At 43.2% G+C, this 141,517-nt stretch overlaps 2 protein-coding genes and 1 long non-coding RNA gene across 3 annotated transcripts; all 3 read right to left on the reverse strand.

Annotated features, from left to right (window-relative positions):
- Window positions 1–15,268: 15,268 nt before the first annotated feature.
- Window positions 15,269–44,132, reverse strand: vax2 (ventral anterior homeobox 2). Its single transcript, XM_041884744.2, has 3 exons — window positions 43,156–44,132; window positions 39,170–39,357; window positions 15,269–16,657 (listed from the first exon to the last, which is right to left on the reverse strand). The coding sequence occupies exons 1-3, from the start codon at window positions 43,403–43,405 to the stop codon at window positions 16,163–16,165; spliced, it is 933 nt and encodes a 310-aa protein (XP_041740678.2). The 5' UTR covers window positions 43,406–44,132; the 3' UTR covers window positions 15,269–16,162.
- Window positions 44,133–52,833: 8,701 nt separating this feature from the next.
- LOC121571973 (UPF0687 protein C20orf27 homolog) lies at window positions 52,834–97,637 on the reverse strand. Its single transcript, XM_045221858.1, has 6 exons — window positions 97,435–97,637; window positions 69,470–69,548; window positions 59,248–59,396; window positions 57,659–57,797; window positions 56,821–56,946; window positions 52,834–54,781 (listed from the first exon to the last, which is right to left on the reverse strand). Exons 2-6 carry the CDS (start codon window positions 69,486–69,488, stop codon window positions 54,681–54,683), a joined length of 534 nt encoding a protein of 177 aa, XP_045077793.1. The 5' UTR covers window positions 69,489–69,548; window positions 97,435–97,637; the 3' UTR covers window positions 52,834–54,680.
- Window positions 97,638–106,759: 9,122 nt separating this feature from the next.
- LOC121572722 lies at window positions 106,760–108,015 on the reverse strand. Its single transcript, XR_006001898.1, has 5 exons — window positions 107,621–108,015; window positions 107,353–107,446; window positions 107,192–107,259; window positions 107,022–107,094; window positions 106,760–106,913 (listed from the first exon to the last, which is right to left on the reverse strand). It is a non-coding gene; the product is annotated as an uncharacterized LOC121572722 (long non-coding RNA).
- Between the last annotated feature and the right edge of the window lie 33,502 nt (window positions 108,016–141,517).

The following is a 141,517-nucleotide window of genomic DNA, read 5'->3' on the forward strand; positions in this document are numbered from 1 at the left end:
TTCCTAGCCGTCCGGCCCGCCCTGCTCCTGTCTCAGTGCCTGTCCTGTCTCCCCGACCGTGACCCTCCAGCTCCTTCTGAGGATGAGGAGATTCACTCGGACCGCTCGGAGGAGTTCTGACCCGCCGCCTGCTCCCCTCCACCCCCGGCATGATGTTGTTCTTGGGACTTCTGGGGCCGTCCCTTGGAGGGGGGTCCTGTCATGAGCACTCTCTCTCCCTGGTAGCAACATTAATTGCATTCAATTATCTTCCACTCTGCTCACCTCCCTCTCTCTACTCAGCCTAACTAGCTCCACCTGCCCTGCTCTGCTCTTGTTACCTGGCCAGCTGCACTGCATTTCCCACTCACCATCCTCACCTTGCCTCACTCTGTTCTAATTACTCTGCCAGCTGAACTGCATTTCCCCACTACCTCTCCCAGTATATCAAGCCCTGGTTTTCAGCCAAGCCCTGTCAGATCGTCTTCAAACCCGGACCAGTAACCTGCCTGTCTGCGCTCTGACTCCTGTTTGTGATACCGATCCTTTCTTGACTGCCTCCTTGTTCTACTGCCCCGTCTATCCCAACCTGCCTTCTGGACCTCGACTACTCTCCGATCTTCAGCCCCTCCGGTCTCCGACCACCAGATGAGCGTGCCCAGACGTTTCACCACCCTCAGCCCGATACGCCGCTCCATCACTGGGGAACACACACACTAAGCACTTGGACTGGACACCCCCGGACATTTGGTGACCCCCGGAGCACAGGTACCCACAGGAGGACCCTGAAAGACCCCTGACACCCCTGGGACTCCTCTTCCCGCCTGTAACCTTGAATAAAGAACTCTGAATTTGAACTTGCGCTCTTGGGTCCTCTTCTGTTCGTGACACTACCATATATACACGTAACAAAAATATAAACACAACATGAAAAGTGATGGTACCATGTTTCATGAGCTGAAATAGAATTATCCCCGAAATGTTCCATACACACAAAAAGCTTATTTCTCTAAAATGTTGTGCACAAATTTCTTTACATCTGTGTTAGTGAGCATTTCTCCTTTGCCAAGATAATCCATCCACCTGACAGGTGTGGCATATCAAGAGGCTGATTAAACAGCATGATCATTACACAGGTGTACCTTGTTCTGGGGACAATAAAAGCCCACTCTAAAATGTGCAGTTTTGTCACACAACACAATGCCACAGATTTCTACATTTTGAGGGAGCATGCAATTGGCATGCTGACTGCAGGAATGTCCACCAGAGCTGTTGCCAGAGAACGTTGTTTTAGAGAATTTGGCAGTACGTTCAACCGGCCTCAAAACCGCAGACCACGTGTAACCACACCAGCCAAGGACCTCCACATCTGGCTTCTTCACCTGTGGGATCGTCTGAGACTAGCCACCCGGACAGCTGATGAATCTGTGGGTTTGCACAACCGAATCATTTCTGCACAAACTGTCAGAAACCTTCTCAGGGTAGCTCATCTGTGTGCTCGTCATCCTCACCATGATGCCTCTCTATATATTACTATCTGGATGTGTTGCCACTTCACAGTTCTAAATAAGATATCTAACAGATATCTGTGCGTTTGATTAGGGTTAGATGAAACACACATTAAATAAACATCTCTGAGCAAGAGGCACAGGCCTGCACGACATGGGGGTCAAACTAAATGGATTGGTTAACCAATGAGCAGACGTTCTGTAAATGCCCTACATTTGATGCATGCTTATTGTCAGTGACCTGTATATGACCCTGTAACATAACTAATTTATAATGGAGCGATGCATAGCCTGGGTAAAGCCTGCCTCTCTGTGTTTCCTGCCTCTCTGCTAGGCATATTTCTCAAGCCTGGTCCCAGATCTGTTTGTGCTCTCTTGCCAACTCCTTATGGAAACGTCATACCAAACAATGTTTGTAGGCAAAAGCACAAAGAGATCTGGGACAAGGCTAGAGATATACCTAGCAGAGAGGAAGAGCACTATAGTGAACACAGAGCGAGCCTGAGGCCGGGATTCAATCTGTAGAACGCTGTCGACAATGCGCCTTTTAAAGGCACTGTTACCACGTTCGCAGAGATCGCATTTAAGGTAAACGCTGCAGATTAGAAAATACCTTAAAATGACCTTGAAATGTATATAATGCAGTTTTGAAAGGCCTTAGGCTTCATGGAGAACCGTGAACACACCCTTTTTGACGTCAACCAAGGACAGAATGGAGGGGTGGGTAAGGGAGAGTGGGGTAAGTTGAGCCATTTTTACATTCAGCATCTCTCCGTCAAGGGAAATTTAGTATTCTTTCTAACAAAGATATCTACATATACACCACATGACCAAAAGTATGTGGACACCTGCTTGTCGAACATCTCATTCCTAAATCATGGGCATTAATATGGAGTTGGTCCCCCCTTTGCTGCTATAACAGCCTCCACTCTTCTGGGAAGGCTTTCCACTAGATGTTGGAACATTGCTGCGGGAACTTACTTCCATTCAGCCACAAGAGCATTAGTGAGGTTGGGCGCTGATGTTGGGGCGAATAGGCTTGGCTTGCAGCCAGCGTTCCAATTCATCTCAAAGGAGTTCGATGGTATTGAGGTCAGGACTCTGTGCAGGCCAGTCAAGTTCTTCCGCACCGATCTCAACAAACCATTTCTGTATGGAGCTCGCTTTGTGCACTGGGGCATTGTCATGATGAAACAGGAAAGGGCCATCCCCAAACTGTTACCACAAAGTTGGAAGCACAGAATCGTCTAGAGTGTCATTGTATGCTGTAGCATTAAGATTTCCCTTCACTGGAACTAAGGGGCCTAGCCCGAACCATGAAAACCAGCCCCAGACCATTATTCCTCCTCCACCAAACCTTACAGTTGGCACAATGCAATGGGGTAGGTAGCATTCTCCTGCCATCCGCCAAACCCAGATTCTTCCGTTGTACTGCCAGATGGTGAGGCGTGATTCACCACTCCAGAGAACGCGTTTCCACTGCTCCAGAGTCCAATGGCGGCGAGCTTTACTCCAACCGACGCTTGGCATTGTGCATGGTGATCTTAGGCTTACAGTTGAAGTCCGAAGTTTACATACACCTTAGCCAAATACATTCAAACTCAGTTTTTCACAATTCCTGACATTTAATCCTAGTACAAATTCCCTGTCTTAGGTCAGTTAGGATCACCACTTTATTTTAAGAATGTGAAATGTCAGAATAATATTAGAGAGAATGATTTATTTCAGCTTTTATTTCATTCATCACATTCCCAGTGGGTCAGAAGTTTACATACACTCAATTAGTATTTGGTAGCATTGCCTTTAAATTAACTTGGGTCAAACGTTTCGGGTAGCCTTCCACAAGCTTCCCACAATAAGTTGGGTGAATTGAATTTTGGCCCATTCCTCCTGACAGAGCTGGTGTAACTGAGTCAGGTTTGTAGGCCTCCTTGCTCGCACACGCTTTTTCAGTTCTGCCCACACATTTTCTATAGGATTGAGGTCAGGGCTTTGTGATGGCCACTCCAATACCTTGACTTTGTTGTCCTTAAGCCAGTATGCTTGGGGTCATTGTCCATTTGGAATACCCATTTGCGACCAAGCTTTAACTTCCTGACTGATGTCTTGAGATGTTGCTTCAATATATCCACATACTTTTCCTTCCTCGTGATGCCATCTATTTTGTGAAGTGCATCAGTCCCTCCTGCAGCAAAGCACCCCCACAGCATGATGCTGCCACCCCCGTGCTTCACGGTTGGGATGGTGTTCTTCGGCTTGCATGCTACCCCCTTTTTCCTCCAAACATAACGATGGTCATTATGGCCAAACAGATCTATTTTTGTTTCATCAGACCAGAGGACATTTCTCCAGAAAGTACGATCTTTGTCCCCATGTGCAGTTGCAAACCGTAGTCTGGCTTTTTTATGGCGGTTTTGGAGCAGTGGCTTCGTCCTTGCCGAGCGGCCTTTCAGGTTGTGTCGATATAGGACCATTTTACTGTGGATATAGATACTTTTGTACCTGTTTCCTCCAGCATCTTCACAAGGTCCTTTGCTGTTGTTCTGGGATTGATTTGCACTTTTCGCACCAAAGTACGTTCATCACTAGGAGACAGAATGCGTCTCCTTCCTGAGTGGTATGACGGCTGCGTGTTCCCATGGTGTTTATACTTGCGTACTACTGTTTGTACAGATGAACGTGGTACCTTCAGGCGTTTGGAAATTTCTCCCAAGGATGAACCAGACTTGTGGAGGTCTACAATTTCTTTTCTGAGGTCTTGGCTGATTTCTTTTAATTTTCCCATAATGTCAAGCAAAGAGGCACTGAGTTTGAAGGTAGGCCTTGAAATACAACCACAGGTACACCTCCAATTGACTCAAATGATGTCAATTAGCCTATCAGAAGCTTCTATAGCCATGACATCATTTTCTGGAATTTTCCAAGCTGTTTAAAGGCACAGTCAACTTAGTGTATGTAAACTTCTGACCCACTGGAATTGTGATATAGTGAATTATAAGTGAAATAATCTGTCTGTAAACAATTGTTGGAAAAATTAGATGTCCTAACCGACTTGTCAAAACTATAGTTTGTTAACAAGAAATGTGTGGAATGGTTGAAAAACGAGTTTTAATGACTCCAACCTAAGTGTATGTAAACTTCCGACTTCAACTGCTCGGCCATGGAAATCCATTTCATGAAGCTCCCGACTAACAGTTATTGTGCTGACGTTGCTTACAGAGGCAGTTTGGAACTCGGTAATGAGGACAGATTATTTTTACCCACTACGCGCTTCAGCACTCGGCGGTCCCGTTCTGTGAGCTTGTGTGGCCTACCACTTCGTGGCTGAGTCGCTGTTGCTCCTAGACATTTCCACTTCACAATAACAGCACATACAGTAGACCGGGGCAGCTCTAGCGGGGCAGAAATTTGACGAACTGACTTGTTGGAAAGGTGGCATCCTATGACAGTGCCACGTTGAAACTCACTGAGCTCTTCAATAAGGCCATTCTACTGCCAATGTTTGTCTATGGAGATTGCCTGGTGATGTGCTTGATTTTATACACCTGTCAGCAATGGTGTGGCTGAAATAGCCAAATCCACTAATTTGGGGTGTCCACATACTTTTGTATATATTGTGTAGTGTATTTCAGGATGTTGTGTATCCCTGGAAATAATCAGAATTCATGTAAACATTACAGTTTTGAAAACATAGCTTGTCCCATAAAAGTGGTCTCTTGGTACAATTACCTCGGGTACGGGGCAAGTTAAGCCGCAGGACAGGGTAAGTTAAGCCACCTACACATTTCTGTACTGAATGAAATATTACCACTACCTTTTTAAAACCATGCCTATCTTTATTTTCCAAATACAATTCAATCGAGTACATGCTTAAGTGAATGACACTTATTAAATAGTTTGGGGTAGGCTTCGTCTCAGAGGAATGCTCCTCGGAGCCAGATGCTGATGACAGGCTGGGAGAGCGGTGACCCGATGACGTGCCTTTAGTTGTTGGTAGTGGGGAGGTGGAAGGTCGTTGGAAAACTGTTGCTGCAAAACAGCAAGTGAGAGACACAAGGGGTGAGTTGACATATAAATACTCCCCTAGATTTATGCCCATTGGTTGAAAGAACGGAAAATGATTATTGCACAAGTGAGCCCTTAGGTTATTCAGAAAGTGTGGTGGATTTGCCTTAGTGTGCCATGAAGTTAATAGGTGAATGACATTCCTCACGCTTGCTAATAGTGAAGGAGGAAGAGCGACGTGACGCTATGCTGACGAGGTCACATTAATAACACTACCATATAAATACCTGCTATTCTTATGAGGTAATGTTTGACACTACCATACAAATACCTGCTACACCTGTGAGATAGGAAGCAATGTGAATTATTTAAATCTTTACATTTTAGTCATTTAGCAGACGCTCTTATCCAGAGCGACTTAGAGTTAGTGAGTACATACATTTTTCATCCATTATATTGTGCTTACTAGATTATTGTAAAAGTGATGAGCCATTCAGACCAGCCTTACTAATTTAACTTTCGTAAACTACATTTAAACACAAACACAATCGTTTTCTGGTCTTTTAATAATTTTAAGCATCTTTTAACACAGGCTTACCACCTAACAAACACTTTGAACTTTTTAAAACACTTTTAACATAGGCCAGGCACTGTTGTTACCTCATATCCCAGTGATAATGCCTTGCATTACACCAGTGAAGAAAACACTTCAATTTGTTTAACTTGCCATTGGCTCAGCCATTGGCTCAACTTAACCCAAGACAAACAGTTTGACTATATTAGCCCACACTGCTACAATGATGCACATTCATGCTAGGTTTAGGACCTCATATTAAAGCTTATAGAGACCATAACTGATGTATAGAACAATCTTTAAATGATCTACTTTGGTTTAGATACAAGTATCATGAAACCTCTAACACAATAAATTCATTTGATTTGGTGAAATCTCTTTTTTGGACCTAACTTGCTTACCACTTTTCCCATGTGGTTTCTTCCTTCACAGACTCCATGAAATGATGACCTCTTCCTAAATATTTGGTCAAATTAGAAATTGTGTGCATGCTTTCCTAGAAATAAGGGTGGCTCAACTTACCCCTTTGGCTCAACTTACCCCACTCTCCCCTATGGAAAGTATGGAAGGCAGACATCCAACAATCTTTTCCAAATCTATTGTGATGATCACAGCCTCTGTCAATGAGGACGATAGTAATGATCTGATGTATAGTATGAAACACATTGACATAAATAAATGCTAAGCAACCATGGAATATGGTTGTTGTTGTATCTCAACAACAACAAAAAGTGTTTTTCCCGCCTTACCACAACAACAAGTGAATGCAACTCTTCTGAATGACGTATTAAAATACCTTGACCACTTCCCCAAACAAACACTATGTTGTCATCTTTTCTCGCCCATTGACATGCGTCCCCCTCTTACTTCGCTGTGCACTTCCTTGTTTACGCATCATCAAAAGGTGCCAAAGAAGGAGGGGGAAAGACTGTGCACTGCACACCAATGGGGACTAAAAACATGCCCTCTTCAGCTCTGGGACTTTCTATTTGAAACCAAAGAAAACCTACACGCCTTTCACACTGTTCCTCCCAATCCTTTCGTAGCAGTGCTAGTGTGTGTGTGTGTGTGTGTATGAGTGCGTGCGTGAGAGATTCCTTAATGGTCCCCTCTCCCCTCCTGCCCCTCCCCGCCTGTCTGTTGAGGGCCCTGGTCGGTCGGACTGGTCTCAGGAATGCAGCTCTTTCTTTTGGAGGGCTAAGTCAGTCAGCCTCTTGTGTGAAGCATGTCAAAACAAGCAGCCATAATTTCACCCTGGGCTGAGAAAAGCAAGCAGGCTAAGGGAGGAGTGTGGGAGGGGTGAGGAGGAGTGAGGGCCGTCCAGCCCACTAAGGTCACCCAGCAATTAACCCCAAGAGGTGCTGCCTCACCCCCTGTCTCTCTCTCTCCTTACACACACGCACACACACACACACACACACACACACACACACACACACACACACACACACACACATGCCCTTCCTCAAGTCTCTCTAATCCAGAGGACCTCCACAGCTGATCTCCCCCTCCCCTCTTGTCCCGCGCCTCTGACCCCTGACCCTGCGCACCTCTTTGAATGTCACATGACCGTGCAGGTGTGGAGAGGTCCCTGGCCCTGGACGGCCCCCAATTAGTGACTGTAATTAGTGCAGGGCCCTGATGGGTCTCAGAGCTGCTTTTAGGGAGGGGGGGTGGATAGGACAGTGATGCGTGGCTAAAGATCTGGGTTCTACAAACACATTAATTCTACACACACATACATAGCACTAAGATTAAGATCACTTTATTTGTCAATTGTACATAATTTTTTGTCAGTTGTATACAATTATTGACACTTTATACCAACCCCTCCGAAAGACACACATAAAGGTTGGAAAATTGGAGTGAAGGGCTGTCATACCGGGCACCCTTGGAGCAATTGTTGTTGTTGGGGGTTAAGTGCCTTGCTCAAGGGCACAAGGGCAGGCAATGGCATCTAGGATTTGATAGCAGCAAAACTCTGATTAAGAGCTCACTTCCCGCAAGACCTGGGACTCGAACTGGCAACCCTCCATTTGCTGGCTCGCCCCAGACAGACAGACAGACAGACAGACACTCATTGAGAGTGGGCTCCTGAGTCCTCCTGTGGTTGGCGGTTGCAGTAAAAAACAAAAAATATATATACCACATGTACATACAGTATTTCCTTTATTTATTTATTTTGTAAAACGGGCCTGGGCCCTGGGGCTTCAGCCCCGGTAAACCCCTGCATTAATACAGCCCTGCCTACATAAACCCATCCTCACTCCAAATTAACTTTCACATGCAGCTTGCTTAAGAAAAGTTATAGGAGTTACTTTCAACTATTCAATGTTATTTATGTAGTCTACGCAAATGAGTTTCAAAGCTGATCAATGCCTAAATGTGTTAACACAGCTTGTTCCCAACGCTAAGCAGGGTACATAGAGGTAGGCATCTGGATGATAGACTTGTTCTCACTGAGTGCATTGCCCCTCATATACCAGTAGGAGTCAGTGTTCAGGCAGGAATTGTTGGACTGTGGCTTCACATTTAATTTCAATATACCTCTTTATTTAGGTTGATGGCATTACGTTGAAACGACGATGTTTTCAAACACACCATTTTACTATCAACATTGAAACAAGATCAAATAAAATATTTCCAATCAAATATGAAATTCTACATAATTTCAACCATATTGAATATAGGATTAAAAAGATTTGTAACATTTCTATGTGGAATTTTCAACGCAATTTCACCGTATACATAATTGCGATGATTATGTTGAAATCAGATTGATGTAAAACCTGTTAGTCAGGTTAAGTCAATGTACTTAAGTTAAAGTTTTACCCTAATTAAATGTTTACATGCTGGTTGAAATTAGAAGAAAACAGTACTGGTTGATGACTTTTTTCAAATCCAATGTATTTTCCACATTGATTCCACATCGCAATACGTTGACAAATTACATTGAAACAATGTTGATTCAACTGTGTGTTCCCAGTGGGATAGCACTAAACTGATTACACACACACACAGCACCACTGATGGACTACACCATAGAACGAAGAAAAGGACATACAAGCCAAGATGACGTTTTCTGGTACTAATATTTTTCGAATCATTCCGATTGCACCTTACAATAATATCCATTTGCAGGATTTAGCATCACTGTGAAGCTCAGTTGCAATGACAACTTTAGCCCCATGCAAGCCTGTTGCACTGTCCCTACAACCCATTAGTGTTTAACTCCTCTGATTCAGTCCACTGCTACAGGGAGGGCTACACAGCTCCCCACCTCCCTCCCTCCATCCATCCATCCTTCCTTCCTTCCCTCCTTGCGAAACGGGCCACCCATCTGGCCTCCTTTCTCCTGGACCTCTCGCCTTTTCCCCTCTCAAATAAAGGCGCCAATCATTTTAATTGGCAACCTGGAGTCAATTGTCCCTGTGTCACTGGAAAGGAGGAAGCGAGGAGAGGAGAGGACATCAATGATATATGAATGAAGTTTGTGATTCAGAGAGGGTATAGTTAGTGGCAAACTTGTCAACCAGCATAAGATGAAATATATTTTTCCCCAGAGCAAATGCTATAGCTTACATACAGGCCTTGATATTTAACAGTATGTTTTCCATAAGAATGAAGTCAAGTGAGTGAAGTCAAGTGTTGCGATGAATACAAGAAAGAGACAGACAAAAAGACAATTACATAGACATATATTTATACGCATATGAATAAAAATACATATACATATTATACAATATATTGGCCTTTCAAGCCAGAGAGCGTGAAAACAGCTCTTTCAAACCAGAACACAAAAAATCTTTTTTTTTAAATAAGTGCAATTTGTTAGAGACAAAGAATTGTAAAGCATATATCAAGTTTTTTCTTTTTTCCGTCTTTCTTTTTTGGGTTTTGAGTAAAGATCACATGGCACTGACATGGAGATACTTGTGCAAAGACCTATATATTTACATGGAGTTTGTTCTTCACTGTGAGTAATAGAATGGTGCCGGTTAACTCGACATGGTCAATTACAACTTTTACTTAGCCTGATCCCAGATCAGTTTGTGCTTTTATCCAACAGCATGACAAATGATAGTTGGCTTAAGCACATACAGATCTGGAATCAGGTTACAACTTTACTGCCCAAAGGAATTACTGTACTGTATGGCCTATATACCCTTGGATGGCCTATAAAACCTTAGCTGTGCATAAGAACAAACACTGCCTCTGTATAATATTTATTTTTATTTTCAAATAAAGAAACATTGCCACACAATCTCATAGGACTTAAACCATCAAACTCATGATACAGTAGCACCGTGTAGATGGAGAGAGTGAGAGAGAGAGTGAGAGAGAGAGAGAGAGAGAGAGAGAGAGAGAGAGAGAGAGAGAGAGAGAGAGAGAGAGAGAGAGAGAACAGGGCCCTAGGATCAGCATTCCTACACTGAGATACTTTGGGCCCTGGAGAGAGCTTGAAGGAGGAGCGGGAACTACAATATTCTCCAGGGTTGGGGTCAGTTTCATTTCAATGCTATTCAATTCAGAACGTAAAGCAAATTCCAATTCCAAATTGAAAAAGCTTTGAAGAGAATCTGAATTATAGTGTATGGAATTGAACTCTGGTATTCTTTACCCCCAGTCACTTCTCTCTGACATTTGTATTTAATGCTGTATTTTCAGTGCTGCACGGTGTCAGGAGATTGCACATCACAAAATAAAAGATTCCATTCAGTCAGTGAGCCCAGAGAAAGAGAGGAACTGTTTGATTCTGAGCTATTTGCTATGAAAGCACTATCATCTTTGACCCAGTAAGGCCAAGGGCTAGATTTTCTTATGTGGAGCCTTTGAATGTTTGTTTTTTATGAAGCATTATGTGTTTTTGAACATGAGAATGGCCTCTTATTCAGTGTATCATTCACTGTAATAGCTTTTTAGTGTTGTGCTGCGTTGTTATTGAAAGAGATGGGGGTCACATGACCGTTACTTCTCTACTAGGTTAGTTGTTATCTGAGGATGAATTGAGGGGATTTGCTGGGTGAATATCGGAGTTGGATCCAGATACTGAGACCTGAAGAAAAAAATACCACTTTGACATTACAAGAGGAAATGCAGTAATTATTTCAAGGAATACCCAAAACGAAACATAGGCTACTGTCTCTCTCTCTCTCTCTGTATGAAGAGATAATGCCTTGGGTAAAGCGGCAGGGGAGCAACTGAAAGAGTTCTGGGGGGAAAAGAAAGAAAGATAGAAAGAAACAAAAAAGAAGTAACGTAGAAGTGTGAAGCTAGCCAAGTCAGCCAGGTCACCCGTGATACAAGTCAGTATTCGACGTCCATCCATGTCTGAGGACGTCGGGGGATGACATGGAAATCAGTCACTAGGGCAACAGGGAGCGCTGTCATCTTCAAGTAGGCATCTGCCTCTGATTTCAAAGGGTGCAAGTTCGAGTCCAGCGATAGGAAGTTGTTTTTGTTTTAAGCCTATCCCAAACCTTAACCCTTACCTTAACCATTTGGAGTTAATGCCTAACCTTACGATTTCGGAGTTAACACCTAAACTTAACCCTAACCTTAAAAATGCAGAGTTAATGCCTAAACTTAACCTTAAACACTTAGAAAATTGACAAACGTGGATGAAAGTCTAATTCTGACATGAGAGCTAGTTGAGCCAAATAGTAGGTGTGAAGCTAGCCAAGTAGTAGAAGTGTGAAGCAGCCAAGTAGTAAGTTAGAGGTGCGAAGCTAGCTAAGTTGCTTGCTTCCTCCCTCCCTCCCTGCCTCCCTGCCTGCCTCCCTATCTGCCTCTCAGGTCTATCTCTCCCTTCAATATTTGATGGAGGATGGTGTGAATTATGGATGTTGCTTATTGAAATAAACATAGTGTTCAACAACAGCCGCGGTAGAACCACGGCAACAAGACACAAACAGAGAGGTTTCCACAAATAAAAGACCCACATCAGTGCTACACTACGGCAACGTAATTGGACACTGGCATAGTGGAAACCCCCGCAGTACTCACTCTCCAGGTCATACTCGGATGGCGAGTGAGTGCATTGTTCAAGATGGATAAACAAAAGTCAAGAACAAGTGGTGCACAAAAACGCTGCAAAAAAGATGTATCTGATCAAACTCGTGCCAAATTACCGAAGATTATCGGTGCTTGACTTGGACTGAAATAGGTGCCTGTACTCAATTTGGGTGCCAGTACTGTTTATATTTAGGTGCAGGAGCTCCACAATACTTTTGAGCTCATGTTCTATAAGAAGAACAGGAGCTCTAGCAGTAGAAGATTTGAGGTGCCGGTACTCAGCTCCGGTGAGCTCCTGCCCAAGTCAAGCACAGAAGATAACCACATCAGCAAAGCTACCACTTCGTCCTCGACTGATGAAACACCATCGCAGGTGGAAGCTAGTAGACCTACTTATGCAGCAGCTAGCTAGCACGAGCAGCCTCCCAGTCCTGACAGAGACCTCATCGCCTGGGCCCGGCATTGACAGTAGCCTTGCTCCTCCTCTTCTACCTCCTCCCCTCGAGAATAGTGACAGTTCCTCTAATGAGAGTGCCGGCCCTCTTTCTCCTCCTCCTCTCCCAGAAAACCAAGCTGACGACTGCCAGAGACCCAGCGGTGCTCATGAGAGCGACCCACCTTCTGTGAAAACTGGTAAGCCTACGAGTGATGAGACGGATGGCCCCGTCAGCGTGGAGACCGAGTTCCAATGTGTAATATAAATAGGCTACCAGCTAAATACTGTATATAGCTATACAGACTGGTCTCATAGACTATAATTAACATAGTAAATGTAAATCCAGAACACTCAAATTAGTATGATATGTTACGTTTAATATGGGCGGTTAAATAAGATAGAAGGTTACTTAAGCCATGATCTAAAGGAGTGTGGTTGGGTTAGTGTATAACGTGTCCGTCTACCAGCGTGAAGGTTGCGTGTTCAAATCTCATCATGGACAACTGTAGAATTTTTGCAACTACTTACTACTTTTTGTTACTTCGCAACTACTTAGCATGTTAGCTAACAATTCCCCTAACCCTAACCCTTTTAGCTAACCCTTCACCTAACCTTAACCCTTTTAGCTAACCCTTCCCCTAACCCCTAACACTAGCTAATGTTAGCCACCTAGCTAACGTTAGCTACAACAAATTGGAATTCGTAACAAATCATACATTTGCATATTCTTGATATATTTAACAAATTGCAATTCGTAACATATTGTACAAATTGCAATTAGTAACATATCATATTCATTGTAATTTGTAACACATCATATGAAATGGATGATGGACATCCGGAAATTAATACATACGAAACGTAACATATAATACTAAAAGAGTTTGTCGGTTTTACCTTCAAAACAATACGAAATGCTCTGAGACCACGTTGAGCTATTGATAGGCTAGTAGGCTAAACTGCATTGTCTGCGTAATGAAACAATCCCTATTTTGTTTTGACGGTGGACTGATTGTATTATTTGGCATTAATAGACTGGTTTTAAGCAGCACAAACTTTTTACCCAAGCTGCGAGAGAGTGCAAGGAAGGCTATTCAAACAATCATTTATTTGTTACTGATCAGTATGCTGTTGCATCGAAAATTCATTTTACAATCTGCAATGTTTGAATTTCCCACTTTAATTACTGAACAAGTAAATACATTATTACCGCCAGCCAGCATTCTAAATAGCAGTACTGCGACACAGTAGGCCTATAGCTTCGTGAAACATAAACGTTAGACTTAACATGAGAAAATGACGACCAAATAAAAATAAACATGTATCCATTAAAGCAAACCTATAGGCTACTACAAGCAGTATAACCACATAATCGGATAGCCTATCGATAGGCAGCCGCATAGACGTCGCAATTTCAGAACCATGGACAGCGATCGGTAGTCTATACTTTGTGAGTGGCAGACGCATTAGACTTTGCCGGGGTCCAGAGAAACTGCACTACGCCAGTGAAACGTGAGAGCCAACGAGAGTAGCAGAAAAAGGTCAGAGACACAGCAGTAGGACGAATCTGCCGCTTTAGTATGAGACTATTTTTACACCACTAACAAACTTGTCTAAAGAAGGTGATTTTTTTCAGGCTTTGGATACACTGTAGGCTAACTCAGCGTTTATTTGTGAAGATGAGGTCGGCCATTCTTTATTGATGTGATCATGTAGCAACCAGGGACCTCACAAGAAGAAGAGATACGGGGCTCAAGATGGCTCTGTCTATGTGGCCTATTGTGACTCCATGAAGAGAGTCAACTGACAATAAAAGCAAGCAGATATTACTTAGGGAACTAAAATATGAATGGCCAAAGCATAGGAAAACCAAGTGAGAGGTGTGGGGGAAAAAAGTTGTCTAGTTAACATCGACAAATTGAGATCGAGTCACAGTCAATAAGGCTCAGAGCTTCGGGTCTCTTTGGGCAAAATAAAAACAGTGTCCTCCTGCTTGTGTATGTTCAACAACTGAATCCAAAATCTCTAATTAACTCTTAAGCTGTCTTCTTAATGGGTAGTCCGAATACATTGCATTTAGAACTGTACCTATGGGAGAGTGACTGTAGGGAGGATTAGTAGTGCACTATATGGGGAATAGGGTGCCATTTGTGATACAACCTGTGAATATCTGATATCTCAAGATCTCAAATAACTTTAATGAGAACAAACTTTCAACCAAAAAAAGGGGAGTTAAAAATTGAGAAAATATTCTAGGAACATAAAGTGCTTTATATCAAAGGTAAATTAATGGAAATCAAACAATGGACGAGTCTAGTGCACAGGAGAGTGTCTGGGAGGGAATAGCCAAATATCATAGTTAAATAATAACAACAAGATAAGGGAAAAAGAAGCAACTGGCATTGAAAGTACAAATCTGAGAAAACATTTACATTAAAAAAGCTTATTATTACTTGAGAGAAGAAAACAGTTAAAAAGCAATGATGCGTACTGCATCCTATGTGTGTTGACTTATCAGAACATCACACACAGAGTTCCATGAGATAAGGAGAAGTATTGATATGAACCGGTTAGGAATTCTGTGTGTGTGTGTGTGTGTGCATGCATGCGCACCAAACCTACGTGATCAACATTCAACCACAAGAGAAGGAGTGGTGAATACTAGGTGATGTGGTAGTATACGCACCGGATAGATGGGTAGCTTTTTATGTACACTAAAACAAATACAACCCCCCATGATGATAAGCCCTTTGTGTTTCAAAACATTTTGAGATTATCTGAATGGGGGTCGTCAGGGTAAACGGCAGGTGGGTGGCTTTAAACCAGAGAGTAGTCTCTGTAGCCAATGGTAACGTGTACTGCGGGCAGAGTGATACTGCGTCACTGGTGAATTACACATCAAGAGTTCATCTCAAGCTCAACAGGTTGACCTCGATTTACTCCAGTTGATTGGACGACAAAACGACGTGAGGGTATAGCGCAGAGCAGAGATGAAGCTAACAATGCTATCGCTAACCCGTTACCTTGGCGAGGACATATCCCTAGTACCTTTTCTCTTTTTATTTTTATTAGCACCGACTTGACCTAGGACTAGCTTTATTTACATACCATTTGTCCACATTTTAAAACACACACACACACACACAACCAAATAAAGAATTTACAGGAATCAGTGTTGGACACTATACAATACAAACTAATATTAGAAACTGCTAAAGTGTATCATTATTTTACGTGGAACGTTCTGGCAGAAAGCTGCCACACATGATGAGAAACCTGGTAATTTTGCTGGGAAATATGTAATATATTGAAGGGGTAACTGGTTGCACTCCTTGTGATGTAATCTATAGACGATATCCCGGAGCCATTAGCTGGAGAACAGGTGGGAACAGGGTGCAACCAATGACACAACACGGTGGTGCAAGGATAGCCCTGCTCTTTCTGAGGTGCACCTCCTCCCAGCTGTCTGTCTGTCCATCCTTGTCAGCCAATTTTGGACAATGATGTTGGTGATCCAACCAATGACGGACAACGATGTTGGTGTGTGGATAGGTGGTGGTAGACCAGAGGCAGTGAGGGAGGGAGGGAGGGTGGAGCCATCGGGAGTCATCCCAACCCCATCACCAAACCCCAAATGGCCGCCCCTTAGGAAACTGTCTTCTTCCCAGTCAGATCGCCATCCTTGGAGATCCTGTCCAGCCGCATGTAGGGTTCGAACGCAGAGGACCCGCACCCATACCCGGATGCAAGTTCATGATGAGCGCCCCCTAGCAGCGGCATGGAGAAGCACAGTGAGTGTGACGGCGGCACGCTCAGACGCGACGAGGGTGGAGTCCCACCCAGGGAGGGCAGCGACAGCCCAAAAGTCCCACCCACCCCATGAACGCCATTTCCTGGTGGCGTGCTGCTACCCGGAGAGGAGGAGGAGCCTCCGGGGCTGCCCAATAGAGAGCCGTTTCCTGGGTGGTGGGTGCCCAATAGGGGGTTGGGGGGCGGGACGGAGAGGAGGCGCCCCTGCTCAAGGAGGCGCAGGATGTTACAGGTGGCCAGCGACTCGGAGGTAGAGGAGGAGCGCTTGTCAGAGTCCTTGGTTGTGTCTTTCTTCTGCTTGGTACGACGGTTCTGAAACCAAACTTTGACCTGGAAGGACAGAAGAAGGGAGAAAAAGACTAAAAGGTTAAAACATGGTTTTATTAATGAAATGGTTTGGTTCATTAAAACAGCTGACAACAGGATAAATAATAACTCTTACTTATGTACAGTTAAAACCATACAAACACAGACATATTATATTTTAGTCATTTAGCAGATGCTCCCATCCAGAGCAATTGGGGTTAAAGGCCTTGCTGAAGGGCACATTGACAGATTTACCGGCCCAAAGCTCTTAACCGCTAGTCCGCCACAGATTCTTTCTCTCTGATCATCTTAGCCATCACTGGATTTCAGTGAATTCTGTTGCATGAAACGTTCACGTCAAATAAACCTTTATTTAATCCAGAAAGTTCCATTGAGATTTAAAATATCTCATTTTCAAGGGAGTCCTTGTAAAGAAGGCAGCTCCAAATTGAGAGAGTTACCCAATACATTACTAGATGCTTTCAGTGGAGGCTATAGTAAAGCACATGATATGCCCACAATATGCACACGTTGGTGACACATAATACACAAGTGCCTCACCATCCATACACCCACAGACACAAGCTCCATACATACAGAGGCAATCCCCAGTACACCTCATTGGATCAACACTGTTGTTTTTCTGACTGGGTTTGACCATGATTGGATGGTTTTACCCTCATCTCTCTCCCCACGGTGCCTGATGGAGACAGGAGGGAGGAGTCTGTGTGCGATTGGAATGGAACGGGGACCTTGTCAGCCAGTGAAAGTAAGAGTTAGTGAATCCGTTTTTTTTCCCATGAGTACAAAGTATACAACACATTACCCAAGTACGACAAAACTATAAGCACAGGAATAGCTTTGAAGGGTATATGGGGTGCTGGTATTTCCTAAACCTGTTTCGACTGAGAGTCAAAGCAAGGGCAAAGTGAAGTGTTGTGTTGTGCTGTAGTAGGTAGGGCTACACAGTGAACTTCTCTACACAGCACACAGCGTGCCATTCGTGAGGGTAGCAGCCTGAAAAGCTCACTGAACATTGGCTGTCCTTGTTTCTGGATGTTTCATTGATGCATGCTTTAATGTACAGTGCATTTGGAAAGTATTCAGACACCTTGACATTTACCACATTTTGTTACGTTACAGCCGTATTCTAAAATTAATTAAATTGTTGTTTTTTTCCTCATCAATCTACACACAATACCCCATGACAAAGAAATGTTTGCAAAAAATAAATACAAATAACATACCTTATTTACATAAGTATTCAGACCCTTTGCTATGAGACTCGAAATTTAGCTCAGGTGCATCCTGTTTCCATTGATCATCCTTGAGATGTTTCTACAACTTGATTGGAGTCCACCTGTGGTTAATACAATTGATTGGACATGATTTGTAAAGGCACACACCTGTCTGTATAAGGTCCCACAGTTGACAATGCATGTCAGAGCAAAAACCAAGCCATGAGGTCGAAGGAATTGTCCATAGAGTGCCGAGACAGGATTGTGTCGAGGTACAGATCTGGGGAAGGGTACCAAACATTTCTGCAGCATTGAAGGTCCCCAAGAACACAGTGGCCTCCATCATTCTTAAATGCAAGAAGTTTGAAACCACCAAGACTCTTCTTAGAGCTGGCCGGCTGGCCAAACCGAGCAATCGGGGGAGAAGGGCCTTGGTCAGGGAGGTGACCAAGAACCCGATGGTCACTCTGAAAGAGCTCCAGAGTTCCTCTGTGGAGATGGGAGAACCTTCAAGAAGGATAATCATCTCTGCAGCAGTCTACTAATCAGGCCTTTGTGGTAGTGGCCAGACGGAAGCCACTCCTCAGTAAAAGGCACATGACAGCCCGCTTGGAGTTTGCCAAAAGGCACCTAAAGGACTCTCAGACAATGAGAAACAAGATTCTCTGGTCTGATGAAACCAAGATTGAACTCTTTGGCCTGAATGCTAAGCGTCACGTCTGGAGGAAACCTGGCACCATCCCTATGGTGAAGCATGGTGGTGGCAGCATCATGCTGTGGGGATGTTTTTCAGTGGCAGGTACTGGGAGACTAGTCAGGATCAAGGGAAAGATGAACGGAGCAAAGTACAGAGAGATCCTTGATGAAAACCTGCTCCAGAGCGCTCAGGACCTCAGACTGGAGCGAAGGTTCACCTTCCAACAGGACAACGACCCTAAACACACAGCCAAGACCACGTGGGAGTGGCTTCGGGACAAGTCCCTAAATGTCCTTGAGTGGCCCAGCCAGAGCCCGGACTTGAACCCGATCTAACACCTCTGGGGAGACCTGAAAATAGCTGTGCAGCGACGCTCCCCAGCCAACCTGACAGAGCTTGAGAGGATCTGCAGAAAAAAATGGGAGAAACTCCCCAAATACAGGTGTGCCAAGCTTGTAGCGTCATACCGAAGAAGACTCAAGGCTGTAATCGCTGCCAAAGGTGCTTCAACAAAGTACTGAGTAAAGGGTCTGAATACTTATATAAATGTGATAGTTCTGTTTTTTATTTTTAATACATTTGCCAAAAAATGTGCTTTGTCGTTATGGGGTATTGTGTGTAGATTGATTAGGGACATTTAAATATATATATATATATTTTAGAATAAGGCTGTAACCTAACAAAATGTGGAAAAAGTCAAGGGGTCTGAATACTTTCCGAATGCACTGTATAGTGTTTGTGTGTGTGTGTGTGTGTGTCTGTGTGTGTGGTACTGTAGAGTTGGAGGGGGGCAAGGCATGTACCACACACACACACACAATACACAGGGAAAGGGGGGTCAGGGGAGATCAGATACTTTTTCTCACACAAATGTCATAGGGTGGACTTTAGCTCTTCTATTAATTGAATTCTCACAGATCTTTGCATGCTCTCACAAATGATTGACCTTAATTGATTTATGATTGCCATTAATTGATGGCATGTGTGTGCTGTGACTTGGAGATTTCCTATGCTTAATTGTATGAACTTTTTTAACCACCCTTCTCCTGTGATTGGAGCATCCCCTAACTACGCTCTCTCTTTCATTGCAGTTTTTGCCCTCTGCCTCCTTTATAACCTGGAGCTGGAGTACAAGATGCAAGTTATCAGTCCAAACTACAAAGGTCTGAGCTGCAGAGCTCTGGTTGGAGCTAACTCGAAGAGCCAATTTATGAAATCTTTATGATTTATGATTTTTTGATCCGAAAATGTGGTCAGAGGCACCGTATGGATAGTGTGACGCAATTGCGGAAGCCTTCGGAGGCACACAAAGGCCAAATTGAGCTCCGTAACCGCATCGCCATGCACCTTTCAAATGTTGTAACAATGCAGAGGGCTCCGTATAGCTCCACATTTACATGATTGGTTGAGGGTAGGTGAGGGTGGGAGATCCTGTATAAACACAAACTCACTTCCTTCACAAAAGCTCTGCGCTGCTCGGCGAAGCACAATAAATATGAATACCCTGACTTCTGCAGAGGCCATATCACCGTAAATGCTGCACGTCCAATGCAGACGTCGGATTGAGCATGGAGCGCCTTTAAGTGGCGTCTGTCCTAAACATAGTTTGCCCTGCAGTTAGAGTTGTCGTCTATAACAGTTTTTTTGTAGGTCTTGCTCCAAGCGTCGCTCTTCATGCTGCCCCATGCTTGCGGTGATGGTGGTTCCGCTAGGTAGCTGTTGTTATTTATACTGGCAAAGTTGAAACAGAATATTTGAAATATTTTAAATGTTGTAACTTAATATTTTTTATAAAGTTTTGCCTGGTGCATTGCATTGCTCATGACACCATCCAATAGGTGAGCTGTCGTGAACCTGTGTGTTTTATACTGGTTGACGTGTTCCACTTCATTAAACAGGAACTGCCGTAGCCTGGTAGTTGAGCCATTTTACATAGGTAACCCTAGTCGGCAGGTGTTACACACACAGAGAAATCATGCACATAAATGTATAATATGATCCTGTTCGACTTACTGCTCTTTTCCTCAGCCCTCGGGTGCTGTGTGAGTGTGTGCGTTTGTACATTTTTGTGAGTGTGTGTGTCATGGCATTCAGCTGTGGCAAGGCGATAACCACACATGACCAAAGCATGAATTGCTAGCCAGTATGGCCTTCTGATCTGCCCCATTCTCTCCAGAATCAAGGGCCGACTGACTCGATCATTGATTTAAGCTGATTGGAAGAATGCAGTAGCTGTGTTTTCATATCGGGAATAAACCCCGTCACATAGGTAGCACTTTAGACTTTTTTCTTCTCTCTCTCGCCACAATCTATTTTGATTTGTGACACGTATGATTCACGATGAGATGCATCTCTTAGCACACACCATGTAGTCACGTATGATTCACGATGAGATACATCTCTTAGCACACACCATGTAGTCACGTATGATTCACGATGAGATGCATCTCTTAGCACACACCATGTAGTCACGTATGATTCACAATGAGATGCATCTCTTAGCACACACCATGTAGTCACGTATGATTCACGATGAGATGCATCTCTTAGCACACACCATGTACGGGTTGATGAATGCTCCATCAGTCTTCCAATCCTTCGTAGACGAGATTTTCAGGGACCTGCACGGACAGGGTGTAGTGGTGTATATAGATGACATTCTAATATACTCCGCTACAAGCGCTGAGCATGTGTCCCTGGTGCGCAAGGTGCTTGGTCGACTGTTGGAGCATGACCTGTACGTCAAGGCTGAGAAATGTCTGTTCTTCCAACAGTCTGTCTCTTTCCTAGGGTACCGCCTGTCCGCGTCAGGGGTGGAGATGGAGAATTGGTACTGTCACAACTTCCGCTGAAGTTGGTGCCTCTCCTTGTTCGGGCGGCGTTCAGTGGTCATCGTCACCGGCTTTCTAGCTGCCACCGATCTACGTTTCTTTTTCCATTTGTTTTGTCTTGATTGTACACACCTGGTTCCCATTACATTATATTATTTCCCTATTTAACCCTCTGGTTCCCACATGGTTTTGTGCATGTTTGTTCTTTGTTTTGTGTCTAAGACTTATATGAGCTGGTGGGTTTTCTCTGCGTGGAAATTAGTGCTGTTTATTTTTCGAGTAAAGTACATTGTTTACTCAGTTCTGTGTCCTGCGCCTGACTCCGTCCTACCGCTGTACATTGACACTTGACACATGTACTTTGTGCCCCCTCAGATTTTTGGGATACACGACGTCCCTGCATAGTATTCACATGCTCTGCGACCATCAACTAGTCCAGCTAAAGAGGGGATTGGGCTGTTGTTACAGCAGCGGCTTCCAGTTTGCAGCTAGACACCATAAACTGTTCAAGTAATATTATTAATGTTTCACAACAATTTGGTGATTTGACAACCAGGCAGTATAATGTAAGGATGTGGCTTTTAACATGCCATCTCTCAAGTCAGTGCACACGCCGTATAGCCTAGCCTACACACAGAGGGAGGGATATCATGGGATGCGTTCCAATGGCAACCTATTCCTTATATAGTGCTCTAGAGAATAGGGTGCCATTTGGAAAGCATCGATGATGATTAGGACCTAGCTAACCTATATGATTACCAGCAGCATGGCAAGTACAGGACACACACAACACGATCTGACCATGAGCTGAGCTGTTGCATTCACATCACACACAGCAGTCACAGAGAGGTCATATGTATATAAAACACGCAACCAACGTCAACCACAGAACAGAAACCTCCTCAGTCCCCACCACAACTCTCTCTTTAGTGTTTACTCACACACATCATCTCTGCTAACCTTGAAGAGAGAGGGGAAGATATTCAGACAATCTAGAATGGGGACAACGGTGGTAGACTCAAGAAAAATATTAACTCAGTTAAAGAGCCTTGATCTGACTGGACAGGTGAAAGCTATGTGATAGAACTGTTGTTTACAGGGTTGGGGTTAATTCCATTTAAATTCCAGTCAATTCAGGAAGTACACTGAAATTCCAATTCTCTTCCATGCTTTTCAATCAGGAAAATGTGGAATTGGAATTTAGTTTAATTTCTAAATTGACTTGAATTGAATTGAAATGGAATTGACCACAACCCTGAATAAAACTGTTGTTTACACCTGCGGTCCTGGCGGTTAGTTTAGTCTCTTGGACATTTCAGGTCACCATCGTCTCAGCGGTTCCATTAGTATGTGTATAATGAGATTGGGAAGGGATCCTCCCCTGCTGAGAAGGACACTGAAGAAAGCTAATTTCTCCCCTCTCGTACATAAACACTATTGGAAATAAATCCATCCTAATGAGATCCAGGGTTCAGAGCTAGGGCAGAGATTACCGAGAGAGAGGGGAAGAGCTGGCTTGGCATGACCTGGATTTGCCCTGCAGCTCTCACGCTCCCCTCTGCTCTCTGCTCTGCTAGGGCACAGCTGGGGCAGAGCAGGGCTGGGTAGAACAGAGGTGGGATAGGATAGGAGAGGATAGAGCAAGTGTAGAACATTCTGGATAGCTGGACTGCTACAGGGTAAGCCTGTGTCCACTACTACACACTCCATCTCACAACACAAGGGTTAGAGTAGAGCAGGTAGGGGAAGACAGAGTGTGCGGGACAGAGCTGGATAGTCCTGAGTCCACTAGTACTAAACACTCCCAACCCACAACAACACAAGCAGAAAACAAGCAGGGATGGAGTGGTGTTAGTTTGAGCCACCTGCTAGGGCTAACTAACCCAGGGCAAAGGTCAACTGGGAGTCCATATGTGAGTCTACTGAACTGAAGCAGCTCAGGAAATGGATGTCGCACTATTTACAGTCACATCAGCAACGCAACACCGGCGATGCATGCAGACAGATAGCCGGTGTCATGAGTATTTCTGATTGTGTCTAATGATGACATCAGACCTACAAATCAGAATGATTCATTAGAAAATGGAATGCTATAAAATAAATATAGGATTAGGCTGGCCAAAATGTGGTAACATTTTGATCACCCTTTGTGTAGGATGACTTTGTTCCTAAGCCTCCATATAGTTCTTATGAAGGCTTTATGAATGCCCTATAAAGCTTCTAAAGGCTGTAGTTGTGACCAAATAATGGGGAGTGCTAGTGAGAAGCTAGTTCATCGCTCAAAGAGAGTCTGTGGGGGAGAAAAGCATGGCTCCATTAAGCAGGACGGACACCTGCTGACAATCTTTCTAACACTTTCTGTGACCCTGGAAAAGGATCAACGGTCCCCCCGCAATCCCGCCCGACCCCGCTGATCCTACACATGTGATGAACATCAGACCGCCTGGCCTCGGTCTAGGAGTACAATGACTTCATTTTCTATAGCAAAACTGAATGACTGTATGGTCCTTTTCTATAGGGAAACTGTATGGTAACGATGACTTTGTTTTCTATTAGGATACTGTATGGTAACAATTACTAAATGTTCTGCATGGAAACTGTATGGTAACATTGTACATGGATGAACATGACTAATTTTTATTTTCCTTCACAGCCCTTCTCTCTCTCTCCAATCCCACATTCTATTCTAACACTTGGGACCTCATCCAAACGCAGCCCCAGTTTCAATTTCTAACTCCTACCCCCTTATCTCTTACCTCCTACCTCTCTCCTATCTCATCACCTTTTCTCACCTGCTCATCCACTCTCCCTCGTGCCCTGCTCCTTTGCCCTCATCCCTCCCTCCCTCAATCCCTCCCTTGCATTACTGAAACACATGTCCAGGCAGGTTCAGCTAAGGGTCGACCCCATCTTATCAACTCGCTTGTAGATGTGGCTCCCTAATCCTCCTTAGTGCAAAAGCACTTGGGACTATTATTAGGCCCTCTTATTAGGCCCGTCCCGCCCCCCCGTCCCGCCCACCTCCCCGCCCCGGGTGGACCAAGCCCTTCATCCTAAGGTCCTATGATGTCGAGGTTTAGATAAAGCAATTTGGCTTGTGTGTGTGTGTGTGTGTGTGTGTGTGTGTGCAGAGACTGGAGAATGAGATGATGTCCCCTAGCTTCTCCACCCCTCCCTTGTTACCCCCCACTCCCCACTGCGCCGCAGCACTCCATATGACAGAGCCCCAACGGTGCAGCCTGACAGACAACGCCCACACACACATTCACTGTTTATCTACAGAGCTGCTGTAGCTATAGGCGGAGGAATGTGTCACTGTTCTCATTCCAACACATCTCAATGGATTGCAGACAACTCCTCAATAAAATGGACTTTTGAACAGGACTTAACATTATGGTCATGCAGTTCATGGAACCTAAACATATCCTTGATAATTACCACTTGGCTACAAAATAGTGTGTGTGTGTGTGTGTGTATACAGTATGTGTGTATATGTGTGTGTATACGTGTACTGGTATATGTGTGTGTCACAAGCATGCATGTGTGTGTGTCCATTTGGATGTTGTGCTTGCTAATCCAATGGGATAATTGCGTTACGCTATTTCCCGGCGAATGACACGAAGGCCTTGCACGCATGCACACACACATCCTTCACCGTGTCGTCACTGGGTCCAATAGGTCATCATTTCTAGTATATACCGATAGCGATGGATTGTCATATACCTGCATGTATTGACAAGTGTCCTAAACTACTTAATTGCCTTATCAATTCCCCTACCACATCCCTAATAAATCAATGACTCAATATTATTCTTATTGATGAATATGGGCAGACGGATGAAGATAATTTAATTGGAGGGTGATGAGCTACCTTCTGACCCAGTGTCTAGATACTTTATTTCTGTGGTTTTTCCACACAGGCTTTAGATCCATACCAAATAATATCTCTGTTGTATCACAAAAAATATCAGTTGTATCACAACGTTGTGTCAAATGTGTTGAACATCAGTTTTACAACCTGAGACTGTATGAGGCCAGAGTAGGACATCAATCACTGTACATAAAATTCCTTTACCTCTTGGATCACGCTTTTCAAATAATGGATTGCGAAAAATGTACCAATAGCCCTGCAATGAATAGACAATGCTACAACATTTGTAACTGGTTTAGGCCCACATCTGTCTGTCTCCTTTACTTCCTAATTGTTTTCCCTACTCTTTCAGCTTTTATACAATCCCTGCCTCTGTCTCGTCCTTTCTTTCTCCTCCATCTGTAGAACTACGTAATGCCCTGTGCCCTCCGTACTCCAGACGACTAGCCAGACAATGTCTGGGAGTTACTGAGAACAATGCACAGCGAAGGACATTCAGATACATACACACATAAACTAGTATGTGGACACCCCTTCAAAATAGTGGATTGTCTATTTCAGCCACCGCCGTTGCTGACAGGTGTATAAAATCGAGCACACAGTCATGCAATCTCCATAGACAAACATTGGCAGTAGAATGGCACGTACTGAAGAGCTCAGTGACTTTCAACGTGGCACCGTCATAGAATGCCACCTTTCCAACAAGTCAGTTCGTCAAATTTCTGTCCTGCTAGAGCTGCCAGGTCAACTGTAAGTGCTGTTATTGTGAAGAAGAAACGTCTAGGAGCAACAATGGCTCAGGCGCGAAGTGGTAGGCCACACAAGCTCACAAAACGGGCCCGCTGAGTGCTGAAGCGCGCACCTCATAAAAATCGTCTGACCTCGGTTGCAACACTTAATACAGAGTTCCAAACAGCCTCTGGAAGCAACGTCAGCACAATAACTGTTTGTCAGGAGCTTCATGAAATGGGTTTCCATGACCGAGCAACCTAAGATCATCATGCCTAAGATCATCATGCCAAGCGTTGGCTGGAGTGGTGTAAAGCTTGCCGCCATTGGACTCTGGAGCAGTGGAAACGCGTTCTCTGGAGCGATGAATCACGCTTCACCATCTGGCAGTCAGACTGACGAATCTGGGTTTGGCGGATGCCAGGAGAACGCTACATGCCACAATGCATAGTGCCAATTGTAACGTTTGGTGGAGGAAGAATAATAGTCTGGGGCTGTTTTTCATGGTTCGGGCTAGGCCCCTTAGTTCCAGTGAAGGGAAATCTTTAACGTAGGGCTATTGGTACATACAATAACATTTTAGACGATTCTGTGCTTCCAACTTTGTGGCAACAGTTGGGGGAAGGCCCTTTCCTGTTTCAGCATGACAATGCCCACGTGCACAAAGCGAATTCAATACAAAAATGGTTTGTCGAGATCGGTGTGGAAGACCTTGACCGGCCTGCACAGAGCCCTGACCTCAACCCCATCGAACACCTTTGGGATGAATTGGAACTCCGACTGCGAGCCAGGCCTAATCACCCATCATCAGTGCCCGACCTCACTAATGATCTTGTGGCTGATTGGAAGCAAGTCCCTGCAGCAATGTTCCAACATCTAGTGGAAAGCCTTCCCAGAAGAGGGGAGGCTGTTATAGCAAAGGGGGGACCAATTCCATATTAATGCCCATGATTTTGGAACTTTTGTGGACACCTGTACTGTACATACATACAGTTGAAGTCGGAGGTTTACATACACCTTAGACAAATACATTTAAACTCAGTTTTTCACAATTCCTGACATTTAATCCTAGTAAAAATTCCCTGTTTTAGGTCAGTTAGGATCACCACTTTATTTTAATAATGTGAAATGTCAGAATAATAGTAGAGAGAATGATTTATTTCAGATTTTATTTATTTCATCACATTCGCAGTGGGTCAGAAGTTTACATACACTCAATTAGTATTTGGTAGCATTGCCTTTGAATTGTTTAACTTGGGTCAAACGTTTCGGGTAGCCTTCCACAAGCTTCCCAACAAGTTGGGTGAATTTTGGCCCATTCCTCCTGACAGAGCTGATGTTACTGAGACAGGTTTGTAGGCCTCCTTGCTCGCACACGCTTTTTCAGTTCTGCCCACACATTTTCTATAGGATTTAGGTCAGGGCTTTCCGATGGCCACTCCAATACCTTGACTTTGTTATCCTTAAGCCATCTTGCCACAACTTTGGAAGTATGCTTGGGGTCATTGTCCATTTGGAAGACCCATTTGTGACCAAGCTTTAACTTCCTGCCTGATGTCTTGAGATGTTGCTACAATATATCCACATAATTTTCCTTCCTCATGATGCCATCTATTTTGTGAAGTGCACCAGTCCCTCCTGCAGCAAAACACCCCCACAGCATGATGCTGCCACCCCCGTGCTTCACGGTTGGGATGGTGTTCTTCGGCTTGCAAGCTCCCCCTTTTTCCTCCAAACATAACGATGGTCATTATGGCCAAACAGTTCTATTTTTGTTTCATCAGACCAGAGAACATTTCTTCAAAAAGTACGAGCTTTGTCCCCATGTGCAGTTGCAAACCATAGTCTGGCTTTTTTATGACGGTTTTGGAGCAGTGGCTTCTTCCTTGAAGCGGCCTTTCGGGTTATGTGGATATAGGACTCGTTTTACTGTGGATATAGATACTTTTGTACCGGTTTCCTCCAGCATCTTCACAAGGTCCTTTGCTGTTGTTCTGGGATTGATTTGCACTTTTCGCACCAAAATACGTTCATCTCTAGGAGACAGAACGCGGCTCCTTCCTGAGCGGTACGACGGCTGCGTGGTCCCATGGTGTTTATACTTGCGTACTATTGTTTGTACAGATGAACATGGTACCTTCAGGCGTTTGGAAATTGCCCCCAAGGATGAACCAAACTTGTGGAGGTCAACAATTTTTTTTCTGTGGTCTTGGCAGATTTCTTTTGATTTTCCCATGATGTCAAGCAAAGAGGCACTGAGTTTGAAGGTAGGCCTTGAAATACATCCACAGGTACCCCTCCAATTGACTCAAATGGTGTCAATTAGCCTATCAGAAGGTTCTGAAGCCATGACATCATTTTCTGGAATTTTCCAAGCTGTTTAAAGGCACAGTCAACTTAGTGTTTGTAAACTTCTGACCCACTGGAAATGTGATACAGTGAATTATAAATGAAATAATCTGTCTGTCTGTAAACAAATGTCCTAACCGACTTGCCAAAACTATAGTTTGTTAACAAGAAATTTGTGGAGTGGTTGAAAAACGAGTTTTAATGACTCCAACCTAAGTGTATGTAAACTTCCGACTTCAACTGTACACACAGAGTGACAGAGAGAGAGAGAGAGAGAGAGAGAGAGAGAGAGAGAGAGAGAGAGAGAGAGAGAGAGAGAGAGAGAGAGACACACACACACACACACACACACATAGAGACAGACACACACACACACTTAGACCCTTGCTTTTTGCAGCCTTGGTGATAGCCCAAGACAACAAATCAATGTGCAAGTCCCAACAGCAAAGCAATTACTGAGTGACAACAGCACATACTAGTATATGTGAAGAATCTCAGGTGTTAAATTAGGAACACAAAATAACAGCATCCGAACACATTCAGATATGTGGCAAACTTAATATAAAGTATGGCAGGCCTAGTGACTCTCACCACGAGCCATCCTTTAAGAAATCAGCTGGTTAGTTGTACGATACCACCTCTAGAACAGGGTTGTGGTCAATTAAAATTGAAGTCAGTCAATTTAGGAAGTGATTTGAATTTAAAATCCCCAAAAGAAGTCATTAAAACCATATATCCTTATTTTAATTATTGAATTGGAATTTCCATTTACTTCCTGATTTGACTGCTTTCAACTTGAACTGACCCCAACCCTGCTCTAGAAGCCCAACTGCTGCTGTCAAAAAAATTCCCTGTACTACAGTAAATATGAAAACTCTACATAGGCCCTGGAGTTATCCCTGGTCTGGTTATTCAATGTGGCTATGAAAAACTCCTGTTCCCTACATACATATGGCCACTCATGTACCTGTGGTGCACTAAGACAGTTACTGTGGGTCGGGTCTAGAGAGCTGAGCTCCCCAGAAGGAGAAGGACAGAGGGATGTTTGTCAGCAGAGAAGGTATTAGTAGGGCTGTGTATGTATAGGATTCGGACAAGCTGATGTTTCAAAACAGAGGTGTTATGCATCTTTTTAATACGTCCCCGATCCTCCCTCCTCGCAGGGCTTTAGTAAGATTAGGATCAGATCCACTCTCTGAGTCTCTGCTCTCTCTCTATCTCTGTCTGTCAGTCGCTCTGTCTCTGTCTGTCTGTATCTCTCTCTCTCGAGCGCAAAAATCTAGGGTCAGTACAGCATAGAATAAAATACCCCTTGTTTCTACAGTATGTTTCCAGCATTTCATAACTCTGTATTTATCTTTCATTCAGTTCTGCAGAATACAGGGTTGGAGGATGGCTCGTGGTGAGAGTCACTAGGCCTGCTATACTTTACATTAAGTTTGCCACATATCTGAATGTGTTCGGATGCTGTTATTTTGTGTTCCTAATTTAACACATGAGATTCTTCACATATACTAGTCTGTGCTGTTGTCACTCAGTAATTGCTTTGCTGTTGGGACTTGCACATTGATTTGCTGTCTTGGGTTATCACCAAGGCTGCAAAAAGCAAGGGTCTGAGTCTCTCTCTCTCTCTCTCTCTCTCTCTCTCTCTCTCTCTCTCTCTCTCTCTCTCTCTCTCTCTCTCTCTCTCTCTCTCTCTCTCTCTCTCTCTCTCTCTCTCTCTCTCTCTCTCTCTCTCTCTCTCTCTCTCTCTCTCTCTCTGTGTGTACAGTTGAAGTCAGAAGTTTACATACACTTAGGTTGGAGTCATTAACCACTCCACAAATTTCTTGTTAACAAACTGTAGTTTTGGCAAGTCGGTTAGGACATCTACTTTGTGCATGACACAATACATTTTTCCAACAATTGTTTACAGACAGATTATTTCACTTATAATTCACTGTATCACAATTCCAGTGGGTCAGAAGTTTACATACACTAAGTTGACTGTGCCTTTAAACAGCTTGGAAGATTCCAGAAAATGATGTCATGGCTTTAGAAGCTTCTGATAGGCTAATTGACATAATTTGAGTCAATTGGAGGTGTACCTGTGGATGTATTTCAAGGCCTACCTTCAAACTCAGTGCCTCTTTGCTTGACATCATGGGAAAATCAAAAGGAATCAGCCAAGACCTCAGAAAATAAATTGTAGACCCCCACAAGTCTGGTTCATCCTTGGGAGCAAGTTCCAAACACCTGAAGGTACAACGTTCATCTGCACAAACAATAGTACGCAAGTATGAACACCATGGGACCACGCAGCCATCATACCGCTCAGGAAGGAGACGCGTTCTGTCTCCTAGAGATAAACGTACTTTGGTGCGAAAAGTGCAAATCAATCCCAGAACAACAGCAAAGGACCTTGTGAAGATGCTGGAGGAAACAGGTACAAAAGTATCTATATCCACAGTAAAAAAAAGTCCTATATCGACATAACCTGAAAGGCCTCTCAGCAAGGAAGAAGCCACTGCTCCAAAACCGCCATAAAAAAGCCAGACTACGGTTTGCAACTGCACATGGGGACAAAGATCGTACTTTTTGGAGAAATCTCCTCTGGTCTGATGAAACAAAAATAGAACTGTTTGGCCATAATGACCATCGTTATGACCAACCGTGAAGCACGGGGGTGGCAGCATCATGCTGTGGGGGTGCTTTGCTGCAGGAGGGACTGGTGCACTTCACAAAATAGATGGCATCATGAGGAAGGAAAATGATGTGGATATATTGAAGCAACATCTCAAGACATCAGTCAGGAAGTTAAAGCTTGGTCGCAAATGGGTCTTCCAAATGCACAATGACCCCAAGCATACTTCCAAAGTTGTGGCAAAATGGCTTAAGGACAACAAAGTCAAGGTATTGGAGTGGCCATCACAGAGCCCTGACCTCAATCCTATAGAAAATGTGTGGGCAGAACTGAAAAAGTGTGTGCGAGCAAGGAGGCCTACAAACCTGACTCAGTTACACCAGCTCTGTCAGGAGGAATGGGCCAAAATTCACCCAACTTATTGTGGGAAGCTTGTGGATGGAAACGTTTGACCCAAGTTAAACAATTCAAAGGCAATGCTACCTAATACTAATTGAGTGTATGTAAACTTCTGACCCACTGGGAATGTGATGAAAGAAATAAAAGCTGAAAGAAATAATTCTCTCTACTATTATTCTCTGACATTTCACATTTTTAAAATAAAGTGGTGATCCTAACTGACCTAAAACAGGGAATATTTACTAGGATTAAATGTGAGGAATTGTGAAAACTGAGTTTAAATGTATTTGGCTAAGGTGTATGTAAACTTCCAACTTCAACTGTACATCCAAATGTTTGGTCACAGCAGCTCACTACAACCAGCTTTTGTCCAAAGCTCCACAGAAACTACTGTGATTCCATAAATTTAGCCCTCTGCCATTTGTCCCAGCCCAGGATTAACCCAGTTTTAAATAGCCCCGCCCACCATTAAATCCATGGCTTTTCCATGGATGGGCAGTAGAGAACAATCGATTGATACAATGCAATGTAAGTAAAATTATCCCTGGTGATGGTAAACTCTGATAATGGCCACACATCATGGTTGGTCCCAGTTGGGATGGGAAGAGTGTTGGGATGGTAAAGAGAGGTTGCTGGGCTGCTATATGCATAACTGTCTCATTTGCCAAAATCCAACCAGTTTTGAACTTTGATTTAACGTAATAGTCACGTTGAAATAACATGGAAACTATGTAGACGCAACTTCTTTATGTCCAAAGGGGTTGAGAGCCTGTCAGGTGACAGATTAAGATATCTTGTCATCATTTAGACAAGAGTAAAAAGATAAACCCTCATTCGCTTAAGTATTTTGTAAAACGTTTTTGTTTCAGTCTAGACCATCATTTCAGTCAGAGGGAAAAGTCATTTCAGTAAATGGTGCTAAAAATGTTGTCCTACCAGGCCACCACTCACCAATAACACATCTTCATTCCTCACATTGTGGAATGTATAGCTTATGTACAGCCAAGTTCAAATGAAAAGGTAACAGAATGAAAGGCGTTAACATTTCTCTATGTGAAAGAAAGTCATTAGACCCTGTCTGCTGTGTGTCTGAAATGGCACCCTATTTACAATATAGTGCATTCCTTTTAAACCAGAGCCCTATGGAGTAGGGTCCCTTTATATAAATCAAATCAAATCAATATTTAGGGAGTAAGGCGCTGTTTCTGGCAAATTTTTTGACTATGGTGTTTTTCAAGCAAGCTGAAAAAGCCTACTCTGTGGATTGATAGGCGGAATTGAATCATGTTTTAATATTAGAAGAGAATGCAAGTGGATGGGATGAAAGTGCTCCAAATTGTTTGGAGGTATTAACCGAGGGTCAACCCAAAATATACTTGTAAGCTTTTATGTAAAACAAGGATCTGAGAAAACAAGTGTCGAAAACACAAGCAAGCACAATTTGGGCATTCAGAATCAGAACCACCCAGAAATGTAATTTGAGTATTTTGTCAGCTGAGTAAGTCAGTGCTGCTAAACCGAAAAAGAGGAGTCACAGTCATAGCAGCTATAGTAAAACCATGACCGTGCCTTTATCAATGTATCCCCTGATATAATATGAATTATCATAATGGAGAGGTATTTGAAACACAACAGGTGCACGTTGTATACGGTATAGTCAGTGGATGCTTCATGCTTCACTGGTCTCAATCCATGTGTTTCAAAAAAATTGTTAGAATACTGATTTGCAAATGATGAGAAACTTTCACCAGAGCTCAAGTAACCCATCTAACTGCTAAAGTAACAGGTCTCCCCCCCACAGTGCCTGTGAATCGGCAGTGTTTAGCCTGCTAGGAAGGTGCACCTGGCGTAGGCACTACTCAGTAGCCGCACATGCGTCCCCAAGACAACCTCCATAGCGTGCCAAGTGTGCGGGGCTCCCCGCCGCGTTACGCGGGAAGGGGGAGCCACCTGCTGGGCTCTGGGGAGAGGCGAGGCGAGGTGTTTCCTGAGTGAGGGAGATTTTTACTTTATTCACCCCCTCTCAAATAGTTTGCTTTCATGTAGCTCGTGTCTCTTCGTGAACTCAAAGCTTTTACGCAAAACTGGTCTGGAAATTAACTTTGTTTTTACTGCGAAACTGTTTAGGTAGCCCAAAGCATATTCAGACACCTCATTGAATAAGTTGTCTTACATGAGGCTATATTATAAGGATGGCTTACACATTTCATACCAGTACCTAAACAAACCGTTCGTTGTTTAGCCTATCACGCGAACGAACAGCAAAATAACCACACTATCTTATATCTTTCATGATATTTTGGCTCAAATTAAACTTTTAAAATCTATTTCCCCTGTGTCTTTTGTTGAGCAAATGTAGCCTATGGCTCGTTGCCTGTGCAATTTTGACAGTGACCAAACATATTCGAGTTACACCTGGGTCAACGCCTATATCCCGAAACACTAGCGCTTAGGAACCTGCGCAATTGGCTTAACGAACTTTGGAACAATAAACTATTTACGTGACTGACATCACATTCCCCACTGGGCAAAACTGGTTGAATCAACGTTTTTTTCAAGTCATTTCAACAACAACAACAACAAAAATGATCAAATGTGATGACGTTGTGGAAAACTGATTGGACTTGCAAAAAGTCATCAATTTCAGGGAATGTCGTATTTTTTTCACTCAACTTTTAACCTAAATCCAATTAAGTTACATTTTGTTGTTGATTTCACGTTGAATTCACGTTAGTTGACAACTCAACCAAATGTAAATCAAAACTAGATGTAGAACTGACGTCCGTGCCCAGTGGGTCTATGAGCGCAATATCACAAGTCAACCTCCATTGAGGTCTGCCTTTGATAACTTAATAAACACAATAAAAACGACATGTTTTAAGCCCAATTAAGCCTATCATGACTGAGATTTCGTGCTGGTAACACGGAATATAAAATATGTCTACCAATGTCTAAATGTTACAGCACAAAACATGTTTGGCTAAATTAGGCTAGATGTTATTACGTTGCTGGCTGCACTAAGTTTAGGCTAAGAGCCTATTACATTTATTCGATTTCATTTGGATATTAGGCTATTATTTCTTGACAAATTAAGTAGGAACTTGTATTGCATTTGATGAATTCAATCATTTGTGATATCTACTTTATCAGATCTTTTTGAATGGAAAGAACTCGACGAGAGATGTCATAGCATGGAATGGGCATTTAAATGTCTCAGTAGGCTATAAGTGAAAAACCTTTTGATGTAAACACTCTTTACAGTGACCAAACCATGCAGAGGCCCACATCTACATAGCTAACTGCAAAAAGAGGATTTGTGATACCCTTGGGTTGAAGTTTACTGGAATATTGTGCTAAACTAGATATAATAGATATAACATTACCATTCTTGTCTAATTGGATAACTTGATGTGACTTTACTTAGAAAGATATTGTTTGTGTGGATGCCAAAGTGGACATGCTGACAATAATAATAGGTGAACATCCTCCCCTCCAACAGGTCTATGAGGCTACATGGACACTACAGAATCCGAATGTTGTGGATACAATGTATTGCATGGTGCTGTAAAATGAACTTGACTTTGACTGGAAATATTTGGAGAGGAGGGCATCATTGGATGAATACGAATGAGGTTGCCAAAACACACTCAGAAATCAGAGTAGATTTTTTCCCAAATGTGCATTTCAGTTATCACCCCCTCTTGAAATTGAAGGTGCAAATTAAATCGTGTTTCTGACCATCAAAGTATAATGTTGCCTTTAGTTAAGATTAGTTAGTATTATAAATTATTCATAAAAGCTATTATTACTACGCTAAATCGTACATTTCACGATCACTCTCTCTCAAAACTGATAAGCAATGACTTCTCAAATGGCAATGCTTTCAAACACACATATAGGCCACTATAAGTGGACTTGAAAATAAAATCACTGCTATGGCTCTTTTGAAAGTCTTGAATACCAGCAACTCATAAAGATACAGCTAAGAGCCTCTAGGCCTACTCGAACAAGTTAAAATATAAACTCTGAAATTGAACTTCACTGAAACATAAAAATCGAAAGATTTTAGAAATGACAGAATGAGTAATCGCCTAATGTGGTTGTTCTTAGTTTTTTGGGGGTATTTTTTATTTTACATTCGTTGATTAGGCCCTATATGCAACTTTGCTCCTGGGACTGTTCAATGTTGTAAATTATCAAAACAATCAAAGCAATTTCAATGGAAACAGCTTCAGGAAATTGCTCTAATATGCCCCAACACCTTCTGGGTATTGTTTTTAATAGCATCTTATTGAAATATACTGAGCTAAATTATGTCTGGTAATGTTGACTATAGACATATATGATTATTGCAGTTTTAAACAATCTGAAAGGCTGGCTGGGTAGACTACAGGTCTATAGTGTCACACCCTGGCTCTGGGACTCTATATGTTGAGCCAGGGTGTGTTCTTTCTGTTGTGTTTATTTCTATGTTGGCCAGAGTGACTCCCAATCAGAGGCAACGAGTGTCAGCTGTCGTTGGTTGTCTCTGATTGGGAGCCATATTTAAACTATCTGTTTTCCCTTTGTGTTTGTGGGTTATTGTTCCGTGTTGGTCATTGTTACCGTGGACTTCACGAGTCGTTTGTTGTTTTGTTGATTGTTGTTTCTATTATCACTAAAGATAATAAAGTTAACCATGTTCGTTCATCACGCTGCGCCTTGGTCTATTCAATACGACGATCGTGACATATAGCATACGTATTGCTGCCATCCAGTAGCCTATATACCCCATACATTTTCATTCCCCTAAAAAGTGGTAGAGATAGTCCCCTCCCACCAACAGCCACTACTATGCCCTGAAGAACACTGCATGACTGTGGCTGCGTCCCTAAAGTAATAGCTTGCTTTCCTCGTCTCGTCTCCCTCATTGCCATTGATCTGTAGGTGTGTAATCAATTCGTTGGAGAATTGTAACTTTGATCAGCTAGTTGGCCACAGCTAGCCTATGTGTAATTGTTCTTTTTTTCTTCTTTTTTTTATCTATAGTGTATGTGGATTATGTGTAAATTCTTTGTTTATACAGCTCTGGAAAAAATTAAGAGACCACTGCAAAAATATACGTTTCTCTGGTTTTACTATTTATAAGTATGTGTTTGGGTGAAATTAACATTTTAGTTTTTTTCTATAAACTACTGACAACATTTCTCCCAAATTCCAAATAAAAATATTGTCATTTAGAGCATTTATTTGCAGAAAATGAAAACTGGTCAAAAGAACAAAAAAGATGCAGTGTTGTTAGACCTCGTATAATGCATAGAAAATAAGTTAATGTTCATTTTTAAACAACACAATTCTAATGTTTTTACTTAGGAAGAGTTCAGAAATCAATATTTGGTGGAAAAACCTGATTTTCAATCACAGCTTTCATGTGTCTTGGTGTGCTCTCCACCAGTCCTTCACATTGATGTTGGGTGACTTTATGCCACTCCTGGCGCAAAAATTCAAGCAGCTCGGCTTTGTTTGATGGCTTGTGACCATCCATCATCCTCTTGATCAGGTTCCAGAAGTTTTCAATGTGGTTCAGGTCTGGAGATTGGGCTGGCCATGGCAGGGTCTTTATCTGGTGGTCCTCCATCCACACCTTGATTGACCTGGCTGTGTGTCATGGCGCATTGTCCTGCTGGAAAAACCAATCCTCAGAGTTGGGGAACAATGTCAGAGCAAAAGGAAGCAAGTTTTCTTCCAGGACAACCTTGTACGTGGCTTGATTTATGCGTCCTTCACAAAGACAAATCTGCCCGATTCCAGTCTTGCTGAAGCACCCCCAAATCATCACCGATCCTCCACCAAATTTCACAGTGGGTGCGAGACACTGTGGCTTGTAGGCCTCTCCAGGTCTTCGTCTAACCATTAGACGACCAGGTGTTGGGCAAAGCTGAAAATTGGACTCATCAGAGAAGATGACCTTACTCCAGTCCTCTACGGTCCAATCCTTATGGTCTTTAGCAAACCTCAGCCTGGCTCTTCTCTGCTTCTCATTGATGAAGGGCTTTTTTCTAGCTTTGCACGACTTCAGCCCTGCCCCTAGGAGCCTGTTTCGAACCGTCCTCGCCGTGCACTTCACCCCAGCTGCTGTTTGCCATTCTTTTTGTAGGTCACTTGATGTCATCCTACGGTTGTTGAGTGACATTCGAATGAGTTGGCGGTCATCCCGGTCAGTAGAGAGTCGTTTTCGCCCTCTGCCGGTCTGTAGCTTTGTTGTCCCCAATGTCTGCTGCTTGACCTTGTTCTTATGAACCGCCGTCTTTGAAATTGTAAGGATGGAAGCAACCTGACGCTCACTGTATCCCTCTGCCAGGAAAGCCAGAATTGAACCCTTCTTTTCCGCACTCAAAACTTTCATTTTCAACTCTTTTGGCATGGTCAATAGTTATTTTTTGATTAATATTACTTTTGAGGTACTATTAGCACTGTTTTTGCCATCCAGCTGGTCCTATTGCAAGAGGATAGTGATGACCACAGCAGCGGTTTTTATACTTTTCCTCGTTAAATAAGATTTGGTTCAGGTGATCACCTAATCAGTACCTAATTCAGTAGAATGAGGTGTGCCTGTGTTGGAATTCAACAGACACTGGAATGGAATGGCTGTCATACATGTAGAGATGCTGATTTAAGAAGAATTTGCAGTGGTCTCTTAATTTTTTCGAGAGCTGTATATTCTGCCTGTAGGCTATATATTCAGTTTTGTGGTTAGCACCATTTCACCAGGTGAAATTCCTGGTACATATAAATGTACTTGGCGAATAAAGGTGATTCTTATCAGTGGTCATAAATGAAGGGAGATGCAGTTTAACTGTAGGCTACTTGGTATTGGACACAGTCCTTTCGACAATAGGGCCTATAGCGTATTTAACAAGTGTTTTCATTCACACCAACCCTTTCAATCCTTCATCTTCAGGAATGGACTTATGGACTACACCTTGCGTTAGGTCTAGCCTACTAAACATATTTTGGAAATGATAACTTGACATGTAACTAGTTGAGTTATATAGGCATAACTCGTTTAATTGGATCAGAGGCGTGGTAATTCATCATTTGACAAATAACAAATGAGGCCCTGGATGTTTTCTATCATATTTTAGTTACCATTTGTTGTTTTCTATTCTTTCACACCATGTTGTGTGTCATTCGCCATCATTGCTCAATCATTCATGTGGAGGGCACTGGCTATAGCAGCCTAGCCTACATCCATCATTCCCTTGTTACTGTTATCTTGACTAAAGTTTGTTTTATAGGCTACAACCCACGGGGATCTATAACAAAAAGTATAAATAATACAAATACCTATTATTAATATTAATAGGCTATTATTATTATTATTGAATACTTACTGTAAAGCACCGAGGTGTTTATTTTAATTGTTTTGACATGAGACGTCTGGCAATGGAGCTACTGTGAATTCCCGCTAAGAAAGGTCAGCACTGCTATAATGGAGCCATTGCGCAAATCCTAGCCTATATTATGATGACTATTGGAGTTTCCAAAAAATACATTGGTTATGATGTTAGATGTAAATGTCGTGCTTTTTCATAAGTAGATTAATCTCCATGACAAAAGTTTGCTATAAAAAACATCTGAGACATTATAGAATGTGACTGTGCAGAGCGATAATATTTAAATATATAGGCCTACAATGGGGACTCAAAGTTACCTGTACAATATGTCTTTATTGGCACAATAGGATACCAATCTATTATCGATAACTCAACACTACTGAAGAAATAGGCCTACACTGTCAAATTATGTCTGTTTCTTACCTGTGTTTCGGACAGGTTCAGCTGCCTCGCCAGCTCAGTGCGCTCGCGGCCGACTACATACTGGCAGCGCTGGAAGTCGAGCTCGAGCCGGTAGAGCTGCTCTGCGGTAAAGGATGTCCGCGTGCGTTTTGGCCTGTCGAGGTCCAGACCCTTTGGCAACACGATCTCACGGATGGTGCCCTTGGCATCTGTGGATATACAGCCAGACACGGTGTGTGAAATGCCCCATAGTTAGAAAAATTGTCTTATTACAATTGCATATACTCTCGTAGCCTACCAATGTCATTAGTCCTGTGTAGCTCAGTTGGTAGAGCATGGCGTTTGCAACGCCAGGGTTGTGGGTTTGTTTCCCACGGGGGTCCAGTATGGGAAAAAAAATAATAATAATGTATTCACTCACTAACTGTGAGTCGATCTGGATAAGAGCGTCTGCTAAATGACTAAAATGTAAATTATTTTTTGGACTGACCAGGAAAATATTGTTAAACATTGTGCTCCTACGCTATATAAGAATAACCTCTTGAAGTGATCGTTGTTTTCAGTATGAGGACATTGACATGTAGTTGTCTTTCTTGGAAATATATGCTAGTCAAGTTTGTAGTAAAATAAATACAGAAAGGGCAGGAGTAATAGATGGATAATATATTTTAAGAATCACAATATCCGTAAATAAAACTCAATGCACCTTACAGAGATAATAGGCATATCAGTTGGTTAGATATATGTTACGCGTAAAATGCCTTAGAATAGTTATTCAATTTTTCAACTGAGAGTAGGCTATGCTGCAGTATGTAATGGAACTGGACTTAAGTAAGGTATAAAATTCAAATTAAATATTTTGGAATAGGCTACCTCGAGGTTTGACACAGTCACTATAGTAGCGTGCTTTTTGGCCGTGTTTGGGGAATATTCCAAAAAAGGTATAGCCAGAACAATGAGAACTGAAAGATACATCCCTATCCCATTACTAAATTACAGGCCTACCAGTACCTAATTTAACTAAATATTACGTGCATTGTCTGCCTCAGCGCGAGTAGGCCTACATTTTTGGAGAGCATGTTCTCAGAGTTATATTTCAAATATACCTCTGCATTTGGCATGCGTCCTAAAACCCACCCTGGAGAATATAGTGTAACCGGCTAGTTGATGCATCAGTACACAACGTTTAATACTGCAATTTATGGGACAACATGAAATCGTTTTGTTCAATAAAATATCATGAAATGTGTGTTTTTATATACAAGTATGGAATATGCCTATAGCAAGTCTCGCTATGGAAAATATACTATTTATGCAATACCAAAAATCAACTAAGTGCAAAACATTTAGACTAACCAAGCTGGGTCGCACAATAAAATATAACTGCCAAAGGAGGCAGTAGCCTCTATCTGTCGAATAATGTTGCGTCTAAATATATTTCAATTCCTCAGCAAAACTTAAATTGAATCAAAGTTATAGAAGATATAGAAATCTGAATTCCTTGACAGAATGGAACATTATATAGGCCTACTGCATCATGCGTAACCACCGTATACTATTTCAAGTGTCCTTCGTATGTTGTATGCTATACATAGGGCCTATGTGGTTTATCCATTGACTACAGCCTATATATTGCAAATGTCATGAGGAAATAGCATCTATAGGGCCTATGCAGCACGGTCTCTGCGTATAGCTTGTCTAACTTCAATGCAAGCATGCATGGTGTCAGCAAGAGCTACAGAGACGCATTCCAACATTGTGAATATTTATAATGTCCAATTAAACATAATCTACTCATTCATAATACCCTAGATTAAAATACTCTAAATGTACAACTTTGCAGTAGGGCCTTTCAAACGGTTTGCACGCACATCGAGACTTTGCGACTTTGTACACCTGACCTTTCTCTGACCTCAGTTTCTCACGAGTTACCCAGCGCAATCGTCAGCTTGAAAAACAAATAGTGACACGGGGTATTGCGAGCTTGGTGTCCCGAGCAACTCTGCCAAAAGCGCTCAGCTCGCCCTCACCACACCACAACTGCCGAGGCCGTTCACTGCTACAATTACCGGGCTTTCTGTTCAGATTCAGCCCCCACCAACTGCACTGTTTTAGGGCCCGGGCACGCGCAAACATTCAATTATGTAGAGCTTTCCAGTAGGTGATGTGTTTGATTATTTGTTGTTCAAATGAAAGGTTCATTTATACAATTGGTGAAAATAAAATGTGCACAAATAGGGGGGAACATTTTGTAAGAAGGGAAATTGATATTATCTGTGCTTCTGTAGGCTAATAGTTTTGTGATTAACTGATATGGGGTGTTATAGTATCCATGACAAATATGCATCCCACATTGGTGTGAAAACTATCCGGGTAAGGGGCATGGATATGCTATTTTAGAAATAAGTGGTCAAATGGATTATTATGAATAGGCTTACAAGTTCAAAAGTTTCAAAATAAACTTAAATAAAATGTTTTTTTTCCTGCTTACTATGACTATTTATTTAGAAAGCCATTTTCATAATTGTTATATTTTCTCACTAAGGATAATCTTCCACACAAAAAAAATATCCTGTATTCTTTGGGGTTTGTTGACATTTACATTAGAATGCATTTTACAACCCTGATTAAACAGCAGTGCAAAGAGATGTCATTACATTCTGACCAAAACCATTGAGTTGCATTCAATTAATTGTCAGTCACATAGCTTATTACTACTATAGCCTATTAGACATGTAATAAGTATTGTATATCATTTTGCTCACACCTTTAACCATTTGACATGTTTTACAAATAGTTTCTTCTTTTAAATATAATTTATTTCTGCAAATACATACTCCTGGAAATATTTTACTATATTTTAATAAGCATTAGGAAGGTAACTGGTAATATACCAAATATGGCATGGCGTTGTTTTGTTATAAGAAGGGAATGTTGTTGAGGGGATCTCCCCCTCCCTTCCACAATGATTATTGTAATAATTTACTACAAACTATTGAACCATTATTACCATCATGGCCGCATACAATTACAAGATATTTGGACATGCTGAAATAAACTATGGAGATATCAGTTGTGTGATTCACCCATAAAGTAGGCCCCTAATTACACAATTATATATTTAGAAATTGAAAATAGTAGCTTATATTTTGTTCCATTTGCAACTCATTTTTTAAAGAAGTTTGTAGATCCTAAGAACCACAAAAAATATATATATTATTAAAATAACTATTAAGTGGGTCTACATATTTTGGAGAATTCCATGCAAAGATGGCAATAGGCCTAGAAAGGTGGGGCTCCCTTTCTTTTAAACAAAGAGGGCGTGGACAACATTATTTCTTCATTTTTAGTAATAATACCTTAACTCAAACAAAAATAACAACATGGCCATGAATAAACACACACAGACATACACATGATGGTTTGTGTTTTTTAAAAGTATTTTGTTTGCCAATAATTACTGAATCATTTGTTGATTCATATAGTACAAAGCAGCTACTGCTATTAGTATATGTTATCATGATCTCTAAACTCTACTGTACATTTTAATCTCAGATGTTCACAACTTATTTAAATATAGTTAGCATTTTTTCCCCCTAATTATTGCAGATTTGTTCCAAAAAGGTATCAGGAGTCATAAAAAAAAGCTGTTGTCAGAATATAGGCTAGCTATATTTTCATTTTTAAGTATATTGGACATATATAGTATTATATCTTCATTTGCATATGAAATACCTTATTTTATTTTATTTACAATAAATCACTGCAACTATTTGCTTATTTGTAAGCTTAAAAGCATTCTAGTAGTAGTAGCAGTGTAGTAATATGGCCTAGTAGCCTAGTTGTAGTAGTTGTTGTTGTAGAATTAGGCTAATAGTAGTTGTAATTACAATAGTGGTATATCTGCAAATGCATTAAATATATTAAATGCATTTAATGGGAATTCTCAAATCTTAAGAAGTATAAACCCCTGGTTCTGTTCAGTAAAATAATATTTCGTTACTAACCTCGAACTAAAATCCTCCGGCAGTAGTCTGGATCCACTCCTAAAAGTTTATCATGTCCGTCTTCACTGGAGGAGGTCGGGGTGGAAGCAGATGTACCCGGGGTATTGGTTGTGCTCTGAACCGGCGACCTGCTCCCAAGTTCGGTATGGCATTTGTCTATCCCGTCACGACACTGAGAGTTGGATCCACGGCGGTGGTTGTTGCGGTCCTCGGCGATCTCATCGCCCATATTTGTGGCTTGATCGAACATCGATTTGAATATTGCTGTATAGATCTTCTGTATTCTTCACCTCGCTATTGGGCAGTTATTGCTACTCTTTGCACTTTTTAGTCCTTTGCAATAGTTCTCTTCAGCTGTGGTGGGGGAGACCATGCCCCAGAGTAGATCCAGTTACAAAACAGAACCGGCCACGCCGACCTGCGATGGAACCGAGCTGCACTGCAAGTGTCTCGGCATGGTTCAGCACTATCCTGCGGTCCGAAGTAGAGGAGAGAGATCGTGGATGGTGGTGAGAAAGAGGGGGCCCTGTGGACAAGCCTAGGGTCCCTCCTCAGCTATAGGACCGCACTAAACCCTAAATGCATGTTGTACGTACAGTAAGTGTATAGCCTACAAGGGGAGACCAGATCTATGACCAAAGAAGCTGGGAGGTGCTACACTTGCTCACCCACGTATAAATAAAATGAAAGACGAGCGCGTAACCAGCAGAAGAACAGTGTCTCAGTCTCTGTACAGTACAGTCAGTTCACTCTCTGCATCCAAGAAAGGAAACTTTTTCTCCTATAAACCATGCACCCCAGAGCATGGGCTTGAAATCAGTTACTTTACCACCGTTTGACTTGCTGGTTTCAGTGGCGCTGTCTTGGCGTGGTCACGGCTGTTGGGTTGTTGGTGGTCTGCTCGGGGTCTTCTTCCTTTGGAGAGCGCAATAATGTCTGTGTAGAGAGTGTTGAGGAGGGGCGTTCAAATGGGGGAAAGGGTCACATGCGGACAGTGAGGCAAAACTAACCAAATAAGGCTTGACCGAGCCATTTGCGTGTAGCCTATAAGTCATGTATGATTGTTTAGATAATCTTGGTGGTAATAGTTTTGCTTTGTATTGACGGTGTGACAGTCGTATTGACAATAATGTAGTGTCAGGGTGCACTTCAAAGGGGCTGTCACCAGCAACGTAATATCCGGTTTGCTCGTCTTTGATTGGTAAACAGACAGATCATTCAGTGCACATTCTAAGAAATGTATAAATCCGAAGAACCCTTCACTGTAAAAAAAACAACAACAATTGTTTCAACGAATTATTATTAAGTACCTGGTTCCACAGCCTTTTTTTGTTTACTCAACTCTTCGGTCCAATTGTTAACTGAACCTAAAAAAAATATTTGGCCCAAACTTAGTGCCAACTTGAGAGAATGTAGGCAAAAATTCAATCAACTTAAAATTATGTGTTTTCTCTAATTGTATCATATGTTCATTCAACTATAAATTATTATTTGGGCATCTTACCTAAAAAAGTCTGTGGAACTAGTTACACACACACAGTGCTTTAACACACAATGTTTTCAACTTACATATTTGACACAAGTTAACAAAGGCTACATTATGCATATTCATTTATACAGCAATGAATATTCAACATGTTCTTACCTTGATTTGAACTCACATCCTCTTGGTTCACTCCAATCTTCCTGCTATGCCACCATGTCTGTGTCAATGACTGATTTCATCTGTATTGCTACACTTTGCACTTCAAAGTAATATGCCCCACCAACATTAGACAACTATACAGAAACCCCCCAAAATTGCTGAAATAGGCAATCAAATCAATGATGAGAGAATAGTCAGAGTAACTGATAATTGACACAGACATGGTGGCATAGCAGGAAGATCGGAATGCCGTGAACTAAGAGGTTGTGAGTTTAAATCCCAGATGAGGACATGTTGAATAATAGTTACTGTACAATGTAATCGTGTGTCAAATATGTAAGTTGAAAGCACTGTGTGTGTAACTAGTTCCATACCTTTTTTTTTAGGTAAGATGCCCAAAGAATGATTTATAGCTCAATTAACATATGAGACAAGTTGAGCAAACACATCGTTTTAAGTTGACTGAATTTTTGCCTACATTCTCTCAGGTTGGAGCTAAGTTTGGGCCAACATTTTTTTTTGTTGGACCGAAATGTTGAGTTAATAAAAAGGCTGTGAAACCAGCTACTGAATGATAATTTGTTGAAACTAGATTTATATTTATTTTTAAGTTTTACAGTGTGCTTTTTATTGTTATAAAAAATAGACATTGGAACACTATAGAATCTTTCCCCAAACTAGTTTAAACTGAATTTTAAAAAGATTCAGACCAATACCTATATAGGATAGGCTATTAAAAAATATTTAAGTTGATCGAAAATAAACGAAACTACTCGAAGCCTGGAATAGTCAATGGATGCAATGAGCTCAGTAAACGACAGTAGCCTATTTTGCCATTATTTTCAAAGGGAAATCATTAAATTCCCTTCTACAAATCCGGAATGTATGGAAGCTTGTTACCTCCACCAAAAAAACAACAACGAGTTAGGAGATAGTAAGTCATAATTATGAGATAGTAAGTCATTATTATGAGATAGTAAGTCATAATTATAGATAGCAAGTCATAGTGATGAGATAATAAGTCATCATTATGAGATAGTAAATCATTATTATGAGATAATAAGTCATAATTGTGAGATATTAAGTCATTATTATGAGATATATAAGTCATAATTATGAGATAGTAAGTCTGGATCATGGACATTGAATAATCCTGCAGATCTACCCCTTTTAGGGGCAATTCAAACAATAACTCCCCGCCACTTTATTTGGTAAACAGCTGAAGAATGGGGCAGGAGAAATTGAACCACTCTCAAATACACAGAAGCAAGGACTCTCACATATGGATGCAAGGACTGACCATCAATGAGATAAAAATGATAGTTTTAACTATGTTTTGAAGCTATATAGTGTTTGTTTGTTTACAATTATATTGTTTACACAAACAATGGAGTAAAACAAGCTTATATTTTGGGTTCTGATGGGGTATAAGACCGTTGCTCATGAGGCATTTCTAAGTTACATTCTTCAAGAATCAATGGCTATATATTAATAATTTAAAAGTCAAAAAATGGATGTACCAATCCCAGATTGCCCCTTTAATGGATTTAATTACATGAATTAATTAATTAAATCTGATCTCAAAATTATGATATACATATCTCATAATAATGACTTAGAACGTCAGAACAATGAGTCATAACTATGAGATAGTAAGTTGTTATTATGAGATGGTAAGTCATTATTATGAGATATGTAAGTCATAATTATGAGATAGAAAGTCAGAAACGGAAACGGGCATTCTGAGAAAAATATGTAGAGAGAGGATGCTTAGAGTTTAGGGAATGTTTAATAAGATAATAGCATAGCTAAAACGTCGATGATAAAACAGAAGTGGCCACTCATGGTAGGCCTATACACCCTTAGAAAAAAGGGTTCCAGAAGGGTTCTATTTTAGCTGTCCCGATAGGAGAACCCTTTTTGGTTCCAGGTAGAACTCTTTTGGGTTCCATGTAAAACCCTCTGAGGAAAGGGTTCTACATGGAACCCAAAAGGGTTCTACCTGGAACCAAAAAGGGTTCTTAAAAGGGTTCTCCTATGGGGACAGTCGAAGAACCCTTTTCGGTTTTAGATAGCACAATTTTTCCAAAGAGTGTAGCCTAGGTTACATTTTGCCGTTCACTAGAAAGGATTTGGCCAATAGGCCTACTCCCTTAGATCTATAGTCTACCTACACAGCCTAATTTCTGCAACAAAAATGCATCTATTTGAGTTGATTACACAACACATTTTGCACAACTCCTGGACAATACCTTTGATGGTAATATATACTTTTTTCAACTAAGAGTTGCAACTAAAAGTTGCAAGAGTTTGTAAAAAAGATACTTCAATATTGAAGTATAAATATTTTACTGGATGGCTTCTTTTAAAGTTCATAGCATTATTGTTTTCTCAAACGTAGGCCTATAGGCTTTATTCACAGCTCTTCAGAAACACATTAACACTGCTAAATGATTTAGCCTTGGTCCATCTGCCCATTAGGCCTAGTATAATACAAAAACGTGGACTACCTTGCCCAAATTCACATTGAATAGCCATTGAATTTTCCCTACTGAAAAAGCTTTCAGTTAATTAGAGTTAATTAAATGCCTAAACCGTTGTTATGACTGCGCAGTAGGCCTAATTGTGGCTCTTGCTAATTGTAACTGGGAACAACCGCATGTGATTGTCTGTCTGTTGTAGGCCTACACAATTATAAGGCAAAAAACATCCACATTGTAAATTATTGGGATTACATAATAACAGTTTTGCCAGGTAGGAAGGTGATAATTATTCAAATTGCTCATTATTCGTTTCAGATGTTGTAATCTGTCAATGCGTTGAATGGACCTGACAATCAGATCCTCCACTCAGCAGCAAGACAAGAGAGGACTGATTGCCACAACAGATCTGTGTGATTGAGTATAAACCACACACACAAACTTAAAATGTGTATTGGTTATAATCACATACAACCTTCCACAAGCGCAATCCCTCTTCCCTAGCCATCACACGTGATGAACTATACAACTATTCAAAATATATCACTCATCAAAGTGCATCACAAGTTTTCTAAATTAAAAATAGTCTCATAATTTACCCATTGCCAATCATAGTTTTTCCCTTCCATTTTCACTGCAAATAATGTCTTAAGTTTACCAGTCTGACAAACATTGTTGAAACAACACCAACGAATGTCTATGGCTCCCATGGGACAATAATTGTTTCAATCAAATAATGATATCTGTTGTATACTGTATTTTATGTGGAGTGTGTTGGGTTGATTTGATCTCGTAAACTGACTTGCCTTTCTTAATTTCCCCTATGGGGATAACGTTGAATTGAATTGAACGCTTCTGCTTCAGTCTCTTTCCAGTCATCTAAACAGCCTTATGAAGTCTGTTCCATTTCCCCTATAAGGCCTATTTATGAAGTTCATCTTCCATCTTCACACACCATCTGTATAACTATTTCGTACAATTTTATGACACAAATGTGGACAAATATTCAATATTCATTGTACTGTTTTACAAAGTTCACAATGGATAGGCTACCGAAAAGGTATAGGCTGCACATACAAAAGAGTTACAGGTAATTATACAGACTCTATAATGAACCGTTCGTTAGCCGACATAAACTTAATCTAGCAGATAAATGTATCTCCGAATTACAGTTTATATAGTGTTTGTGCGTCTGATTCAACTCCCAGTGGACATGGATTTTTATCAGTAGGTCCAGATTACTGTAATCCATCGGGTCGCTCTTAGGGTACCAGGCCATACAGAGTTCACATTCAACAGGCTTTACACCACCAAATCTTTCAAAGAAGATTTTGAAAACAAGTTGTGTGGTTGTGTAGCGTTATAGGCTACATTTGGCATAGGGCCTATGACAGGGATTAGCCTCGAGCTATTTGAGTCAGATGTAGATGCATTATAAAATGTAGCAATTTCTGTTGTATTCTCCGATACTGGTCCCCTGCAATGCCTTGAGTTTGTAAGTGTTTTTAAAACAAACATTGTTAAATGTTAACCAGAATGAATTGTTATCTTGGCATTTACAGTGCTTTCATTATTGATATCAGTATAGTATCAGTAAATATGTTAGTAAATTACTATCGAAATTTGTTCCAGCATGCATGGTAGGTCATGACATTTGTTTTAGGCTGCATTTTTGCTAAAATTATTACAGCTATTTATTAGTTTTCATACATCTTAATTGTCTTTACTAAAAAGAAACACATTTTCTTAAAAAAATATTAAGTTACTAATTATCATATAGGCTTATTCTTCAATAAAAACTTGAATGATGCTTGATTGGCATATCATTGATTGTCTCTGAAATTCTTCCAATGTGTTACGTGTTCTAAAGTAGAATGGGTATTGGAACAGAGGGGTTCTGAAGAGGGGGGAGGAGGGGGGTTGCACGGCAATTAGTGAAGACAGGTGTTCATCGTGGGTATAGGTCTATGCACTAAGACCCGCAACTATAGCAACAACACAAGTACATACAATACAAGTATATTTAAATGTATTACTTCATTAACATAGGTCTATACAAATAAATATATTATTTATATATATATATATATATCATGATTTTGTTGTAGGCTAATATTTTTCGTAGCAAACCTCAGCTTGACTGTTTCACCAAAATGTTGTTCAATTTGCGCCTTGATGTCAAACAGATTCAACTCGTCAGAATAGAGATGAGAGAGTGTCGAACACTCTCGGTGGGTCCCGCGACTCCGGGCGGTATGAGCAGTAGCCTGCCTATCATACCGAAATACTAGGCCTTGCTCTCCTGGTGTAGCGAGACAAATGCTCTCGGCGCATAATTCTATTCATTTCAGATATTTTAAAGAGAGAGCGAGAGAGAGAGAGACAAAGGGTGATAAATGAACATGAAACATATCACCCCATGCTGTCATGTGTCAAACTATTGGGTTGGTGACGATTAGGCTTTAATATCCGATGCAGTAGTCCTGTTTCTGGAGCCAGAAGCCTATAGTCTGGTGTTCCAACCGCATGAACCTCAACAGCGTCTGAATAGTGAAAATAATTGAGCCTACCTTTAACCAACTGTTGAATTGTATAGCCTATGCTTTGAATGAATGATTGCATTTTGCCCCATGGAACGGTAAGACCATTCATTCATCCGTTAAATTCTAACCATGGATGAACTGAAAATATTAACTTTTTCTTAGATAACAGAATGAAGATATTGTATTTCCTAAATTATGCTTGCAATGGGTCTGTGGTGGTATATTATATAGAAAATATTTATTTGTTTTACCTTACACTGTAAGAAAAAAAATCATGTTGTTTTTAATTGCAGCCAGTACTGTATGTTACTGTAAAAAAACAACAAAAAAAAAACAGTATGTTACCATAAATTCCAAAGAAACTGGTTTAACAGTACATGACGTTTACAGTAATGTACTGTTAAATCAAAGTTTCTTTGGAATTTAAGGTAACATACTGTACCTTTTTTTACAGTAACTTACAGGTGGTTGGCTGCCGTTTTACAGTGTAGGCAACTTCATTTTCAACTCATTTAGGCCTACACCTGCATGTCAAAGCATTAAAGAAGAATGGAAAGTTTGGTCTCCACCAAAAACTCTGATATGTAATGAAAGGAGAAATGTTTGGAACATTTTGAATTAATTGTATATTTGGGAAGATTTATAGGCTACATAATAACAGGTATATTTATTTTAATATCAGGTCACACATCTGTTAATATTTATTTGTAACACAAGTCACAATTTATAAGTGATGTATACAAAGTCATAATTTCCTATGCGTAAAATAGCCATTATAACCGTAGCCAACAGGTGATGTCTTTAGGCTTTAATTGTTACCTACATAGGCTAATGGTTGAAGATTATGCAAATGTATGCATTTGAGCACGAATTTGATGACTAACTTATTTCACCAACTGTCCACAAAACGAATGCGAAATTTTAGGTTCAGGGACCAACACCCGTTGACCCTGCTCTGGTGAACGCGGTGATTTCAAGGCTCAGAATTTCGTTAAGGCTGTATCGAAAGGGCGATGGTCTTGTCTTACGCATTAAAGGTGTATGCCCATAGGTTACGGACAGAGTAACGCTAGCCAAAAACGATGCACAAGAAAATGTATTAGTTAAATGTTCCAATAGTCTACATAGGCTCATATATTTAATATTGTTTAAAGAACAGACGTTCAAAGTAGGCTAATGAATATTGGAGGTTTGCAGTCCTTTAAATCTTGAATGCAAACGGTGAGTTTCATGTACTTCTAGATTTGGAGTGGATGCATTAAAAATAGACCATGTAGCCTACTATACTGACCTACTCTACAATAAATAAAACAATATGAAAGACTTCTAAAATAGTTTAATAGTAATGATAGCCTAATCAGAGCAATGTATTTTTTTTTTTTACTGCTATACCTGTACACTTTGAACAATCCAAATTATAACAACAGTGTAAGCTTGTTGTTATCCCAACCATTGTTACATGGCAATCTTAATATTTAATTTAAATGACAAATGCTTTGCTCCTAGATGCTTCATTTTATTTTCATATAGTTATCATGCGAGGTGGGTCGTTTACTGTGCACCAGGGGGGTGGGGAAACTTAGATGCCTAGGAGGCCTATAAGTTAGTTCAGTGATGTAGGTCTACTATTGAAGCAGTGACTGAAATGTATGGAGTTTCAATCATCCTGTCAGTAACATGATACAAATGATATCCCTAGAGAGAAGGGACAAACGGTTTTACAGCCTACACTAAACGCTGTCATTTAAATAAATGTCTGTTTAGTGTATCATTAGTGCATCATCGTCGATAATTTTGGCCAGTTGATTGTTTTCTGAAAGCACTTTTTAATTTAGAGAGCTAATGAGTTGTTCCCTGAAAACTAGTGCACACTATACTACAAGGGAGAGGCTATGTCCTGATTCTCTACCCTCCTCCCAAAGTAAGTGTGCAAGTACACACTCCTAGTCATTGATTGAAGCATTGAATTGGTGTAAGGGTTGTTTGGAGGGAGTTACCACCGTGGTTAACGTACATCCATGACGGGAAGTGTGCAAGTGCATACTTCGAGAGAAGGGTGGAGAATCAGGACAAAGTCTCTAGAGGTCTTGCCGTTTCTTTCCCACCCGGTCACACTGGCTTGGTTGCTGGCTGGGAAGGAGAAGGATCCGGAATTAGAACCGGAATGAGAGACAGACAGAATACAGACAAGGGAATTCTCTGTGGCCGTGTCAAGTAAGTGGACTGACTGTGAACCGTGTGTGTGTGTGTGTGTGTGTCTCAACTAGGGTACTACTGGGTCATGTTTACATCCCTCACCCAAATGAAGGGATTGTGAAGTTGTGCATAAAACACATTATGCATTAAAAAAAATTACAGGCAATTAACATAAGGGGACTGTGCCATCTAAAGGGGACGGAATCGAGTCTTGTATCTTGTGTCTAACTGCTAGTTACGGTCAAGATGGAACCAGAACACGAGCGCAACCATGAAGCACTGGCCAGGCTTTTATAGTAGAGGAACAAAGAGCACACACACACCAACCAACGTCCCCTTGGAGTGTTTGTAGGATTTGAATCTGTGGTTTGCAGCAGTAGGGCAGGTTGTGTTATGATTGGGACTGAGACAGGGACACACAAGGATGGACGTAGAGAGTGTGAGGGAGAGGGAAATGGAGGTGAAGGATGGACGTAGAGAGTGTGAGGGAGAGGGAAATGGAGGTGAAGGATGGACGTAGAGAGTGTGAGGGAGAGGGAAATGGAGGTGAAGCAAGAGCAAGACAAAGGGGACTAAGAAAACAAGGTGCGTCAGGGTCAGAGACAATTTCCCACCTAATCTATGGATCCGTTCTAATATTTAGACTATAGCATACCCATAGCCTATATGAAACGCTGTAAACCTCAGAACATAGATGTATCCTGTAGTTCCATTACATCCAACAGAACACAGTAATAAAACAGTAAGAACAGCCCTCCAGCGGAAAATCACAGCATTATGCAATGGTGAAACAAAAGCACAGTTATACAAGTACTTATTTTTAAATACATAAACTTTATTACTTCATGGGATAACAAAATAAGAGCGATCACAATAACAAACACCTATAAGGGAACATGTATTCTGTAGTGTATCGACTGACAAAATGCTCCACCCCTCCTAGTACAGTAATCCCTCATTACAGTAACCTAAGAACCAGGGTTGGTGTCAATTCCATTTTTAATTCCTGTTAATTCAGGAAGTACACTGAAATTCCAATTCTCTTCAATGCTTTTCAATGAGAAATTTGGAATTGAATTGGAATTTGGTTTACTTTCTGAATTTACACGGAATTGACCCCAACCCTGCTAAGAACAGAGAATATTATTTTGATCAGTCTGACTGCATGAACAATAGTGCACCCTCTTTTTCTACTCTTAAGCTGTCGACGGGACAAGATCGGCTGGTATCTAAACTGAATCCACGCTCCGTTTCACTATCGTTTGAAGCATGGCAGGGTTAGGGACAATTCCATTTAAATTCCAGTCAGAAAGTAAACCAAATTCCAATTCCAAATTATCCACATTGAAAAGCATGGAAGAGAATTGGAATTCCAATGTACTTCCTGAATTGATTGGAATTTAAATGGAATTGACCCCAACCTGGGAGCGTGAATTTAGTATGGACACCAGACAACAAGGGATAACTTTAAGACATTACAGAGCCTATTATACACCGACATATAAACACAAAAGATAAAGGTTCTTCTCAATTAAGGGCAAACACATTTAACACATGTAGATTGTCTGATATGATAAAGAAAACAGGTTTAAGTCCATTTAGCTATGTGAAATACGGAGACTGATTGTACTAGATATTCTTATTTGATGGGAATATGCATTTACAGTGACTAGCCATTGACAGTAAACAGTGACTAACTATACTTCTTACTAAGATATTAGGTTGCAACGAGAGTATGAGTGCTCAGAGAGGATGGTGAGGGGTTTGGGGGTGAAGGGGAACTAGATTAAGGCAGATTCATGGTGGCCTAAACAAAATGTTCAAAACTTTCTCTTCTTGCTTAGAATGCATATAAAAGCCTAACATTGAAAATCTGTGCGGATCTACTACCAATGGTACTGATGGCACCAATCTTTCATCCTTGCAAAATACACTGAATATACATTTTACATCTCAATAAAATTTAAAATGTCTTGGAAAGCTGACCTATCCTTGAGTGCAGAGCCACCAAACCCCAAATTCTTTCAACTCCTGGAGGGCAGGTGAGTGAGTGCTAGAGGGATAGAATGCAGTTGTTGATGGTAAAAGCTGTACAGCAATGTAGGCACTTGCAATTGATTCATAGCGTATAGTTATGATTATTATAATTATAATGAACTTCAAATAAGTCATTTTCAATCCCTCCATGTCATCCAGAACTTTGGATTCAGATGGGAGGGATACATTTAGTGGTCTTTGTCGACCTCTATTGGTACTTTTGAGGTCAGGCTGGGTGAAATTGTGCTGAATTGATTACATGAGCTTTGCTGCCCCCTATAGGTTTACTCAGAAAACATATTCAACACAACATAGGGGCACTCAGTGGAAAGGCGTGGGCAGTTGGGTATGTCATTGCAGTACTAATGACAATTAAAAAACAGTACCTGTTTCAGATGCATTTCAGATGCATTAACTAACTATACTGGAGGTATGCTCAGAGATCTGATCACATTAGCCTTGCTTTAAAAGAAGAACCACTGTCCATTTCATAATTTTATCCTCCTTTTGGACCAAAACATCTTGAATGGTCAGTGATAGTTCGGAGCAGAGTGGATGGTGAATGCCAATATATGTGACACTGTCTTTTTTGTTTGAAGGTGTGTGTGTCTTGCATTGCCTGGTCTAGTCAAATCCTTGCCAGTCACTCTGTTCAGAGTCATACTCCAGCTCCACTCCCACACAACGCACACCTTCCAACAACATGGGTGTACCATGGTGACGGTCTGAAAAACAGGGAGAGAGAGAGGGGGAGAGAGAGAGCGAGAGAAAAATAAGAGGGCGAGAAACAGAGAAAAAAAAAAAAGGGAGAGAAAGAATGAGGGGGAGTGAGAGAAAGATAGAGAGAGGGAGAGAGAGATAAAATACCATTAGGTTATTTCTCAGAAATGGTTTTAGTCTACATCATCAGACCAGTGCCAGTCCTCAATTACAGTGTGTTGCTAGTAAAGTAGGGTGAGAGAGAGTCAGTAAAGCCCAAAAGGAATTAAGCTGTGTGATCTGTTTCTCGGCCCCTCCACGAAAGCTTTCACACACACACTACATCCCCTTCCCTCCTCTGCCTGCCTACAGATGTTCATGTTCGCCTCTCCACTCTGTATCTGCGTCCCAAATCACACCCTATTCCCTATGTAGTGCACTACTCTTGACGAGGGCCCATAGGTCTCTGGTCAAAAGTAGCACACTAAATAGGTAGTAGGGTGCCATTTGTGACGCTGCATGTGAATACAAACGCTCCCCACTACCCATCTACTTGTGTAGCTGTCTGACAAATTTTTCGCACACGGTTGTCATTTAAAAACGTAAATGACTGAAAATGAATAAATAAGACAATACATTTCTGTTGAAAGCAAATGAATTATGGGGTTGGTGTTAGGTTCCAAAGTGAATCATCGTGACAGACTCTATTGATAGCTTCCAGACAATGAAAGGAGTCAGAGTCAAAGCCACAGTGTGTTACAGAGAAGGAAAACGGCTGCAACTCCAGTAGCTAACAGGAAGAACAAGATGCAGTGATTATAATCAAATCAGTCACATTTAATACAGTACAATTATTTTACCAATTATAAGCTCCCCATTTATGTGTGATTCACTTCGTTGTCCTCAGATTATCACATTATTTAAGTCATCAGTGATGCTTAACCCATGCTGTTCAGACTCACCAGCAGGTGGCAACAGCACACTACTACATAATTGTTCGCAAACCTCTTTATCCAAAAATGAATTGTTAAGGAGCAATATCAGACTCCTAGGTGCTAGACCGTTACTCAATTCAACAACACTACACCATTGCCTTGCCTTGTTTGGGAAGACAATGACTAGTTGGCTACAGTAAAACTACACTGACACACCCAGAAATAACTGACAGATTTCGGTCGAATGCGTTCAGTTGTGCAACTGACTAGGTTTGCCCTTATTTAGAAATGCTATTATTAGAGAAAGCAGTTGGTTTTCAGCACTGTTGTCTACACAGTAAATGATGAGGGTCCACTGTACAGCAGTGGTTCTCAAACCTCTCCTCAAGGACCTCAGACATTTCATCATTTAATTGTATCCCTGAACTAGCTCACCTAATTCACATATTCAAGGGCTTGATGATTAGTTGACAAGTTAAATCAGGTGTATTAGATCTGGAATAGTTAAAATACATAGAACGGCTTTGGATCCCAGAGGAGAGGTTTGAGAACCACTACCTCTACAGAGCACATACAGCATGACACAACAATACAATACAACACATGTACTCATTTTAAGGACGGACAGAACATTGCATCACACTGGAAAGTACGTTTCTAATGAAAGTGGTGACTACAAGTTTTAGTTGCATGAAAAGTGGTGACTACTCTCGTTAGACTAAAACTTGACTACTCTCGTTTTAGTTGCAAAATGTGTGCAGATCTCACAATGCTTGGATAAGTATTTAACATCTCAGGAACCACACTGACATGATATAGCAATCTTCTGAGATCTATGCATGCTCACATCTTAAAGTACTGCTATATCATTTTGGTCGCTAAACACTTCTCCAGGCATTGCGAGATCTGATCACCTGCACAGTGTGACTGCAATAAAGACGACTTGGAACGAATTGGTTTTGTTATCATGGGTGTAACTGTAGACTTACCCGCTGCGGGGTGAAGTTTCCCCTTGGTACAGATCTAGGATCAGGTTATCCTTCCTCAATCCCAATCTTAACCATGAGTGGGGAAAAACTGCAAAAATGACCCAAGATCAGAGTCTAGGTACAACTTCCCCCTACACTTACCCATTACGCGGGCTTGAACCTTGACCCCCACACAGACGTCCTCCTGGCTCTCACTGACCAGCATCACCTCCTCACACAGCACCCCCTCCTGGTGGGCCATGTACTCACATGTCACTCTCAGACCACCTGGTGGGGGGTGCTTGTTATGACTACAAAAAACTAAAATCATTGTTTACTTCTCCCTCTATCTTTTTTCTGAGTGGACAGAGGCCAGACACACACAGGGCCAGACGAGTGAAATGTCAACCAGAGTGGAAAAACTCTGGGGTCAAACACATTAACACAGCTGGCAAACACTACAAATAACACACACACACAGAGGGAGTACAAGAGGTCACATAAAGGTCACAGGGATTAAAGTAGAAGGTCATGGTATCCCAGCAGATGGTGGAATGGAATGGCGCAACGAACTCAAGTCAATGTTAGAACAAACTACTGTAGTGAGTGAGTGGTAATAAAAACCCTCATTACGAACTACAGAAACCCCCTGGGGGATGTTAGGAAAACAGTTAAAGGATTTCCTGATTCGGTTTCTGTCATGGAGTGACAATCTTTCAGTGTTTCCTGTACATATTAGATGTACAGCTACTATAAAGAATTACTGATATGAAGGTCTGGTAAACTGGAGACTGGATAAAGATCAGTGGATTTCTAAAGGGTTGGGATTATGTCTGGGTATAGGGCAAAGGTTGTATCTGGGGGTTGTGCTGACAGCTATGGTAAAACTGAAGCATGAGCTAGGTCGAGGTAGCTGGGGCTGGAGTCTGGGGTTAGATTAACGGGTGGGACTGGGACAGGGACTAGGGCTGAGGCTGGCTTGACCAAGACTCTGACATACCCTCTGCTACAGGAATGATATTGGTGATGCAGATGTGAGGGTTGGGTATAGGAGCTGGACACACGTCCTTCCCCAGTGATGGAACCTCAGGGAGGTCGAAGACAATCTCATACTTGTGCTGGGTCTTCAGAAAACCAACCTGAGGGAGAAAGGGTGAAAGAGAGAGCGACACAGAGAGAGAGAGAGAGAGAGAGAGAGAGAGAGAGATGGACGGGAGACAGAAAAAGAGACGATTCATTCACAATACAGACAAATGCACAGGAAAAGCATTTTCTAGCAATAAAAGAGAATTAGCTCAACCCTGCAAAGAAGCTTCCGGTTTTGAACATGCACATCCTTATGTTTCATCTGATGACAAAAATAAACATGCTTTTCTCTCTCTGATAAACATCCTGTCTGGTTCATGTGATTTCATGAAAATGATACAATGCACAAAAGAGATAAAGGGAGTGAGCTTTTTTACTTGCGCTCCACGAGAAGAGATAAGGAGGGAGAAAAGAGCAAGCCAGAGAGAGAGAGAGAGAGAGAGAGAGAGGAGCCAATAGATAACCCTCAGTCTCGAATGCCTCAAACAAGCAACCCAAGCCTCACATGATCCTCTAACCACGTCAAACCAAACACAGAACAAGTGAAGAAGATAGGGAGGGAAGAGAGTAAAAGAAACACAACAACAAACAAACCCAGTGCTTTGATTATACAGCTATGCAGCGTACCGTCCGTCTCCAACCAACCCACACACTACATCCCACCACATCTGATCTACACAAGCCCCGGTTGCCAGGAGCGACTCTGGCTATGGTTGGTCTAACCCCCCCCTCCGGCCCCTGTTCCATGGCAACCCTGCGGTTCCTAGGGTGTAGCTGAGAACTTCAGACACACGGCAAATTCAACCCTGTCGTCTGTCTGGTGGACCCTGCTTCCCACACCAGGGCAGTGGAATAAGAGGCTGGTCAGAACAGCACAGTCATACTGCCCACGCCTACTGTTACTGTGTTGCAGAGACAACAGAAGTTCTCTGATCCACTTCTATGCCTGGTTCCACATCTCCTTGTGCTGTATAGCCAACTTGGCAAAACAGTCAAAAGAATGTGGCTATCTACTAGCGAAGTGTAGATTAATTTAGTTTACTAGGATCCCCCTTAGCTGTTGCTCATGCAGCAGCTACAATTCCTGGGGTCCACTAACTATGGAGCCCAGGAAGAGTAGCGGATTTCGTTTTTCTTGGACAGGTCACATGGTCAGGATAAACTTAGGGCCCTAACGTGAACAGTTGATGGTTGGAGGGCTATTGGAGCAGGTAGTAAGGAGAGATCTATCTGGCATATGTGGAACTAAACCTTAAGAACAGAGACTAGCAGAGAGCTTGTCTCCTCCCCTTAGTTGTCATACAGGGTAAACTCCTCATAGTTCACAATGGCAACACTGGCTGTACTGACTTTTCCAAGTAAAGGAGGAGGACTGGGGGACCACTTGAGATTAAGGGGTAAATTTCAGAGTATCCTAGCTCTCTGGGTGTGCCGTTTTGCCCAACTGTTATGGTTATTGTCACGTCAGACATGTAAATTCGCCAATCCAAAAACCAAACCCACCTTGACCATGAAGTTCCCATCGGGCTGAGGGATCACCATGACGACAGAGTCGTGGAGCTTCTTGTCAAAGTGGACATGGGAGGGAGTGCCATCAGTAGCGGTGGCTGGCTCTTCTGAGAAACTGACACCCCCCGCCTTTGCCGCAGAGCCTGAGGAGAGAACAACTACCTTAGTATACATAAACAACAGTGTTGACACACACACACACCTTCAGTCACAGCACTGACACAGTCACATATACAGGGCCTTGCAAAAGTATTCATCCCCCTTGGCGTTTTTCCTATTTTGTTGCATTACAACCTGTAATTGAGACTCATGGGCGGCGCACAATTGGCCCAGCGTCGTCCAGGGTAGGGGAGGGAATGGCCGGCAGGGATGTAGCTCAGTTGATAGAGCATGGCGTTTGCAACGCCAGGGTTGTGGGTTCGATTCCCACGGGGGGCCAGTATAAAAAATAAATAAATAAATGTATTCACTAACTGTAAGTCGCTCTGGATAAGAGCGTCTGCTAAATGACTAAAATGTAAAATGTAAATGTAAATGTAATTAAAATGGATTTTGGGGGGGGATTTCATGTAATGGACATACACAAAACAGTCCAAATTGGTGAAGTGAAATGAAAAAAATAACTTGTTGCAAAAAATTCTAAAAAATAAATAACAGAAAAGTGGTGCGTGCATATGTATTCACCCCCTTTGCTTTGAAGCCCCTAAATAAGATCTGATGCTACCAATTACCTTCAGAAGTCACATCATTAGTTAAATAACCCTAACCATAGGAAGCTCTTTGCCACCTTCTCCTCCCTGCTGAATCATCCTCCTCCTCCCCCTCTATGGATAACTTTGTTAACCATTTTGAAAAAGAAGGTTGACGACATCCGATCCTCATTTATTAAGTCAAATGACACCGCTGGTCCTGCTCACACTGCCCTACCCTATGCTTTGACTTCTTTCTCCCCTCTCTCTCCAGATGAAATCTTACGACTTGTGACGGCCGGCCGCCCAACAACCTGCCCACTTGACCCTATCCCCTCCTCTCTTCTCCAGACCATTTCCGGAGACCTTCTCCCTTACCTCACCTCGCTCATCAACTAATCCTTGACCGCTGGCTATGTCCCTTCCGTCTTCTCAAAAAACCTACACTCGATCCCTCCGATGTCAACAACTACAGACCAGTATCCCTTCTTTCTTTTCTCTCCAAAACTCTTGAGCGTGCCATCTCTAGCCAACTCTCCTGCTATCTCTCTCAGAATGACCTTCTTGATCCAAACCAGTCAGGTTTCAAGACTGGTCATTCAACTGAGACTGCTCTTCTCTGTCTCACGGAGGCTCTCCGCACTGCTAAAGCTAACTCTCTCTCCTCTGCTCTTATCCTTCTAGACCTTTGATACTGTGAACCATCAGATCCTCCTCTCCACCCTCTCAGAGTTGGGCATCTCCGGCGCTGCTCACTCTTGGATTGCGTCCTACCTGACAGGTCGTTCCTACCAGGTGGCGTGGTGAGAATCTGTCTCCGCACCATGTGCTCTCACCACTGGGGTCCCCCAGGGCTCAGTTCTAGGCCCTCTCCTATTCTCTCTATACACCAAGTCACTTGGCTCTGTCATATCCTCACATGGTATCTCCTATCATTGCTACGCAGACGACACACAATTAATTTTCTCCTTTCCCCCTTCTGATAACCAGGTGGTGAATCGCATCTCTGCATGTCTGGCAGACATATCAGTGTGGATATCGGATCACCACCTCAAGCAGAACCTGACAACTTGACATCTCCATTGTGTCCTCCTACCAGAGTGCAAAGAACCTTGGCGTGACCCTGGACAACACCCTGTCGTTCTCCGCTAACATCAAAGCAGTGACCCGATCCTGCAGGTTCATGCTCTACAACATTCGCAGAGTACGACCCTACCTTACACAGAAAGCGGCACAGGTCCTAATCCAGGCACTTGTTATCTCCCGTCTGGATTACTGCAACTCGCTGTTGGCTGGGCTCCCTGCCTGTGCCATTAAACCCCTACAAGTTATCCAGAACGATGCAGCCCGTCTGGTGTTCAACCTTCCCAAGTTCTCTCATGTCACCCCGCTCCTCCGCACACTCTCCAAACAGGTCAGGGAGAAAGTTGTGGAGAAGTACAGATCAGGGTTGGGTTATAAAAAAATATCAGAAACTTTGAACATCCCACGGAGCACCATTAAATCCATTATTCAAAAATGGAAAGAATATGGCACCACCAACAAACCTGCCAAGAGAGGGCTGCCACCAAAACTCACGCACCAGGCAAGGAGGCAACAAAGAGACCAAAGATAACCCTGAAGGAGCTGCAAAGCTCCACAGCGGAGATTGGAGTATCTGTCCATAGTACCACTTTAAGCCGTACACTCCACAGAGCTGGGCTTTACGGAAGAGTGGCCAGAACAAATCCATTGCTTAAAGAAAAAAATAAACAAACACGTTTGGTGTATGCCAAAAGGCATGTGGGAGACTCCCCAAACATATGGAAGAAGGTACTCTGGTCAGATGAGACTAAAACTGAGCTTTTTGGCCATCAAGGAAAACGCTATGTCTGGTGCAAACCCAACACTTCTCATCACCCCAAGAACAGCATCAATGTTTTTCATCGGCAGGGACTGGGAAACTGGTCAGAATTGAAGGATGGCGCTAAATACAGGGAAATTCTTGAGGGAAACCTGTTTCAGTCTTCCAGAGATTTGAGACTGGGACGGAGGTTCACCTTCCAGCAGGACAATGATCCCTAAGCATACTACTAAAGCAACACTCAAGTGGTTTAAGGGGAAACATTTAAATTAGGGGTGTAACGATCCATCTACTACATCGATGTATCGATTTATATTCCTATGATCCAACTACATCGATCTGTGCTCGGCGAGTTGGCCTTTTGGACAACATGTATCAATCTAACATCGTTTTAAAATGTAATAAATCGATTGTATCGATACTAGGAAATAACCCATTGGATTTAAGCACGTCAGACTTTATATGGATGTTTTTTCTTAGCACTTTTAATGATAAAGGCTTTAAACATTACTCGATTCAGTCTGCCTATCCGTGACGTCATCGCCCCGCGCCAGCAGCAGCGCAAAGGCGCAAAGACAACAAAACATAGCATGGCGGACGACAGAGGAGAAGCCGACGAGAGATAAATTATCAAGCCACCATTGCGGTCCTTACAAGAAACAGGAATCTAGGAAACTTCACCTGCACTGTCCAGTATCCAGGTATTTATTTCAGTCACACTGGTTGAATTTTTGGCTAAAAGGTTACTGAATCGATTTCAAGTCACTGAATCGTTTCGGATCGTATCGTTCTAAATGAACCAATATCGTCCTTGAATCGTATCGACAACCACGAATCGTGATACAAATCGAATCGTTGTTAAAACGAATCGTTACACCCCTAATTTAAATGTCTTGGAATTGTCTAGTCAAAGCCCAGACCTCAATCCAATTGAGAATCTGTGGTATGACTTAAAAGATTGCTGTACACCAGCGGAACCCATCCAACTTGAAGGAGCTAGAGCAGTTTTGCCTTGAGGAATGGGCAAAAATACCAGTGGCTAGATGTGCCAAGCTTATAGAGACATACCAAGAGACTTGCAGCTGTAATTGCTGCAAAAGGTATTGACTTTGGGGGGATGAATAGTTACGCACGCTCAATGTCAGTTATTTTGTCTTATTTCTTGTTTGTTTCACACCCAAAAATATTTTGGATCTTCAAAGTGGTAGGCATGTTGTGTAAATGAAATGATACAAACCCCCCCCCCCCCAAAAAATTTTGTTGTTGTAAGGCAACAAAATAGGAAAAATGGGGTGAATACTATCGCAAGCCACTGTACACTTCTACACTTCACACACACAGGCAAAATCACACTTACAGACACAAACACACGCCTGCACACACAAATTGCAAGGGCCTCTGGTACAACAGTTCCCTATGCAAGCTATTCTCTTATGCAAGCGAGAAGAACATGGCAACTTGAATGTTTTGATTGTAAACCCATTTATTTTCTGCCTGTCCGGGGTGCTTGTCATTCTGGTGCCTTCAAATGTCTGGGAAACTGGGATCCCTCTTACACTGAACAAAAATATAAACACAACATGTAAAGTGTTGGTCCCATGTTTCATGAGCTGAAATAAAAGATCCCAGAAATGTTCCATATGCACAAAAAGCTTATCTCAAATGTTGTGCACACATTTGTTTACATGCATGTTAGTGAGCATTTCTGCTTTGCCTAGATAATCCATCCACCTGACAGCTGTGGCATATCAAGAAGCTGATTAAACAGCATGATCATTACACAGGTGCACCTTGTGCTGGGTACAATAAAAGGCCACTCTAAAATGTGCAGTTTTGTCACACAAAACATGGCCACAGATGTCTTAAATGTTGAGGGAGCTAACAATTGGCATGCTGACTGCAGGAATGTCAACCAGAGCTGTTGTCAGATAATTTAATGTTCATTTATCTTCCATAAGCCGCCTCCGATGTCATTTTAGAGAATTTGGCTGTACGTCCAACCGGCCTCACAACCGCAGACCACATGTATGGCGTCGTGTGGGCGAGCGGTTTGCTGATGTCAACGTTGTGAACAGAGTGCCCCATGGTGGCAGTGGGGTTACGGTATGGGCAGATGTAAGCTATGGACAACGGACACAATGGCATTATATCGATTGCAATTTGAATACACAGAGATACCGTGACGAGATCCTGAGGCCCATTGTCGTGCCATTCATCCGCCACCATCACCTCATGTTTCAGCATGATCATGAACGGCCCCATGTCGCAAGGATCTGTACACAATTCCTGAAAGCTGAAAATGTCCAAATTCTTCCATGGCCTGCATAGTCACCAGACATGTAACCTATTGAGCAAGTTTGGGATGCTCTGGATCGACGTGTACGACAGCATGTTCCAGTTCCCACCAATATCCAGTAACTTCACACAGCCATTGAAGAGGAGTGGGACAACAGCCTGATCAACTCTATGCAAAGGCAAATGGTGGTCACACCAGAAAATGACTGGTTCTGATCCACGCCCCTAATTTTTGTTTTTGAAGGAATCTGTGACAAACAGATGTACAGTGAGGGAAAAAATTATTTGATCCCCTGCTGATATTGTACTTTGCCCACTGACAAAGAAATGATCAGTCTATAATTTTAATGGTAGGTTTATTTGAACAGTGAGAGACAGAATATCAACAAAAAGATCCAGAAAAACGCATGTCAAAAATGTTATAAATTGATTTGCATTTTAATGAGGGAAATAAGTATTTGACCCCTCTGCAAAACATGACTTAGTACTTGGTGGCAAAACCCTTCTTGGCAATCACAGAGGTCAGACGTTTCTTGTAGTTGGCCACCAGGTTTGCACACATCTCAGGAGGGATTTTGTCCCACTCCTCTTTGCAGATCTTCTCCAAGTCATTAAGGTTTCGAGGCTGATGTTTGGCAACTCAAACCTTCAGCTCCCTCCACAGATTTTCTATGGGATTAAGATCTGGAGACTGGCTAGGCCACTCCAGGACCTTAATGTGCTCTTCTTAAGCCACTCCTTAGTTGCCTTGGCCGTGTGTTTTGGGTCATTGTCATGCTGGAATACCCATCCACGACCCATTTTCAATGCCCTGGCTGAGGGAAGGAGGTTCTCACCCAAGATTTGACGGTATATGGCCCCGTCCATCGTCCTTTTGATGCGGTGAAGTTGTCCTGTCCCCTTAGCAGAAAAACACCCCCAAAGCATAATGTTTCCACCTCCATGTTTGCCGGTGGGGATGGTGTTCTTGGGGTCATAGGCAGCATTCCTCCTCCTCCAAACACGACGAGTTGAGTTGATGCCAAAGAGCTCCATTTTGGTCTCATCTGACCACAACACTTTCACCCAGTTCTCCTCTGAATCATTCAGATATTCATTGACAAACTTCAGACGGGCATGTATATGTGCTTTCTTGAGCAGGGGGACCTTGCGGGCGCTGCAGGATTTCAGTCCTTCACGGCGTAGTGTGTTACCAATTGTTTTCTTGGTGACTATGGTCCCAGCTGCCTTGAGATCATTGACAAGATCCTCCCGTATAGTTCTGGGCTGATTCCTCACCGTTCTCATGATCATTGCAACTCCACGAGGTGAGATCTTGCATGGAGCCCCAGGCCGAGGGAGATTGACAGTTCTTTTGTGTTTCTTCCATTTGCGAATAATCGCACCAACTGTTGACACCTTCTCACCAAGCTGCTTGGCGATGGTCTTGTAGCGCATTCCAGCCTTGTGTAGGTCTATAATCTTGTCCCTGACATCCTTGGAGAGCTCTTTGGTCTTGGCCCTGGTGGAGAGTTTGGAATCTGATTGATTGATTGCTTCTGTGGACAGGTGTCTTTTATACAGGTAACAAGCTTAGATTAGGAGCACTCCCTTTAAGAGTGTGCTCCTAATCTCAGATCGTTACCTGTATAAAAGACACCTGGGAGCCAGAAATCTTTCTGATTGAGGGGGTCAAATACTTATTTCCCTCATTAAAATGCAAATCAATTTATAACATTTTTGACATGCGTTTTTCTGGATCTTTTTGTTGTTATTCTGTCTCTCACTGTTCAAATAAACCTACCATTAAAATTATAGACCGATCATTTCTTTGTCAGTTGGCAAACGTACAAAATCAGCAGGGGATCAAATACTTTTTTCCCTCACTGTATATCTGTATTCCCAGTCATGTGAAATCCATAGATTAGGGCCTAATGAATTTATTTCAATTGATTGATTTCCTTATATGAACCGTATCTCTGTAAAACCTTCGAAATTGTTGTATGTTGCGTTTATATTTTTGTTCAGTATATAAGCAAGAGCAACAACATATTTTAACAAAATATTTTTTTCATCATGGAACAAAAATTTTTTTCAGGGAGAGGATATAGACTTACACACACTGGGACAATAAGATAACTGAGTTTAATGACACTCAGAATGTCATTATGCAGTGGATGGCTGTCCAAATTAACAGGATATTAAAATATATTAAAGAAAAATAAAATATAAACCTTCAATCTTATCAACTTTACAGTACCAGCCAAAAGTTTGGACACACCTACTCATTCAAGGGTTTTTCTTTATTTTTACAATTTTCTACATTGTAGAATAATAGTGAAGACGTCAAAACTATGAAATAACATGGAATCATGTAGTAACCAAAAAATGGTTAAACAAATCAACATTTTATATTTGAGATTCTTCAAATAGCCACCCTTTGCCTTGATGACAGCTTTGCGCAATCTTGGCATTCTCTCAACCAGCTTCACCTTGAATGCTTTTCCAACAGTCTTGAAGGAGTTCCCACATATGCTTAGCACTTGTTGGCTGCTTTTCCTTCAATCTGCCGTCCGACTCATTCAAAACCATCTCAATTGGGTTGAGGTTGGGGGATTGTGGAGGCCAGGTCATCTGATGCAGCACTACATCACTCTCCTTCTTGGTCAAATAGCCCTTACACAGCCTGGAGGTTTGTTGGGTCATTGTCCTGTTGAAAAACAAATGATAGTCCCACTAAGCCCAAACCAGATGGGATGGTGTATCGCTGCAGAATGCTGTGGTAGCCATGCTGGTTAAGTGTGCCTTGAATTCTAAATAAACCACAGACAGTGTCACCAGCAAAGCACCCCCACACCATAACACCTCCGCCTCCATGCTTTAAGGTGGGAAATACACATGCGGAGATCATCCATTCACCCACACCGCGTCTCACAAAGACACAGCGGTTGGAACCAAAAATCTCAAATTTGGACTCCAGACCAAAGGACACATTTCCACCGGTCTAATGTCCATTGCTCGTGTTACTTGGCCCAAGCAGGTCTCTTCTTCTTATTGGTGTCCTTTAGTAGTGGTTTCTTTGCAGCAATTCGGTCATGAAGGCCTGATTCACACAGTCCCCTCTGAACAGTTGATGTTGAGATGTGTCTGACTTGAACTCTGTGAAGCATTTATTTGGGCTGCAATTTCTGAGGCTGGTAACTCTAATGAACTTATCTTCTCCAGCAGAGGTAACTGAGTCGTCCATTCCTGTGGTAGTTTCATCATAGCGCTTGATGGTTTTTGCGACTGCACTTGAAGAAATTTGAAATTTTCCGTATAGTTCTTGAAGTTTTCCGTATTGACTGACCTTCATGTCTTAAAATAATGATGGACTGTCATTTCTCTTTGCTTATTTGAGCTGTTCTTGCCATAATATGGACTTGGTCTTTTACCAAATAGGGCTATCTTCTGTATACCCCCCTACCTTGTCACAACACCACTGATTCGCTCAAACACATGAAGAAGGTTAGAAATTCCACAAATTAACTTTTAAGAAGGCACACCTGTTAATTGAAATGCATTCCAGGTGACTACCTCATGAAGCTGATTGAGAGAATACCAAGAGTGTGCAAAGCTGTCATCAAGGCAAAGGGTGGCTACTTTGAAGAATCTCAAATATATTTGTTTAACCCTTTTTTGGTTACTACATGATTCCATATGTGTTATTTCATAGTTTTGATGTCTTCACTATTATTCTACAATGTAAAAAATAAAGAAAAACCCTTGATTGAGTAGGTGTGTCCAAACTTTTGACTGGTAGTGTATATGGTTTCATATGTCCCTGCCAAGGATTTTATTGAAAAGAGATTCTATTGGAATGGTTATAACTACGACAGAATAGAATTTGATTTTAGAATATAATCCAATAGGATCTCTGTGTATGACAGTCTATTCTCTTTGCTTACTCAGACAACAAATATAGACCTAGAGTTAGGGTGGCAAAATATCATGGTAACCAACTCTATTAAGGCGTTCTCTCCAAGTTCAGTTCCCTTTTTTTTTTGAAGGACCAGATCTGTCTGTCTGTCACTGGCAACATCCCAGACACATAAAAAATACATTGAGGTGAAACCAAATAGAAAGTAAATCTACACCGTCTCTCATTCAGTCTGTAGCTTAATTAATCAAAGTGAGGACAAAGACCCAGGGAGAGCTGAGCTCTTTGTGTGCAGAAACAAAGACCCAGGGAGAGCTGAGCTCTTTGTGTGCAGACACAAAGACCCAATCTCCTCGGGGGAGGGGACGGGGACGGGGACGGGGACGGGAGGTATTAATGACAGTGACCTCTCCCAGCTGTTGTTCTCTTGCTGTGTTTCTACGAGGCTCCCTGAACACTTCCTGCTTATCTGTCATGTGCATCATATTCATTCACACTGTCGGTCACACACAGACTCAGACACACTTCAGGCTTAATTCAATAAAGTTCACATTGTGGTTTTGCCCACAACTAGAATCCCCTCAAATTATATGCGTCCAAAGACTGTAATTTGATGATTGTAGTTCTCAGAATAAGACGTTACGTAGTATGTGTGGATTGTAAAGAAAGACATTGTATACATAAACATTGCCATGTAGGGGTTGGATTGAATTCCAGCCACCGTCTCCTAGGTCTTATTTCTCTTGTCTCATGTTGCTATGGGGTTTTCTGTACCCTTCCTGATGATCACTTCTTTAAATTACACACTTACTAAGCATTTGTATACTGTAGTGCTGTTATAACATAGGGGAAGGGTGAGAGGGATGGGTGAGAGGGAAAGAGAGGGAGAGAGGGGGGGCGGAGTGAGAGAAATAAAGAGGGGGGGAGCCTTTACCATCTTCATGCCAATACCTCCTGTGATGCTGCCACAAAGCCTCCAAAATCACAAACAAAAAATCTATTACAGGTTTGAGTACTGTGTGCTGTTCGGTCAGTGAAAAGCCTGATTTTGGGGGCTCCATCTTTGATAGCAAACATAAGAGCAGTGATGGAGCCCTTGGAAAGTGGGCCCATAGGCCTTTAGTCAGAAGTGGTGCACTAACTCCGGTCCTCGGGTACCCTTAACAGTACATATTTTTGGCGTGGCCCCGGACAAGCACACCTGATTTTACTTGGGAAACACCGATCTAGGCAATAGTTTACCATTTCGGAAACAGACAGTATGAGGGAGAGACTGATGGGAACCTGATCCAGACATCGACAATGTCTGCCAACCCGAAGAAGAATAAAGAAACGGTAATAAAGGATTTAGGCTAAGGTTAAGGTTCACTCAGCTGCACCATGTTTTGAATTTGAACACACTTTAGAAATACAAATTCTTGCAATGAACACCACATAATAGGGAAAAACACACAAATCTCAGAGCATCAACAAAACAAGGAAGATACTTACTCTTCCTAGCAGTAGCCATGCCAGGGTCAGTCCTACACAGAACACACCCGTCACAGCCTGGTCATCTCTATGGCGGAGCCTTAAAACAACCGAGAGAGAGAGAGAGAGAGAGAGAGAGAGAGAGAGAGAGAGAGAGAGAAAGAACAGGATTCAATGATAAAGGATTAAAGCTATAATCCGTAGTTGCTGCATCCATTTTGGACTTATTCATTAATGATATATACAGTGGGGGAAAAAAGTATTTAGTCAGCCACCAATTGTGCAAGTTCTCCCACTTAAAAAGATGAGAGAGGCCTGTAATTTTCATCATAGGTACATGTCAACTATGACAGACAAATTGAGAAAAAAAATCCAGAAAATCACATTGTAGGATTTTTTATGAATTTATTTGCAAATTATGGTGGAAAATAAGTATTTGGTCACCTACAAACAAGCAAGATTTCTGTCTCTCACAGACCTGTAACTTCTTCTTTAAGAGGCTCCTCTGTCCTCCACTCGTTACCTGTATTAATGGCACCTGTTTGAACTTGTTATCAGTATAAAAGACACCTGTCCACAACCTCAAACAGTTACACTCCAAACTCCACTATGGCCAAGACCAAAGAGCTGTCAAAGGACACCAGAAACAAAATTGTAGACCTGCATCGGGCTGGGAAGACTGAATCTGCAATAGGTAAGCAGCTTGGTTTGAATAAATCAACTGTGGGAGCAATTATTAGGAAATGGAAGACATACAAGACCACTGATAATCTCCCTCGATCTGGGGCTCCACGCAAGATCTCACCCCGTGGGGTCAAAATGATCACAATAACGTTGAGCAAAAATCCCAGAACCACACGGGGGGACCTAGTGAATGACCTGCAGAGAGCTGGGACCAAAGTAACAAAGCCTACCATCAGTAACACACTACGCCGCCAGGGACTCAAATCCTGCAGTGCTAGACGTGTCCCCCTGCTTAAGCCAGTACATGTCCAGGCCCGTCTGAAGTTTGCTAGAGTGCATTTGGATGATCCAGAAGAGGATTGGGAGAATGTCATATGGTCAGATGAAACCAAAATAGAACTTTTTGGTAAAAACTCAACTTGTCGTGTTTGGAGGACAAAGAATGGTGAGTTGCATCCAAAGAACACCATACCTACTGTGAAGCATGGGGGTGGAATCATCATGCTTTGGGGCTGTTTTTCTGCAAAGGGACCAGGACGACTGATCCGTGTAAAGGAAAGAATGAACGGGGCCATGTATCGTGAGATTTTGAGTGAAAACCTCCTTCCATCAGCAAGGGCATTGAAGATGAAACGTGGCTGGGTCTTTCAGCATGACAATGATCCCAAACACACCGCCCGGGCAACGAAGGAGTGGCTTCGTAAGAAGCATTTCAAGGTCCTGGAGTGGCCTAGCCAGTCTCTGGAATAGAAAGTCTTTGGAGGGAGTTGAAAGTCTGTGTTGCCCAGCGACAGCCCCAAAACATCACTGCTCTAGAGGAGATCTGCATGGAGGAATGGGCCAAAATACCAGCAACAGTGTGTGAAAACCTTGTGAAGACTTACAGAAAACGTTTGACCTGTGTCATTGCCAACAAAGGGTATATAACAAATTATTGAGAAACTTTTGTTATTGACCAAATACTTATTTTCCACCATAATTTGCAAATAAATTCATACAAAATCCTACAATGTGATTTTCTGGATTTTTTTTTCTCAGTTTGTCTGTCATAGTTGACGTGTACCTATGATGAAAATTACAGGCCTCTCTCATCTTTTTAAGTGGGAGAACTTGCACAATTGGTGGCTGACTAAATACTTTTTTTCCCCACTGTATCCATTGATTCTTGAAGAATATAACTTATAAATGCTTCATAAGCTTAATCAAACTGTCGTACCCCATCAGAACCCCAAATAAACGTTTGTTTTACACCAATGGTTTTCAAACAATGTAAATGTAAATAAACACTGTATAGCCTCAAAACTAGGGCCGGGACGATCCCAGTATCGTGGCAAGGAAACAAAACACATACAGCAGGTTATTAAAGGACCAAAGAGTCTCCTTTGAGTGTGAATTTTGCTATCGAAAAATATACTGCGATATTACTCAAAACATGGTTAAAACTATCATGCTGATATTGTGGATGGTCGCTCCTTGCATCCATAGCTCAGTCTATGAATTTAAGAGTGGTCACATTTCTCCAGGCCCGTACCTCAGCTTTTTACCAAAACAGAGGCGGGGTGATGCTTTGTTATTGTTAAGGACTCTAGCTTTAACACAAGTAGGGAGGGCAAGAAAGAAAGAGCTAAAGGAAGAAAGGAAAAAGTGACGTAACCATAATGAAATCAGAAAAGAAATGCTTCTGAAAGACAAGCTGATATTTGTCTTTAATAAATCCTAGCCCCAGGTTACTAACTCTGCAGGTCAAACAACGGCCCCCAGCTGTGTGTGCCAGCCTCCATCTCCAAGGGAGAGGGGAGGCGCCTGACTGTGACTTGAATTAAAGAAAAACAAACAGTCAAAGAGGATTACATGTAAACCGAGGAGATTCAGATTGTTTATTATTACATTTTCAGGGAAACGTCTCTCTCACAGGTTTCTGTAAAGAAAGCACAAAATATTACCCTAACAAAAATCAAGAGGGGAGGCATCTTAAAAGGTTTTCGAAGGACGCAGCACTCTTAGTGATTGAAATGGCGTCAAGTGAGGGTCATAGGGTAGTAAAAAAATTAACAAGTTGCTCTGACTAACTGTATAACCACCGGCCTGAAAATAACTTAGGTAGGTTGAGGTGACCAATTACTAGTTGGGTGTTTGTTTCACAATATTGCTTTTGCCTAGTCAGTTGTTTCAGATCAGTCAGTAGCAACAGCAAGAGGTTGTTGTTTTGTCCATTGGGAGTAGCCACTATTGGAAGAGTACCATAAGACGTGCTTATACAATGCACCTCTAAAAAAATTAAATAAGCATTGAATAATGGATTCTGTGAGTGATCTACATCGAACACTTTATATGCTATGTCTTGTGGCTAAGCTATTTTTACCATGGCAACAGAGGCCTGATACGTTCTAAGAGGACTTCTGCTCCCTCACAAATTTAACCACAGTGAATAGTGAGAAATAGTAACTCTCTGTCAGAAGTTAAGGGACCAAAAACCGCTGGAGGTTTGAACCCAGTTGTCATTTAGTTCAAAGATCCTGGGAAAGAAGCGATTAAACACACTGACACTCCCCCTCCTTTTTATCTTACAAAGAAGGAAGAAGCATCCCGGAGGCAGTTGATTAAAGGAGAAGTCATTTTTTACAACCAAATCTAAATTCATGTAAATAGAATGTTATAGAAGGGTCCAGACACCTTTTTTGTGATTTCACATTTGAGAAACTTAACCCAAACAGCAAATCCCTTCCTCATCCTCATTGTGTAGTATGGGGGCCCCAAAAAACATGAACAAAGGCTAAAAAAACACCCAAATACGTACTTTTAGAAATGGTAAAGCTCTCAGTATAGTGATGCAGGTCTTAAGATGTTGTACACATGAAATTGTCATTCCGAATTGTATCTGCAATGTTATATTCCCTTTTGTGCGACTCAAGCCATTTCCCTTATCCAGCTGTTCCATTCTCTGTGTAGCCTGCTGCTACAGGTAACTGCCAAAATAAAGGAAACACCAACATAAAGTGTCTTAATAGTGCGTTGTGCCAGAACAGCTTCGATGCGCCTTGGCATAGATTCTACAAGTGTCTGGAACTTCCTGTGTGGAAGCACCCCATGCTTTCAATATACTTTGTATCCATCATTTACTTAAGTGTTTCCTTTATTTTGGCAGTAACCTGTGGAATGGACGGAGCGGTATCACTCAAGTCACAACAAAATGGAATATAACGTTGCGGATAAAGTTCTGAATGACACAGTTTCATGTGTACAACAGCTAAAGACCTGCATTACTATACTGAGAGCTTTGGGCGTTTGGGATGTTTTCGGAGCCTTTTTTTCGGGGTCCCCATACTACACAACGAGGATGAGGAAGTGATTTGCTGTTTATCAAAAACAGGTGCAATCACACAAAAAAGTGTCTGGACCCTTCTATAAATTGCCATTTACACAGTGGTGTAAAGTACTCAAGTAAAAATACTTTAAATTACTACTTAAGTAGTTTTGGGGGGTATCTGTACTTTACTATTTATATTTTTGACAACTTTTACTCTACTACATTCCTAAAGAAAATGTAGTATCTGAGGAATTATGACTTTGTTAATGTTTGCAAATGGTAGCTTAGAGAATGTTGATTTGGCCCAGGGAGCATCTGGGGAGCAGTTTTAGAGGTGCACCCTAAAGCAGAGGAAGTCTGTTAGGTGACCTCCTGGGATTGGTCTGTAGGGGAAACACCCATATCAGATTACATAGGATATATACTATGGTTTGGGACAAAGGACGGTGAGAATAGCATATTTGAATTTGGGTCGGCTGTTCTCCGGGTGCCTGCAGACATCCATAAATTGAAGCTGGAATACTCTGATATAATAAACCTTTATAATCGAAGTACAGCGTCAGCGGATTTCCTTGGTCTCACAGCATAATTAGCAACGTTTTCTCGACACAACAAAAATAATGTACTTTTTACTCCATACATTTTCCCTGACACCCAAAAGTACTAGTTACATTTCCAATGCTTAGCAGGACAAAATGTATTTCCAATTCACACACTTATCAAGAGAACATCCCTGGTCATCCCTACTGCCTCTGATCTGGCGGACTCACTAAACACAAAATCTACATTTGTAAATTATATCTGAGTGTTGGGAGTGTGCCCCTGGCTATCCGTAAAATAATTAAACAAGAAAATTGTGCCGTCTGGTTTGCTTAATATAAGGAATATGAAATGATTCATACTTTCACATTTGATAAGCATATTTTAGCAATTACATATACTTTTGATACTTAAGCACTGTATATTAAAAACCAAATACTTTTAGACTTTCACTCAAGTAGTATTTTATTGGGTGACTTTCACTTTTACTTGAGTTATTTTCTATTAAGGTATCTTTACTTTTACTCAAGTATGACAGTTGGGTACTTTTTCCACCACTGCATTTACAGTGGGGGAAAAAAGTATTTAGTCAGCCACCAATTGTGCAAGTTCTCCCACTTAAAAAGATGAGAGGCCTGTAATTTTCATTATAGGTACACGTCAACTATGACAGACAAAATGAGATTTTATTTTCCAGAAAATCACATTGGAGAATTTTTAATGAATTTATTTGCAAATTATGGTGGAAAATAAGTATTTGGTCAATAACAAAAGTTTCTCAATACTTTGCTATATACAGTGGGGAAAAAATGTATTTAGTCAGCCACCAATTGTGCAAGTTCTCCCACTTAAAAAGATGAGAGAGGCCTGTAATTTTCATCATAGATACACGTCAACTATGACAGACAAATTGAAAAGAAAAAATCCAGAAAATCACATTGTAGGATTTTTAATGAATTTATTTGCAAATTATGGTGGAAAATAAGTATTTGGTCACCTACAAACAAGCAAGATTTCTGGCTCTCACAGACCTGTAACTTCTTCTTTAAGAGGCTCCTCTGTCCTCCACTCGTTACCTGTATTAATGGCACCTGTTTGAACTTGTTATCAGTATAAAAGACACCTGTCCACAACCTCAAACAGTCACACTCCAAACTCCACTATGGCCAAGACCAAAGAGCTGTCAAAGGACACCAGAAACAAAATTGTAGACCTGCACCTGGCTGGGAAGACTGAATCTGCAATAGGTAAGCAGCTTGGTTTGAAGAAATCAACTGTGGGAGCAATTATTAGGAAATGGAAGACATACAAGACCACTGATAATCTCCCTCGATCTGGGGCTCCACGCAAGATCTCACCCCGTGGGGTCAAAATGATCACAAGAACGGTGAGCAAAAATCCCAGAACCACACGGGGGGGACCTAGTGAATGACCTGCAGAGAGCTGGGACCAAAGTAACAAAGCCTACCATCAGTAACACACTACGCCGCCAGGGACTCAAATCCTGCAGTGCCAGACATGTCCCCCTGCTTAAGCCAGTACATGTCCAGGCCCCTCTGAAGTTTGCTAGAGTGCATTTGGATGATCCAGAAGAGGATTGGGAGAATGTCATATGGTCAGATGAAACCAAAATAGAACTTTTTGGTAAAAACTCAACTCGTCGTGTTTGGAGGACAAAGAATGCTGAGTTGCATCCAAAGAACACCATACCTACTGTGAAGCATGGGGGTGGAAACATCATGCTTTGGGGCTGTTTTTCTGTAAAGGGACCAGGACGACTGATCCGTGTAAAGGAAAGAATGAATGGGGCCATGTATCGTGAGATTTTGAGTGAAAACCTCCTTCCATCAGCAAGGGCATTGAAGATGAAACCTGGCTGCGTCTTTCAGCATGACAATGATCCCAAACACACCGCCCGGGCAATGAAGGAGTGGCTTCGTAAGAAGCATTTCAAGGTCCTGGAGTGGCCTAGCCAGTCTCCAGATCTCAACCCCATAGAAAATCTTTGGAGGGAGTTGAAAGTCCATGTTGCCCAGCGACAGCCCCAAAACATCACTGCTCTAGAGGAGATCTGCATGGAGGAATGGGCCAAAATACCAGCAACAGTGTGTGAAAACCTTGTGAAGACTTACAGAAAACGTTTGACCTGTGTCACTGCCAACAAAGGGTATATAACAAAGTATTGAGAAACTTTTGTTATTGACCAAATACTTATTTTCCACCATAATTTGCAAATAAATTCATTAAAAATCCTACAATGTGATTTTCTGGAATGTTTTTTCTCATTTTGTCTGTCATAGTTGACATGTACCTATGATGAAAATTACAGGCCTCTCATCTTTTAAGTGGGAGAACTTGCACAATTGGTGGCTGACTAAATACTTTGTTTCCCCACTGTACCCTTTGTTGTCAATGACACAGGTCAAACGTTTTCTGTAAGTCTTCACAAGGTTTTCACACACTGTTGCTGGTATTTTGGCCCATTCCTCCATGCAGATCTCCTCTAGAGCAGTGATGTTTTGGGGCTGTCGCTGGGCAACACGGACTTTCAACTCCCTCCAAAGATTTTCTATGGGGTTGAGATCTGGAGATTGGCTAGGCCACTCCAGGACCTTGAAATGCTTCTTACGAAGCCACTCCTTCGTTGCCCGGGTGGTGTGTTTGGGATCATTGTCATGCTGAAAGACCCAGCCACGTTTCATCTTAATGCCCTTGCTGATGGAATCTCACGATACATGGCCCCATTCATTCTTTCCTTTACACGGATCAGTCGTCCTGGTCCCTTTGCAGAAAAACAGCCCCAAAGCATGATGTTTCCACCCCCATGCTTCACAGTATGTATGGTGTTCTTTGGATGCAACTCAGCATTCTTTGTCCTCCAAACACGACGAGTTGAGTTTTTACCAAAAAGTTATATTTTGGTTTCATCTGACCATATGACATTCTCCCAATTCTCTTCTGGATCATCCAAATGCACTCTAGCAAACTTCAGACGGGCCTGGACATGTACTGGCTTAAACAGGGGGACACGTCTGGCCCTGCAGGATTTGAGTCCCTGGCGGCGTAGTGTGCTACTGATGGTAGGCTTTGTTACTTTGGTCCCAGCTCTCTGCAGGTCATTCACTAGGTCCCCCGTGTGGTTCTGGGATTTTTGCTCACCGTTCTTGTGATCATTTTGACCCCACGGGGTGAGATCTTGCGTGGAGCCCCAGATCGAGGGAGATTATCAGTGGTCTTGTATGTCTTCCATTTCCTAATAATTGCTCCCACAGTTGATTTCTTCAAACCAAGCTGCTTACCTATTGCAGATTCAGTCTTCCCAGCCTGGTGCAGGTCTACAATTTTGTTTCTGGTGTCCTTTGACATCTCTTTGGTCTTGGCCATAGTGGAGTTTGGAGTGTGACTGTTTGAGGTTGTGGACAGGTGTCTTTTATACTGATAACAAGTTCAAACAGGTGCCATTAATACAGGTAACGAGTGGAGGACAGAGGAGCCTCTTAAAGAAGAAGTTACAGGTCTGTGAGAGCCAGAAATCTTGCTTGTTTGTAGGTGACCAAATACTTATTTTCCACCATAATTTGCAAATAAATTCATAAAAAATCCTACAATGTGATTTTCTGTTTGTTTTTTCTCAATTTGTCTGTCATAGTTGACGTGTACCTATGATGAAAATTACAGGCCTCTCTCATCTTTTTAAGTGGGAGAACTTGCACAATTGGTGGCTGACTAAATACTTTTTTCCCCCACTGTACATAAAAAATATAGATTTGGTTGTAAAAAATAAAACGTATCCTTAAAGCATATAGCACGTCCATTGGCAATAACATTGGCACACATAGATATCCTTGTCTATTAACTTACTCATGCCTGATCCACACTACAGGCCAAACCTAGCCAAGCTATACTAGGCTGGCCTGGATACGCATACACCATGCAGGAAAGGACAATGTGAAAATAATTTTTCAGAGTCAGCACGGTGCAGGTCAGGTCGGCCCTATAGTGCAAATCAGGCTATAGATAGCTAGCCTTGTCTAGTAACTCAATGTGATATGTGGGACAGTAGTCCTACTCATCTGGACGCGGTTTCCCGAAAGCATCTTAAGGTTAAATTCATCGTTAGAACCATAGGATGTTATGGTTCTAAGATGAACTTTGCCTTAAGATGCTTTTGGGAAACTGGGCCCTGAGCAGTTAATAAGGTCACTGACTGTCACAATAAGAAGGTAATATGAAAGGCTACTCCGGGGACTAGAACGTAGATTCCTCTGGGTCTGAAAGAAAGCCTAGCAGTCTCAAAAGTTTGTGAATGCCCTGAAACCACAGGGTGTTCAGACTGAGGGATGGGATTTAGTGCCAAGATCATGAGACAATGTAACAGTTGAGAGAACAAAAACATGGAACCCTCTGAGTCTGAAATTGGGGGCCGTAACCCTGCAGTCACAAACCACAGGGTGTTCAGGGACGTGAGATTATTAAATCTAGTCTACTGCCAAGATGGAATAATGCTACATTTGAGAAAGAAAAGCTTTTGAAACTAAACTGAAACCTTTTATTTACATGTTTGTCTTTAAGTACATTATAAATCTAAAAACACAGTCACTTGGAAACCATCACAATCATTCAGTGCAAACAGAGAATTTCCTTTCCTGCAGCAAGAAGGACACTTAATTTCTTAGTCATTTATAAAAATACTAAACAATATGCAATGTGAATGTTGTTGGCTAACTACACGTTAATGTAGCCTATTACTTTGTAGCCTATCGATATAGGCTAGGTTGATGTAAAGGTTGAGGAAAAAACTCAACACTAAGATATGGTAGCCTACACATTTATGTTAAAACGTGAATGCCTTGTTGTACACTCTATAGCCAGTGGCGTGTATTCATGGATGCCAAAGGAAGCCAGGATTCCCAAAATTATGTACCAAAAAAACAAAACAAAAAAGTATATTTCGTCTCGGTTTCATACTTTTCCTTCAATTCACAAGAGGCTGAATGTACAGTATCTCACCGGAGAAAGCATCAGAGCGAGCGAAACAGCGCCCCTCTGTCTCTATGTGTAGGCCATCTATGTGATGCTGTCTGGTCAAAAAGAGTATGACATTGTTGCCACCTGTAGTATTGAATGTAAGGGAAGCCAGCGAGCATTTGGCATCCCTTGATAAAAAAATAAAAAAATAATAGCCAATCAGCATTGAGCTCACTCTGTGAATGGTCCTGGCGCACCCCAAAAACAAAGTGTCAAGGGAAGCCAGTTTGGATTTGGCTTCACACCAATCACATCGAGAGCAATATGTCAGACAGAAACAACTTCAATTGTTACATCTTGTTGTGTTGTTGTCCTCCAGTGGCTAGCTAGCTAAAAGTGGCTAGCTAGCTTGCTAGCCTAGCTGGGCAAGTTAGCTAGCTAGTTAATGTTACAGTCCTGTACTGAACTCTGAAAGCCATCAGCTAAATCATATAGCTATCTTTTGGTATACACACTGTCAAACAAATTTCGCCTATGCCATGGTAGTCACTGCTAGACTGGTAGCTAACGTCAGCAGAGTAAACATGTTTGTTTGTTCATTCTATCTTTGACTGACGTTAGCTAACGTAAGCTAGCTAATGTTACCAAATAAAGAGCATCTCAATTTGGTAGCCATCTATTCCACCTTGTCTGGAAAACACTCCGTTACTAAAAATAGAATTGTCGCTATAGCTAACTCACTCTTTGTGTGTTGGTAACAATGATGCATGTGTAGAAATTGTCTATGGTTGGTTAGTTGGTTCTGAGCCAGTCTCAGCTGGCTAGCATTCTTGCTGCTAATTTAGTGGCGCTAGTTAGCTAACAGCAAGCTGACAATATTGAAATGTCCATGTTAGGTATGCTTAGTCTAATAGAGATCAATACAATTAGTGGGGTGGTTAAATTGTGTAATATGTTGTAGCTGGTACAGTACAGTGGCTTGCGAAAGTATTCACCCCCTTTGGCATTTTTCATATTTTGTTGCCTTACAACCTGGAATTAAAATGGATTTTTTGGGGGTTTGTATCATTTGATTTACACAACATGCCTACCACTTTGAAGACGCAAACAAGAAATAAGACAAAAAAACAGAAAACTTGAGCCTTGCATAAATCACTGGAAGACTGAAACAGGTTTCCCTCAAGAATTTCCCTGTATTTAGCGCCATCCATAATTCCTTCAATTCTGACCAGTTTCCCAGTCCCTGCCGATGAAAAACATCCCCACAGCATGATGCTGCCACTACCATGCTTCACTGTGGGAATGGTGTTCTCGGGGTGATGAGAGGTGTTGGGTTTTTGCGCCAGTTAGCATTTTCCTTGATGGCCAAAAAGCTCAATTTTAGTCTCATCTGACCAGAGTACCTTCTTCCATATGTTTGGGGAGTCTCCCACATGCCTTTTGGCGAACACCAAATGTGTTTGCTTATTTTTTTCTTTAAGCAATGGCTTTGTTCTGGCCACTCTTCCGTAAAACCCAGCTCTGTGGAGAGTACGGCTTAAAGTGGTCCTATGGACAGATACTCCAATCTCCGCTGTGGAGCTTTGCAGCTCCTTCAGGGTTATCTTTGGTCTCTGTTGCCTCTCTGATTAATGCCCTCCTTGCCTGGTCCATGAGTTTTGGTGGGCAGCCCTCTCTTGGCAGGTTTGTTGTGGTGCCATATTCTTTCCATGTTTTAATCATGGAATTAAAATGGTACTCAATGAGATGTCCAAAGTTTCAGATATTTTTTTATAACCCAACCCTGATCTGTACTTCTCCACAACTTTGTCCCTGACCTGTTTGGAGAACTCCTTGGTCTTCATGGTGCCGTTTGCTTAGTGGTGTTGCAGACTTTCAGGAAAGGTGTATATATACTGAGATCATGTTACAGATCATGTGACACTTAAATAAAGTCCACTTGTGTGCAATCTAACTAATTATGTGACTTCTGAAGGTAATTGCTTGCACCAGATCTTATTTAGGGTCTTCATAGCAAAGGGGGTGAATACATATGCACGCACCACTTTTCCATTATTAATTTTTTAGATTTTTTTTTAAACAAGTTATTTTTTTCATTTCACTTCACCAATTTAGACTATTTTGTGTATGTCCATTCCATGAAATCCAAATAAAAATCCATTTAAATTACAGGTTGTAATGCAACAAAATAGGAAAAACACCAAGGGGGATGAATACTTTTGCAAGGCACTGTATCTGATTCCACTAACATGCGCTTCCAACCCCTAGTGCTGCACAAGATGAATGTAAGTTGGCCAAAATATTTACAAGCTGACAGCTAAGATAGCTCAATTTAGCATGGTAAGCATGGTATTACCATGAATAGGGTAGTGTTTGTATTTTTGTGTTACTGACAAGAATAACCTGTCAAAGTCAATGGGCTGGGGGAGGTTTACAGACAGTACTTTGAGATTAGGAAGGGGGTTTTGGTTGTGCAGGGTTGTGATTAGACAGTAAATGTATTGTCGCATATGAGAGCGATTGAGGTGCCAAATCTCCCATTCACAACAATTCATACTATGTAAGAACTGCCTTCCTAAGACTTTTCACACCTTCTTTAGCCCCCCAGCCCATTCACTTTGTTGACTGATCTGTCTTTTCAAAAGCAGCTCCCAATGTCCCCCAATTGTCCCTAAACCAGCCTTTCTTAAATTATGGGTCGTGGCCCAAAGTGGGTCGCGGACCTGTTAATGGTGTCAGAGTACATGTATAATTATTTCATTAATGCAAATAGTCCGGGTAGCCATTTGATTAGCCGTTCAGCAGCCTTATAGGCTTGGGGGTAGAAGCTGTTAAGGAGCCTTTTGGACCTAAACTTGCGCGCTAGTACTGCTTGCTGTGCGGTAGCAGAGAGAACAGTCTTTGACTAGAGTGGCTGGAGCTTTTGGCAATTTTTAGGGCCTTCCTCTGACACCACCAGGTATAGAGGTCCTGGATGGCTTGGCCCCAGTGATATACTGGGCCATACGCACTACCCTCTGTAGCACCTTGCGGTCGGATGCCAAGCAGTTGCCATACCAGGCGGTGATGCAACCAGTCATGATGCTCTCGATGGTGCAGCTGTATAACTTTTTGAGGATCTGAGGACCCATGCCAAATCTTTTCAGTCTCCTGAGGGGGAATAGGCGTTGTTGTGCCCTCTTCGCGACTGTCTTGGTGTGTTTGGAACATGATCGTTTTTTGGTGATGTGGACACCAAGGAACTTAAAGCTCTCGACCTGCTCCACTACAGCCCCTTCGATGAGAATAGGGTTGTGCTCGGTCCTACTTTTCCTGTAGTCCACATTCATCTCCTTTGTCTTCATCACGTTGAGGGAGAGGTTGTTGTCCTGGCACCACACTGCCAGGTCTCTGACCTCCTCCTTATAGGCTGTCTCATTGTTGTCAGTGTTCAGACCTACCACCATTGTGTCATCGGCAAACTTAATGATGGTGTTGGAGTCGTGATTGGCCACGCAGTCATGGGTGAACAGGGAGTACAGGAGGGGACTAAGCACGCACCCCTGAGGAGCCCCCGTGTTGAGGATCAGCGTCACAGATGTGTTGTTGCCTACCCTTACCACCTGGGGGCGCCCCGTCAGGAAGTCAAGGATCCAGTTGCAAAGGGAGTTGTTTAGTCTCAGGGTCTCTAGCTTAGTGATGAGCTTTGAGGGCACAATGATGTTGAAAACTGAGCTGCAGTCAATGAACAGCATTCTCACATAGGTGTTCCTTTTGTCCAGGTGGGAAAGTGTGGAGTGCAATAGAGATTTGCGTCATCGGTCTAGGATTTCTGGGATGATGGTGTTGATGTGAGCCATGACCAGCCTTTCAAAGCACTTTATGGCTACAGATGTGAGTGCTATGGGTCGGTAGTCATTTAGGCAGGTTACCTTGGTGTTCTTGGGCACAGGGACTATGGTGGTCTGCTTGAAACATGTAGGTATTACAGACTCGGTCAGGGACAGGTTGAAAATGTCAGTGGGTCAGCGCATTCTCTAAGTACACGTCCTGGTAATCCATCTGGCCCTGTGGCCTTGTGAATGTTGACCTGTTTAAAAAGGTCTTACTCACATCAGCTACGGAGAGCTTGATCCCACAGTTGTCCGGAACAGCTGTGCTCTCATGCATGCTTCAGTGTTGCTTGCCTCAAGAGCGCATAGAAGTCATTTAGCTCGCTGGTAGGCTCGTGTCACTGGGCAGCTCACGGCTGGGCTTCCCTTTGTAGTCCGTAATAGTTTGCAAACCCTGCCACATCCGACGAGCGTCAGAGCCGGTGTAGTATGATTCAATCTTAGTCCTGTATTGACGCTTTGCTTGATTGATTGTTCATCTGTGTGATGTGATCAATCAGTTTATTCCAGTTCAGAATAAAAATGATTGATTGTATTTTAACAGGACCAGTTCCAACAGACCTTTTTTTCCAACAATAATTTCTACAGTAGGCCTGATCATTTTTCATTTGTACTGTTACTTAGGGTTGCACTATCAAAAACTGAGCCTGTGTGTGTTCTGTTACACATCTGTGAGATGTGATCAGTTTATTCCAGTTCAGAATGTAAATTATTTATTGTACACTGCTCAAAAAAATAAAGGGAACACTAAAATAACACATCCTAGATCTGAATGAATGAAATAATCTTATTAAATACTTTTTTCTTTACATAGTTGAATGTGCTGACAACAAAATCACACAAAAATGATCAATGGAAATCAAATGTATCAGCCCATGGAGGTCTGGATTTGGAGTCACCCTCAAAATTAAAGTGGAAAACCACACTACAGGCCCATCCAACTTTGATGTAATGTCCTTAAAACAAGTCAAAATGAGGCTCAGTAGTGTGTGTGGCCTCCACGTGCCTGTATGAACTCCCTACAACACCTGGGCATGCTCCTGATGAGGTGGCGGATGGTCTCCTGAGGGATCTCCTCCCAGACCTGGACTAAAGCATCCGCCAACTCCTGGAAGTCTGTGGTGCAACGTGGCGTTGGTGGATGAAGCGAGACATGATGTCCCAGATGTGCTCAATTGGATTCAGGTCTGGGGAATGGGCGGGCCAGTCCATAGCATCAATGCCTTCCTCTTGTAGGAACTGCTGACACACTCCAGCCACATGAGGTCTAGCATTGTCTTGCATTAGGAGGAACCCAGGGCCAACCGCACCAGCATATGGTCTCACAAGGGGTCTGAGGATCTCATCTCGGTACCTAATGGCAGTCAGGCTACCTCTGGCGAGCACATGGAGGGCTGTGCGGCCCCCCAAAGAAATGGCACCCCACACCACGACTGACCCACCGCCAAACCGGTCATGCTGGAGGATGTTGCAGGCAGCAGAACGTTCTCCATGGCATCTCCAGACTCTGTCACGTCTGTCACGTGCTCAGTGTGAACCTGCTTTCATCTGTGAAGAGCACAGGGCGCCAGTGGCGAATTTGCCAATCTTGGTGTTCTCTGGCAAATGCCAAACGTCCTGCACGGTGTTGGGCTGTAAGCACAACCCCCACCTGTGGACGTCGGGCCCTCATACCACCCTCATGGAGTCTGTTTCTGACCGTTTGAGCAGACACATGCACATTTGTAGCCTGCTGGAGGTCATTTTGCAGGGCTCTGGCAGTGCTCCACCTGCTCCTCCTTGCACAAAGGCGGAGGTAGCAGTCCTGCTGCTGGGTTGTTGCCCTCCTACGGCCTCCTCCACGTCTCCTGATGTACTGGCCTGTCTCCTGGTAGCGCCTCCATGCTCTGGACACTACACTGACAGACACAGCAAACCTTCTTGCCACAGCTCGCATTGATGTGCCATCCTGGATAAGCTGCACTACCTGAGCCACTTGTGTGGGTTGTAGACTCCGTCTCATGCTACCACTAGAGTGAAAGCACCGCCAGCATTCAAAAGTGACCAAAATATCAGCCAGGAAGCATAGGAACTGAGAAGTGGTCTGTGGTCACCAACTGCAAAACCAGTCCTTTATTGGGGGTGTCTTGCTAATTGCCTATAATTTCCACCTGTTGTCTATTCCATTTGCACAACAGCATGTGAAATGTATTGTCAATCAGTGTTGCTTCCTAAGTGGACAGTTTGATTTCACAGAAGTGTGATTGACTTGGAGTTACATTGTGTTGTTTAAGTGTTCCCTTAATTTTTTTGAGCAGTGTATTTTAACAGCAACAGTTCCAACCTAGACAGATATGTAAGAGTGTATTTAAATTGGGAAAAATAAAACATGAATTGCTATTTATATGGGTATTTCATTTAATTGTCATTTGTTTTTGTCTATATTGCATTTATTTTAGGCATAAGGGAAATTAAAAAGTACCGATATTTACGTATAGTTGGATGTTTTCATAAGCTTGGGTCCCAGGAAAACACAGAATTTCTCATTTGGGTCCTAGCCTGAAAAAGCTTAAGAACTCCTGCCCTAAATAATACGCTAGCTGGTCCCATTCTGGTGATACCTTTAACAACAAAGGCGTGTTGTCCTATGCCACTTCCACAAAAAGTGTAAAATGCTAAGACCACAACCATGTCTTTCTAGAAGACATGCAGTACCAGCAAATATTTTGCAAGAGGACCAAACAGTTGGTGGTTAAGAAGCCCTACACTGCTTTCGGCAGAGTCTTATCCAGCTGGCAGTTCACCACAGACAGGGCAAGCCCATCGCCATAAGCACAGAGTCTCAGCTGCCCCAGCCCACCATTGCCAGTGTACCGAAGCCAGATAAAGGACTACACTCTGAAAATATGGGGTTCAACAAGGGTTCTTCTAAGATCCTCAAAGTTCTTCGACGAACCTTAGGGTTCTTGGCACTGAAAATGGCCCCCAAAAGGTTCTTCCAAGAACCCCATAGGAGGTGGGGTTCATTGAGGAACCTCCTTAGGTTCCTGCAAGAACCCCCACCAACTAACTGCCCAACTGAAACATCTGGATTTGAAAAGACAGCAGATGCAGGCACTTACCTTAAATTGAGGAGATCTTTACATTTTTCAGTTATGGTTTGTCCCTTGTATGATCTAAATTGATATTGTTTTATGATGATACCATCTATCTTTTCATATTTGTGAAAATCTTTCTAAAAACAGAAAATGAACACAATTCAATGGATCTCAATCAACAGGTAAGAATACAGTGGGGAAAAAAAGTATTTAGTCAGCCACCAATTGTGCAAGTTCTCCCACTTAAAAAGATGAGAGAGGCCTGTAATTTTCATCATAGGTACACGTCAACTATGACAGACAAAAATAGAAAAAAAAATCCAGAAAATCACATTGTAGGATTTTTAATGAATTTATTGGCATATGATGGTGGAAAATAAGTATTTGGTCAATAACAAAAGTTTCTCAATACTTTGTTATATACCCTTTGTTGGCAATGACACAGGTCAAACGTTTTCTGTAAGTCTTCACAAGGTTTTCACACACTGTTGCTGGTATTTTGGCCCATTCCTCCATGCAGATCTCCTCTAGAGCAGTGATGTTTTGGGGCTGTCGCTGGGCAACACAGACTTTCAACTCCCTCCAAATATTTTCTATGGGGTTGAGATCTGGAGACTGGCTAGGCCACTCCAGGACCTTGAAATGCTTCTTACGAAGCCACTCCTTCGTTGCCCGGGCGGTGTGTTTGGGATCATTGTCATGCTGAAAGACCCAGCCACGTTTCATCTTCAATGCCCTTGCTGATGGAAGGAGGGTTTCACTCAAAATCTCACGATACATGGCCCCATTCATTCTTTCCTTTACACGGATCAGTCGTCCTGGTCCCTTTGCAGAAAAAACAGCCCCAAAGCATGATGTTTCCAACCCCATGCTTCACAGTAGGTATGGTGTTCTTTGGATGCAACTCAGCATTCTTTGTCCTCCAAACATGACGAGTTGAGTTTTTACCAAAAAGTTATATTTTGGTTTCATCTGACCATATGACATTCTCCCAATCCTCTTCTGGATCATCCAAATGCACTTCAGACGGGCCTGGACATGTACTGGCTTAAGCAGGGGGACACGTCTCGCACTGCAGGATTTGAGTCCCTGGCGGCGTAGTGTGTTACTGATGGTTGGCTTTGTTACTTTGGTCCCAGCTCTCAGCAGGTCATTCACTAGGTCCCCCCGTGTGGTTCTGGGATTTTTGCTCACCGTTCTTGTGATCATTTTGACCCCACGGGGTGAGATCTTGCATGGAGCCCCAGATCGAGGGAGATTATCAGTGGTCTTGTATGTCTTCCATTTCCTAATAATTGCTCCCACAGTTGATTTCTTCAAACCAAGCTGCTTACCTGTTGCAGATTCAGTCTTCCCAGCCTGGTGCAGGTCTACAATTTTGTTTTTGGTGTCCTTTGACAGCTCTTTGGTCTTGGCCATTGTGAAGTTTGGAGTGTGACTGTTTGAGGTTGTGGACAGGTGTCTTTTATACTGATAACAAGTTCAAACAGGTGCCATTAATACAGGTAACGAGTGGAGGACAGAGGAGCCTCTTAAAGAAGAAGTTACAGGTCTGTGAGAGCCAGAAATCTTGCTTGTTTGTAGGTGACCAAATACTTATTTTCCACCATAATTTGCAAATAAATTCATTAAAAATCCTACAATGGGATTTTCTGGATTTTTTTTCTCAATTTGTCTGTCATAGTTGACGTGTACCTATGATGAAAATTACAGGCCTCTCTCATCTTTTTAAGTGGGAGAACTTGCACAATTGGTGGCTGACTAAATACTTTTTTGCCCCACTGTATGTAGGCTATAAGAATATGTTGAAGGCTAGCTGCATTGGGTGCAGATTACTGAACTGCTCACTTTTGTGTCTGTGTCTGCAGGTATACAGACAAGGAGGCATACAAAGGTATGTCAATTGGTATTGGTATGTTATGTAGATCACATTTACCATCCTCCTCCGTTACCTCTTCACTTAACCATTATCAAAACAGTTTTTTCCATTCACATTCACCACAAAAACAAAGGTATGAATACTGTCGTGTGCATGTTTTGTTAATCATCTGTATAATTACTATTTTTTGGATTCACAGAATTCACCCTCCTTACACCTCTGATGAATATAACAGGAAACCTGTTCGATCACCATGCACTGCAAAATCATTCTGGCTATGGATACGGAGAACATCAACACAATAACAACACGGCAGAAGATATACCCATTGGACTTGGGGCTCTGCTGGGAGTAAACACTGAGAACTAAAATATTGTGTTATTGTTATGCATATTATTATTAATAACAATAACAACAACAACAACAACAGGGGAGGGATAGTTAAAAAATTAACCCCAAAAGTTTATTCAAAAGGTTATTCGAGGATCCATTAAAAGGGATTATTTGAAGAATTTATAGGGGTTCCCCCACAGTTTCAATTCGAAGAACCCCTAAAGGATACACCAGGAAGCTTTTCTTTTTAGAGTGTATGACTGTTTACACAGGCAGCCCAATTCTGATATTTACTTCACTAATTGGTCTTTTGATCAGTTCTGGAAAATATCTGATGTGATCAAGACCAATTAGTGGAAAAAAATATCAGAATTGGGCTGCCTGTATATACCGGGGCCTCCAACCATGTTCCTGGAGAGCTACCCTCCTGTAGATTTTCACTCCAACCCCAGTTGTAACTAACCTGGTTTAGCTTATCAACCAGCTAATTATTTGAATCAGGTGTGCTACATGGTATCATCATAAAACAAAATCAATTTAGATCGTACAAGGGACAAACCTTACCTTTAATTGAGGAGATCTTTACATTTTTCAGTTAAGTGCCTGCACCTTTTTCAGTTGGGCAGTTAGGTTCCTGCAAGAACCCCCACCAACTAAGGAGGTTCCTCGATGAACCCCACCTCCTATGGGGTTCTTGGAAGAACCTTTTGGGGGCCATTTTCAGTGCCAAGAACCCTAAGGTTCTTCAAAGAACTTTGAGGATCTTAGAAGAACTCTTGTTGAACCCCATATTTTTAGAGTGTAGAACCACCATCAAATAAATATGGATATTTTCTATCAATCTTTGAAATTTGTCTGCCCTTATGGATTCACAGAAGATATTTATATAAGCAGTACAGGGCTCTGTAGCATCAAACATATGCTAGACATTCAGATATCCAAAGAATATTTGTTAATTTGTCAAAATCTATAATACAAGAGAGTGTACACAATTTAATGCTAACTCAAGAGAACTGGGTATTAAACAACAATGTTATATGGTAAAAGTAATATACAAAAAATTGTATGAACAGTGTAGTACAGTTCAGTGTGTCTCAGGTGTAGTGACACACAAGTGCAGAGAACTGTAGTTGCAGGTTGTTACACCAGATAATGATTTACCCAAAGATTTTAGCCGACATCTTGTTTATTTCAAGTCTTCTCTAATTGATCGAGACAGGTGGGTGTCCACCCCAAAGTGCTGCATGTCATGATGACAGAGACCTGTCTTGATCAATGAGTGAGAAGACTTGAAATAGACAATGGCGGGGCACATATTGTTGGATTACTTTATGGAGCAAAACATTTATTTTAATAACGGAGCATTTTCTAAATTCAAACTGACCCCCTGCATCTGGATATGGACATTTTATGAGACTCCAGTTTCCCTGAATCGAGGATGAAGATGGCAAGTTTGGTCAAATTCTCTGTGCTACACCAAACAGTACCTATCCTTTAACTCCCAGTAATGGGTACCAAAAATCTTTGGTTAAATCACATTATCTGGTTTAACAATCTGTAGCTAGGAGAACTGGTGATCAGCAGATGATGGGAGAGGTGGTCATGATGAAATTGCCATTCCAAAGAAACACACAGTAAGTTCAGGGAATACTTGTAAAGCTGTGGGAGGAGTGTTTATTATGATCAAACTGCTATTCAACTTCTCATGAGTCATCTGCTTGAAATCCAGCATAATGTCTAATCCCGAGAGAGAGAGAGATACAGTTCACAGGATAGAGTTCTGCTACAATGACACGCAGGGAAAGGAATTATATTTAGAAATCAACTCCAGGAAGAAGCCCAGGCACCACAAGGTATTGTCTGTAAGACCAAAAAACAAACAATAATACTATATTGTACAGTTGGAACAACAGTTGAACCATGCCAGCATAACATCAACATTAGGATAGTTGAACATGCATACAAATCAAATTGTATTTGTCACATGCGCCCAATACAACAGGTGTAGACCTTACAATGAAATGCGTACTTACAAACCCTTAACCAACAATGCAGTTATGAAAAATAAGTGTTAGGTAAAAAAAGAAAAACAGAAAAATAACAAATAATTAAAGAGCAGCAGTAAAATAACAGTAGCGAGGCTATATACAGGGGGTACCGGTACAAAGTCAATGTGTGGGGGCACAGGTTAATCGAGGTAATATGTACATGTAGGTAGAGTTAAAGTGACTATGCATAGATAATAAACAGAGAGTAGCAGTAGCAATGCAAATAGTCCAGGTAGCCATTTGATTAGCTGTTCAGGAGTCTTATGGCTTGGGGGTAGAAGCTGTAGCTCAATTGGTAGAGCATGGCGCTTGTAACGCCAGGGTAGTGGGTTCGATCCCCGGGACCACCCATACGTAAAAATGTATGCACACATGACTGTAAGTCGCTTTGGATAAAAGCGTCTGCTAAATGGCATATTATTAAATTATAAGAAGCCTTTTGGACCTAGACTTGGCGTTCCGGTACTGCTTGCCGTGCGGTAGCAAAGAGAACAGTCTGACTAGGGTGGCTGGAGTCTTTGGCAATTTTTAGGGCCTTCCTCTGACACCACCTGGTATAGAGGTCCTGGATGGCAGGAAGCTTGGCCCCAGTGATGTACTGGGCCGTACACACTACCCTCTGTAGTGCCTTGCAGTCGGAAGCCGAGCAGTTGCCATACCAGGCGGTGATGCAACGGACATATTCAATCTCTCTACGGACATATTCAATCTCTCCCTTTCCCAGTCTGCTGTCCCCACATGCTTCAAGATTGCCACCATTGTTCCTGTACCCAAGAAAGCAAAGGTAACTGAACTAAATGACTATCGCCCTGTAGCACTCACCTCTGTCATCATGAAGTGCTTTGAGAGACTAGTCAAGGATCATATCACCTCTACCTTACCTGTCACCCTAGACCCACTCCAATTTGCTTACCACCCCAATAGATCCATAGACGATGCAATCGCCATCACACTGCACACTGCCCTATCCCATCTGGACAAGAGGAATACCTATGTAAGAATGCTGTTCATTGACTATAGCTCAGCATTCAACACCATAGTACCCTCCAAGCACATCATTAAGCTCGAGGCCCTGGGTCTGAGCCCAAAGAGATAATCAAGGACATCAACCACCCAAGCCACTGCCTGTTCACCCCGCTATCATCCAGAAGGCGAGGTCAGTACAGGTGCATCAAAGCTGGGACTGAGAGAATGAAAAACAGCTTCTATCTCAAGGCCATCAGACTGTTAAATAGCCATCACTAGCACATTAGAGGCTGCTGCTGCCTATTGAAATCACTGGCCACTTTAAGAAATGGAACACTAGTCACTTTAATAATGTTTACATATCTTGCACTACTCATCTCATATGTATATACTGCATTCTATTCTATAATATTCTACTGTATCGTAGTCCATGCCGCTCTGTCATTGCTTGTCCATATATGTATATATTCTTAAATCCCATTCCTTACTAGTTTAGTGTGTTTTACGTATATGTTGTGAAATTGTTAGATATTACTGCACTGTCGGAGCTAGAAGCACAAGCATTTCGCTACACCCGCTATAACATCTGCTAAACACGTGTATGTGACAAATAACATTTGATTTGATTTGAACCCGTCAGGATACTCTCGATGGTGCAGCTGTATAACTTTTTGAGGATCTGAGGACCCATGCCAATAGGGAATAGGTTTTGTCGTGCCCTCTTCACAACTGTCTTGGTGTGTTTGGACCATGATAGTTTGCTGGTGATGTGGACACAAAGGAACTTGAAGCTCTCAAGATGCTCCACTACAGCCCTGTCGATGAGAATGGGGGCGTGCTCAGTCCTCCTTTTCCTGTAGTCCACAATCACCTCCTTTGTCTTGATCACGTTGGGGCGGTATGCCTCATGGACCTGCTTATGGCCTTATAGCTCGTTGAGTGCGGTCTTAGTGCCAGCATTGGTTTCTGGTGGTAAATAGACAGCTACGAAGAATATAGATGAAAACTCTTTTGGTAAATAGTGTGGTCTACAGCTTATCATGAGATCCTCTACCTCAGGCGAGCAAAACCTCGAGACTTTCTTAATATTAGATTTTGTGCACCAGCTGTTATTTACAAATATACACAGACCGCCACCCCTCGTCTTACCGGAGGCAGCTGTTCCATCTTGCCGATGCACCGAAAACCCCGCCAGCTGTATGCTATCCATGTCGTCGATCAGCCACGACTCGGTGAAACATAAGATATTACAGTTTTAAATGTCCCGTTGGTAGGGTATTCTTGATCGAAGCTCATCCATTTTATTATCCAATGATTGTACGTTGACTAACAGGACTGATGGAAGGCGCAGATTACCCACTCGCCGTCGGATCCTTACAAGGCACCCCGAACTACGTCCCCGATATCTCTGTCTCTTCTTAATGCGAATGATGGGGGTTTGGGCCTTGTCGGGTGTCTGAAGTAAATCCTTCGCGTCCAACTCGTTAAAGAAAAAATCTTCATCCAGTACGAGGTGAGTAATCGCTTTCCTGATATCCAGAAGCTCTTTTCGGTCATAAGAGACAGTGGCAGAAACATAATGTACAAAATAAGTCACAAATAACGCAAAAAAAACCACAAAAGCACAATTGGTTAGGAGCCCGTAAAACGGCAGCCATCTCCTCAGGCGCCATTGATGCACATGTGCACAGGCAGAGATTACATTACAACAATATCTAGCCTAATAGAAAGAAATATAGCATAACTCTCAACCTTTGCACGGTGACCAGACTGTGCAAATGAGCCTAGGTAAGTAGGCAGACAGTAGCTACCTACAGCCATGTCTATCAGGCATGCTTAGGCAAATATTTTTATAGTACAACCAGCTTCAGTTTTAGAGATTTACAACAGTACATTTTATTATTGTTTCTCCTCACTGTTTGCTAGAAAACTTACCTTGCTGAATATGCAATACTTGTTACTCTGTTTGGAATCCTATCTTGCGTCATGCCTATAATTTTGTGAGATTTAAATGCATCCAAGGTCATAATCATAACCAGTGTCAACCTTCATCAATTATGTTACATAGCTAGCTAGTAAAATGATTTACAGTTGCTGATGTTACACGTTTGCTAACAAGTTACAAATGCGAGGCGTGGCGCATAACAAGTTAGCAGGCGCCAGGCTAACTAGCTAACCAACTCCAGTCATGTGCTAACGTTTGCTGGTAAACCTAGCTTTAGGTGGCTGGTTGTAACATTGTAGGTTGCAGTTTAGTAGCTAATCATATCTACGACTAAAACGAAGAGGTTTTACAATCGAGATACAAAAGATCGCTGATTGTAAAACCTCTTCTATTTTTAGTCATAGATATGGCTACTGGTAGTTGTGTAGCTAGCTAACTTAACAGAAAAATTAATCGATTTCCCCCACTGTATAACAGTAGTATGTTAGCCAGCAATACACAATATGGGTTTCAGTAGATAAACTAAAGTTAGCTAGGTGGCTTGTAGGAAAAATAACTTACTTAGCTAGGCAATTCATTTGTCATCTGCCCTCTTGGTGCTGGCATTGGCTGTAGCTGAGCTTCTAACGTTAGCTAAATCCAACTCTGTTTCGAATCCTCTTCGCTATATACCGGTTGAAACATGTATGGTTGAATGTCATCATGTAGTTAATAGATGACCATTGTCGAATTCGTGTTGATGAGAGGATTCACTTGAAGCCATTGTGTTCGGTCAGTTCTTTCAGTTTTGACCAAAGGATTGTTGTTAGTGTCCGCCTCCTTTTCAAAAAAGCACGCCTTGGGGGAAGGACGGGGGCCAGAGCATGAAGCACCGCCCAACACAAGTTGTAGTCTTTCAGAGACTGGAAAAAATGTGTATGCTTGTATACTTAGCAATGAATCCGCCGATAGGAACAACACTGAAAGACGTCTATCGAACAAGGACAATCATATCTACACCCACAAAAAAACGTATAGTGCAATCAGTATAACATAGAGCCTTCGCAAAATGCCACAAAGCAGGACAACATACATTCGGACCTGCCCTCCTCCTAGGTAATTATGTGTGAAACACATCTCACTGTCCTTGAAATGCCTTAGACATGATGAAAACAAGCTCAGATTCCCCCAGGGTGAAATTCCCCTTTACTTCTCTGTACTGGCCAATGATTATAAAGGCGATTCTGATCCAACCATTAATTCATACATTGTGCCCTTGGCCTGAGAGGATGGATGTTCAATATGTAGCTAGATGTAGAAGGCTAATGTTAACTAGCTAACTTTGCCCATGAAAGGAAGTCAGGCTAGCGAGCAAGCATTTTAGCCAGGTAGCCTAGGACAACAAAAAATAAAAGCATGTATTGTATGACATTAACCGTTTCATCAACATGAGAGGAGGACGGCATTGGGTTAGTCCCAAAAAAAATTATACTCCCACACACACAATATTTAGTTTATGTTGATTAGACAAAAAAATAATTGGTATATTTTACTTGTCACTGTATTAGACTAAGCATAGGTAATTTGATTATGTTGAAATGTTGAAGTTGAAATGGTGCTGGAATAGTGGAGGCAGCTCCTGATTTCTTTGCTCTCCGGTTTTGTGATGAAACAAAGGTGTGGCTGAACTCATTCTGCCACTGTGTCTTCTTATTGTCTCGGCCTTAGGCCTATATATCACGGTTGCAAGGCATATGAACTAAGAGGCAGTGGTGTAAAGTACTGAAGTAAAAATGCTTTAAAGTACTACGTAAGTAGTTTTTTGGGGTATCTGTACTTTACTATTTACAGTGCATTCGGAAAGTATTCAGGCCCCTTGACTTTTTCCACATTTTGTTATGTTACGGCCGTAATCTTAAATTGATTAAATTATATTATCAATCTACACACAATACCCCATAATGACAAAGCATATTGCAAATGTATTAAAAAAATTTTTTAAACTGAAATCTAATTTACAGAAGTATTCAGACCCTTTACTCAGTACTTGTTGAAGCACCTTTGGCAGCGTTTACAGCCTTGAGTCTTCTTGGGTATGACGCTACAAGCTTGGCACACCTGTATTTGGGGAGTTTCTCCAATTATTTTCTGCAGATCCTCTCAAGCTCTGTCAGGTTGGATGGGGAGCGTCGCTGCACAGCTATTTTCAGGTCTCTCCAGAGATGTTCGATCGGGTTCAAGTCCGGGCTCTGGCTGGTCCACTCAAGGACATTGAGAGGCTTGACCTGAAGCCACTCCTGCGTTGTCTTGGCTGTGTGCTTAGGGTCGCTGTCCTGTTGGAAGGTGAACCTTCACCCCAGTCTGATGTCCTGAGTGCTCTGGAGCAGGTTTTCATCAAGGATCTCTGTGTACTTTGCTCCGTTCATCTTTCCCTCGATCCTGACTAGTCTCCCAGTCCCTGCCACTGAAAAACACCCCCACAACATGATGCTGCCGCTTCACTGTAGGGATGGTGCAAGGTTTCCTCCAGACGTGAAGCTTGGCTTTCAGGCCAAAGAGTTCAATCTTAGTTTAATCAGACCAGAGAATCTTGTTTATCATGGTCTGAGAGTCCATTAGGTGCCTTTTGGCAAACTCCATGTGTCTTTTACTGAGGAGTGGCTTCCGTCTGGCCACTCTACCATAAAGGCCTGATTGGTGGAGTGCTGCAGAGATGGTTGTCATTCTGGAAGGTTCTCCCATCTCCAAAGAGGAGCTCTGGAGCTCTGTCAGAGTCACCTACCTGACCAAGGCCCTTCTCCACCGATTGCTCATTTTGGCTGGCCGGCCAGCTCTAGGAAGAGTCTTGGTGGTTCAAAACGTCTTCCATTTAAGAATGATGGAGGCCACTGTGTTCTTGGGGACCTTCAATGCTGCAGGAATGTTTTGGTACCCTTCCCCAGATCTGTGCCTAGACACAATCCTGTATCAGAGCTCTACTGACAATTCCTTTTACGGCATGGCTTAGTTTTTCCTCTGACATGCACTGTCAACTGTGGGACCTTATATAGACAGGTGTGTGCCTTTCCAAATCATGTCCAATCGATTGAATTTACCACAGCTGGACTCCAATCACATTCTACATCTCAAGGATGATCAATGGAAACAGGATGCACCTGAGCTCAAAATCTCATAGCAAAGGGTCTGAATACTTATGTAAATAAGGTATTTCTATTTTATTTTTTATTTTGAATAAACTTACAAAAACCTGTTTTCGCTTTGTCCATTATTTTTTATACATTTACTTTCTGAATGCACTGTATATGTTTGACATCTTTTACTTTACTACATTCCTAAAGAAAATAATGTACTTTTTACTCCATACATTTTCCCTGACACCCAAAAGTACTCGTTCCATGTTGAATACTTAGCAGGACAGGAAAATGCTCCAATTCATGCACTTATCAGGAGAACACATGGTCATCCCTACTGCCTACATCTGGCAGACTCAATAAACACAAATGCATCGAGTGTTGAGTGTACACCTGGCTATCCGTAAATTGTAAAAACAAGAAGATGGTGCCTCTGCTTTGCTTAATATAAGGAATTTGAAATGATTTCTACTTTTACTTTTGATACTTAAGTATATTTAAAACCAAATAATTTTAGACTTTTACTCAAGTAAAATTTTACTGGGTGACTTTCACTTTTACTTGAGTAACTTTCTATTTAGGTATCTATACTTTTACTCAAGTATGACAATTGGGTACTTTTTCCACCACTGATAACAGGTTATAGTGCAAACAACGCAATTATCACAAACACATTGATTGTAATATGGCGTTTTTTGGGGGGGTGGGTGGGCTTTGATTTTACCCACACCCCGCTTCTGCCTATAGCCTACTAATACAGTATTCCATTCAATCCAAGAGCGCCACAGCCTATGCAAAACGAGACAGACTTCTTAGGCTACTACAGTAGCCTAGAGCAGGGTTTCCCAACCCCCCCCCCCCACCTAGAGCAGTAACAAATCACTAACGCTCCCAGTGACTATTGTGGGTTCTAAAATGGCTTTCTCTCACTTGAAATAAGTTTAGTCTACTAGTTAACTAAACTTTTTGGTAGATTTACGTATGTTAATGTACATTTAGTCAATCTGCAACAGTAAAAAATATTGTATTTCTGTACAAAGATTCGTTTATAGTCTGATATTTCTATATTTATTGACACTTCCTGCCTCGTCGCACTCGCAGTATGATACAAAGTTACGACTGTGCTGAGGGCTTTGGCAAGTGGCAACCACATAATTAGTAATTTAATATAGGATCTCTATGGTAGCAAACTCAGTTTGGAAATAATTATCACCGTTATCTAGCCATATTTTGGTCTCCAAGAAGGCAATAACTCACCTTGTAAATTCTGCAATTGAGGCTAAATGCACACAGTGCAGTTAGTGTCCTTTTCGGTTGTATCCAAGTCACAGAGGCAAAATAATATGGGACCTCAAACAATGAATAAACAGAAGGATGAACGAATAATGTATCCACTCCACTGAGCTAGGACTAGGGACCTACTCCCCTTTCGCTGGTTTCTACCGGCGACAACTTCCGCATTGGTCACGTGGTTTGCTATCCAATTTAGGAAATAGAAGTAGCTATGATCTACAGTGAATTACAGCGTTTGTCAATGTTGTTTATGTATGTATATATACGATCAGACGTTTAATTCACACAAATAAGGTCTACATTAAGAACTGTCAAAGGTGCATCGGTCGATAAAGTCTCTTTCCACCCACCTACATTAATGGTATGATGTCGCCCCTTTGTGGCCGCTTCTTGTTTTTGACCGTCGTGAGGATGAGATTCAGCAACTCTTGGAGGACAGTGGAAGTTGATAAAAACCAACGCGTCTCTACTCTTATCAGGGTTTTATATAGTGATGGGTCGTTCGCGAACGAACGGCTATTTTTGAACGGATCTTTTTGGTTAACGTTGGGAACCTAATCGCATCGGTGAAAGAGCCGTTCGTTTGGCTCTCTGATCTGCATTCTGGTACTACTTATTTTTGAGCTCAAAACAACGTTTTTTTTGTTGCATATAAATTACAAAATAATTATCTAAAGAGGGTGAATCCTCAATGCAGAAACAATAAATAGTGGGGAGAGCGCGTCAATCTGGTCCATTCGGATTTAATTTTTTTGCAGGCCATCTAATAATTTGCCCAGGTACAAATGTTTTTGAATTTGCATTTCACAATCGGACATAATGGTCAGTAGCGGTACATGGGTAAAATCACTGGGGAAGCCAAGCCAGAAAAAAAAGCCATACTGTATTAGGCTACAACCTGTGTTGTGATCATTGCTTTGTTTGCTCCATAACCTGTTAGTTCATATGCCTTGCCACTGTGATATATAGGCCAAATGCAAAGACAATAAGAAGACACAGTGACAGAATAAATCCAACCACAGCTTTGTTTCATCACAAAACCGGAGAGCAATCACCATTGGGTGATGTCCACAAAGCATATTTCATGTAACAAACAGTTACATGACCTACAGCATGGTCAAGCAAGTTCATGTTTCTGACATTTTTGGACTGCTAAACAACCATTGACTTAGAACCACTAAGAGTTACAACAAATTACAAAGAAAACAGAAGCTGCTTCCACTATTCTAGCAACATTTCAACTTCATCATTTCAACATAATCAAATCACCTACGGTTGAAGTCGGAAGTTGACATACACTTAGGTTGGAGTCATTAAAACTCGATTCTCAACCACTCCACAACTTTCTTGTTAACAAACTATAGTTTTGGCAAGTCGGTTAGGACATCTACTTTGTGCATGACACAAGTAATCTTTCCAACAATTGTTTACAGACAGATTATTTCACTTATAATTCACTGTATCACAATTCCAGTAGGTCAGACGTTTACATACACTAAGTTGACTGTGCCTTTAAACAGCTTGGAAAATTCCAGAAAATGATGTCATGGCTTTAGAAGCGTCTGATAGGCTAATTGACATCATTTTAGTCAATTGGAGGTGTACCTGTGGATGTATTTCAAGGCCTACCTTCAAACTCAGTGCCTCTTTGCTTGACATCATGGGAAAATCAAAAGAAATCAGCCAAGACCTCAGAAAAGAAATGGTAGACCTCCACAAGTCTGGTTCATCCTTGGGAGCAATTTCCAAACACCTGAAGGTACCACGTTCATCTGTACAAACAATAGTACGCAGGTATAAACACCATGGGACCACGCAGCCATCATACCGCTCAGGAAGGAGACGCGTTCTGTCTCCTAGAGATGAACGTACTTTGGTGCGAAAAGTGCAAATCAATCCCAGAACAACAGCAAAGGACCTTGTGAAGATGCTGGAGGAAACAGGTACAAAAATATCTATATCCAAAGTAAAACGAGTCCTATATCGACATAACCTGAAAGGCCCCTCAGCAAGGAAGAAGCCACTGCTCCAAAACCGCAATAAAAAAGCCAGACTACGGTTTGCAACTGCACATGGGGACAAATATCATACTTTTTGGAGAAATGTCCTCTGGTCTGATGAAACAAAAATAGAACTGTTTGCCCATAATGACCATCGTTATGTTTGGAGGAAAAAGGGGGTACTTGCAAGCCGAATAACATCATCCCAACCGTGAAGCACAGGGGTGGCAGCATCATGCTGTGGGGGTGCTTTGCTGCAGGAGGGACTGGTGCACTTCACAAAATAGATGGCATCATGAGGAAGGAAAATGATGTGGATATATTGAAGCAACATCTCAAGACATCAGTCAGGAAGTTAAAGCTTGGTCACAAATGGGTCTTCCAAATGGACAATGACCCCAAGCATACTTCCAAAGTTGTGGCAAAATGGCTTAAGGACAACAAAGTCAAGGTATTGGAGTGGCCATCACAAAGCCCTGACCTCAATCCTATAGAACATTTGTGGGCAGAACTGAAAAAGCGTGTGCAAGCAAGGAGGCCTACAAACCTGACTCAGTTACATCAGCTCTGTCAGGAGGAATGGGCCAAAATTCACCCAACTTATTGTGGGAAGCTTGTGGAAGGCTACCCAAAACGTTTGACCCAAGTTAAACAATTTAAAGGCAATGCAACCAAATACTAATTGAGTGTATGTAAACTTCCGACCCACTGGGAATGTGATTAAAGAAATAAAAGCTGAAATAAATCTTTCTCTCTGCTATTATTCTAACATTTCACATTCTTAAAATGAAGTGGTGATCCTAACTGACCTAAGACAGGGAATTGTTACTAGTTAATAAATGTCAGGAATTGTGAAAAAACGTAGTTTAAATGTATTTGGCTAAGGTGTATGTAAACTTCCGACTTCAACTGTATGCTTAGTCTAATACAGTGACAACTAAAAGATACCAAAAACAATTTAATCCAATCAACGTAAGCTGAATATGATGTGGCTGTCCATGGTTCTGATTTCTGTGTGTGGGTGTATGTGTGCATTGTGCAAGTAGAAAAAACATGTTGACTCACCCTACTTGTAGAGAAACACCAATGCCATCCTTTTTTCCAGTGAGGGAAAAAAGTATTTGATCCTCTGCTGATTTTGTACGTTTGCCCACTGACAAAGAAATGATCAGTCTATAATTTTAATGGTAGGTTTATTTGAACAGTGAGAGACAGAATAACAACAAAAAAATCCAGAAAAACGCATGTAAAAAATATTATAAATTGATTTGCATTTTAATGAGGGAAATAAGTATTTGACCCCCTCTCAATCAGAAAGATTTCTGGCTCCCAGGTGTCTTTTATACAGGTAATGAGCTGAAATTAGGAGCACACTCTTAAAGGGCTCCTAATCTCAGGTTGTTACCTGTATAAAAGACACCTGTCTACAGAAGCAATCAATCAGATTCCAAACTCTCCACCATGGCCAAGACCAAAGAGCTCTCCAAGGATGTCAGGGACAAGATTGTAGACCTACACAAAGCTGGAATGGGCTACAAGACCATCGCCAAGCAGCTTGGTGAGAAGGTGACAACAATTGGTGCGATTATTCGCAAATGGAAGAAACACAAAAGAACTGTCAATCTCCCTCGGCCTGGGGCTCCATGCAAGATCTCACCTCGTGGAGTTGCAATGATCATAAGAACGGTGAGGAATCAGCCCAGAACTACACGGGAGGATCTTGTCAATGATCTCAAGGCAGCTGGGACCATAGTCACCAAGAAAACAATTGGTAACACACTACGCCGTGAAGGACTGAAATCCTGCAACGCCCGCAAGGTCCCCCTGCTCAAGAAAGCACATATACAGGCCTGTCTGAAGTTTGCCAATGAACATCTGAATGATTCAGAGGAGAACTGGGTGAAAGTGTTGTGGTCAGATGAGACCAAAATCGAGCTCTTTGGCATCAACTCAACACGCCATGTTTGGAGGAGGAGGAATACTGCCTATGACCCCAAGAACACCATCCCCACCGTCAAACATGGAGGTGGAAACATTGTGCTTTGGGGGTGTTTTTCTGCTAAGGGGACAGGACAACTTCACCACATCAAAGGGACGATGGACGGGGCCATGTACCATCAAATCTTGAGTGAGAACCTCCTTCCCTCAGCCAGGGCATTGAAAATTGGTCGTGGATGGGTATTCCAGCATGACAATGACCCAAAACACACGGCCAAGGCAACAAAGGAGTGGCCCAAGAAGAAGCATATTAAGGTCCTGGAGTGGCCTAGTCAGTCTCCAGACCTTAATCCCATAGAACATTTGTGGAGGGAGCTGAAGGTTCGAGTTGCCAAACGTCAGCCTCAAAACCTTAATGACTTGGAGAAGATCTGCAAAGAGGAGTGGGACAAAATCCCTCCTGAGATGTGTGCAAATCTGGTGGCCAACTACAAGAAACGTCTGACCTCTGTGATTGCCAACAAGGGTTTTGCCACCAAGTACTAAGTCATGTTTTGTAGAGGGGTCAAATATTTATTTCCCTCAGTAAAATGCAAATCAATTTATAACATTTTTGACATGTGTTTTTCTGAATTTTTTGGTTGTTATTCTGTCCCTCACTGTTCATATAAACCTACCATTAAAATTATAGACTGATCATGTCTTTGTCAGTGGGCAAACATACAAAATCAGCAGGGGATCAAATACTTTTTTTCCTCACTGTATATATATATATATATATATATATATATATATATATATATATGAGTAGCCTATAGCATAGACTGAATCATTAGGCTGTATTGTATTATTTTAAAATAGTTGGAATTGCCCTCTTATAAACTAGCATATAAGGAAAGGTAGAAAAAAAGGGCTATCCGGGATCCGTGGGACATCCATACCCTAAACCCTAACCTTAACCCCTACCCTAAACCTAACCTTAACCATAACCCTTACCTAACCCTAACCTTAACATTTCAATTTTAAATGTCATTTTAAATTTTAATAGGGTACTGACGTCCCAAGGATCCCAGATAGCAGGGAACAGGAAAAAGAGTGTATAAGTCAACATTACCCGGATGCAAGAATCTTTATTGAGTATAGAGGTAGTGATGATCGATCACTCATGGTACAGGAACGGCGGGAATAGGTGTACATGGTGATGCGTCCACCACTGGATCCGAATTGGTAAAATTAATGCTTTGAACACATCGACTGCGTCATTGCGCAAAATAGTATGCAGCATCATCTAGATATGTGTGCAACAAAAGTTCAACATTCACCTTCTGCTACCATTTCTGTCAACCCCTTTACGCATACAGTTTGACGCATACGTTCGATTAATCCAATGTATGCACCATACAGAACGCACGCAAGGCATTGCAAGGCAAACGCAGCGTTCCATTGGAAATGAATGTACTTCTGGTGTACGAAAACATAATAACACAGTCAGTGTGTTCGAAGCGTTAGTCACCGTTGCGTTAATTAATGAAAGCTTAATTTATCTTTATTTGGGCATAGTAATTAGACTACTTAGATGGTGCGCTCCATAATGAAAAACAAATTTTTTGGTTCTTGGATTAAACCCACCACATGGCCAGTGTTGCCAATTTAGCAACTTTGTTGCTATATTTAGCAACTATTCAGACCCCTCTAGCGACACATTTTCAAAAAATCGACTGGCGACAAATCTAGCGACTTTTTCTTGTGTTATTGAAGACTTTTGGAGACTCTGACGTGAAAGCACGTATCGTTCTTACTCTTCTCAACGAGCAGCAGCTACTTTCCTTACAGAGGAGTTGGCAACACTGCACATGGCGCATTGAGAGAAGAGCGCCATTCTGGAGTAGGCCCCAGATCCACGTAGCCAACCAGGTAAGAGAAAGCTGACAAATATGACCAAAGTGAAAAATATCTGACACATTTTGAACAATAAACATAATTCCATTCAGGTTTTAACGTGTTTTGGTAAAATAAAATGTTGTGGTTATTGATGCACAAACAAATTATGAGCTAGGCCTAGGGCCTACAGGCTTTTTCCCCCCATTGGTTAGTTCATATGGTAGCCTAAACTGCCAGGTGAGGTAAGCTTGTAAGCAATTAGAAAATAAGTAATAAGTAGACTCATTTTGAACTAGAAACAAACAATTGTATAGCATAATTGCATTCCTGTTTAATGTGTTTTGGTCAAAGAAAATGAAGTGTATGACGCACTAGAAATGGCCTATAGGATCCACATGCTTTTTTTTCGCTTGCCATTTTATGTCTCAGTAAACACGTGAGTTCACGCACCATGTGCATGTTCACACGACTTGTAAGATATTTGAAGTAAGAAATATAATTTGGCCTCCTAGGTCTTAGATGTAAGTTGGCTTATGAAGTACGCTAAATTTCACAGTTTCGCTGCCGAGGTGTTAGCGGTCATTTGAAGCCTGGTCTAGGACTAGACCTTTTTGTCAGGGAACCATGAGGCCTATTAGCTCAATATTGAATTATACCCTAGTTTGCAGTTGTATCCTGATGATTTCTTGCATTAGTTTTATCTTCTTAACATTATACGAATTGATGATTCATTGTGATCTTGTAGAATAAATAGCCTACAATTGTCACAAGTGTGGATAAATATCAGTTTTATTTTTAAAAGCAAATCGACAGGACAAAATTGCAGGTAGGACTAATGGTAGAATGTAATTCTAGGGCACCAGCATTCAAAGAGTAGTTTATATAATGGTAGGTGATGATACAATAGAATACAAATGATGTGTAGTGTATCTTATACTTTTCTTCAGCTTTGACAGGAATATACAATTGTGTAGTGCATCTTATGGCCAATTAATTTTATATTCTGCTTTCTGCAGCTATGATGACACATACAGTAAGAATAAGTAACACATTGACTTAGGCTACGTACTTTTATTAGGCATGAATGAGGTTGACTGTGTTTCCTCTTCGTAGTTTATAGTGTTTCACTGTTTTGTTCTCATCCAGCGTTTCCCCTGCAAACAAGTCATCAAACACATATTTTAGAAGCTGTTTTTGTATTTATTATAGAAAGACACTTTACATTTATATCTTAGTATACAAATATTTTACAGCTAAGTTTTTAACTGTGAATTACCTAACCTATGTAAGATTCTCATTACCTTGTTAGACATCGGTAAACAATAACAAAATAACAACAAACCATATGAAATAAACATAACTGGCATACTGCTTTAACTCATAAAGGATGTATCAGGTGGATAGATGGATAGCCTACCGTTGTAAACAAGTTTCATTGTGCAGCGTTTCTTTCCTGCCTGTTGACATGCATTTTCCAGCAGAACTGCGATTCTCTCCAGCGGGAACACGTCTATATCCAAGGTCTTTCCCGCACACTTAACAAAGACATTGAACTTGTCCACATCCTCAATGTTGTTGTCAGCCTTAATAAAAAGCACACAGATATTTAATAATCAGAGAAACACGGGTTATGAACAAAAGTCAGAATATATCATTTTAAAAAGTTTCAATAATATAATAATATAAAAACAAACCCATAACTATTTCCCCTAAATGTTAACCCAATCAGATGATTTGATGAGGGGGGAAAACCCCACTCTCATTAACACAATTTCCATGAGTTGGCCTTTGTTTCAGTCAAATACAGTGTTAGAGTTAAGCCTACTTACACCTAAGGCTCTTGGAGATCCCCCCAGGAAATTCCCTGTGTTAGTCTTATCACCTTGTTGTTCTGGTGACCTGGGTGGGGAAAGGGGAAGTTTACTTATAGTGAAAGTGAAAGTTAGACAGAGGTGTTTAGACTTTGGGGCCTAGACTGTAAAGCACTTTGTGACAACTGCTAATGTAAAAAGGGCTTTGTAAATTAATTTGATTGATTGACTTGACCAAGGAGAGAGAGAGTCTATTTGCACATCATCTCTTGCACATCATTCCAGTGTTAATACTAAATTGTAATTATTTTGCACTATAGCCTATTTTATTGCCTTACCTCCATAACTTGCTAAATTTGCACGCTGTATATTATATGTATTTCTGTTGTATTTTTGACTTTGTTTTGTTTTACCCCATATGTAACTCTGTGTTGTTGTTTTTATCGCACTGCTTTGCTTTATCTTGGCCAGGTCGCAGTTGTAAATGAGAACTTGTTCTCAACTGGTTTACCTGGTTAAATAAAGGTGAAAAAAAACAAAAAAACAAAAACAAAGAGAAACTCTAGGCTCACCTGTCCGTGTCCTGATAGGTCTCTGTCTGAGGGACAACTGTGATTTCCTCTGAAGACTGGTGCAAAACAGACTAAGTTAGTTCACTCTAATGAGTGAGAAGTAGTCATATAGGATTGCCCCCTCCCCTTATATTTCCTGATCATGTATCTATTTTGAAAAGCAACAAATAATGCATTTAAATGTAAATCTTGCATTTGATGGTCTGGTTTGGAGAATGCATACGTTCATGCATGCGTCACCTTGAAATTATGAAATTGTGGATGTTCTCTAAGAATATTGTAAAATAGATTTCAGATTACAGACTAGTTGCCAACAGAAAGGATCTTAGTGAAGAAAAAACATAGTAAGAATAGTAAAATGTAGGTTACTTACCTCTGGGTAGAAATAACTGTAGATTCCGCCCATTTTGTAAATGTAAGAATCTCTGTCTGATATAGCTTATTCTTCTTAGTCTTCTTCTTCAAAGTTGAATGGAGGTACGCTGCCTCTACCCATTTATATAGTTGCTTGAGCCCTTTAGCTCTTTCAGTTCAGTATGCAACTTTCACTTTCTATTGGGAAAGCCTGGTCTAATAGACTAGATGTAACATATTAAAAGTAAATCCGGAACGCTCAAATTAGTATGATATGTTTTGTTTGGTATGGTTACATAAGACTGATGGTTACTTAAAGCAAAAACAGACAACTTTAGCATTTTAGCAACTTTTTAACTACTTACTTTTTAGCTACTTTGCAACTACTTAGCACTACCTGCACACACACCACGACCCTTTAGGAATGGTGTAATACAGGTAGAAAGAAATGAAAGACATCATACCCAGCCATCACCATGTCTTGAGACATCTTGAGACGTCTTAATACATATAAATGAAGACGTCTTGAGGCATATAGAGACCTGTCTTATGGCCTGTCTTAGAAAATGAAGAGATCTTTAAGACAGTCCATAGAAATAACAATGTCTTGAGACATCCGTCTTATGACGTTTCTAGACATTTTATAATTTGTTGTTTTCATGTTTTATTAGTTATAAATACTAATCACTCACTTTAGAACACTTATGCACATCCATAGCACAAATTGTATAAATCAAAGTAATCAAGATTTATTGCCCAAAATAACAATTTCAGATGCAACAAAATAACTTTTGGTAAAGGCAGTATAGAGCTCCAAATAAGTATTTACAGCCAGATAGTCATCTCTTGTTTGGGGATCTCAGATCTCAGAGCTGCTCTTCCTTAATCTACAGGAAAATAAACTGTCATTAATTATCATATCATATACAGCAACATCAGTAACAATACCACCTCTACCCTGCTATTTTCTTGTACCTTAATTATGAATAGCTCACCTGAAGCAGAAAGCCCTACCATCCATGAGGGCTTACTGTTTGACACCAGGTAGGACCCCAGCTTTATTCCAGTCTGAAAATAGGATGAATCAGTTAAGCACTGTCTGTTCTCATGGGAAGAAATGAACATTGTATGTGTCATGTTCCTTTTTGCAATGCAGTGTTCTCACTTGTATTTGCTGGGTGACAGCTGGCCTTGATTGAGTTGAGTTTCTGACATGTCTTCCATCCTTGTATCCTGACAAGAGAAATAGGCCTTGTTCATCACACAATAACTATCAAAGCACATGTGAAAACAAAAAGCAGATACAAGCCTCCAGTCATAACTTACCTCATCAGCCTATCCATGCAGAGGTCAGCACATCATTACTCAACCATTGGTCAAGGTCTGCCCACCCTCATCAATGTAATGCAAAGCACCTCTTCTACATTATAAAACAACATGAAAAACAATCACATCACAGAAATCAAGCAGTAGACTTGGCAGCAACGCCGACAAAGAAAATCACGTCTACGCCTATTTCTGACATTTGCCACGCATTTCCAAAAGCTAGCAAATAACAAAATAATACAAGCCCAGCCAGGCTGCCTGTTCTTACCCAGATTCAAAAGAGTTGTAGCCTCCTTGATGCTGTGTTGAACCTCCTCAGCAGTCTCTCGTTCCACTCCCCACGGAATTTGCTTGTAAGATCCCTCTCAAATGCCAGTTGAATCAGCTGCGCTTTCCTCCTGTGCAACATGCTCTGTCTGTGCTCACTGAATACGTTTTTCAATGTTGAAAAATAGTTCTCGCAAGTTGCCATGGATGCTCCAAATGTTAATCCCAGCTTCAATGCCACAGTAGACATTGCTGTTAGAGGCCCGGAGTATCTATCCAAAATGCTCTGCGTTGTCCATTTTTCTTCTCCAGATCGGGCGATTTCAGTCTGCAGACTGGCGTACGACAGTCCAGCAGTGGTGATTAGCGTCGGCTCAGCGGCCTTGGCCTCTGTGATTAGCGGCAGCCCAGCGGCCTTGGCCTCGGTGATTAGCGTCGGCCCAGCGGCCTTGGCCTTGGTGATTAGCGTCGGCCCAGCGGCCTTGGCCTCGGTGATTAGCGTTGGCCCAGCGGCCTTGGCCTCGGTAATTAGCATCAGCCCAGCGGCCTTGGCCTCAGTGATTAGCGTCAGCCCAGCGGCCTTGGCCTCAGTGATTAGCGTCGGCCCAGCAGCCTTGGCCTCAGTGATTAGCGTCGGCCCAGCAGCCTTGGCCTCAGTGATTAGCGTCGGCCCAGCGGCCTTGGCCTCTGTGATTAGCGTCGGCCCAGCGGCCTTGGCCTCGGTGATTAGCGTCGGCCCAGCGGCCTTGGCCTCGGTGATTAGCGTCGGCCCAGCGGCCTTGGCCTCTGTGATTAGCGTCGGCCCAGCGGCCTTGGCCTCGGTGATTAGCGTCGGCCCAGCGGCCTTGGCCTTGGTGATTAGCGTCGGCCCAGCGGCCTTGGCCTCGGTGATTAGCGTCGGGCCAGCGGCCTTGGCCTCAGTGATTAGCGTCGGCCCAGCAGCCTTGGCCTCAGTGATTAGCGTCGGCCCAGCAGCCTTGGCCTCAGTGATTAGCGTCGGCCCAGCGGCCTTGGCCTCTGTGATTAGCGTCGGCCCAGCGGCCTTGGCCTCGGTGATTAGCGTCGGCCCAGCGGCCTTGGCCTCGGTGATTAGCGTCGGCCCAGCGGCCTTGGCCTCTGTGATTAGCGTCGGCCCAGCGGCCTTGGCCTCGGTGATTAGCGTCGGCCCAGCGGCCTTGGCCTTGGTGATTAGCGTCGGCCCAGCGGCCTTGGCCTCGGTGATTAGCGTCGGGCCAGCGGCCTTGGCCTCGGTGATTAGCGTTGACCCAGCAGCCTTGGCCTCGGTGATTAGCGTCGTCCCAGCGGCCTTGGCCTCGGTGATTAGCGTCGGCCTAGCGGCCTTGCCTTTGGCCTCTGTGGCAGGCTTCTCCCCCTCCCCGCCGCTTCGATCCGATGCTGCTGTTGTGCCCTGCGAAGCCACTTTCTAATATCCATCATACTATCAGATACCTACCTAACTGTTAACATTAGCTCAATTCCATCCAGCTGCTCTGTGAATGTTATTTTTTTTCGTAGTACATAACTTTGAAAATTAACTTAAACCGTCAAATTGACCCCGCCCTTCTACTGTGAAGGCCAATCAAAATAGTTTTTTTCAACCGGTAAAATGTGTATGACGTACGTATGATGCGTGCAAGGGAGTTGCATGAATGAAGCATACACAACAAATACAAAATTGAGGGGGCACAATATTCCAACTAAGGGGGCATTGCCCCCTTTTGCACCCTTGTGGCGCCGGGCCTGTGAATATAACAGGAAACCTGTTCGATCACCATGCACTGCAAAATCATTCTGGCTATGGATACGGAAAACATCAACACATTTACATCAACATGCCAGAGGATATACCCATTGGACTTGGGGCTCTGCTGGGAGCTACCTTATATTTGGATTTGTTTTATTCTGCTTTGCCACTAAAGTCCTAATAAACACTGACAACTAAAATATTGTGTTATTGTTAAGCGTATTACTAATAATAATATTAGGGGAGGGGGGAGTAGTTCAAAAATGAACCTCAAAAGGTTATTCAAAAGGTTCTTTTAGGATCCATTGAAAGGGGTTCTTTGAAGAACCCTTTTAAATAGTTCTTCAAAGAACGTATAGGGGTTTCCCCACAGTTTAGTTTGAAGAACCCCTAAAGGATCCACTAGGAACCTTTACTTTTTAGAGTGTATTCTGCAGCATGTGAGGTTGGCATACCTGACCAAGAAAATAAAACAAAACAAGAAAATAAATAAATGCACCAGCCATTTATCTCTCATTTATTTTAGGGATATATTTAATGTAACATGTAGATGCAGGGTTCTACACTAACCTTTTCCACTGGTGGCAATGGTGCTACCAACTTTTTCAGTTTGTGGCACCAGCACATGATTTGGTTGCACCAATTTTCTTATACAGAAATGTATAATGACCTGGCCTGTGTCCCATAATGTGCTTGAATTCCATACAGAACCAGGCTAATAATGACTAGCCATCTTTTAAATTAGCATGGCCTTGTGTTCTTACATTGATTTGGATAGATTTACTGTAACAGCAAAGAAAAGAGACTTAAAATAAAGTTCAAAGTGTATTTACTGCAGAGTTCAAAGTGCCATTTGTTATTTTCTGCAAAATCATCTAGAGCAGGGTTTCCCAAACTCAGTCCTCCAACAAGGGTTGCACGTTTTGGGTTTTGCCCTACACTCTAAAAAGAAAAGGTTCCTGGAGTATCCTTTAGGGGTTCTTCAAATTGAAACTGTGGGGGAACCCCTATAAGTTCTTTAAAGAACCCTTTAATAGGGTTCTTCAAAGAACCCCTTTTAATGGATCCTTGAATAACCTTTTGAAGAACCTTTTGGGGTAAATCTTTTAACTACCCCCCCTCCCCTATTATTATTATTATTATTATTAATATTAATAATACGCATAACAATAACACAATAATTTAGTTGTCAGTGTTAATTATGATTCAAAGCAGAATAAAAAATATAAATAAAAAATGAGGAAAACTCCCAGCAGAGCCCCAAGTCCAACGAGTATATCCTCTGGCGTGTTGATGTTAATGTGTTGATGTTCTCCGTATCCATAGCCAGAATGATTTTGCGGTGCATGGTGATCGAACATGTTTCCTGTTATATTCATCAGAGGTGTAGGGAGGGTGAAGTTGTATACAGATGTTTAACAAAGCATGCACACGACAGTATTCATACCTTGTTTTTTCGTAGTAAACGTGAATGAAAAAAACTGTTTTGATAATGGTTTTCATACACATACCTTGTCCATAATATAGAGGCCTGTGGGATATTCATTGAAGAGGTAAGGGAGGAGGATGGTAAATGAGATCTGCATAACATACCAATACCAACTGACATACCTTTGCATGCCTCCTTGTCTGTATACCTGCAGACACAGACACAAAAGTGAGCAGTTCAGTCATCTGCACCCAATACAGCTAGCCTTGAACATATTCTTATAGCATACATATTCTTACCTCTTTGTTGATTGATATCCATTGAATTGTGTCCATTTTCTGTTTTAGAAAGATTTGCACAAATATGAAAAGACAGATGTTATCATCATAAAACAAAATCAATTTAGATCATAAACTCAGCAAAAAAAGATTATCAAAGATAATTCGTAGAAATCCAAATAACGTCACAGATCTTCATTGTAAAGGCTTTAAACACTGTTTCCCATGCTTGTTCAATGAAGCATAAACAATTAATGAACATGCACCTGTGGAACGGTCGTTAAGACACTAACAGCTTACAGACGGTAGGCAATTAAGGTCACAGTTATGAAAACTTAGGACACTAAAGAGGCCTTTCTACTGACTCTGAAAAACACCAAAAGAAAGATGCCCAGGGTCCCTGCTCATCTGCGTGAACGTGCCTTGGGCATACTGCAAGGAGGCATGAGGACTGCAGATGTGGCCAGGGCAATAAATTGCAATGTCTGTACTGTGAGACGCCTAAGACAGCGCTACAGGGAGACAGGACGGACAGCTGATCGTCCTCGCAGTGGCAGACCACATGTAACAACACCTGCACTGGATCGGTACATCCAAACATCACACATGCAGGACAGGTACAGGATGGCAACATAAACTGCCCTTAGTTACACCAGGAATGCACAATCCCTCCATCAGTGCTCAGACTGTCCGCAATAGGCTGAGAGAAGCTGGACTGAGGGCTTGTAGGCCTGTTGTAAGGCAGGTCCTCACCAGACATCACCGGCAACAACGTCGCCTATGGGCACAAACCCACCGTCGCTGGACCAGACAGGACTGGCAAAAAGTGCTCTTCACTGACGAGTCACGGTTTTGTCTCATGGTTGGATTCATGGGTGATGGTTGGATTCACGTTTATCGTCGATGGAATGGACGTTACACAGAGGCCTGTACTCTGGAGGGGGATCAATTTGGAAGTGGAGGGTCCGTCATGGTCTGGGGTGGTGTGTCACAGCATCATCGGACTGAGCTTGTTGTCATTGCAGGTAATCTCAACGCTGTGCGTTACAGGGAAGACATCCTCCTCCCTCATGTGGTACCCTTCCTGCAGGCTCATCCTGACATGCCACCAGTCATACTGCTCGTTCTGTGCGTGATTTCCTGCAAGACAGGAATGTCAGTGTTCTGCCATGGCCAGCGAAGAGCCCGGATCTCAATCCCATTGAGCACGTCTGGGACCTGTTGGATCGGAGGGTGAGGGCTAGGGCCATTCCCCCCAGAAATGTCTGGGAACTTGCAGGTGCCTTGGTGGAAGAGTGGGGTAACATCTCACAGCAAGAACTGGCAAATCTGGTGCAGTCCATGAGGAGGAGATGCACTGCAGTACTTAATGCAGCTGGTGGCCACACCAGATACTGACTGTTACTTTTGATTTTGACCCCCCTTTGTTCAGGGACACATTATTAAATTTCTGTTAGTCACATGTCTGTGGAACTTGTTCCGTTTATGTCTCAGTTGTTGAATCTGGTTATGTTCATACAAATATTTACACGTTAAATTTGCTGAAAATAAACGCAGTTGACAGTGAGAGGACGTTTCTTTTTTGGCTGAGTTTACAAGGAACAAACCTTACCTTAAATTGAGGCGATCTTTACATTTTTCAGTTAAGTGCCTGTACCTGCTGTCCTTTCAAATTAAAATCCACCTCCTATGGGGTTCTTGGAATAACCTTTTGAGGGCAATGTTCAGTGCCAAGAACCCTAAGGTTCTTCGAAGAACTTTGAGGATCTTAGAAGAACCCTTGTTGAACCTCTAATTTTTAGAGTGTAGCACTACACAGCGGATTCAAATAATCAACTAATTATCAAGCTTTGATCATTTGAATCAGTTGTATAGGCTAGGGCAAAAACCAAAACGTGCACCCATTGGGGTCCTGAGGACCGAGTTTGGGAAACACTGCTCCAGAGGGCAGAATTTGGAAAAACATACTTGATACCAAAACGATTCCATGGCAACAAAAAAAAACGGGGAGAAGAACTGTGATTTCCCCCAGTTTCTACCAGGTTTTCGCTATCAAAAACTAACTTTTGTAAAAAAATTTTTTTGAAAAACAGCAAAATTGGATATTCCAAGATAGAGTTTTCAAAACAAATGGCCACTGGATTGATGCAAATAATCATGATTCTGCCAGGTAGGTATTGGCTACTTTGTAGTTCACTTTTAATTGCCTTTCCAACTACCCGAAAACGGTAAGGCCATCATTAACATCGCTAACAGCTACACAAAGTGGTAGACATATAGGCCCTATGCGCACCACACACAACAGGGCTCGACATTCACGTAAATTAGCCAGTGGTACACGAGGCCAGTGCCAACAGAACGCTACTGGCCCGAATGAAAAATAAAATACTGGCACGGGTCAAGATCTGACAGGAAAGTGACTAATGCGTGCATAATTTCAATAGCAGGTCATTTTATCATTCCTTTACGGGCTGAGCAAGTAGCCTATACAGGGTTCATACAGACATTGGCAAATCAAATTCAAGGACTTTCAAGGACTTTTTCAAACACTTCAATGTAATTTTCTAGGACCTGCATTTTATATTTAATTGTTGTAATAGCCTATAGAAAAAAACCTCCCCCTAAAATGTATGCAAAAAAAGTATGCATTACCGCTAAGAATAATTCATTTTTTTAATAGGCCTACCCAATGGCATTATGCATTGACATTCACATGATTTTACATTCTAAAATATGTCACAAGAATGTGGGCATTGCCTGACTAAATAGACAACATTTTCAGAACTCCAAACTGGTAACACTTGTAACGCAGCCAGTCTTACATTCAAAACCTTTCATTGTGCATACATTTTGTTTGTAGACATCTTTCACCACACAACCATTGATCCAAAATATAAGTTTACTGTTAAGTATAATGAGTACATTGATTTAATCACCAAAACACAACATAATGATATCTTCTCAATTTAGTTATTTTAACAACCAGTTAATCCAAATTCAAAATTGACCTTTGCTTCAGTACTGTAAATTAGAGTACATTACATTGTTTTCATGGTAGGCAATACACTTGCACTACCCATTAAAATTGTCTGAACATCACATTTCCATAATTTGTGATCAAAGGTGATCAAAACATCTTTCACAAATAAAATAAAATGTTATTTGTCACGTTTCGTAAACAGCAGGTGAAATACAGTGAAATGCTTACCTACGGGTCCATTTCCCACAATGCACAGTTAAAGATACAGATTAAAACAAAAAATAGATAGTAACACAAGGAATAAATACACAGTGAATAACGATTAAGAATAACATGGCTATATACAGGGTGTACCAGTATCGAGTCGATGTGCACGGGTACGAGGGAACTGAGGTAGCTATGTACATATAAAAAGTCAAATAGGGGGTGTTTATACAGTGAGGGAAAAAAGTATTTGATCCCCTGCTGATTTTGTACGTTTGCCCACTGACAAAGACATGATCAGTCTATAATTTTAATGGTAGGTTTATTTGAACAGTGAGAGACAGAATAACAACAAAAAAATCCAGAAAGACGCATGTCAAAAATGTTATAAATTGATTTGCATTTTAATGAGGGAAATAAGTATTTGACCCCCTCTCAATCAGAAAGATTTCTGGCTCCCAGTTGTCTTTTATACAGGTAACGAGCTGAGATTAGGAGCACACTCTTAAAGGGAGTGCTCCTAATCTCAGCTTGTTACCTGTATAAAAGACACCTGTCCACAGAAGCAATCTATCAATCAGATTCCAAACTCTCCACCATGGCCAAGACCAAAGAGCTCTCCAAGGATGTCAGGGACAAGATTGTAGACCTACACAAGGCTGGAATGGGCTACAAGACCATCGCCAAGCAGCTTGGTGAGAAGGTGACAACAGTTGGTGCGATTATTCGCAAATGGAAGAAACACAAATGAAGTCTCCCGAGTGGCGCAGTGGTCTAAGGCACTGTATTGCAGTGCTAGCTGTGCCACTAGAGATCCTGGTTCGAATCCAGGCTCTGTCGTAGCCGGCCGTGACCGGGAGACCCATGGGGCGGCGCACAATTGGCCCAGCGTCGTCCAGGATAGGGGAGGGAATGGCCGGCAGGGTTGTAGCTCAGTTGGTTGAGCATGGCGTTTGCAACGCCAGGGTTGTGGGTTCAATTCCCACCAGTAAAATATATATATATATAAAAAAAAGAATGATGTATGCACTCACTAAGAGCGTCTGCTAAATGACTAAAATGTAAATGTAACTGTCAATCTCACTCGGCCTGTGGCTCCATGCAAGATCTCACCTCATGGAGTTGCAATGATTGTCAGCGTCTGGGTGAAGTGGGGAAACGGAATCAGGCGCAGGACACAGAACTGAGAGATAAATGGCTTTACTAGACTCATAGCAAACCCTCCACGCAGGGAAGAGCAAAACAACAGCTCAACAGATGACGCAACAAAGAACAATCACGCACACACCCAGGAGGGAAAACAGAGGTAATATAGGGAAACTAATAAGCCTAATGAGTAACAGGTGTGAATAATAAAGACAGAACTAGTGCCCGAGCGGAGCCTGCCTGAGCGAGGAGGAGGGGCAGCCTCGGCCGTATCCGTGACAATGATCATGAGAACGGTGTGGAATCAGCCCAGAACTACACGGGAGGCTCTTGTCAATGATCTCAAGGCAGCTGGGACCATAGTCACCAAGAAAACAATTGGTAACACACTACGCCGTGAAGGACTGAAATCCTGCAGCGCCCGCAAGGTCCCCTTGCTCAAGAAAGCACATATACAGGCCTGTCTGAAATTTGCCAATGAACATCTGAATGATTCAGAGGAGAACTGGGTGAAAGTGTTGTGGTCAGATGAGACCAAAATCGAGCTCTTTGGCATCAACACAACTCGCCGTGTTTGGAGGAGGAGGAATGCTGCCTATGACCCCAAGAACACCATCCCCACCGTCAAACGTGGAAACATTATGCTTTGGGGGTGTTTTTCTGCAAAGGGGACAGGACAACTTCACCGTATCAAAGGGACGATGGACGGCGCCATGTACCGTCAAATATTGGGTGAGAACCTCCTTCCCTCAGCCAGGGTATTGAAAATGGGTTGTGGATGGGTATTCCAGAATGACAATGACCCAAAACACACGGCCAAGGCAACAAAGGAGTGGCTCAAGAAGAAGCACATTAAGGTCCTGGAGTGGCCTAGCCAGTCTCCAGACCTTAATCCCATAGAAAATCTGTGGAGGGAGCTGAAGGTTCGAGTTGCCAAACGTCAGCCTCGAAACCTTAATGACTTGGAGAAGATCTGCAAAGAGGAGTGGGACAAAATCCCTCCTGAGATGTGTGCAAACCTGGTGGCCAACTACAAGAAACGTCTGACCTCTGTGATTGCCAACAAGGGTTTTGCCACCAAGTACTAAGTAATGTTTTGCATAGGGGTCAAATACTTATTTCCCTCATTAAAATGCAAATCAATTTATAACATTTTTGACATGCATTTTTCTGGATTTTTTTGTTGTTATTCTGTCTCTCACTGTTCAAATAAACCTACCATTAAAATTATAGACTGATCATGTCTTTGTCAGTGGGCAAACGTACAAAATCAGCAGGGGATCAAATACTTTTTTCCCTCACTGTATTTGTCCTGTTTCAATGCATGTACAAGTAGGTATCCTGTACAAGTGTGAGGTGTGAAATGGAAATGTTTTTTTTTTTTTTTGCATATCCCAACTCCCACTGAGACACCCTCTGAAAAAAATAGCTATTTTTTATTTCTCAGCTGGTAATTGAAGCACGCCTCCCATTCAAGTACAGGCAACAGGTTCAGCGCATCACCCAACACTTAACAATGTGAGCTGGAGGCAGTATGCATTTTGAAAACCTACTTAATTGTTTAATACCTGAATGTATTACTTCATATTATGAGGCACGTCTTGCCTTGCTTCAAATCAGTGGTGTCAAATACTTAAGTAAAAATACTTGAAAGTACTCCTTAAGTAGTTTTTTGGGGTATCTGTACTTTACTTTACTATTTATATTTTTGAAAACTTGTACTTTTACTCCACTACATTCCTAAAGAAAATAATGTACTTTTTACTCCATACATTTCCCCTGACACCCAAAAGTACTCGATACATTTTGAATGCTTAGCAGGATAGAAAGATTGTCCAATTCACACACTTATCAAGAAAACATTCCTGGTCATCCCTAGTGCCTCTGATCTGGCGGACTCACTAAACACAAATGCTTTGTTTGTAAATTGTCTGAGTGTTTGAGTGTGCCCCTGGCTATCCGTAAATTTAAAAAAAGTAAAAATAAATGTGCGGTCTGATTTGCCTAATATAAGGAATTTGAAATGATTTATACTTTTACTTTTGATACTTAAGTATATTTTAGCAATTACATTTATTTTTGATACTTAAGTATTGTCATGCCCTGACTCAGGGGACGGTTATTTGTTGAGTCAGGGTGTGTATATTTCATGTTGTGTTTGTTTCTATGTTTAGTTTCTAGATCGTTTAGATCTATGTTGGCCAGGGTGGTTCCCAATCAGTGACAGCTGTAGCTCGTTGTCTCTGATTGGGGACCATACTTAGGCAGCCTGTTGGCACCAGTTAGTTTGTGGGATCTTGTTCCGTAAAGGTATGTTATTTGTCTACCTTGGACTTCAGTTTCGTTTTGTTCTTTTGTCGTGTGTTCAGTACGGAAATAAATATGAATGCATATCACGCTGCGCCTTGGTCCTTCTCGTTAATGAACGATCGTGACAAGTATATTTAAAACCAAATACTTTTAGACTTTTACTCAAGTAGTATTTTACTGGGTGACTTTCACTTTTACTTGAGTCATTTTCTATTTAGGTATCTTTACTTTTACTCAAGTATGACCATTGGGTACTTTTTCCACCACTGCATCAAAGTGGCCTATAGGCAAAATCTGACCATGGAAATGTGAAGACAACTATTTTATAAAGACTTCATAGGCGTCGCGTTCCATTTCTACCGATCTGCTTGTCAATTATGATTTTCATATGCGCATTTTCGTGGAACAGATTCATTTCAATAATAACGTTTTCGTTTCTCAATTTCATTGTCAAGTGGTTAATTGTAAAAATCTGAATTAAAATGATAAAAATCTAAAAGTTAGAATTCAACTAATGGGAGAGCACCAGCCTCTGCCATATGGACACCATGATCCATTGGCGGCTAAAGAAACATAATGCAAATTCTGGTTATTTTTCAATAAACATAAACAAAACAAGACACAATGTAACGTGAAGTCCTCAGGCTATACACATACAAGCCTAAACACGGAACAAGATCCCACAACTAAGGTAGGCAAACAGGCTACTTAAGTATGATCCCCAATCAGAGACAACGAGCGACAGCTGTCTCTGATTGGGAATCACACCCGGCCAAACATAGAAACATCCTAAACATAGAAATAATAACATAGATCCTCACGCCCTAACCAAACCAACTAAAGACAACCGGCCTCTCAAGGCCGGGGCGTGACAGTACCCCCCCAAAGGTGCGTACTCCGGCCGCACCAACCTGACTAATTAGGGAGGGGCCGGGTGGGCTTTCAGCCTCGGAGGCGGATCCGGCTCCGGGCGTGACGACCTCTTCCTCTCTGCCTCCCCGTTGCGCCCCTGGTCTGGTCTGGACCTCGGCGCAATGCTTCCCCTCTCCTTCCTCCCACGATGCACCAAGCCCTGTCTGGACCCTGGTGTGGGAGGCCCCGACCCTGGAGAGGGGCTGACTTCTGGGTCTGAAGTGGAGTCGCTGACTGGAGCTGGACTGGAAACCGGTGGAGCGGACTACTCTGTCTCCGGAATGGATCCGCTGACCGGAGCTGGACTGGACCCCGGTGGAGCGGAACGCTCTGACTCCGGAATGGAGCCGCTGACCGGAGCTGGAATGGATCCCGGTGGAACAGACTGCTCTGGCTCCGGTGTGGAGCAGCCGACCGGTGCTGGACCAGGCCCACAGGCCGGGCCGGACTGGGGACACGCAACACAGGTCTGGTTGAGGAGCAGGAACGGGCCGGGCCGGACTGGGGACACGCACCACTGATCTAGTGCGAGGAGCAGGAACGGGCCGGGCCGGACTGGAGACATGCACCACAGGTCTGGTGCGAGGAGCAGGTAGGGCCGGGCCGGACAGGGGACACGCACCACAGGTCTGGTGCGCGGAGCAGGAACTTACCGGGCCAGACTGGGAACATGCACCACCGGTCTGGTGCGAGGAGCAGGAAAGGGCCGGGCCGGACTGGGAACACGCACCACTGGTTTGGTGCGGGGAGCAGGTACGGGGCGTACCGGGCTGGCGACAGGCACCACTGGTTTGGTGCGAGGAGCTGGCACGGGCCGTACCGGACTGGATACGCGCACCACTGGTTTGGTGCGGGGAGCAGGTATGGGGCGTACCGGGCTGGCGACACGCACCACTGGTTTGGTGCGAGGAGCAGGGACGGGCCGTACTGGACTGGGAACACGCACCACTGGCTTGGTGCGGGGAAAAGGTACGGGGCGTACTGGACTGGGGACACGCACCACAGGTCTGGTGCGAGGAGCAGGAACGGGCCGAGCCGGACTGGGGACACGCACCACTGGCTTGGTGCGAGGAGCAGGCACGGATCTTACCGGACTGGGAGCATGCACCACTGGCTTGGTGCGAGAAGCAGGCACGGGGCGTACCGGGCTGGGAACTGGCGTTGAAGATGTACGACTGTTCCAGTCCTTCTCTCTCCGCGCCCAATCCTCCTCCAGTGAGGACTCCTCTGGGAGCCCCCACGAGTTAGGGAACAGAAACTCATCGTCGTCGTCATCCTCCGACTCCTCAGTATAAAACTGTTCCCATTGCTGTTTCCATGGTCGTAGGGACTCAAACTGGAAACCCACCGGGTGCAGTGGTCGGGGCTCTTCTGTCTCGCTCCCCGACCACCCCTTTAGCCCCCCCAATTTTTTTTATTGGGGCTGCCTCTCGGGCTTCCTCCTCGGCCGGCGCCATCAGTGTCACCGTTGCTCCTCTCTAACCCGGGCTTCCTCTGTCTGTTCCCAAGGACGGCGATCCATCCCAGCCTGGATCTCCTCCCATGTCCAAGATCCCTTACCATCCAGGATCTCCTCCCATGTCCAGGCTGTCTGCTCCTGGCCACGCTGCTTGGTCCTCGTTTGGTGGGATCTTCTGTCACGAACGCAGAGAGACGGGTCAGACCAAGGTGCAGCGTGGTATGCGAACATGTTTATTAAACTCAATAAACATAAACAAAACAAGAAACAACGTAACGTGAAGTCCTCAGGCTATACACATACAAGCCTAAACACGGAACAAGATCCCACAACTAAGGTAGGCAAACAGGCTACTTAAGTATGATCCCCAATCAGAGACAACGAGCGACAGCTGTCTCTGATTGGGAATCACACCCGGCCAAACATAGAAACATCCTAAACATAGAAATAATAACATAGATCCTCACGCCCTAACCAAACCAACTAAAGACAACCGGCCTCTCAAGGCCGGGGCGTGACAGTACCCCCCCAAAGGTGCGTACTCCGGCCGCACCAACCTGACTAATTAGGGGAGGGGCCGGGTGGGCTTTCAGCCTCGGAGGCGGATCCGGCTCCGGGCGTGACGACCTCTTCCTCTCTGCCTCCCCGTTGCGCCCCTGGTCTGGTCTGGACCTCGGCGCAATGCTTCCCCTCTCCTTCCTCCCACGATGCACCAAGCCCTGTCTGGACCCTGGTGTGGGAGGCCCCGACCCTGGAGAGGGGCTGACTTCTGGGTCTGAAGTGGAGTCGCTGACTGGAGCTGGACTGGAAACCGGTGGAGCGGACTACTCTGTCTCCGGAATGGATCCGCTGACCGGAGCTGGACTGGACCCCGGTGGAGCGGAACGCTCTGGCTCTGGCATGGAGCAGCCGACCGGAGCTGGATTGAGCACCGGTGGAGCGGACTGCTCTGGCTCCGGCGTGGAGCAGCCGACCGGAGCTGGACTGGACCCCGGTGGAGCGGAATGCTCTGACTCCGGAATGGAGCCGCTGACCGGAGCTGGAATGGATCCCGGTGGAACAGACTGCTCTGGCTCCGGTGTGGAGCAGCCGACCGGTGCTGGACCAGGCCCACAGGCCGGGCCGGACTGGGGACACGCAACACAGGTCTGGTTGAGGAGCAGGAACGGGCCGGGCCGGACTGGGGACACGCACCACTGATCTAGTGCGAGGAGCAGGAACGGGCCGGGCCGGACTGGAGACATGCACCACAGGTCTGGTGCGAGGAGCAGGTAGGGCCGGGCCGGACAGGGGACACGCACCACAGGTCTGGTGCGCGGAGCAGGAACGGACCGGGCCAGACTGGGAACATGCACCACCGGTCTGGTGCGAGGAGCAGGAAAGGGCCGGGCCGGACTGGGAACACGCACCACTGGTTTGGTGCGGGGAGCAGGTACGGGGCGTACCGGGCTGGCGACAGGCACCACTGGTTTGGTGCGAGGAGCTGGCACGGGCCGTACCGGACTGGATACGCGCACCACTGGTTTGGTGCGGGGAGCAGGTATGGGGCGTACCGGGCTGGCGACACGCACCACTGGTTTGGTGCGAGGAGCAGGGACGGGCCGTACTGGACTGGGAACACGCACCACTGGCTTGGTGCGGGGAAAAGGTACGGGGCGTACTGGACTGGGGACACGCACCACAGGTCTGGTGCGAGGAGCAGGAACGGGCCGAGCCGGACTGGGGACACGCACCACTGGCTTGGTGCGAGGAGCAGGCACGGATCTTACCGGACTGGGAGCATGCACCACTGGCTTGGTGCGAAAGCAGGCACGGGGCGTACCGGGCTGGGAACTGGCGTTGAAGATGTACGACTGTTCCAGTCCTTCTCTCTCCGCGCCCAATCCTCCTCCAGTGAGGACTCCTCTGGGAGCCCCCCACGAGTTAGGGAACAGAAACTCATCGTCGTCGTCATCCTCCGACTCCTCAGTATAAAACTGTTCCCATTGCTGTTTCCATGGTCGTAGGGACTCAAACTGGAAACCCACCGGGTGCAGTGGTCGGGGCTCTTCTGTCTCGCTCCCCGACCACCCCTTTAGCCCCCCCAATTTTTTTTATTGGGGCTGCCTCTCGGGCTTCCTCCTCGGCCGGGCGCCATCAGTGTCGCCGTTGCTCCTCTCTAACCCGGGCTTCCTCTGTCTGTTCCCAAGGACGGCGATCCATCCCAGCCTGGATCTCCTCCCATGTCCAAGATCCCTTACCATCCAGGATCTCCTCCCATGTCCAGGCTGTCTGCTCCTGGCCACGCTGCTTGGTCCTCGTTTGGTGGGATCTTCTGTCACGAACGCAGAGAGACGGGTCAGACCAAGGTGCAGCGTGGTATGCGAACATGTTTATTAAACTCAATAAACATAAACAAAACAAGAAACAACGTAACGTGAAGTCCTCAGGCTATACACATACAAGCCTAAACACGGAACAAGATCCCACAACTAAGGTAGGCAAACAGGCTACTTAAGTATGATCCCCAATCAGAGACAACGAGCGACAGCTGTCTCTGATTGGGAATCACACCCGGCCAAACATAGAAACAACACATCTAGATCCTAAACATAGAAATACTAACATAGATCCTCACGCCCTGACCAAACCAACTAAAGACAACCGGCCTCTCAAGGCCAGGGCGTGACACATTTACATACAGTGCATTCGGAAAGTATTCAAACCCCTTCCCTTTTTCCTCATTTTGTTACATTACAGCCTTATTCTAAAATAGATTAAATAAATACAAATCCTCATCAATCTACACACAATACCCCATAATGAAGAAATACCTTATTTAAGTATTCAGATCCTTTGCTATGAGACTCGAAATTGAGCTCAGGTGCATCCTGTTTCCATTGATAATTTACATTTTAGTCATTTAGCAGACCACTGTTATCAATATAAGGTCCCACAGTTGACAGTGCATGTCAGAGCAAAAACCAAGCGATGAAGTCGAAGGAATTGTCCGTAGAGCTCCGAGACAGGATTGTGTCGAGGCACAGATCTGGGGAAGGGTACCACAAAATGTCTCCAGCATTGAAAGTCCCCAAGAACACAGTGGCCTCCATAATTCTTAAATGGAAGAAGTTTGGAACCACCAAGACTCTTCCTAGAGCTGGCTGCCTGGCCAAACTGAGCAATCAGGGGAGAAGGTCCTTGGACAGGGAGGTGACCAAGAACCCGATGGTCACTCTAACAGAGCTCCAGAGCTTCCTCTGTGGATATGGGAGAACCTTCCAGAAGGACAACCATCTCTGCAGCACTCCACCATTCAGGTCTTTATGGTAGATTGGCCAGACGGAAGCCACTCCTGAGTAAAAGGCACATGACAGCCCGCATTGAATTTGCCAAAAGGTACCTAAAGGATGCTCAGACCATGCAAAACAAGATTCTCTGGTCTGATGAAACCAAGATTCAAGTCATTGGCATGAATGCCAAGCGTCACGTCTGGACGAAACCTGGCACCATCCCTAAAGTGAAGCATGGTGGTGTCAGCATCATGCTGTGGGGATGTTTTTCAGCGGCAGGGACTGGGAGACTAGTCAGGATCGAGGGAAAGATGAACGGAGCAAAGTGCAGAGAGGTCCTTGATGAAAACCTGCTCCAGAGCGCTCAGGACCTCAGACTGGGGTGAAGGTTCACCTTCCAACAGGACAACGACCCTAAGCTCACAGCCAAGACAACGCAGGAGTGGCTTCGGGACAGGTCTCTGAATGTCCTTGAGTGGCCCAGCCAGAGCCTGGACTTGAACCCGATCGAACATCTCTGGAGAGACCTGAAAATAGCTGTGCAGCGACGCTCCCCAGCCAACCTGACAGAGCTTGAGAGGATCTGCAGAGAAGAATGGGAGAAACTCCCCAAATACAGGTTTGTCAAGCTTGTAGCATCATACCCAAGAAGACTCAAGGCTGTAATCGCTGCCAAAGGTGCTTCAACAAGTACGGAGTAAAGGGTCTGAATACTTATGTAGATGTGTTATTTTCGGGTTTTATTTTTAAGACATTAGCAAACATTTCTAAAAACCTGTTTTTGCTTTGTCATTATGGGGTATTGTGTGTAGATTGATGAGGTGGATGTTAGAATAAGGCTGTAACGTAACAAAATGTGGAAAAAGTCAAGGGGTCTGAATACTTTCCGAATGCACTGTATAGCGACTGTCCCACACAATTAGAATGAGTAAAATTGACATTCCCATCCGAAACAGTGTTGGTTTGAGTGAACAGCAAATAGCCTCTTTTCACATGTGATGTATCGCTGAAACAACACCTGTTATCCATTCTGAGTTTGAGACCCCCCCAAAAAAGTGATCCACAGTGATTGGATCTTCTTTGAACTTGGAAACAAAATTCTATTGAGCCTGAGAAAGCTACTGATCTCGACAAAAGGAGCTGCTCTTCCTCCCGGGGAAGGCCTGCCAGCTCCAAGACCTCTCCATCCCAGTTGACAACTCCGCCCTCCAGACGTTCTTTGGGACAGTAATGTTCGAGCATTGGTGAATTTCGATCTGCAAAACATAAAGAATTCACTCAGATGCTGTAAAAGACTAGAAAGTACCGTAAGTACAGTAACAATACATCCTCTGTCTTTAAAATAGTCATAATAGTCATAGAAAGTTATATTGTATTTAAAAATATACCTTATTATTTATCTAAAGCTCAGATGATATAAAAGTTAACAATCATGTACTGTTTTATTAAAAAGGAATACACATATAAAGAAGCCTTTTTAACCTTTAAATGGCTAAATGGTCCATAAACCAGCTAACGGTAAGCCAGCTAATGGTAGCCGCTAAGCTAATAGCAACCCTATAGGCTTGACAGGCTAGCGTTAGCGCAGTTAGCTTAGTTTTAGTGTCTGCAGTTTTTCTCTAAAAATACAACTCTAACATATAACACTTGGGTGGGGAGATGTCAGGGCCTAGACCATGTAAACAGAGTAGAAAAGAAACCACAATATTAACTCAGAGGCGCTATAAGTCAATAAATTCAAACCAGAATATTACTAGACAAAACCTCCATGGGACCATGAGGTAACGTCCCAATAACGTCCTAAGAATGTCCTCGTGGATGTCCCCAGGACCAACCGGGAACTAGACAAAACCTCCCGAGGACCGTGATACAACGTCCTGACGACTTTAGGCAACCATTTCGTGACGTCCCGGGGACGTTCTAGCGACTCATTATTGTTTGCATGGATGTCTCAAGACATCTCAAGACAAAGGTGATGGCTGGGTATGATCATTCCCTATCTCTTTCTCCTTCCCCCAGGCCTGCCAGAGAAGCTGTCTGAGATTAACAACAAGCTGGAGGAGATTCAGATGTCTCTGGTCATGTACCTAGAGGCCAAGCGCCAGACCTTCCCCAGGTTTTACTTCCTGTTCAACGACGACCTGATGGAGATCCTGGGCCAATCACGCCACCCCGAGACCGTGCAGCCACACCTCAAGTGCTTTGACAACATCAAGAGCCTGCGCAATGGAAAAGTACACAGGAGGTTACATAAGGAAAGGCGCACAGACACACAGAGATACAGAAGGACATACAGACACGCACAGACTACTACACACACACTTCAATTGTGTTGTCCAGGTTGGCATCAGCAGTGCTAAGTCTGAGGCCAGTGGGATCAGCAGATGGAGAGTTTGTGTAGTTGATCAAGCAATGCTCACAGAAAAACTAAACAAGTAAGTTAAACAAAATATAGCTAGGTTTAGTCTCACATGGCCATCCTTCAAAATCTTGTCTCTTTGACTCGTGTTATAACTGCTTGCTAACCATAACCCTAACCCTAGCCTCATGTCCACATCCTGTTTCAATCCTAACATCCACCACAACCCTAACTCTAGCTCCATGTCCACATCCCAGTTCAACCCTAACTCCAGCCTCAACTACAACCCAAACCCTAGCTTCATGTCCACATCCAGCATAAACCCTAGCCTCAACCACAACCCTAACCCTAGCTTCAACCACAACCCTAACTCTAGCTTCAATGGGGGCGGCAGTAGCCTCAAGGTTAGAGAAGCGGGCCGGCAACTGGAGTGTTGCCAGTTTGAGTCTCAGTGCTGACGGGGGGGAAATCAGCTGGGAGTGAGCCGGCAACTGGAGGGTTGCTGGCATCAATGTCTCAGGTACCACCTACTGCCGATGTTCCCTTGAGCAAGGAACCTAACCCCCTAAACTGCTCATTGGGTGCTGCACTGCGGATGACCTCTGCTCCAGGCTCTTCAGGCTCTCCATGTAACGATCCCGGCAGTCTGAGTCGGGTCCTGTCTGTGGACTAGTTTTTTCTGCTCGGGATCTCCAGTTTCCCGAGGGTTCTGGAACGCTCCGGGGAGCTCTCTTGATTTCCGCACCTGCATCCCATCAGCAATCTGCACACCTGGTTCTGATCATCACCCTTCTTAGGCTCTGGCCTAACATCCATTCCCTGCCGGATCGTTAGCCATGAACAGTAGGTTTATCAGAGTATCAGTCTTAGAGCGTCTAGCGTTAGTTTTGTTGTTTTGCACCTTGTTGGTTTGTTGTTTACTTACCTCCGTTTTGTTCCATCTGCAGTCACTCGTCCGGAACCTTCATCCAACCTCTGCCTGGTGGTCGGCGGCTGCCGAGCCATGATTGGATCAACCACTACACCCTAACAACTAATCAACGCCGCCCGCTCTGTTCCCTGGATGATTCAGCATCACTCTTGAATTTGTAAATAAACACTCACCTTCGTTTCAACTTACCTTGTCCTGGTCTGCTTCTGGGTTCTGGCTTAGTAACTCGTGACAGAACGATCCGGCCAGTAATGAACCCAGCGGACCTGGACTCTGTTCGCCATGCCATTACCCATCAGGAGAAGATGTTGGGCCATCATAGCACGGAGCTACAGGAGATCGCGTTGGCAGTTCGGAACCTTTCTACCGGTCTGACGGAGGTCCAGAACCAGCGCAAGTTTCCGGTGGAGGATCCACTACCGGTTTCACCCATCTCGCCTGCCGCGTCTGAAGCGGTGTCCTTCCGTGAGCCCAAGGTTCCGACGCCGGATAAATATGAGGGGGAGCTGGGAAGATGCCGTTCTTTCCTTATGCAGTGTGGGTTAGTGTTCGAGCTACAGCCCTACTCTTATGCCACAGACAAGGCTAGGATAGCCTTTGTGATTGAGTTGCTGCGTGGTCGAGCGCTGGAGTGGGCTTCAGCCGTTTGGGAACGACAAGACCCCTGCATGGCTTCATACCAGGGGTTCACGGCCGAGATGAGGAAGCTCTTCGACCATTCCGTCCGAGGGAGGGACGCAGCTAGGCGCCTGTTTTCGCTCCACCAAGGAACTCGCAGCGTGGCCGACTTCGTGATCGAGTTCAAGACGTTGGCTGTGGAGAGTGGGTGGAATGAGGAGTCTCTGCAAGCGGCCTTTTACCAGGGTCTGTCGGAGCAGCTCAAGGATGAGCTGATCTCCTATCCGGAGCCTAGTGACCTGGACAGCTTGGTAGCCTTGTCTATTCGGGTGGATAATCGAGTCCGAGAGCGAAGGAGGGAGAAGCAATGGGGTCCGTCCAGTCGATCAGCTTCTCAGTTCCCAGTCGGGTCGGGTGGTGGACCAGAACACGTCGATCATTCTCCACCACAAAGGATTAGTGGAGAGGTCCTCTCTCCCGATTCTGAACCCATGCAAGTGGGGCGGCACGGGTTAACCAAGGAGGAGCGTCAACATAGACGTAAGACCAACTGCTGCCTCTACTGTGGTAGCTCGGGACATTACATCTCCACTTGTTCCCGGCGGTCGTCAAACTGCCCGGCTCGCTAAAGTTGGGAGGACTTTTAGCGAGCCAGTTTCAACCTCTCAGTACCTCTGTCAGACCCCGTTTCCCGGCTACCCTTGTGAACAGGAATCAGAGCTTAGCGATTAACGCTTTTATCGATTCAGGTGCCGATGGAAGCTTTCTTGATGCCGAGTTGGTGGAACAGCTGGGGCTTTCCAAGGAGCAATTGCCGGAAGCCATTGAGGCGACCACTCTGAACGGCAGTAGTCTGGCACGTATCACGATGAGGACTGAACCGGTTAAGATGCTGTTGTCGGGGAATCATTCGGAGATGATTTCATTCTTCATTCTGCCGTCTTCCCATGTTCCTCTGGTCCTTGGATACCCCTGGCTGAAGGAACACAATCCCACGTTCGATTGGGTGACGGGCAAGGTAACGAGTTGGAGCCTTGATTGTCATGCTAACTGTCTCAAGACTGCCTGTCCCCATTCGGTTCCCAGTCAGGTGATTGAGGCTAAACCCCCAGATTTGTCCCTGGTTCCCGAGACATATCACGATTTGGGGGAAGTGTTCAGTAAGCAGAAGGCTCTGTCACTCCCCTCCCCACCGACCATATGATTGTGCCATCAACCTGTTCCCTGGAGCTGTCTACCCCAAGGGAAGGTTATACAGTATCTCCCGCCCTGAACGTGAGGCTTTGGAGACCTACATCAAGGAGTCCCTAGCTGCTGGTCTCGTTCGTCCCCTCGTCATCACCCCCTGGGGGCAGGATTCTTCTTTGTGGGTAAGAAGGATGGCTCTCTTCGACCGTGTATTGATTATCGGGGGTTGAATGACATCACGGTCAAGAACAAGTATCCCCTGCCCTTGATGAGTTCTGCCTTCGACTCCTTACAGGGTGCTACGGTGTTCACCAAGCTAGACCTACGCAATGCGTATCACATGGTCCGGATCAGAGAGGAGACGAGTGGTTGACGGGTTTCAATACACCCGATGGGTCACTTGAGTATCAGGTGATGCCGTTTGGACTGACCAATGCTCCAGCGGTATTCCAGAGTATGGTGAACGGCGTCCTGAGAGATATGATCGGTCTCTTTGTGTTTGTTTACCTGGATGACATTCTGATCTTCTCGAAGGAACCTTCCGACCACGTCCAGCATGTCCGGCAGGTTCTGCAGCGATTGTTGGAGAATCGCCTGTTCGTGAAGGCCGAGAAGTGCGAGTTTCACGCCCACACGACATCCTTTCTCGGGTACATCATCTCCAGGGGAGAGATTAGGATGGACCAGGAGAAGGTTAGAGCGGTTCTGGAATGGGCCCAGCCCGGTACGAGATTGCAGCTCCAGAGATTTTTGGGGTTTGCGAATTTCTACCGCAGATTCATCCGGGATTACAGCCGTGTGGCCGCTCCGTTAACTGCCTTGACTTCCAGTATCAGGAGCTTCAAGTGGAATCCGGAGGCGGATCGAGCGTTTCTGGATTTGAAGAGGCGATTCACCAACGCACCGATTCTCTCTCAACCGGACACGGCCCGTCAGTTCGTCGTTGAAGTGGACGCGTCTGATGTGGGAGTTGGCGCCATCCTGTCGCAGCGATGCTCCACGGACAGTAAACTCCATCCCTGCGCCTACTACTCTCGTCGCCTTTCGCCTGCGGAGAGGAATTACGATGTGGGTAACCGGGAGCTTCTCGCGGTGAAACTTGCCTTGGAGGAGTGGCGCCACTGGTTGGAGGGGGCGGAGCAACCGTTTATTGTCTGGACTGACCACAAGAATCTTGCTTACGTGCAATCGGCTAGACGTCTCAACTCCCGTCAGGCCAGGTGGTCGTTGTTTTTCGGACGATTCAATTTTTCCCTGACGTTCCGACCTGGATCTAAGAACGGCAAGGCGGACGCCTTGTCTCGGATGTTCTCCAAGACGGAGGAGGGTGGGTCCAAGACCGAGACAATTCTCCCCCGGAACTGCGTCGTGGGAGCTGTTAGGTGGAAGATTGAGGAGGAGGTGATGGCGGCTCTTCGGACGCAGCCCGGTCCCGTAACGGTCCACCCGGTCGGTTGTTTGTGCCTGAGTCGGTTCGTCCTGCGGTCCTCAAATGGTCCCACGCCAGCAAGATGGCTTGTCACCCTGGCGTGGCTCGGACGATGGCGTTTCTTCGCAGACGTTTTGGTGGCCTGCCATGGCCGAGGATACTCGGGGTTATGTTGCTGCCTGTCCAGTGTGTGCGCAGAATAAGGGTACCAATCGGCCCAGCTCTGGACTACTTCACCCCTTCCTATTCCCCGGCGACCATGGTCGCATCTGGCCCTGGACTTTGTCACTGGGTTGCCCGCTTCTGAGGGGAACACGGTCGTTCTGACTATCGTGGACAGATTCAGCAAGTTCGCCCACTTTGTGCCAATTGCCAAGCTTCCCTCTGCCTCGGAGACGTCCGAGATCCTGGTTAGGAGGTTTTCAGGGTCCACGGGTTGCCCAGTGATATCGTTTCCGACCGTGGCCCTCAGTTTACCTCTGCTGTCTGGAAGTCCTTCTGTTTGGCCATTGGAGCTACAGTCAGTCTCACATCTGGTTTTCACCCCCAATCTAATGGTCAGGCGGAGAGAGCCAACCAGAAGATGGAATCCACGCTACGCTGCCTGGCCTCTTCCAACCCCACCTCCTGGGTCTCTCAGTTGCCTTGGGTTGAGTATGCCCACAATACTCTCCCTACATCTGCCACTGGGATGTCTCCCTTCCAGTGCCTGTATGGCTACCAACCTCCCTTGTTCCCTTCTCAGGAGAAGGAGCTCTCAGTGCCTTCTGTTCAGGCCCATATTCGCCGTTGCCACCGGACCTGGCATCGGGCCAGAAAGGCACTCCTTAGAGTTTCGGACCGGTATCAGCTCCAGGCGAATCGTCGCCGGATCCCCGCTCCCACCTACACCATCGGAGATAGGGTCTGGTTGGCCACACGGGATCTTCCTTTACGGACTGAGTCTAGGAAGTTGTTACCGAAGTTCATTGGTCCGTTTGTGGTGGAGAAGGTGATCAACCCGGTGGCAGTTCGACTCAAACTCCCGAGGACGCTCAGAGTCCATCCCACCTTTCATGTCTCCTGCCTCAAGCCTGTTTTCCTCAGTCCTCTGTTGCCTCCTCCGCCTCCTCCTCCTCCTCCTCGGATGATCGGAGGTGGTCCTGCCTACACGGTGCGACGCATCATGGATTCCAGACGGCGGGGCCGGGGTTTCCAGTATCTCGTGGACTGGGAGGGGTATGGTCCTGAAGAGAGGAGTTGGATTCGCGCGCGACAGATCCTAGATGCTGACCTCATCCGTGACTTCTACCGCCTCCATCCTGGCGCTCCGGGAGTCCGCCCGGTGGCGTTCGTCCGGAGGGGGGGACTGTAACGATCCCGGCAGTCTGAGTCGGGTCCTGTCTGTGGACTAGTTTTTTCTGCTCGGGATCTCCAGTTTCCCGAGGGTTCTGGAAACGCTCCGGGGAGCTCTCTTGATTTCCGCACCTGCATCCCATCAGCAATCTGCACACCTGGTTCTGATCATCACCCTTCTTAGGCTCTGGCCTAACATCCATTCCCTGCCGGATCGTTAGCCATGAACAGTAGGTTTATCAGAGTATCAGTCTTAGAGCGTCTAGCGTTAGTTTTGTTGTTTTGCACCTTGTTGGTTTGTTGTTTACTTACCTCCGTTTTGTTCCATCTGCAGTCACTCGTCCGGAACCTTCATCCAACCTCTGCCTGGTGGTCGGCGGCTGCCGAGCCATGATTGGATCAACCACTACACCCCTAACAACTAATCAACGCCGCCCGCTCTGTTCCCTGGATGATTCAGCATCACTCTTGAATTTGTAAATAAACACTCACCTTCGTTTCAACTTACCTTGTCCTGGTCTGCTTCTGGGTTCTGGCTTAGTAACTCGTGACACTCCAACCATGTGTGTGGTTGGTTGGTTGGGGGGAAAATGCAGAAGACATCATATGGACTAATAATGTATATCTTATCAACCACAGCCCTAACCCTAGCTTCATGTCCACATCCCTTTTAAAGCCTCAACCACAACCCTAACCCAAGCTTCATGTCGACATCCTGGTTCAACCCTAACCCTAGCGTCAACCACAACCCTAACCCTAGCTTCATGTTCACATCTCTGTTCAACCCAATCCTCAACCACAACCCTAACCGTAACCCTAGCACTGCGCAACATACCCCTGTACCAAGATTCAACAGGTCTTTTTTTATTTGGCATTTTTTATGATTATACAGATAACAGACAGAACAGGTAGAGGGCAGATCACACACGGATCCCCTACCAAATCAAACCCACCCCAAAAATATTTCAATTTCTGTGTAGTCACTCTGAAGGGCACATGACTAAAATAAGTTTGCATGGCAGAAGGATTAATAGGCATCAATTCACTTTTTTGTAGATTAACCTTATACCCGGATATTTTACCAAATGTCTTTAGTAGAACCTGGATCTCTGGAAGACCAGTTAAAGGGTCAGACATATGTACTAGCATGTCATCTGCATAGAGTGAAACGTTATGCTCTAAGCCCCCTCTTCGAATACCTTTGATAGTGGTGTTATTACGTATTGCTATGGCTAAAGGCTCAATTGCGATGGCAAACAGCTGAGGGGATAGAGGTCAACCCTGTCTTGTCCCACGTTGAAGTTGGAAATAGGATGAAAGGTTGTTATTTGTGCGCACTGCAGCCATAGGGGAGGAGTAAAGGACTTTGATGCAGGACATAAAATTGAGACCGAATCCAAATTGTTTGAGAGTATAAAATAGATAATCCCACTCCACCCGATCAAATGCCTTCTCAGCATCAAGTGATAACAATATCTCTGGAGTGTCAGATGAAGAGGGATTATAAAGTATATAATAAAGATGTCTGATGTTGAAAAAATAATGACGATTTTTAATGAAACCAGTTTGATCTGTAGAGAGAATGGAGGGAAGGACTGACTCAAAACGGCAGGCAATCATCTTAGAAAGTACCTTTACGTTGCAATTCAGTAAAGAAAATGGCCTATATGAACCACACTCAAGTTTTTTTCTCCTTTTTCAGAAGTGAAATACATGCTTGTCTCATTGTTGAGGGTAAAGAGTTTGAGGAGAATGATTCCTCAAATACGGAAAGCAAGAGAGGAGAGAGTTGATCTGAGAATTGTTTTCAGAATTCGCTCGAAAATCTGTCGGGTCCAGGGGATTTACCACCCTGCATAGATTTAATTGCTAACACAATCTTTTCTACAGAGAACGGTTCTTCTAAATCAGCAGCTATCTCAGGTTAAACTGTAGGCATATCTAAGTTCTCAAAGAAGGTGTCGAGTAAGGTAGCATTACCAGCGGATTCCGAAGTGTATAATTGTGAGTAAAAGTTATGAAAGCATGAATTGACCTCTAAATGATCAATACATTTGTTACCCAGCTCGTCAGTTATCTCAGGTATGGTTTGATTTGCGGTTCTCTGACGCAGCTGGTGTTCTAGCATTTTCCCTGATTTCTCTCAGTGTTCATAATTTTTGTATCGAGATTGACTAATTCGATTTTCAGCTTGTTGAGTTGAAAGAAGATCAAACTCTGTCTGAAGTGTTAAACGTTGTTTTAGTAAATCTGCGGATGAAGAGTGTGAATATGCCATATCCAAATCCAAGATTTTATTTGTAAGTTCCCCTAGGCATTGAATATTGCACTCCCTTAATCGTGCACTCTCTGAATTTTTTTTGCCCCTTAGATAAGCCTTCATTGATTCCCATACTGTTGTAGGAGACATTCCAGGGGTTTGATTAAGCTCGAGAAATAGATCAATTTGAGATGATATAAAAGCAACAAAGGTTTATTTTGATAGCAGTAGTGAGTTAAGCCGCCAAGGGCGATAATTAGGCTATGTATTTTGTATACAGTGCCTTGCAAAGGTATTCATCCCTGTCACGACTTCCTCCGAAGCTGCCCCCTCTCCTGGTTCGGGCAGGCTTCGGCGTTCGTTGTCACCGGCCTTCTAGCCACTGCCGCTCCTCATCATCATCATCCATTTGTTTTGTCTTGTTTATTACACACACCTGGTTCATATCCCCTCATCAGTCCTTGTATACGTGTTCCCTCTGCCCCCTTGTCTTTGTGTGTGATTGTTTATTGTGAGGAGAGTGAAGCTCGGTTGAGCTCCTTGTATTTTATATTGCCAGGTTATTTTCCCTGTGTGCCTTGTTAGTTTCAGTGCGTCTGTTTTGCACACTGGACTGTGTTGACGCATTACTGCGTAACTCAGTATTCCGGAATAAATCCTGTTATTCTGTGATTTACCCTCCTGCGCCTGACTCCTTCAAATCACCCATCACAATCCCCCTTGGCGTTTTTCCTATTTTGTTGCATTACAACCTGTAATTTAAATTGATTTTTATTTGGATTTCATGTAATGGACATACACAAAATAGTCCAAATTGGTGAAGTGAAATTTTAAAAAATAACTTGTTTCAAGTTCAAATAAACTGAACTTTCAAAAAGTTCAAAAAAAGAAATAACGGAAAAGTGGTGCGTGCATATGTATTCACCCCCTTTGCTATGAAGCCCCTAAATAAGATCTGGTGCAACCAATTACCTTCAGAAGTCACATAATTAGTTAAATAAAGTCCACCTGTGTGTAATCTAAGTGTCACATGATCTGTCACATGATCTCAGTATATATACACCTGTTCTGAAAGGCCCCAGAGTCCGCAACACCACTAAGCAAGGGGCACCACCAAGCAAGCGGCACCATGAAGACCAAGGAGCTCTCCAAACAGATCAGGGACAAAGTTGTGGAGAAGTACAAATTTGGGTTGGGTTATAAAAAAATATCCGAAACTTTGAACATCCCACGGAGCACCATTAAATCCATTATTAAAAAATTGAAAGAATATGGCACCACAACAAACCTGCCAAGAGAAGGCCGCACACCAAAACTCACGGACCAGACAAGGAGGGCATTAATCAGAGAGGCAACAAAGAGACCAAAGATAACCCTGAAGGAGCTGCAAAGCTCCACAGCGGAGATTGGAGTATCTGTCCATAGGACCACTTTAAGCCGTACACTCCACAGAGCTGGGCTTTACGGAAGAGTGGCCAGAAAAAAGCCATTGCTTAAAGAAAAAAATAAGCAAACGCGTTTGGTGTTCGCCAAAAGGCATGTGGGAGACTCCCCAAACATATGGAAGAAGGTACTCTGGTCAGATGAGACTAAAATTGAGCTTTTTGCCAATCAAGGAAAACGCAAACTGGCGCAAAAGCCCAACACTTCTCATCACCCCGAGAACACCATCCCCACAGGGAAGCATGGTGGTGGCAGCATCATGCTGTGGGGATGTTTTTCATCGGCAGGGACTGGGAAACTGGTCAGAATTGAAGGAATGATGGATGGCGCTGAATACAGGGAAATTCTTGAGGGAAACCTGTTTCAGTCTTCCAGAGATTTGAGACTGGGACGGAGGTTCACCTTCCAGCAGGACAATGACCCTAAGCATACTGCTAAAGCAACACTCGAGTGGTTTAAGGGGAAACATTTAAATGTCTTGGAATGGTCTAGTCAATGCCCAGACCTCAATCTGTGGTATGACTTAAAGATTGCTGTACACCAGCGGAACCCATCCAACTTGAAGGAGCTGGAGCAGTTTTGCCTTGAAGAATGGGCAAAAATCCCAGTGGCTAGATGTGCCAAGCTTATAGAGACATACCCCAAGAGACTTGCAGCTGTAATTGCTGCAAAAGGGGGGGGGGGTGAATAGTTATGCACGCTCAAGTTTTCTGTTTATTTTCTGATTTCTTGTTTGTTTCACAATAAAAAATATTTTGCATCTTCAAAGTGGTAGGCATGTTGTGTTAATCAAATGATACAAACCCCCCAAAAATCAATTTTAATTCCAGGTTGTAAGGCAACAAAATAGGAAAAATGCCAAGGGGGGGTGAATACTTTTGCAAGCCACTGTAAGTAATTTCATAGTAAGAGGAGAATGATCCAAAATTACTATAGCTTGGTAATCACACTCTGTGATAAGTGGCAGAAATCTATGGTGAGAAAAAATAATACTCCCTAGCTGTGGGATTGCGGAAACGCCACGCATCAGACATGCCATATGTCTTAATAAATAGCTGAATTGTGGATACTGTCTTTGATGAAGATGATACCTTAGGAGAGCTACGATCCAGATTGGGCGACAGTACACAATTCATATCACCACTTAGTATTAGATGGTGTGTGTCCATATTTGGTAATCAAGAAAATACATTCGTGAAGAATTAACTGTTATCCCAATTTGGTGCATAAATGTTAGCCAAGATAACAGGTGTATTATACAGTCTTCCTACTACAATAATGAAACGACCTTGTCACACCCTGGCTCTGGGGACTCTATATGTTGAGCCAGGGTGTGTAGATTCTATGTGTTTATGTTCTGTGTGGGAGTTCTAGTTTGTGTATTTCTATGTTGGCCAGAGTGGCTCCCAATCAGAGGCAACGAGTGTCAGCTGTTGCTGGTTGTCTCTGATTGGGAGCCATATTTAAACAGTCTGTTTCCCTTAGTGTTTGTGGGATCTTGTTTCCGTTTGGTTTGTTTCTGTGTTAACCGTAGGACTGCACGTTTCGTTTATGGTTTTGTTGTTATATTATCACTAAAGATAATAAAGTTTAGTATGTTCGCAACTAACGCTGCGCATTGGTCTACTCTCTACGACGATCGTGACAGACCTGCTGAGTCTGCCTCTACACTTGACATTGCGAACGGTATGTTTTTACTAATTAAATTGGCTGCTCCTCTAGTTTTAGAATGAAAATTGGAATGATATGACTGACCGATCTACCCTCCTTTTAATGAGAGTGGTGGAAAGTGCGAGATGTGTCTCCTGAAGAAAGGTGATATCTACTTTAAAGTGATTTAAATGAGAAATAACCCTTTTACTTCCACTAGGTGATTTAAAGATGTAACATTCCAGCTAGCAAAAGTGACCGAGCAATCAGCTGTCCCTCTCATGATATTAGGCCTAGGCATGTAAAGTCAGGTGGGAAAAGGAACATTCAGCCATTTGCTTCATCTGACCTCACCTTATGGGGGTCTTGGAACCTTTCTCGTGCCGTTGTATGTTATACGGAGCCAGGCAGGAAAAGCCACACCATACCAAACGTCGGTCCGTCCGCGGAGCAACGCTGGGGGCATAGTCTGGGAAGATAGAGATGGGTGCTCCGTTGCATCGAAGTGGGCCAAATTCTCTGGCATGCCGAAGAACATTAATATAATCCTGATAGTAGTGTAGTTTAGCCACAATGACACAAGGTTTACCGCCAGGCTTTCTTGCTTGAGAGCCCTGATGTGAGTGGTCTACAAGGATGTCTTTATCCAATTTGAGGGCTTCCTTCAATAACTTTGAGACTGATGAAGTACAACTTGAGCCCGGGTCCTCAGCTACCCCCATGATCTTGATATTGGATCTTTGCATATAACCTTGTAAATGTATGCATTGCTACTTAAGGCTAGCCACATCAGTTTCGAGCTTCTTAACCGTGGTTTGTAGCGTAGTCGTGTCGTCTGAGCATGTTGACAAGCCTTGTTCCATGTCGGAGACAGTTTTCTTAACTGTATCCAGTTCAGTACGAACCATTGCTGTATGCTTGTAGCCTTCTATTTACCACCACAAACAAATGCTGGCACTAAGACCACACTCAACGAGCTGTATAAGGCCATAAGCAAACAAGTAAATGCTCATCCAGAAGCAGCGCTCCTAGTGGCCGGGGACTTTAATGCAAGCAAACTTAAATCAGTTTTACTTCATTTCTACCAGCATGTCACATGTGCAACCAGAGGAAAAAAAACTCTAGACCACCTTTACTCCACACACAGAGACGCATACAAAGCTCTCCCTCGCCCTCCATTTGGCAAATCTGACCATAATTCTATCCTCCTGATTCCTGCTTACAAGCAAAAACTAAAGCAGGAAGTACCAGTGACTCGCTCAATACGGAAGTGGTCAGATGACGCAGACGCTACACTACAGGACTGTTTTGCTAGCATAGACTGGAATATGTTCCGGGATTCATCCAATGGCATTGAGGAGTATACCACCTCAGTCACCGGCGTCATTAATAAGTGCATCGATGACGTCGTCCCCACAGTGACTGTACGTACATATCCCAACCAGAAGCCATGGATTACAGGCAACATCCGCATCGAGCTAAAGGCTAGAGCTGCCACTTTCAAGGAGCGGGACACTAATCTGGACGCTTATAAGAAACCCCGCTACGCCCTCAGACGAACCATCAAACAGGCAAAGCATCAATACAGGATTAAGATTGAATCCTACTACACCAGATCTGACGCTCGTCGGATGTGGCAGGGCTTGAAAACTATTACAGACTACAAAGGGAAACCCAGCCGCGAGCTGCCCAGTGATGCGAGCCTACCAGACGAGCTAAATTCCTTTTATGTTTGCTTCGAGGCAAGCAACACTGAAGCATGCATGAGAGCACCAACTGTGTGATCACGCTCTCGGTAGCCGATGTGAGCAAGACCTTTAAACAGGTCAACAGTCTCAAAGCCGCTGGGCCAGACGGATTATCAGGAAGTGTACTTAAAGCATGCGCGGACCAACTGGCAAGTGTCTTCACTGACATTTTCAACCTCTCCCTGACCGAGTTTGTAATACCTCCATGTTTCAAGCAGACCACCATAGTCCCTGTGCCCAAGAAAGCAAAGGTAACCTGCCTAAATGATTACTGCCCCATAGCACTCACGTCGGTAGCCATGAAATGCTTTGAAAGGCTGGTCATGGCTCACATCAACATCATCATCCCGGAAATCCTAGACCCACTTCAATTCGCATACCGCCCCAACATAACCACAGATGACGCAATCTCAATCGCACTCAACACTGCCCTTTCCCACCTGGACAAAAGGAACTCCTATGTGAGAATGCTGTTCATTGACTACAGCTCAGCGTTCAACACAATTGTGCCCACAAAGCTCATCACTAAGCTAAGGAGCCTGGGACTAAACACCTCCCTCTGAAACTGGATCTTGGACTTCCTGACGGGCCGCGCCCAGGTGGTAAGGGTAGGCAAAAACACATCTGCCACGCTGATCCTCAACACTGGGGCCCCTCAGGGGTGCGTACTTAGTCCCCTCCTGTACTCCCTGTTCACCCACGACTGCGTGGCCAAACACGACTCCAACACCATCATTAAGTTTGCTGATGACACAACAGTGGTAGGCCTAATCACCGACAACGATGAGACAGCCTATAGGGAGGAGGTCAGAGACCTGGCAGTGTGGTGCCATGACAACAACCTCTCCCTCAATGTGAGCAAGACAAAGTTCCTTGGTGTCCACATCACCAACAAACTATCACCAAGACAGTCTGGAAGAAGGCACGACAACACCTTCTCCCCCTCAGGAGACTGAAAAGATTTGGCATGTGTCCCCAGATCCTCAAAAAGTTCTACAGCTGCACCATCGAGAGCATCCTGACCGGTTGCATCACCGCCTGGTATGGCAACTGTTCGGCATCTGACCGTAAGGTGCTACAGAGGGTAGTGCATCACTGGGGCCAAGCTTCCTGCCATCCAGGACCTACTAGGCATGTCAGAGGAAGGCCCAAAAAATTGTCAAAGACTCCAGTCACCCAAGTCATAGACTGTTCTCTCTGCTAACCCACGGCAAGCGGTACTGGAGCGCCAAGTCTAGGACCAAAAGGCTTCTTAACAGCTTCTACCCCCAAGCCATAAGACTGTTGAACAATTAATCAAATGGCCACCCGGACTATTTACATTGACACCCCCCCCCCTCCATTTGTTTTTACACTGCTGCTACTCGCTGTTTATTATCTATGCATAGTCACTTTACCCCTACCTACATGTACAAATTACCTCGACTAACCTGTACCCTCGCACGTTGACTCCGTACCGGTACCCCCTGTATATAGCCTCATTATTGTTCTTTTATTGTGTTACTTTTTATTATTTTTTTTACCTTGAACTGCATTGTTTGTTAAGGGCTTGTAAGTAAGCATTTCACGGTAAGGTCTGTTGTATTCGGTGCATGTGACAAATAAATGTGATTTGATTTGTGAGTTCCTTCTTGAATGCTTGAAACTCCGACTTAATAAAATTAAAGTCCTCACTGAGCACCTCCTTGAGTTCCGACTTGAGTATAGATTAAATGTCCTCTCTGAGGGCATCAAGAATCTCAGCCTTCAAATCCTCTGTGTTCATTTTTTCGCCGAGCAAAGGGTAGGAGCCGCTGCTCCCACTTGTTGAAGAACTCGAGCTCCTCGTGTTGGGCCTAGTCTTTTCTCTTTTGTCAGTGACTCTGCAGAACTTTTGCAGGTTATGTGCCATTTACATCATTGAAACAAAAATACAAGTTGAACAAAGTAAAGCACGTCATTCAAAGGCTGTGTTTCCTAGTTCTTTTTGGGTCAAAGCACAAAGAAGTATTAAATAAATGCAATTTCAGCAGGAGCTCGGAAAAACGTGACCTACTCCATGGCTTGCTCACTAGCGCCCCGATAGGTCTTTCTTGACACACATTCCAACACAGCATAGTGTATGTCCATGAGTAACCAAATGTGTCCAGGTCCGATATGGACCGTATCAACATATACCAAGAAACGGACCACCTTATGTCAGACTCAATGGTCACATTCGGACACATCTGGAATACATGCTGTGTCAAATGCTTCGACTCACCTTGATACAGCCAGTTATTCACCGTTTCAAATTCATTGACACATCCTAACATCTCAAAAGTAAGCATTTGATCTGTTATTGAATAATTGTATTTTAAATTATATAATATATCTTTAAAGGTGCAATATGCAGAAATCGCTCCACCATTTCCAGGTTGCAAAATGTCTAATATAATGTATAGAATCATTGTACAATCTAAACCGCTGTGAAATATCTAGTCAATTCTTTCTCCCCCAAATAACAATCTTGTCTCATTGCTGCAACTCCCCAACGGGCTCAGGAGAGGTGAAGGTCAAGTAATGCGTCCTTTGAAACATGACCCGCCAAACCGCACTCCTTAATATCTGCCCGCTTAACCTGGAAGCCAGCCACACCAATGTGTCGGAGGAAACGCCATACAACACGAGTCAGCATACATGTGCCCAGCCCACCACAAGGAGTGCAATGAGACAAAGACATCCCAGCCAGCCAAACCCTCCCCTAACGATGCTGGGCCAATTGTGCGCCGCCTCATGGGTCTCCTGGTCGCGGAAACACAGCCTGGGATCAAACCCAGGTCTGTAGTGACACCTCTAGCACTACAATGCAGTGCCTTAGACCTCTGCGCCACTCGGGACACCCATACCTAGTCAATTCTAAACCACTGTGAAATATCTAGTCAATAACCAAAAATATTGTATTTTCAGCTATTTGAAGCTGGTGTATAAAACTAAAAGATGCTAAATAAAGCTAAACGTAAGAACGGGAAGCATAGAAATAGCACACATTGATCTACCGCTTCTTAGACTTACACTACATTACCAAAAGTATGTGGACACCTGCATGTCGAACATCTCATTTAATAATCATGGGAATTAATATGAAGTTGGTCCCGCCTTTGCTGCTATAACAGCCTCCACTCTTCTGAGATGGCTTTCCACTAGATGTTGGAACATTGCTGCGGGGACTTGCTTCCATTCAG

The sequence above is a fragment of the Coregonus clupeaformis genome, chromosome 8 (genome assembly GCF_020615455.1).
Source record: "Coregonus clupeaformis isolate EN_2021a chromosome 8, ASM2061545v1, whole genome shotgun sequence".
NCBI classification, from domain to species: Eukaryota; Metazoa; Chordata; class Actinopteri; order Salmoniformes; family Salmonidae; genus Coregonus; species Coregonus clupeaformis.

What these genes read in the sequence shown, in the direction of transcription:
- vax2 (XM_041884744.2), bottom strand. Translation starts at nt 43,405, where the DNA reads ATGTTCGATCAAGCCACAAATATGGGCGATGAGATCGCCGAGGACCGC. An exon ending in CCGGAGGATTTTAGTTCGAG is followed by an intron (nt 39,358 to 43,155) that starts GTTAGTAACGAA and finishes GTATATCCACAG; the next exon opens with ATGCCAAGGGCACCATCCGT. An exon ending in TGAACCTGTCCGAAACACAG is followed by an intron (nt 16,658 to 39,169) that starts GTAAGAAACAGA and finishes CTGTCCTTCCAG; the next exon opens with GTCAAAGTTTGGTTTCAGAA.
- LOC121571973 (XM_045221858.1), bottom strand. An exon ending in ATGGGAACTTCATGGTCAAG is followed by an intron (nt 57,798 to 59,247) that starts GTGGGTTTGGTT and finishes TTTCTCCCTCAG; the next exon opens with GTTGGTTTTCTGAAGACCCA. An exon ending in TATCATTCCTGTAGCAGAGG is followed by an intron (nt 56,947 to 57,658) that starts GTATGTCAGAGT and finishes ACCCCCCACCAG; the next exon opens with GTGGTCTGAGAGTGACATGT.